This window comes from Quercus lobata, chromosome 9 (assembly GCF_001633185.2).
Source record: "Quercus lobata isolate SW786 chromosome 9, ValleyOak3.0 Primary Assembly, whole genome shotgun sequence".
Lineage (NCBI taxonomy): Eukaryota > Viridiplantae > Streptophyta > Magnoliopsida > Fagales > Fagaceae > Quercus > Quercus lobata.
Window position 1 is genome coordinate 32,043,749 of NC_044912.1, and position 130,220 is coordinate 32,173,968.

A 130,220-nucleotide genomic window follows, 5' to 3' on the forward strand; every position below is an offset into this window, starting at 1 on the left:
AGCATTCATAGACCTTTTTTTTTTTTTTTTTGGTAATATATAAACACATTTTATAAAGGGTAATGATTCTCTTATACAACTTATTTCAAATCTTACGTATATATTCATTTTTCACGTTTTAAATATGAACATCACATTTTTGTGTTAAAAAATGTGTACAATGAGGTATGTAACTGAGAATATTGTATTTAAAAATGTGAAAAAGGTATGTGAAAGAGTATAAATTGTTTTGTAAAGCATGCATGGGAGTTTACTATGTACTACCATTAAAATAAACATATTGCTAAAGATACTATAAATATAAATTTTATTGTATGAGTATTAAAAAGTAAAAATTACTTGATGGTAATTAGTGATACGTCAATTTATAATAAAATTTGTAGGATTTCTAACATTAGTATAAAAATAATAAACGACTTAAGTCGGTGTTGCATAACATTCCCAATGTATTAGTGAAGTAATTTGCCTTTTTATGTTACATTTTCACTAACAGGTGAGAATTTCGCAATAAGAAAACAAGGAGATTCTAAAGGCAAATCCGAAGATTTGTACTTATAATGCCCCATCTCTTGATGCAAGCCAAGACATGGTGGTTCTTGGGGTACCAAAGCTTGGCAAAGAAGCAGCATTGAAAGCTATCAAAGAATGGGGCCAACCCATATCAAAGAACACCCACCTTGTATTCTCCACATCTGTTGGTGTGGACATGCCTGGTACCGATTTTCAACTCACCAAGCTCCTTGGACTTAATCCAAACATAAACAGGTTCATGATCTATCAACAAGGTTGTTATGCAGGTGGGACTTGTCTTCGCCTTACTAAAGATCTTGTAGAGAACAATGTAGATGCACGAGTTCTCATGGTGTGCGCTGAGATCACAGCTATGTTTTCTCCTATAAAGCATGGGTGTGTTTCCGGATTCGGGTGAGGGTGCGGGACTCAGCAATTTTTTAAAAAGTAGGATGTGGGTGCGACGATTTATATTAAAAATATTTTAATTTATATTTTCTATATATTGCTAAGAATACTTTTTCACATTATATAAGCATATACCAAATTTAAGAGTAATAATATATAATAACTAAAACACGATGGTCATAAATTAAATACAACCCATAAGTTTGAAACTAAAACATTTCATGATGTTCGGAAATTAGGATACAACCCACAATTTTGAAACTAAAACAAAATAAAAGATAATCAAATAGACAATCAAATACAACCCTCATCATCATCATCAAGATTAATAGCTCCATTTCGAACTTCACTTTCAATAGTAGTAACACTAGGGCTAACATTTCCAATAACCATGGCCTCTAACTTTGGCTCATCAAGTGTAAGGGTATCATTCTCAAGAATTCCAGCTCCTCCATGTATGTCACTCTCATTCCAAGAGTCTCCTGCTATATCTCACATCTTTGTTACTGCATTTACGTACTCCTTATTGCGCCTTGACAAGAGTCGAAGATTAGAATGCATACATACCAAATCCTCAGAACGTGCAAGAGCTACTTTATTTCTTTTTAAGGAATGAATGAATTTGTATGTGCTCCAATTCCTCTCTGCACATGAGGATGAACAAGGTTGTCTACGAAGTTTAATAGTAAGGGTTTGAAGAGTTGGAAATGAGGAAGAGCCATGGTATTGCCATCAAACCAAAGGTTATAAGGCCCACCTATCTGTCAAGTCATCTAGTGAAGGAAACCTCCCTCATGAAAATGTAGCAAACTCAATTTTCACCACCCTTAATTCACTCTCATCTTCAAAGTATCGCTCCAAACACTTAATTCTTTACATAGAAATTTCATGATCCTGATGTGGAGTGATGCATTTTGGATTCTTTGAAAGCCATTCAATGGAGTAATACCTAGTTAAATATAAAAAAATATATATATATAAAAAAAAAAAAAAAAAAAAACAAATATAGATGATGAAACGTGTGTTTTGTAGTCGTGTACAATTTTTAGTCCATCGATCAATGAGTATATCATACACCACATTAAAAAATAAGCTATACTCATCATTTTCCAAGCCTTCATGCCGATATATTGCTGCCTTCACCTTCTCTATCATTGAATCTCACATTTCATACACAAGATGAAGACAAGGCCTATCTGTGTCAGCTACTCGTAGCATATCATAAATAGGTGCTGTGAATTCAAGGATATAATCAACAACATCCCACCAACGATCACTTAAAATCATTTCTTTCACCTCTTGATCTTTTCCAACATCATCCTTCCTATAAAACGCCCATTGGTCACTAATAGCCATGGCTTGAAGGCATCTTTTTATCAACTTCAACCTTTTTAGCATTATAACAATCGAAGCAAATCTAATATCAGCAACTTGGAGCAATTTTAATAGACAAAATTCATTAAACATTGCCAGCCTCATTGAATGGTTCATCATAAAAACACGTATAAAGGATGTATCATCAGCAATACTTGTAATCCAACTACATTCCTCATATGTAACTTCATTCTTTTCAGTGTTTTTTGTTGCACAAATATTCTTCAAAGCTAGATTGAGAGTGTGGACAGCACATGATGTCCAAAATATTTTGGGATACTCACCTTCAATAAGAGCTCTAGCAAACTTCATCACACTAGCATTATTAGTGATGACTTGGACAACTTTTTCATGTCCAATCTCTTTTATAGCATCCTTCAACACCACAACAATAAAATGTTTGCCTTTGAACTCACCTGACCCATCAATTGCCTTTATAAACACTGGACCCCCATCTGATGCTGCCATAATATTAATAAGAGGCCTCTTTTGTGGATCTGCCCATCCATCAAAAACTACACTCACACCATTTGCAAGCCAAGAGTCCTTAATTGGTTTAAAAAGTCTTTCAACATTAGCTCTTTCTTTTTGCAAAAGTGTTGTTCTCAAGGCATTGTATCCAGGAGGAACATGACTCAGAATATTATGGGTAGCAGCATATGCATAGGAACTACGATAATTTGGGTTCCTTGCAAAGTGAAATGGAGGCCCACCGGTATAAAACATCCTAGCAATTCTACTATCCAATTATTGTTTAGCATTATTCTAGAATGCTCTCTTCAAAGGAGAATTCGCAATCACCTTCCTTCTCTTATCATCAACCGGATCTGTACTACCACTCCCTTCTTATCTCTGGGATAAGGGAATAGGCCCACGGCCTGAGAGAGGCTGGGGTAAGGGAATTTGACTTCTACATTCTCTCTCTAACTTATCGTTCTCAACCTGATCATGCATTCTTTGCATTTCCAATCTATTGCTCGATGTCACTGTATTGCATACTCTAATACCTTTATTACTAATTTTTAATAAATGAGCCTTAACCCTAGAATAGGTTCCAAAAAAATTCCACCACAATAGTTGCACTTAAAATGTGTGTTTCCACCTGATTTAGAAGTAGAACCAGGTGGTTTTTCTAATTTATTCACATATTGCCAAAGAGGAGCATCAGCATTTGGCACTTCTTCATCTAATGAAAGTGAAGTTTCTGTGCTAGTGACTTCATCCATTGCAAATTCAATAATTTCAATTTAACCTACAAATAGTTTGACAAATATATAATAACTAAATAAAAAAAATCAAACCCAAGTCACAACTCACAACACTACAAGCAGCTTATATAAAAAAAAATTAAAAAAAAAAAATCAAATCACAATGAGTAATAGAGCATGTGAAAGTATTATGGAGGGTGAGAAACTGAGAATAAAAGCTTTGATACCTGAGTTGAGAGTGGGTTGATGAGCTTGAGAGCTAAAACTGAGTGATGGACTGATGGTGGAGATTTGAGACCGAGAGATGCAAAGAATAGAGTGATTGTGTCTTAGGAAGAGGCTGTGAGACTTTGAGATTGTGTATTAGGGAGTGAGTATGGGTCTATGAGAGAGAAGGGAGACAGAGAGTAGAGAGCCGAGAGGGAAATGGAGAGCAAAGATTGAGAAACAAAATGGTAGAGAGAGTTTTGGGTTTTTTCATTTAAAGCTTAAGTTAAAATGGTACGTTTCGCACCTTTTTTTTTTTTACTTGAATTTCGGCCGGTATTGGCGTCGGTACGACCTGAATCGGCTTATTTCGGCAGTTTTGGCTAATACGACCCGATTTAGCCCAAATCGGCTCAAATCGGCCCGAGTCAGCACAAATCGGGAAATGAAAAGAAAAAAAAAATGCAACGTGGCACCAACACGCAGGCAGCAGCGTCGCCCGCCACACACTGCGTCAGATGCCAGTGCAGCACCCCTGTAGCCACGTCGGTGCATCAAATAGTTTTTCCCTTATGCAGCTCCTACACCATTTGGTTATGGGTGGATTGCGGCCCAACACACTTCATGCTTGCCACCGTTCCAACACATCTCTATTTTTCTATCTAGCCAAGTCAATTACCTCCATTTTGCTTTTTACTCCAATCTAATCCAATTGTGTGTACAGAAAAGTCATTAATTTTACAAAGACAGCAACAAAAGGACTCTCTTTACAAGGAGTGTCTTTGTTCTTCGATTCAAGTTGAGATTCCTCCTCTTCTACCCATTTTATTGCTTTAATCACTTATTATAAGGGTGTTGGTGTGGAATTGTCGTGGAATTGGTAATGCATCAGTAGTGAGGGCTCTTAGAGTTCTCATAAGGAACCTAACTCAAATATTATTTTTGTATCCTAGACAAGGGTTGTCCATGGATCAATCAATGTTTGTTTTGGGTTCAAATTCCAGCAATCAACCCTAAGATCATGCAACCCTTACCAATCATGGGTATAAAGGTCATTGCCTGTCATGACTTAAAAGTTGTAGCGGTCGGATCAATTGCAATCATCTTTGGCATGGTTGCATCAATCCATCATGATTGCAATCGCTAGATCTAGCTAAGATCTCACCAAATCTTGTCGAGAACTCGCTAGCTCCGGCTAAGATCTCACCAAATTTGGATGGGATCTCACCTTATTTGAGTGCTGGCATGCAATGTAGAGCAACAAATTGGTGAAAGGAGAAGGGTGTTCCAATGGCTTTTCAGTTAGATAGGCTCATGTCTGATTTCAGACAATAAAACCCGTCACTCAAATCAAGAACTTGGATTTTCTTGGACTAGATTTACTATTGACTGCCTCATTAATGGATTAGTTGACCTTTGGTTCTGATTCCTTAGGAGATTTTCTGATAGTGCATAAGGTTTTAATAGTTAATGATGTAAATTACAAGTTTTGAACCTTGAGAGGCCAAATTAGAAGCAACTACAAACTTAAAACTTATTACTTGCAACACCGACAATGTCCTCAATCTCCTCCACCCAATTGTTTTGTTGATCTTTGAAGCAGGTGATTGTAGCTGGATGGATGAATGCCTAAGTGCAATGCCCCAAAAGGTGACAGCTGATACGAAGGAGACTTTGTCCAGAGAATTTAGTGTGGAGGAAATCAAAGCAGCGTTGTTCCAAATGGGACCAACCAAGGCTCCTGGACTGGACGGTATGAATGCTTTGTTTTATCAAAAATTTTGGCATATAGTTGGTAATGATGTGATTGCAGCTGTTTTAGATTTTCTGAATTCTGGAAACATGATTCCTGAAATTAACTATACTCATATTGTACTCATTCCAAAAGTAAAATCACAGGAAAAAATGTCGGATTACAGGCCTATCAGTCTTTGTAATGTTATTTGCAAAATTATTTCAAAAGTGCTGGCTAACAGGTTGAAGCTGATTCTCCCCCAAGTGACCTCTGTTTCCCAGTTCCAGGACGTCTCATCACTGATAATGTCCTTGTGGCTTATGAAACACTTCATGCCATGCATTGCAGAAAAAGGGGGAAAAAAGGCTCCTTAGCGCTGAAGTTGGATGTCAGTAAGGCATATGACCGTGTGGAATGGTCCTTTCTCAGGGGTATCATGACCAAGCTAGGTTTTCCTGAAAAATGGATTGATCGAGTTATGAGTTGTGTAACTACACCTAGCTTCTCGGTTCGCATCAATGGAAAAGCTTATGGAAATATTATTCCATCTAGAGGGATTCGACAGGGTGACCCATTATCTCCATACTTGTTCCTATTATGTGCTGAGGGCTTCACATCCTTACTTGATAAAGCTGAAAGGGAGGGGCAACTTCATGGGGTTTCAGTATGTAGAAGGGCTCCATCCATCTCTCATCTTCTATTTGCTGATGACTCGCTTTTGTTTTGCCAAGCAACTCAGGATGAAAAGCAAACTATCTCAAAGGTATTACAATTATATGCTGTCTCTTCTGGACAATGTATTAATCTTGAAAAATCATCAGTCTATTTTAGTAGCAATGTGAAGGAGGAACGAAGACAAAAGATAAAAGATTTATTGGGGGTTAAGGAGGTGGAAAGATTTGACTCCTATTCGGGCTTACCTACCTTGGTTAGCCGGTCGAAATACCAAACTTTCTCATTTATAAAAGATAGAGTGTGGAAAAAAATCCAAGGGTGGAAGGGTAAAATACTATCAAGAGCCGGTAAGGAGATTCTGATCAAAGCGGTAGCTCAATCCATCCCCACTTACACTATGGGGGTTTTTCAACTACCGATGAAACTTTGTGAAGAACTTAATGCTATGTGTGCTCGGTTTTGGTGGGGGCAGATTGACAACGAAAGGAAGATCCATTGGAAGAAGTGGAGTGTGCTAGCACAATCAAAAAAGGAGGGTGGAATGGGATTTCGAGATTTGCACAATTTCAATCTAGCTATGTTGGCCAAGCAAGGATGGAGATTGCTACAACAACAGGAGTCTTTGGTGTATAAGTGCTTTAAGGCGAAATATTTTCCACATGGTACATTCCTTGAAGCTACAGACATCCCAAATAGTTCTTATATATGGAAGAGCTTACTAGCAGCTCAACCTATCTTAAGGAAAGGTGGTTGTTGGAGGGTGGGCAATGGGTCTTCTATTCGGGTCACCAAGGACAACTGGATTCCTAACCATCCTACACACAAAGTACTCCACCCACCACGTGTGGATGAGTGGGAATGGAGAGTTTCCGAGCTCATTGACTGGCGGGTTAAGACCTGGGACCGGGAACTCATTATTGATGCATTCCATAGAGAGGATGCAGAAGCCATCCTTCGCATTCCGTTGAGCCACAAATTGGTTTCAGATGTTATGATATGGCTCCACACCAAGAGTGGGGAGTACACGGTGCGTTCGGGGTAACACATTGCCCAATTAATTCAAAAGCAAGAAAAGGATATGGGGGAGTGCTCAAAATTGGAGGAAGGATCTCAGGTTTGGGCAAAAGTTTGGAAGATGAAAGTGCCAAATAAAATCCAGGTGTTTGCATGGAGAGCTTGCCAAAACATTCTGCCTACACGTGAGAATTTATTTCGCAGGAAAGTAGCCCCGGATGCCTACTGTGAACGATGTAACCAGGTCCCAAAATTAGTTCTCCATGTGCTTTGGGAGTGCGGAGCAGCACAAGACGTGTGGGCAGGTGGTCCCCGTAGACTGCAGAAAGTAGGCACGGCACATAGGGACTTTATGCAGCTGATAGAAGACTTACTCCTTAGACTGTCTGAGGAAGAGTTAGAGCTATTTTGGGTCCACTGCTGGTTAATATGGAACCACAGAAACACGGTGGTGCATGGAGGGAAAGTCCAGGATCCTTCAAGACTAAACTCACGGGCATCGGATTTGCTTGTGAGTTTAAAGCTTCACAAGTCCAGCTGGCTGTCCATACAAATCTGGTTGTTATGCAGACATGGAGTCCACCTTCAGGAAATTTGTACAAGCTAAATTTTGATGCGGCAGTTTTTCTGGATACAGAGTCGACGGGCTTTGGTGCTGTTATAAGGAACAACAGGGGGGCTGTGATGGCAGCGCTGTCAGCGAAGGGTCCTCCGGTTTCCAGCAGCGAAGAAGCAGAGGTTTTGGCGTGTCGGAGAGCCTTGGAGTTGGCTGTGGAGGCTGGATTTCAAGAGGTGGTTGTTGAGGGAGATAACGCTACTGTTATAAGGGGTTTGACAGCCACAAAACCTGATAATTCCATGCTGGGAAATATTTATGAGGATGCTCGCTGCCTGGCGTTGAAGTTCCGTAAGCTTTCAGCTAGCTGTGTTAGACGCAGTGCTAATGGTGTGGCTCATTCTTTGGCCCGGTTTGCTAAATTTGTAAGTGAGGAACATGTTTGGTTGGAAGAACAACCCCACCCGGCCCTTGAGGCTTTGTATTTGGACGATTCTGTTTTTGATTAATTGAATGACACCCAGTCCATTTTCAAAAAAAAAAAAAAACTTATTACAAGAGTGTAAAACGTATTTCAGCCAATTTAATTTCTTGCTAACAACAATAGCTGATAAAACTTACGATTGCAAAATTATACCGTTTTTAACATCAAAGGATCACCAATTCTGTTAAAAAACCTAAAAGTGAACCTCCATTAGCCAATCACTTGGCCACATCAAGTGTCTACAATTTGGATATATTCTTATATTCCAAAGATTGAGCATAAATATTGTTGCTTCTCTTATTGATGTAATATGAAGAATATTGGAGGGACCAAAATGCAATTTGACATAGGCTTGGGCTTTATGGGCCTAATGCTTAAGGAGAATGACCAACTCCACAACTTGCCTGATTCAAGCAATTGGCTCGATTCCAACAATTCTCATTGCTTCTTTGGGTCTATTGTTTCTTTGGACCAGTAATGGCATACCTACATCTTTCCAACAGTTTAAAGCCAATGCTCTAATTCACCTTATGGGTTTTCTCAAAGAAATCATCTAGGCTTCGGACAAACCAATCTCACATCAATATTTATTGTGCCACATCCACCTTTGATAGTTTTAAATATGATTGAACATGTCCCTTGTTAGTGGTTCAAGTCGTTCTAAAATTTATCCCATCAACCAATCACGGAACCCACTTCAAGCACCCCATAAGGCCAAATTTATGGATATGATTTATGTCAGAAAGGTTGTTAAAATGCCTTCTTTTAAGAGCCTGGTACATCTTCTAAAGAGGTAGTATTTTTTAACACTTTTGGTTTAGTTGTTTAGTTAAAACAGAAGGCTAAAATTTAAGAGAGCCTGAAGGATTTTCACGTTTTGTTCAAGCCAACTTAACTCAAGTCGAGAGTTTTATAGTTTAATTAACATTTTTTAGTATATTTAAAGAAAACGTTCAAGGTTTGAATTTCTCATTTCTCAACTATTAAATTAAAAATAAAAACATAAAAAAATTAAAAAAAAAAAATTATGACAAGTGGTGTTCAATCTCAATCGAGGAAGACTTTGCTTGGTACCCAAGATGCATGTGTTGCAATCACCAATTTAATTTTAAAAATCAATTTGCCTTCAATAATATAGAGAATTATACAATGATCCACATCAATTAAACTAAATATTTTCTTAGTTAACATAATATAATCAATTATGAGAGTGCTGACCATGGTAAGATATTCAAATTTCAAATGTACGGACTTTCGAATTTTTTATAAAGGCCACGTCATCTTTTCTTAATCTATTGCCACCGACACTTATGAGTTGAACTCATTCGATTTTTTAATTTCTTTGATTAATTGGTTTTTTACTTTTTTATTTATTTGTTAAAACAAGTATACCAACTTTAAATAAAAAACAAAAAATTTATCTATGTATGTTCATTGCTATTTATCATCAAAGATGTACTCCTTTCATTTATAAGAAAACAATAATTAATTCCAAAGTTTTGCAAAAATGACAATATTTCTTAAGTTGCATAACGAATTTGATGAAATTCTTAGGACAAAATGGGCTTCTGCCCTTTTCAGCCAAATTAATTAGCCTTTTACCCTTCTTCCAAAACTAAATAGGAAAATGCCCCTCTTTTGAAACTCGACTTTCTCAAAATCGAGTTAAAAAAAAAAAAAAAAAAAATTCTAGAGCCCTATAGTGACGTTTTTAAGGACCTATAGTGACGTTTTGTAACTTGATATCCATGAAATCGAGTTATAGGTAACAAAATTGCCTATAACTCGATTTCATGGATATCAAGTTACAAAACGCCACCATAGGTCCTTAAAAACGTCACTATAGGTCCTTGAAAACGTCACTATAGGGCTTAACTCGATTTTGAAAAAATCGAGTTTCAAAAGAGGGGTATTTCTCTATTTAGTTTGGGAAGAAGGGCAAAAAGCTAATTAATTTGGCTGAAAAGGGCAGAAGCCCATTTTGTCCGAAATTCTTATGTTGCCCTTGGTTAAGTGACAACATTCTTAATTTTGCGTAAATTGAGTAATGTAAGGGTATAATAAAGATTTTATTGATAAGTTAGAAGACAAATTAAGAACCTAATCGCTTGAGATTAGGTTAGTCAAAAAATAAATTAATTCAATGACAAAATAAGTATTTCATCGATCATATCTAGTATACTAACGAAACACTCAACAAGATCATTATTTTGCAAACTTTGGGTTGTTTTTGTTTTCTTATACCTAGTAGTATAATTTTCCATATTATATCCAGTTGTGTCAATTCATATATTAGAAAACACGAATATAATATTATCCCTACTTAATTTAGTACCACTTGAATTTTCTTTTTAAAATTTTTCCATATTATATATCCAGTTATGTCAATTCATAAATTAGAAAAAACAAATGTAATATTATCCTTACTTAATTTAGCACCACTTGAATTTTCTTTTTAAAATTTTGACCCCAATAACAGTTGACGCAGCGCATGCGCAATGCGATTTACTATTTCTTTAGCCCATTGACTTGGATCGTGATTCTGTATTCCACCAGCAAGAAAATGCATATAATCTCACCAACTTCTCCTTCTTCTTCTTCTTCTTCTTTTTTTTTTTTTTTTTGATGAACTCACTAACATCTTTTTTTATTGTCTCTTGGCGTTCTTTACGTGGCTGGTATTGTTTTAAATTATAGTCGGCCTCTTACCTTTACGAAATCACTCTTTTTAGCTATTTATTTTTCTTTTTAATCTTTTTAGCTATTTCGATTTGGAAGGTTGTTAGAATTGGGATTCTAAGCAGATCATCAAAGGGGTTGAGCAAATCAGATCGAGGATCATAAATCCAAATTTTTATTAAACAAAAATATTAGAAGTGGCTTTGTATGTTAAAGGAGAAATTACATTAAACTCATATGTGGTTAGGCCCGTTTTCACTTTACCTACCCGTGGTTCAAAATATAACACTTTGCCTACCTGAGGTAACTTCCGTTAGGGCTCTGTTACTCACATCTTCCTTTGCCGTTAGAAAAACATATTTTTAGGAAAAAACAAACAAATCAAAAATAAAAAAGTTAGGGTTTTTTATTGCTTAAGAACTTCTATGAGAACAAAGTGGAGGAATAGCACACGAATCAAAGGACTCAATGAAATCACTTTTAATCTATATCAATATCAACAATCTCATAACAACTCAAAATTGTGAACCAATTTTTACAAGACCAACAATCTCAAAACAACCAGCAACGTTATTAACAAAAGAGAGTGAGATAGAGATAAGCGATCAACAACCAAAGAATAAGGTAAAGAGAAATCCATTCGTGGGTTTGGATTGTGGTAGATCAGCCATGGGTTTGGTGGCGTGGTGGCGACCCTAGGTGCTACTTGTGCCTCTCCTAATTCTCAGTCCTTTTCTACACAACCAAACACCACCAATCAAGGAAAGGGAAGGAACCTTCCAACTTCAAACCCACCCCCAATTCCAACTTCAAACCCACTCTAAATCCTAACCACAATAGCAAAACACTAGAATCATCAAATCCAAAACATCAAGTATCTAAATCGCTCATAACCCATAAATTACCTAGTCAACAACGTATCATTTGGGACTTGATCTTAGAAGAAACAAGTGGATTTATGGGTTGTGGCTTTGGTTGTTAAGAAGAATAAGTCAGCTTCGACGAAAGACAAGCTTGGCGACACAGATCGACAACCACAGAGATCAGTGGAGATAGGAGTCAAAGATTTGATTTGGGAGATCGAAGTTGGAGATCGGTAGAGATTGAATTTAGGAGATCAACAGAGATCAAAGTTGGGAGATCATTTGGAGAGAATTTGGGAGATTAGAGTTGAGATTAGTGGTGGATCTGATTCTTTCTCTCTAGAATTTGGAGCGAATCTTATTAGTCCCTCTCTCAGCTGACGTGAGAATTTGATGGTTTAAAAATGAAATTGATTGTTATTTGGTAGTTTTTAAAACCGGTTGAGTTTTTGGATTATCTTTTTTATTTTTTGAATAATGGATTATCTTTTTTAGAACTTTAGAACTATAGCATTTTGAGCTTTATTTCTCTTATTTTTGTATGTTTTTTAGAACTTTAGAACTATAGAATATTTGATTGGTGTGCTATTCCTTCACTTTGTTCTCATAGAAGTTCTTAACCAATCAAAAACCCTAACTTTTTTATTTTTGTTATGTTTGTTTTTCCCTAAAAATATGTTTTTCTAACGGCAAAAAGAGAGGTGGATAACAGATCCCTAATGGAAGTTACCTCAAGTGGGCAAAGTGTTAAGTTTTGAACCACAAGTAGGTAAAGTGAAAATGGAACTAACCACTGGTGGATTTATTGTACTTTCCCTCTATGTTAAATATTCATTCATGGTTGTCAAAATCCTAATCAAAATCCTACAATCCTACGATTTTACGATTCTACGATTTTATGATCCCACCTACCCAAGACGATCCGGATCTTTTAAAGATTTTCGCGATTGTTTAAGATCGATAGGATTGTACGATTCTAACGATCCCAAACGATCTTAGTTCTTTGTAATCTTCTTTAACTTGACAGAAAGCTCAGTTGGACCCAAATGAAATAATAATAATAATAAAATCCCAATAAGCCAAGTTTTGCTATTCTAATGTAGAGAGATAGAGTGTCAATTGAACTCAAATGAAAAATAACATCTCAATAGAGTATCATATTTTGAGGTTTTTGGCCCTTTTAAATGATGCTTACAAATGGATGTAGTGATATATGGTAATTACATCAAATGGATGCAAATAATGAATGAATGTATAATTTATGTGATTATATAACATACCAATGTGTTTTTTTTTTTTCTCAAATGATGTAAGATCTTATGATCCACGATCCCACCTACCTCCCACAATCCTACGTAGGATACCAATTTTGACAACCTAGATTCATTAGAATATCATGAGATTGTCCATAAATAATAATAATAAGAACATACAAATTAAAGATAATCTATATGTGTGTGTGTGACTACACAACAGAGAAATATAAGAGAAATATGTGTTATCATCAAAAGAATAATTCAAATGATAAAACTTTTGAAAGACTAAAAAATATTAAAGAATCATAAGATTTACTTCCTATAAATTTTTAAACAAAACCAAATGTATATGATTACACAATAGAGAAATATAAAAGAAAAAGTGATTACCTTCAAAAGAATAATACATGGTATAGTCATTGACATCAGCTAAACATGTTTAAATATTGCAAAAACTAACACAAATTTAGATGTTAAAACTTCCAAAATGCCAAAAAATATATATAATTAAAGAATAAGTTATTGAAACAATTCAAAAAATATATGACTATTCAAAAGAGAAATATATATAAAAATAATAATAATAATAAAAAGTACATGAACCCATAAAACAATAAGTTTTAAATTTTAATGGGTCTAAACTTTAAACAATAAAAAAAACAATCACCAATTCTATAATTATTTAAACAATAAAATTGTAATCTTAAAAAAAATAAATAAATAAAAAAAACCAAATTACAATAATACCTATCCAGCTTCACGTGGTCCTTTTTACTTTAATTTTTTTTCAACCCTATTTAATTGGCCGGCTCAATATTTTTCAAATAATTCAAATTAAATAAAAAACCAAAAAGTCAAAAACAATAAAAGTATTGGAAAAGGAAATACTCTACGTGGCCAAGAAGTACACTGCCTTCCCTCTTGTGTACATAGTTTATTCATTGAAAAAGAGGAAGACAAAACTCCTATACATATATGTGTTTGTGTGTGTGCACGCACGCACGCGTGTGACTGCACAACAGAGAAATATAAGAGAAAGAAGTGTTACCATCAAAAGAATAGTTCAAATGTTAAAACTTTTGAAAGACTAAAAAATATTAAAGAATCATAAGATTTACTTCCTATAAATTTTTGAAAAAAAACCAAATGTATATGATTACACAATAGAGAAATATAAAAGAAAAAGTGATTACCTTCAAAAAAATAATACATGATATAGTCATTGAAATCAGCTAAACATGTTTAAATATTGCAAAAACTAACACAAATTCAGATGTTAAAAGCTTCCAAAATGCCAATATATATATATATATAATTAAAGAATAAGTTATTGAAACAATTCAAAAAATATATGACTATTCAAAAGAGAAATATAAGAAAAAGAAAAAAGTACATGAACCCACAAAACAATAAGTTTTAAATTTTAACGGGTCTAAACTTTAATCGATGAAAAAACAATCATCAATTCTATAATTATTTAAACAATAAAATTGTAATCTTAAAATAATAAATAAATAAATAAACAAAACAAAACAAATTACAATAATACCTATCACGCTTCACGCGGTCCTTTTTATTTTAATTTTTTTTCAACCCTATTTAATTGGCCGGCTCAATATTTTTCAAATAATTCAAATTAAATAAAAACCAAAAAAGTCAAAAACAATAAAAGTATTGGAAAAGGAAATACTCTATGTGGCCAAGAAGCACGCTGCTTTTCCTCTTGTGTACATAGTTTATTCATAGAAAAGAGGAAGACAAAACTCCTATATATACATATATATATATATGTGTGTGTGTGTGTGTGTGTGTGTGTGCGCACGCGCATGCGTGTGACTACACAATAGAGAAAGATGTGTTACCATCAAAAGAATAATTCAAATGTTAAAACTTTTGAAGGGCTAAAAAATATTAAAGAATCATAAGATTTACTCCCTATAAATTTTTGAAACAAAACCAAATGTATATGATTAGACAATAGAGAAATATAAAAGAAAAGGTGATTACCTTCAAAAGAATAATACATGGTATAGTCATTGAAATCAACTAAACATGTATAAATATTGCAAAAACTAACACAAATTCAAATGTTAAAACTTCCAAAATGCCATAAAATATATATAATTAAAGAATAATTTATTGAAACAATTCAAAAAAATATATGACTATCCAAAAAAGAAATATAAAAAAAAAAGAAAAAAAGTACATGAACCCATAAAACAATACGTTTTAAATTTTAATGGCTCTAAACTTTAAACAATGAAAAACAATCATCAATTCTATAATTATTTAAACGATAAAATTGTAATCTTAAAAGGAAGGGGAAAAAAAAAAAAAAAAAAAAAAAGAGAGAGCAAATTACAATAATACCTATTGTAAGGACTCAATTTGTAACGATCCCAAATTGGTATTGGGTTCGAACGTTAAAGGCCCAAACAATAAATTTGTAAAGAGTGGGCTAAAAGGCTAGGCCTTGGTGAACGGACAGTCATTAGTCATGGTGTTCATGATGATCGCATAGAGGTGAACTGAGCTTATCCAAGAAGACTTTCTCCTCGAAACGGCCTGGGTGGCTCCGGTCCTTGGACCTCGTCCGAGGAGCTTAGTGTTCTTATTATTCCTTTTACGCTAGGTTACAATGGTACTAAAACGATACATAATGCTCTTCACCTACTTTTCCCGTGGATGAATTCTTACATTATATAGCTCTTCTCAGTTGATCCTGACCTTCCATCTGTTGATTAGGCAGGTAACTACTCGAGTGCTTGTCCCATAAGCCGCCTTCCCCTACCTTCTGTTAGTTGCAGTAACCGAAACCACACTGTTCAGGGGTCCTTTCCCCATTAATGCGGCCAGGACGTTTGTTGGCGCATTCAATGCAGAGGTGACAGCTTTTCCTTGAACCACTCCTACATTGTACCCCCGTGCGCATCCTACTGTACTCGCCCTTTCTTCTGGGAGCGCTCTGGGGGCTGCCTTTGATGGTGTGCCGTTCTTTCCTTCTAAGTTTTGGGATGCCGAGGACAGGATCGTCCTCAGCTACATCTCTAGGCCATTTGGACTTTCGTTGCATGTCCTCGGCAACGTCTCTCCTCGGCGTGGGCCTTGGGCCCTAATGTAAAGTGAGTCGGGATCACAAATTCTCTGGCCCCACAATAGCCCCTCAAAATCCTGCTGTCCGGCTCCTCGGACGGAGAGGAGGGTTTTGGTGACGTCGGGCCTATGTCATGGCTTCCCAAGTCTTGTCCTTCATCAATGTCGGAGCCTCTTCGTTTGCCTGGGACACGCTCCTGGTTGTGAAACATTCTTTTAGTGTACCCACGCCGTGTTCCTGTCGTTTCAGTACACAAGACGCGCCTTTAATAAGGTCTCTTTACGAGGCGACGCAAATCCAACGGCTGAAGACTGCTTTGGGAATTCGGCGGGACTTATCTCATTTGTAGTTTTTCTTGGAGATTTGTACAGATTAAATGCCGCCAGGCTTGCCCCCCATATAAAAAGCACGGTGGGAGGTCATTCCCTTTATTTGCAGACCCTTTAAGCTTTTCAAATCCCTAACCCTCCAATTGTGCCCAAAGTCCTCATTACCAGTGTGACTGATCCTTAGGGGGTGACATGGTCAAGGCCAAGATGAGGGTGAAAAGACCACACCGTCTTCAGAAGCCATGGGTATCTTCGAGATTCAAGATGGCCCGGTCAAGGCAAGGGAGACAAAGACTCAAGACATTTCTTCTCCTCGATAAGGCAAGAAATGAGCCTCTTCTTCCTTCAGCCAAAATCCGAAACAGGTGAGGTCACGTCAGATTTTTGGTACGACAGCACTGAGATTTCCCATCGCCGGTACCATCCGTTCTCACTCGATTGCTGCTAATATGATACTTGCTCGATTGCTGTCAAAGCTGGTACGGGGATTTGGCATCCCCGCTTCTTCCTTTCTTCCATCACTAGTGCCATCCAGACTTGCTTAGTCGCTGCTAGAGCAAGGTTGTGGACCAGGTGCCTCTGCTTCTTCTTCTCTTCCATCACTGGTGCCATCCAGACTTGCTTAGTCGCTGCTAGAGCAAAATTGAAGGATCCATCGTTTCCGTGTATCCCCCCCCCCTTTTTTTTTTGTTTCTGTAGTTAGCTTCTAGTATAGGCTTGTCTAAGCCCCTTTTTTGTATGCTGTACTACTTCTTTGTCTAATAAAAGATGACTTTATCCCATTTTGCGTGTTCTTTCTTTTCCGCAATAATTATTTTGTGAATGGATGTGCTGGTGTCCTTTTCTTTCGAACAGTACTTAGGGCCGATGCCCTTGTTAGCAAAGAGTTATCACTTTGAACTTATTAAAACTGACGGGCATAACAATGCCGACTTCAAGCAGGTTAACCATATGAGACTAACCGGGATAATAACTGAATGTTCTGTATTGCATATGGGGTGATCACCCGAGGACGTGTAACCTAAAATGAACTGTCCGAGGGAGTCACCGGGCACTAGGGTGCTTTGCCACGTTTCAGACGATATTCATAGCCTTAACTTGTTTTGGGCATCTGGTCCGAGGACCGAGGTATGACTGTACCGGGTCTAAACACTCGGTTGTGTTAGTTTCCTTAGAGCTTGGGGTCCGAGGACCGCGCGGGATTTCCATTCTGTCTAGGACTTAAGCCTTTCTTGATGTAGTTAGTTTCCTGTAGATTTGAGTCCGAGGACCATTTAAGACCTTGGTTCTGTCCAACACTTATATTTTCTAGTGACTAGTTTCTCCATAGGTTTGAGTCCAAGGACCATGCAAGACCTTGGTTCTGTCTAGCACTTTCTTCTTGAAGTAGCTGGTTTCCCCATAAGTTTGAGTCCGAGGACCATGCAAGACCTTTGTTCTGTCCAATACTTATATTTTCTAGTGACTAGTTTCCCCATAGGTTTGAGTTCGAGGACCATGCAAGACCTTGGTTCTGTCTAGCACTTATATTTTCTAGCGACTAGTTTCCCCATAGGTTTGAGTCCGAGAACCATGCAAGACCTTGGTTCTGTCTAGCACTTATATTTTCTAGTGACTAGTTTCCCCATAGGTTTGTGTCCGAGGACCATGCAAAACTTTGGTTCTGTCTAGCACTTTCTTCTTGAAGTAGCTGGTTTCCCCATAGGTTTAAGTCTGAGGACCATGCAAGACCTTGGTTCTGTCCAATACTTATGGGAAATCGGTGAATCGGGCTACTAGACCCGCGAGGATTAGCCCCTTGACAAATGTGTGGGGCATAGACTTGATGTTAGAAGCCCCTAGAACTGCCCGTGCCACTAGCACTTCGAAGTGTAGCCCTGAGTGGGAGCTGAGTTAGGGCAACAACCGCGTGCTGCTAGAAATGATGGAGAGGCTTTCGCATAGCTTGCACCACTGCCAAAATTATTTCTTTTGAGGGACCCTTGTTGACAGGGGCTTGATCCTACCATGACTAACCGCCGCCTGCGCCAACGCACAAGCCTTCCCATAAACGGCGCCAATTGTAAGGACTCAATTTGTAACGATCCCAAATTGGTATTGGGTTCGAACGTTAAAGGCCCAAACAATAAATTTGTAGAGAGTGAGCTAAAAGGCTAGGCCTTGGTGAACGGACAGTCGTTAGTCATGGTGTTCATGATGATCGCATAGAGGTGAACTAGCTTATCCAAGAAGACTTTCTCCTCGGCACGGCCTGAGTGGCTCCGGTCCTTGGACCTCGTCCGAGGAGTTTAGTGTTCTTATTATTCCTTTTACGCTAGGTTACAATGGTCCTAGAGACGATACATAATGCTCTTCACCTGCTTTTCCCGTGGATGAATTCTTACATTATATAGCCCTTCTCAATTGATCATGACCTTCCATCTATTGATCAGGCAGGTAACTACTCGAGTGCTTGTCCCATCAGTCGCCTTCCCCCACCTTCTGTTAGTTGCAGTAACCGAAACCACACTGTTCAGGGGTCCTTTCCCCATTAATGCAGCCAAGACGTTTGTTAACGCATTCAATGCGGAGGTGACAACTTTTCCTTGAACCGCTCCTATACTGTACCCCCGTGCGCATCCTACTATACTCGTCGTTTCTTCTAGGAGCGCTCTGGGGGCTGCCTTTGATGGCGTGCCGTTCTTTCCTTCTAAGTTTTGGGATGCTGAGGACAGGATCGTCCTCGGCTACATCTCTAGGCCGTTTGGACTTTTGTTACATGTCCTCGGTAACGTCTCTCCTCGGCGCGGGCCTTGAGCCCTAATGTAAAGTGGGCCGGGATCACAAATTCTTTGGCCCCACACCTATCATGCTTCACTCGGTCCTTTTAGTTTGAGAGTGAAGCTGTTAAGTGATGGCTTGGTGATGGTATAATGACAGTACACTAACATTTGGGAATATTAGAATTATAATTAAATGATAAAATTTAGGGTAAACTACGTATTTGGTTTTTAACGTTTACGCTGAATGTCAATTTGGTCTTTAACTTTTTGGATTTGTGTCAATTTTATCTCTGCCGTTAAGTGATGAATAAAAAGTACTGACATGGCTAACAGCTAAAAAATTTAAAAAAAAAAAAAAATTTATGGCACATACATGTACTGCCATGTAGAATAAAAATAAAAGAATAAAAGTTAAATAAAAATAAAAGGAAAACGAATTTATGTTAAAAATTAGGATCTCACCCTGAACAAACAAATTTCACCATGCCGCATCAACCAAAAATTAACAAAACCTGTATAGTTGCGAAGAACCAGTGAACCACAGTAGGAAAAGAAAGTAGAAAAGCAACTAAAAGACCTACAATCATTTCAAAATAAAAATTTTCCAATACCATAGGAGATAGAGGTGGAGAGAGCCGAGAGGAGGATAGTGAAGGGTTAGGGGTACGATCAGAATTTAGTGAGAAGTCAGGGAATATGGTGTAAAAAATAAAACGGTGTCATTTGGGAGCCTCGAGTTCTTCTAAGATAAATCTCTAGTTAAGATCGATGCTTGGTTGTTTCAAAGCTCAATGGTAATACAACAGATTTTTTAAGTTGGCAGTATCTTTCCACTACTTTCTTTACTAGTTACTAATGAACAAAGACAAAATGGGTACAAAACCTTGGCTATAAAGAATTTCGTGTCAAATAACCATAAACAAAAGAATTGCGTTTATGTTATTTCCTATATTTGATTCGTTACAATTTGCAACGAAAATAATAGAAAATTTTCATTTTGGATTGATTTTAAGTTTTTCAGTTGCTTTTCTATTTCCTTTTCTTACGGTTTCTCAGCAACCAAACAGGAACTTGTTAATTTTTGGTCTAAGCGGAAGGTTAGCGGCGTGAAACTTTGATTGTTCAGGATGAGATCCTAATTTTAACATAAAATGGTTTTCTTTTTTTTTCTTTTTTTTTCCACATAGCGCACATTACACATGTCATTTTTATTTTAGCTGTAAATCACGTTTGCTTTTTCATCCATCACTTAACTGCAGGAACCAAATTGACACAATACCAAAAGGTTAGGGACTAATTTGACACATTTAAAAGACCAAAGACCTAATTGACCTTTAGTTTAAAGGTTAGGAACCAAATATGTAGTTTATCCTAAAATTTACTATTTTCTAATAGTTTAAACTTTTAAGAAAACAAGCAGATTCTTAAATAGAAGAGAATAGAGGCAATGGGAGAGTGTTATTGTATTTGGCTAGAAGTCTAATTTGCATTAGGGGTTATTTTTGTTATAGAATTTTAGTTGAAGTAAAATTTTCAAGCTCTTGAAACATATATCTAATAGAGTTTTACTTAAACTAAACTATTGTAACACTTGATAAGATAATTATACGTTAAAGAGAAATAATAAATATATAAGATATAAAACCTAAGACAAAAGGAATTTAAAATAAAATAAAAAAAAAAATAGTGATGACCTAGAAAATTGTGAGAGTTTCAGAGGTTTCGGTTTTATATATATTTTAAGAAAATAAGTAATTTACCATGGTATTAGATCATAACAGGTGGTCTTTTCTATAAAAAAAAATAAAAAAATAAAAAAAAAACAAAAAACAAAAAACAAAAAACAAAAAAGAAGAAGAAGATCATAACAGGTGGTCTTATGTCCCAAACTCAATAATTTATCAAGTATAAATTATTGAGTTTAATGAGAACGAAAATGATAAAATTAAAACTGAGGGAATCAAAAAAATAACAACCCCTTCTTCTAAAAAAAATAACAATAACACCCATAAACCATTTACTATTTTTTAAGGAGAGACAACAACCATAAACTTGGTGTTATTCGAAGTCTAGTTTTATTGGTTTCATTAGAATTGACTAGTAAAGAATAAGTTTACCTAATCATAATAAACTATAAATGCTTAATAACAAAGATATCACAACTAAAATACTAACTACGATTAGCCCTTCCAACAAATCCTTAAAATTATTTTTTTAACTACATGAAAGGTGCATATAGTTGACCTTGATATGCTCTTTGTATTCTTTGATGATTGGCCTACTTGTAATTTTATCGACGACTCGTTCTTCTTGCTAATTAAACATGGCCTATAAAATGTACCATAGTCTACCTAGCTAATTACATACAAAAATAATTATGGCCTTAGTGCACTTGGCAATCTTGCAATTGACCTTGCTGTGGGTAGTAGAAGCATCAATTGTCAACACCAACGCCTTGCCTTTAGCCAAGGACGGCTGTGAAGACCATTGTGGCGATGTCAATATTCCATACCCATTTGGCACAAGGGAAGGATGCTACGTTAATGATAGCTTTCTCATCACTTGTAATCACACATACAACCCTCCCTTGGCGTTTTTGACAGGTAGTAATATAAATGTGACATGCAGACATATGGCTTTCGGGTGAAATGCGCATATATGCCTTTGTAGCCAATGATTGCTACAACAGAACTGGTGGGAGTGCACGCAACAATCAACCTTGGCTCCGATCGGGAATATTCCCAATCTCCAACACTCGAAACAAGTTCATTGCTATTGGGTGTGACACAAATGCTGTGATAGAGGGTTCTAGAGGGACAAGCTACACAACTGGGTGCATGTCTTTATGTGATAGCACGAGAGATGTGGTTGAGGGGTCTTGCTCTGGTATTGGTTGTTGTGAAACTGCTATTCCAAGAGGAGTAATGGATTTCAATATCAGTGTATTTAGCTATTACAACCACACGAGAGTGTGGGAATTCAATCCTTGCAGCTATGCTTTTGTGGCAGAGGAAGATACTTACAACTTCTCTACACAAGATCTTCTAAATTTTAAGGGAGGTCATATGATGCCGATGGTGCTAAATTGTGCAATAGGAGATCAAAATTGCAGTGAAGCTAAAAAGAGTTTTGAAAGTTATGCATGCATGGCTAACAGTGAGTGTCATGACTCGGACAATGGTCCAGGGTACCAATGCAGTTGTTCCAAGGGATACCAAGGCAATCCTTACCTTAAGGATGGCTGCCAAGGTTGCCATTTTACTTGGAATCATTGTTGACTTTTGCTACTGATGGATTTTTTTTTCTTAATGTCAAAATTTTTTTTTTCCAGATATTGATGAGTGCTTAAATTCCACCGTATGCGTCCAAATCTGCACCAATTTGCCTGGTACTTATAATTGTTCCTGTCAGCTACCAGGATATGATGGCGATGGTAAATGGGATGGAACAGTTTGCAAACTCATACCAAGCCCTGGGAGGTTTCCATTGATTAATAGGATTTCGCTAGGTGAGCAACATTAATCGCTTTCTAATCTTATGAATGATACATAAAGTTTGCATACTTATTCTATGATAGTAATGTCTGGGATAAAGGTTAAGCCTTGGTGTGATGACAAGTGTCTTCAACCAAAGGTGACAAGTTGTAGTAGAGTCCGGAAATTAGCCACTCCAAAAATAATTGGAGGTAAGGCTATATGACCTCAAGTCTGGAATCAACCTCTCCAAAAATAATTGGGGTAAGGCTACCATGACCTCTTCCAGAACCTGAGTTAAAATGAACATGTGAGAACTTTAGTTTTTTGGTATGAAAGCTTCAATTCGTTGCAAAATGTGTAGGTGTTAGTGTCAGCCTAGTGGTTCTAGTTTTGGGCGTTTCTTGGTTATACTGGGGACTCAAGCAAAGAAAGCTCATCAAGCTCAAAGAGAAGTTTTTTAAACAAAACGGTGGCTTTCTACTACAACAACAACTTTCTAAGCACAATGGATCTATTGAGGCAACTCAAATATTTACAGCAGAAGAACTTAAGAAGGCAACAAACAATTACCAAGAAAATAGAATCCTAGGTCAAGGAGGCCAAGGAACGGTTTACAAAGGAATATTACCAGGTAACAAAATAGTTGCCGTTAAGAAGTCCAAAATAATAGATCAAAGCCAAGTTGAACAATTTATTAATGAAGTGTCTATTCTCTCCCAAATTAACCATAGAAATGTGGTAAAGTTATTGGGATGTTGTTTGGAGACTGAAGTTCCTTTGTTGGTGTATGAATTTGTTACCAATGGTACCCTTTTCAATCACATTCACAAAACAGACCATTCTTCAACGTTGCAATGGCAATTACGTTTACAAATAGCAGTTGAAACTGCAGGAGCACTTTCTTATTTGCATTCTGCTGCATCCACTCCCATCATTCATAGAGATATCAAGAGCACTAATGTACTCTTAGATGATAATTACAAAGCTAAGGTATCTGATTTTGGAGCTTCAAGGCTAGTTCCTCTTGATCATACTCAGTTAACCACACTAGTGCAAGGGACGCTTGGATACTTGGATCTAGAATACTTTCATTCAAGCCAATTGACTGAAAAAAGTGACGTTTATAGCTTTGGAGTTCTCCTTGTAGAGTTGCTAACTGGAATGAAGGCACTTTCTTTTGAGAGACCTGAAGAAGAAAGAAACTTAGCCATGCATTTTGTCTCATCAATGAATGAAAGCCGATTGTTTGAAATTCTAGATCAACAAATGCTGAATGAGGGAAATGTTGAGCAACTTAATGAAGTTGCGATGTTAGCTAAGAGATGCTTAAAAGTGAAGGGAGAGGAGAGGCCTACTATGAAAGAAGTTGCAATGGAGTTAGAGGGCTTGAAAGCAATGACAAAGCATCCATGGGTTAAAGGCAATATGATTTCAGAAGAGACTGAGTACTTGCTCCAAAAACCATATGATGATTGTGTTGATGGTGTCACTGGCAATTCTGCATGTTATGACAGCATAAGGAAACAAGTCAGCATATCAATACTTGATGATGGCAGATAATTATCTAGTGTGTTAAAGGATGATATGATGCTAGACTTTATCATTATACTTTTTATTCATAGTTTTTTTTTTTATCATTTTAAAAATGTATTTTTGTTATTAGTTTGGGACTAGGTAAACAGACAAGATGGGATAGATTTGTAGATTAATTTTTAAATAACTTTTATCTGCTTGTAATAGATAAATATTAGATATATGTTGAATTTAAATGTTATGTTTATCTTGTAAAACTATCTATTTATATGGTTTCATGTTGAATAATTAAGCAAATTGAAAAGATGATTATTAAGTGAAGTTTCACTTTGGAGGCCTAGACTCACCCGCAAAAATCCATTTTACCAAAGTTAAGGATATTGGTTCCTTTAAAGCAACAAATAAAAAATTGGGCCCATAATAACGTACCTTTTCTTTTTTTGCACTAAGGTGAAGGATGTTGGGTTACACGTGTGAGTGAAGTCCCAAATTGAATAAAGATGAGAAGAATGAGCGGTTAATATAACATAATTGAGCACATACCCATTGGGCTTAGGCTTTTTGGGTTAAAGTGTGTCTCTATATGTTATATTAATTACTTAAGGAAGCTCTCCAAGGTGTTTATTTACCAACAAGTGGTATCAGAGCCCATGGTGGTGTGCGGCGAAGGTGGTGAGGTGTTCATGGTCCCTACCCAGTGGGGACAGAGAAAGCCTAAACGGCCCACACATAAAGATCCTAGAGAAGAAAAGAAGAAAAAGCCCAACAAAGGAATATTGCTAATGGTGCTAAATAATGGTGTGGTGCGAGGTTCCCATGGATGACATGCTGATGAAGTGAAAAGCCCATTAGGCAAGGGAGAGTAAGTAGGACTTGATCATGGCCCTGAGAGAGGTCTTGAAACCCATAGAAAGGCAGACTCACACGTGAGGGGGAGATTGTTGGGTTACGCGTGTGGGTGAAGTCTCACATTGAATAAAGATGAGAAGAATGAGTGGTTAATATAACATAATTGAGCACATACCCATTGGACTTAAGCCTTTTGGGTTAAAGTGTGTCTCTATATGTTATATTAATTACTCAAGGAAGCTCCCCAAGGTGTTTATTTCCCCAATAAAGGATGCATTTGCACTTGACACAAGTCTTCTAATCGCTGCTTAGTTATTATATCTGATGAATGAAAATTTACAAATTCAGCTTGGTTATATGTAGGCTGTTTAGATGACTTGGCTGTGGTTTGGGTGAAGCTTGTCTTGGCGCGTTAGTTTGGCTGCTCAGTGGTAAACTGTAAATGCAAAGTAATGTGCATTTTTATTGCTCATCAATGGGAATATAAGATTAAAATCGAATGTTGTTTTGTTGCTCCAGTACCGGAACCCTTTTAATACAATAAACAACAGCATTAAGAACTCAGAACACATTTTAATTTGATAGGCTACCACTTATACTGTAAGTCTTAAGTAAATGAGAATTTAATGAGTTAAATATTATTCTAATATTCTTCCTAACAGTTGCAACTTTCACTCGTTGAGGGTAAGGTTGTGAGCTCAAGACTTATTGGTTGGGTGTATGTAACTTATCAATAAAAATAAAATAAGAAGGAACTCCAACATGTAATTATAAGATTTTAAAAAATACCTACAACTTTAAAACAAGACATTAAAGAACTTTATGAGTTATAAATTTCTACGTACTTATATTCAAATTCACCTATTATGTTCTAAAAAATGTAGTACCTAACAATCAAAACCTCAATTTTGTCGGGTCTATAATATAAGAGATTATTGACTTATCTCCATTTTTTTTTTTAAGTACACAAAATTTGAATCTTATACTCATGGTCTAGCTTACTAAAAATTTAATAAAAATCCAGATACCAAATATTTATTAAATTTTTTTTTTTCATGTGACACGCTTTTTCTTTTTTTCTTTTTTTTTTTTTGATAACAGCATGTGACACACATAACTGCTTTGGTGGAATCTATAAACATTATGACTAAAGTCTAATAGTACATCCACTAATTAATTTAATATAAGCAGTTCATAATTACTTTACTTTTTCTTCCAATGAAATAATAAATAATTACTTTAATTTTTTTTATCCTCCAAATGACTACTTGTTCTATAGTTTCTTTTATATTGAAGCATCGATAACCAAAAAATAAAATAAAATAATATACTTAAGATCATTGATAAGAAGTTAATATATATAACTTTTTTTCAAAAAAAAAAAAAAAGGTTAATGTATATGACAAAACTTAGGTACAATAAATTATATACAGATTCTTAAGTTTACTTTCAATTTCAGCCAACTGGCTAAATACGCTGAAACTCTTCTCTCTCTTCTATTTTTTTTTCCCCCTTTCTCCTGACACACAAAACATTGGTGAGAAATCAACCAGAAACAAATGAGTTTCCTAACTTGAGTAAGAGGAAGGTAATAATGGTTGAATCTAATTGGCCAATTTTTGGATTTCGTTGGGATAATGTTTGAATCAAGTGAAGAAGTGCTGAATTTTAAAACTCGACAGCTAACTCGACAGATAGCATCTATCAAGGTTTAAAAGGCAGCTTTTGCCTGATGCTCGATAGATGCTCAATAGATAACCTATCTATCGAGATTTAAGAAAATCAGATTTTCAGATCTGATTTCACTTCAATCCGTGTGTGCATATTTAGGCTTTCTTTTCTAACAACCCTAAACATATATAAAGATTATTTTAACAGCCGTCACAGTTGATGCAAGTGAGTGCAACTTGATACAAAGGTTTTTTACAAGCATATTGTGACCGAAGACAATTTGCCCTAGTTCATCTTTCTCTTCAAGAAGCTGCTGCGTTTGTACACCGTAGGGTTTTGTAATCAAAGAGCTTCATGATCTTAATCGTGTGGATGAACTAAAGAATTTTGCAACCAATATCCTTCTCAAGTTGGTGGTTAGTCACGTACTTGGATCCGTGCATCGATTGGTTAGTCATGTACTAAGAGTCATGCATTAAAAGGAGAGATTGTCACTATAGAATAAGTCCAATTGAGTATTAAGGTAAAGGTTCAACTGTAGGTCGGTATAAGATACTGGGATTCCTTTACTTGTAACAGCTTGTTGTGATAATAGTGGATTCTCGAGAGTGATAACCTTAAAATAACCCAGTGGGGTTTTTGCCTTGGAGGTTTTCCTCATTCGTAAATAAATCACCGTGTCAACTTTATTTTTCGCTGCATATTAACTTAGTTTGTGATTTGTTTGTGCTACCACGTATATTGCATGTTAATTGAATTAATTAATTAACTTGGCTAATTAACTGATTAATTCATCACAATGGGTCAATACATTCTTAGCCTATCACTTGAAATCATCTTTGAATTTAAACTCAATAAATTCAATCTCTTTTAATTTCACTCTTATATTAAACATGAAGTCTAATAAATTATATACCCACGAATTTACACAAAACCTACATAGACACTTTATATAGCTCTTTGACTAATTAGTCCTCTTTGGTCTATCATTTTACAAAAAGTTAAACACCCACACATTTTAAAATGATAAGTATTTGGTTACTTTCTCATTTCATAACACATACGAAATACCTTTGAGATGGAACGCTATTATGCACATAGCATATACTAAGCAAAGCTTCTTCCCATTGATCAAATAGGAATTTAACTGATTGCACTCAAGATTATGGCATTCACCATATCAACTAGAGTTCTCTTCTCTTTTCTTTTTGACCAAAACATTTTATAAGGGTGTATAAAGGACTGCACTTTGGTGTATTATGACATATTCCTCACAAAAAAGAATATATATTTAGAAATGTTCACCATCTCTAATTAATACATCATTCAACTCAAATCATGCTTATATAAAATTATATCATGCTTTGATATAAACTTCAAGAATTTAAAATTTAAATGTTCAAGTCTAGCATGCCACAAATAAAAGAATCAACAATATAAGCACAACCAGAAACATCTTAATTAATAACACTCAATTTGAACATGTCATTAGTAGCATATTCATTGCCTACTAATATCCCATTCTTGGACAAGACCATTCTTAAATAACAAATTGACTTTTCTTGATATCAAGTACGTGAAAAACATTGATCAAGAAAACTTCTTGCCAAAACTCAATTTCACTTCAACAATGATGAACTTTTGTCATACTATAGATGCCCACAAGCACCTCTAGTTCTATAGAAAACTCCTTATAAGTCTTAAAATATATCTTGTAGTTGCACACATGCAACATTGCACCCGAATCAAACCACCAATCGGAAGGATTTGTGATTATAGCCATATGAGTTACAGTGATCATATTATTACATTCGTCACTCACTATAGCAATAATGTCCTCAATGACAATTGCTTCATTGGCATTTTCATTGTCATCCTTCTTATTCTTTTAAGAACTTACATTCTTAAATATAATGGTCTTTCTTTCCACAAAGGAAACATGACAAATTCTACTTGTCATTGTTGGGATTCTTGGAGTTGTTCTTTTAAAACCACCCACACTCTTATTCACATTCAAGTCCTTATTGGTCTTACTAGAACTTCCACTTTGAACATTGTTCACAATCACTTTTGAATTGATCTAAAGTAAAATCTTCTGACATGTTATTTAATGTTTTCACATAATTTAGAAAATCACTTAGGAAAATATTCACATACTCTATCACTTTAAGAGTTTAAATTCCCATTCTTTAGATTTTCTACTTCACTTTACAATATTTAAACATATCAAATGTTCATTCTTATTTCTCAATTCATATAAATTCGCAACACTTGCAAATATTCTAACAAAGAAACTTATCAATCAATTTGAAATTCAAATTGCCCATGAACAAGGAATCCGTACCTTCAATGTTCAAACTATGAACATGGTTTTTAATGCATCCACAATATGAAAGAATCATCACCTTGTCTTGCCAACAATGAAACTTTGTTTCTTTAAGCCTTGTTCTATTGAATCTTCATTATGATCGATTCATCATTTGAAAACATCTTCAAATCCAAGCCAATTGCTCTTTCCACCGAGTAAAATCGGTTCCATCAAAGCGATGCAATTTCATCAAATCATGGTTAAACATCTTCAAAGTTGTACCATCATTCACTCCTTGTCTTATAGCAAATATTGTCTAAGATTGTTGGGGATTTCACCAAATCAAGGAGTAATAATAAAAGAACAAAATGAACGCATCAAGTAAATAGAAGTTAGTGATTGACTTGGAGGCATAATTGAATCTTATCTTTAGACAATATTTGTCCCCATACGCAAGTTGCTAAAGGGTTTCTACAAATTTGTCCCCAGAATACAACCAAGTTTATTAGGTTTTACAAACTGCAATTTTGGAGAATACCCACAGGATTTCTTGTGTTTCTTAGAAACTAACTTTTTAGAAGAGGAAAAGTAATTATCAAGTGAATATATGCCACTATTTATACCCAAATTATTATAACCCTTCAATAGTTACTTTTTCATTTAATAGGTACCTTTTGGTCAAAAGGCACTTTTGATATATATCCAATAAGAAAAGTTATGTCATTTCAATAGACACATTTTCATATATATATATGTGTGTGTGTGTGTGTGTGTGTGTGTGTAACTTGAACTTGAATTTTCACCCAAAAAAATTCCAGTACTCAAATTTTCCACTTTATTCATTTTACAAATGAATACTCTCCAAATTTATATCATTATTACAATCTATCCTTGTATATATATATATATATATATATATATATATATACACACACAACATCCCTTTGCAACTAGCCCACGATCTCAGCTTTTAGCAAACATATCTAATGGCGTTAGTTGGAAATCTCAGAGAAGCACAGAGTGCAAAGGGCCCAACCACAATATTGGCCATTGCCATAGTGAATTCAGAAAATATTGTCTACCAAAAAGACTATCTGGATTTCTACTTCCGCGTGACAAAGAGCGAGCACAAGATAAGTCTAAAAGAAAAGCTCAAGGGCATATGTAAGCATTCATAGACCTTTTTTTTTTTTTTTTTGCTAATATCTAAACACATTTTATAAAGGGTAATGATTCTCTTATACAACTTATTTCAAATCTTACGTATATATTCATTTTTCACGTTTTAAATATGAACATCACATTTTTGTGTTAAAAATGTGTACATTAACGTATGTAACTGAGAATATTGTATTTAAAAATGTGAAAAAGGTATGTAAAAAAGTATAAACTATTTTGTAAAACACACATGAGAGTTTACTATGCACTACCATTAAAATAAACATATTGCTGAAGATACTATAAATATAAATTTTATTGTATGAGTATTAAAAAGTAAAAATTACTTGACAGTAATTAGTGACACGTCAATTTATAATAAAATTTGTAGGATTTCCAACATTAGTATAAAAATAATAAACGACTTAAATCGGTGTTGCATAACATTCCCAATGTATTAGTGAAGTAATTTGCCTTTTTATGTTACATTTTCACTAACAGGTGAGAACTCAGCAATAAGAAAATGTCATTTCTACCTTACTGAGGAGATTCTAAAGGCAAATCCGAAGATTTGTACTTATAATGCCCCATCTCTTGATGCAAGCCAAGACATGGTGTTTCTTGGGGTACCAAAGCTTGGCAAAGAAGCAGCATTGAAAGCTATCAAAGAATGGGGCCAACCCGTCTCAAAGAACACCCACCTTGTATTCTCCACATCTGCTGGTGTGGACATGCTTGGTGCTGATTTTCAACTCACCAAGCTCCTTGGACTTAATCCAAACATAAACAGGTTCATGATCTATCAACAAGGCTATTATGCAGGTGGGACTTGTCTTCGCCTTGCTAAAGATCTTGCAAAGAACAATGTAGATGCACGAGTTCTAGTGGTGTGCGCTGAGATCATAGCTATGTTTTCTCCTATAAAGCATGGGTGAGTTCCTGGATTCGGGTGAGGGTGCGGGAGTCGGCAATTTTTGAAAAAGTAGGATGCGGGTGCGGCGATTAAAAAATATTAAAAATATTTTTATATATTTTCTATATATTGCTAAGCATGCTTTTTCACATTATATATGCATATACCAAATTTAAGAGTAATCTATAAGCGTAGCGTTTAATGCTACTGCGCTCATGTTGAGCCACGTCAGCATCCACGTCATTATCTTTTTTCTTTCCATTTTCTTATAATTATTTTTAATAACTTTTTATTTCATATTTACACTTCTCCAACCTTTCTCCCTCCCTTACTTTTACATCTCCTCACTACTTCTCCAACCTTTCTCCTTCTGTCACCTTCTCATCTCCCCACTACCTTCTACATTAATATCATTCTTCATCTTTTCCTTCATCTTCTTCTATTTTTGTCTCTTCTTATTCACACCCTCTTACTATAAATTTGTCACTATCTCTTTCATTCTATGCATAGTTTTTCCTTATAGAAAAAAAGTTCTCTCTCTCTCTCTCTCTCTCTCTCTCTCTCTCTCTCTCTCTCTCTCTCACACACACACACACACACACAATTTTTGGGTGGATTTTTATTTTTTATTTTTCTTGCATCTTCGCTTTAGGTTGATAATTTTTTATATTCTTTAATCTACTTTAGGTTAATGCGATTCGATTTTGTTTTTTTCAATTGTTGTGTTTTTTTTTTTTTTTTTTTCTCTCTCTTTGATTGTTAAATGTTATCATATTGTGTTATAAAGGAATAAATATAGCATATAAAAATGTAATATTATTCTACTACATAGCATGATTTGGATAATTTAATTTGGTAGTTATTGTAATTTGGTAGCATGATTTTTATAGTGCTTAATTTAGATGTTAAACTATGAGACTTTAATCATTTTTGTTTATTTTTTAATCATTTGTGGTGGTCAAAGTACTCTTAATAATTGTATTAGAAGTACTTTATAATGCCATTTATTTAGAGAAAAGCAGAGGTTGGCTAATCAAAAATTATTGGATGAGAGAAAAATTTTATCTTTCTCAATTTTACTTTAATTATTATTATTATTATTTTATAACAATGCATATATAGAAATTTAATTCTTAGATTTTGCTAATAATTGTTTAGTTGATAATATGTTTTGGGTGGACAAAATTACAATTTCTGCAAAGAAAATAACCTCAGTAGATTATAAACAACAAATTGTTTTCCTAATTGGTCCAATTAATCATAGTTAAGTTTTATTAATTTTTTTAGTTACTTTTTTCAGTGTTTTGGATTGTAGGCAGAAAAAATAAGTTTGAGAAAGTTTTTTAAAACTAAAAGAATAATTTCCAAATTTTATATTCTTTTTAATGATTCACAAAATGTTATAAATAACTTTTATAAAAAAAATAAATAAATATTTTCATTAACTTGCCTTTTGAATTTCTAAGAAAATTTGTATTTTTTTCATTTTAGTACGACAAAAATTATTAAATTTATGATTTATGATTGTTCCTATATTACATTTATGATTATTCTTATAATAAATAAAAATATAATTACAAAATACATTACTCTTTATTAAATTAGTTTAAATTGTATAAAAAAAATTTAATAAAACTACCATAAAAATAATTATCATGTGCAACGCGCAAGTTTGCGGCTAGTAATAGATAATAACTAAAACATGATGGTCATAAATTAAATACAACCCACAAGTTTGAAACTAAAACAAAATAAAAGACAATCAAATACAACCCTCATCATCATCATCAAGATTAATAGCTTCATTTTGAACTTCACATTCACTAGTAGTAACACTAGTGCTAACATTCCCAATAACCATGGCCTCCAACTCTGGCTCATCAAGTGTAAGGGTAGCATTCTCAAGAATTCCAGCTCCTCCATGTATGTCACTATCATTCCAAAAGTCTCCTGCTATACCCCACACCTTTGTTGTTGCATTTACGTACTCCTCATTGCGCCTTGACAAGAGTCGAAGATTAGAATGCATATATACCAAATCCTCAGAACGTGCAGGAGCTACTTTGTTTCTTTTTAAGGAATGAATGAATTTGTATATGCTCCAATTCCTCTCCGCACATGAGGATGAACAAGGTTGTTCAAGAAGTTTAATGGTAAGGGTTTGAAGAGTTGGAAATGAGGAAGAGCCATGGTATTGCCACCAAACCAAAGGTTGTAAGGCCCACCTATCTGTCAAGGCATCTAGTGAAGGAAACCTCCCTCCAGAAAATGTAGCAAACTCAATTTTCACCACCCTTAATTCACTCTCATCTTCAAAACATCGCTCCAGACACTTGCTCCTTTCCATAGAAATTTCATGATCCTAATGTGAAGCGATGCATTTTGGATTCTTTGAAAGTCATTCAGTGGAGTAATACCTAGTTAAAGATTTTTAAAAAAAAAAAAAAAAAAAAAAAAAACAAAAAACAAAAGACAAATATAGATGATGAAACGTGTGTTTTAGTAGAAAGGGAAACTAAGGAAAATAGAAAATGAAAGTACTTACTTAGGATTTAAGGAATGGGCCAAGCAATGTAGTGGTGTACAATTTTTAGTCCATCAATCAATGAGAATATCATACACCACATTAAAAAAAATAAGCTATACTCATCATTTTCCAAGCCTTCATGTCGATATATTGCTGCCTTCACCTTCTCTATCATTGAATCCCACATTTCATACACAAGATGAAGATAAGGCCTATCTAAGTCAAATACTCGTAGCATATCATAAATAGGTGCTGTGAATTCAAGGATATAATCAACAACATCCCACCAACAATCACTTAGAATCATTTCTTTCACCTTTTTAGCTTTTCCAACATCATCCTCCCTATAAGCAACCCATTGGTCACTAATAGCCATGGCTTGAAGGCATCTTTTTATCAACTTCAACCTGTTTAGCATTACAACAATCGAAGCAAATCTAATATCAGCAACTTGGAGCAGTTTTAATAGACAAAATTCATTAAACATTGCCAACCTCATTGAATGGTTCATCATAAAAACATGTATAAAGGATGCATCATCAGCAATACGTGTAATCCAACTACATTCCTCATATGTAACTTCATTCTTTTCAATGTTTTTTTGTTGCACAAATATTCTTCAAAGCTAGATTGAGCGTGTGGACAATACATGGTGTCCAAAATATTTTGGGATACTCACCTTCAATAAGAGCTCTAGCAAACTTCATCACACTAGCATTATCAATGATGACTTTGACAACTTTTTCATGTCCAATCTCTTTTATAGCATCCTTCAACACCACAACAATAAAATGTTTGTCTTTGAACTCTCCTGGCCCATCAATTGCCTTTATAAACACTGGATCCCCATCTGAAGCAGCCACAATATTAATAAGAGGCCTCTTTTATGGATCTGACCACCCATCAAAAACTACACTCACACCATTTGCAAGCCAAGAGTCCTTAATTGGTTTCAAAAGTCTTTCAACATTAGCTCTTTCTTTTTGCAGAAGTGTTGTTCTCAAGGCATTGTATCCATGAGGAACATAACCCAGAATGTTATGGGTAGCAACATATGTATAGGAACTACAATAATTTGGGTTCCTTGCAAAGTGAAATGTAATCCCACTAGTATAAAACATCCTAGCAATTCTACTATCCAATTCGTGTTTAGCATTATTCTAGAATGCTCTCTTCAAAGGAGAATTCGCAGTCACCTTCCTTCTCTTACCATCAATCGGATCTGTATTACCACTCCCTTCTTATCTCCAAGATGAGGGAATAGGCCCACGGCCTAAGAGAGGCCGGAGTAAGGGAATTTGACTTCTACATTCTCTCTCTAACTTATCATTCTCAACCTGATCATGCATTCTCTGCATTTCCAATCTATGGCTCGGTGTCACTGTATCGCATACTCTAATACCTTTATTACTATTTTTTTATAAATGAGCCTTAACCCTAGAATAGGATCCCAAAAAAATTCCACCACAATAGTTGCACTTAAAATGTGTGTTTCCACCTGATTTAGAAGTAGAACCAGGTGGTTTTTCTAATTTATTCACATACTACCAAAGAGGAGCATCAGCATTTGGCACTTCTTCATCTAATGAAGGTGAAATTTCTGTGCTAATGGCTTCATCCATTGTAAATTCAACAATTTCAATTTAATCTACAAATAATTTGACAAATATATAATAACTAAATAAAAAATCAAACCCAAGTCACAACTCACAACATTACAAGCAGCTTATATAAAAAAATTAAAAAAATTAAAAAAATTAAAAAAATTAAAAAAATTAAAAAAAAATTAAAGATTAAAAAAAAAATCAAATCACAATGAGTAATAGAGCATGTGAAAGTATAATGGAGGGTGAGAAACTAAGAATAAAAGCTTTGATACCTGAGTTGAGAGTGGGTCGGTGAGCTTGAGAGCTGAAACCGAGTGATGGATTGATGGTGGAGATTTGAGACCGAGAGATGCAAAGAATAGAGTGATTGTGTCTTAGGGAGAGGCTGTGAGACTTTGAGATTGTGTCTTAGGGAGTGAGTATGGGTCTATGAGAGAGAGGGGAGATAAAGAGTAGAAAGCCGAGAGGGAGACGGAGAGCAAAGATTGAGAAACAGAATGGTAGAAAGAGTTTAGGGTTTTTTCATTTAAAGCTTAAGTTAAAACGGTGCGTTTCGCACCTTTTTTTAAAAAAACTTGAATTTCGGCCGGTATTGGTGCCGGTACAACCTGAATCAGCCTATTTCGGCGATTTCGGCTAATACAACCCGATTCAGCCCGAATCGACGCAAATCGGCCCGAGTCGGCATGAATTAGGAAACGAAAAAAAAAAATGCAATGCGGCTCCAACGCACAGGCAGTGGCGTCACCCGCCGCACACTGCATCAGACACTGATGCAACACCCCTATAGCCGTGTCGGTGCATCAGAGAGTTTTTCCATTATGCAACTCCTACACCATTTGGTCATGGGTGGATTGCGGCCCAACACACTTCGTGCTTGCCACCATTCCAACACATCTCTGTTTTTCTATCTAGCCAAGCCAATTACCTCCATTTTGCTTTTTGCTCCAATCTAATCCAATTGTGTGTACGGAAAAGTCATTAATTTTACAAGGACAGCAACAAGAGGACTCTCTTTACAAGGAATGTCTTTGTTCTTCAATTCAAGTTGAGATTCCTCTTCCTCTACCCATTTTATTGCTTTAATCACTTATTATGAGGGTGTTGGTGTGGAATTGTCATGGAATTAGTAATGCATCAGTAGTGAGGGCTCTTAGAGTTCTCATAAGGAACCTAACCGAAATATTATTTTTGTATCCTAGACAAGGGCTGTCCATGGGTCAATCGGTGTTTGTTTTGGGTTCAAATTCCAGCAATCAACCCTAAGATCATGCAACCCTTACCAATCATGGGTATAAGGCTCATTGCCTGTCACAACTTAAAAGCTGTAGCGGTCGGATCAATTGCAATCATCTTTGGCATGGTTGCATCAATCCATCATGGTTGCGATTGCTAGATCTAGCTAAGATCTCACCAAATCTTGTCGAGAACTCGCTAGCTCCAGCTAAGATCTCACCAAATTTGGATGGGATCTCACCTTATTTGAGTGCTGGCATGCAATGTAGAGCAACAGATTGGTGAAAGGAGAAGGGTATTCCAATGGCTTTTCAATTAGATAGGCTCATGTCTGATTTCAGACAATAAAACCGTCACTCAGATCAAGAACTTGGATTTTCTTGGACTAGATTTACTATTGACTGCCTCATTAATGGATTAGTTGACCTTTGGTTCTGATTCCTTAGGAGATTTTCTGATAGTGCATAAGGTTTTAATAGTTAATGATGTAAATTACAAGTTTTGAACCTTGAGAGGCCAAATTAGAAGCAACTACAAACTTAAAACTTATTACAAGAGTGTAAAACGTATTTTAGCCAATTTAATTTCTTGCTAACAACAATAGTTGATAAAACTTACGATTACAAAATTATACCGTTTTTTACATCAAAGGATCACCAATTCTGTAAAAAAACCTAAAAAGTGATTGAATTATAGCATGAACCTCCATTAGCCGAATCACTTGGCCACATCAAGTGTCTACAATTTGGATATATTCTTATATTCCAAAGATTGAGAATAAATATTGTTGCTTCTCTTATTGATGTAATATGAAGAATATTGGAGGGACCAAAATGCAATTTGACATAGGCTTGGGCTTTATGGGCCTAATGCTTAAGGAGAATGACCGATATATTCTTATATTCCAAAGATTGAGAATAAATATTGTTGCTTCTCTTATTGATGTAATATGAAGAATATTGGAGGGACCAAAATGCAATTTGACATAGGCTTGGGCTTTATGGGCCTAATGCTTAAGGAGAATGACCAACTCCACAACTTGCCTGATTCAGGCAATTGGCTCGATTCCAACAATTCTCATTGCTTCTTTGGGTCTATTGTTTCTTTGGACCAGTAATGGCATACCTACATCTTTCCAACAGTTTAAAGCCGAAGCTCTAATTCACCTTATGCTCGAACTATTTTGGGTTTTCTCAAAGAAATCATCTAGGCTTCGGACAAACCAATCTCACATCAATATTTATTGTGCCACATCCACCTTCGATAGCATTAAATATGATTGAACATGTCCCTTGTTAGTGGTTCAAGTCGTTCTAAAATTTATCCCATCAACCAATCACGGAACCCACTTCAAGCACTCTATAAGGCCAAATTTATAGATATGATTTATGTCAGAAAGGTTGTTAAAATGCCTTCTTTTAAGAGCCTGGTACATCTTCTAAAGAGGTAGTATTTTAACACTTTGGTTTAGTTGTTTAGTTAGACAGGCCGCTAAAATTTAAGAAGGCTTAAGAGGTTTCCACATTTTGTTCAAGCCAACTTAATTCAAGTCGAGAGTTTAATAGTTTAATTAACACTTCTTAGCATATTTAAAGAAAACGTTCAAGATTTGAATCTCTCATTTCTCAATTATTAAATTAAAAAAAAAAACATTAAAAAAAAATTATGACTAGTGGTGTTCAATCACAATCGAGGAAGACTTTGCTTGGTATCCAACATGCATGTGTTGCAATCACCAATTTAATTTTAAAAATCAATTTGCCTTTAATGATATAGAGAATTATACAATGATCCACATCAATTAAACTAAATATTTTTTTAGTTGACATAATATAATCAATTATGAGAGTGCTGACCATGGTAAGATATTTCAAGTTTCAAATGTACGGACTTTCGAATTTTTCATGATGTTGTAAAGGCCACGTCATCTTTTCTTAATCTATTGCCACCGACACTTTTGAGTTGAACTCATTCGTTTTTTTAATTTCTTTGATTAATTGGTTTTTTACTTTTTTTATTTATTTGTTGAAACAAGTATACCAACTTTAAATAAAAAAATTTATCTATGTATGTTCATTGCTATTTATCATCAAAGATGTACTCCTTTCATTTATAAGAAAACAATAATTAATTCCAAAGTTTTGCAAAAATGACAATCTTTCTTAAGTTGCATAACGAATTTGATGAAATTCTTATGTTGCCCTTGGTTAAGTGACAACATTCTTAATTTTGCGTAAATTGAGTAATGTAAGGGTAAAATAAAGATTTTATTGATAATTTAGAAGACAAATTTAAGAACCTAATCACATGAGATTAGGTTAGTCAAAAAATAAATTAATTCAATGACAAAATAAGTATTTCATCAATCATATCTAGTATACTAACAAAACACTCAACAAGATCATTATTTTGCAAACTTTGGGTTGTTTTTGTTTTCTTATAACTAGTAGTATAATTTTCCATATTATATCCAGTTGTGTCATTTCATAAATTAGAAAACACGAAATTATCCCTACTTAATTTAGTACCACTTGAATTTTCTTTTTAAAATTTTCCCATATTATATATCCAGTTATGTCAATTCATAAATTAGAAAACACAAATATAATATTATCCTTACTTAATTTAGCAACACTTGAATTTTCTTTTTAAAATTTTGACCCCAATAACAGTTGACGTAGCGCATGCGCAATGCGATTTACTATTTCTTTAGCCCATTGACTTGGATAGTGATTCTGGGCTAAAATTGGCTTTTATCCATTTCTCACAAACTTTTCAACAAAATGATTTATGTCTGAAACTAATTAGGAAAATGCCCCCGTTTTGAAACTCGATTTTCTATAAATTGAGTTTCAAATGTAAAACTCGATTTTTAGAACATCGAGTTATAGCGAACATAGACTAAGATTTTTTTTTTTTTTTTTTTTTTTTTGGAACTCAAGTTCTTTACATGGAACTCCAGTTCCACTTGACTCGAGTTCTAGAATTTTTTTTTTTTTTTTTAATTTTCATTTCACTATAACTCGATTGTCCAAAAATTGAGTTTTAAATTGAAACTCAATTTTTAGAAAATTGAGTTTCAAAATAAGGACATTTCCCTGAATAATTTCAGATATGGGGCATTTTGCTGAAAAGTTTTGGCAAAATGGGCAAATGCCCATGGCTTTATTTTTATTTTTTTTATTCTTCTTCTTTTTTTTTTTTTTAATTTAAGGAAAGATATAACTTGTTTCTCAAAAAATAAAAAAAAGGAAAGATATAACTTTATTGTATATTCAAAAATAATATAATATTGCGGATAATAAAAACAATAACTTTATTCTTTTCAAAAAATAAATAAATAAATAACTTTCGCAAAATAGCCAAGGCATCTTATCTCAATGAAAAACAGGATCAATCAAGTTGTGATTTCCACCATTGAGATTGATCAATCAGGTTTTTCATAGAGATGATGCCTCGGCTACTTTGCAAATTCCACCAAGTCGTAGATATTCTTTTGAATTGTGCATCTTTTTTCTTCTTTTTTTTAAATTAAAGTGTGTGTTCTTTTTAATTGTTTGATTAGTTAAATGATATATTGCTCAAATCATCTATTAAATATTTTCCAAAAGCTTAGGATGTTCCACCACCAATCAACTCTATTCTTGTAGCCAATTTCGGCTAGATTTTTGCTTTTTCTTTAAATGCAAGTATTTTCTTCTCAAAAAAAATTTCCAAAAGCATTTTAGATTTTATAAATTTTAAAAATATAATAAAACCATTATTGATAAATCTTTACCAATAACACTGAAAAAATGAGACTCCCTTTAGCGTGGAGTTGTAAAGCTACATAATAATGTTTTTTTTTTTCCTTAAAGCTACATAATAATGCTACCAACATAATAAGCAGACATTTTTATACAAAAATATCACTTAAATAATATTTATTTTTATTCAAAAAGTAATATTTCTTACTTAAATACACAAATACTAAAAAGAGAAGGAAAAATTTTGTGAAAACTTTAGAGCATTTGTGTTAAAAAGTAAAGTGGACATAAACATGTAATTGTGTTTAGACTTCAGTCTATAAAGTTTGGTTTCACAGGCTTGCACAAAATTTTTTTTTTTTTTTTTTCTCGTCTCTAAAGTCTTTATCTTTTCTAAGTGAGAATCATTTTAACTATTTGATCAGTTGAACAATATTTGTCTCCTTTGTTGGTAGGAAAAGTCATTGCAATATATGAGCAGAAGGTTGTGAATATTTGAATGAGGAGATGAGAAAGAAAAAAGATGAATTGAAATGGGAATGTTAGTTGGTAAGAGATGAGGAGTATTTGATGGGACTAATTATATATGAAAAAAAGGAAACAAAGTTGAGTCAACACATGCATAGAGCTTTTTTTTTTTTTTTTTTTTTTTAGAAGAAGCAAATAGAGAATCTAAAAACTTATGAGTGATTCCTGGAAATGTTGCACATTGCAGTTAATTTGTCATACATTTTTTTTTAATAAAAGGAAACTTGTCTACATTTTTTTTAATTAAAGGAATTGAAAATAAAGGAGAAAAAAAATTAGCAAAAACCAATTTCAAACATCGAGCCTACTAAACCAAAATATTTCAACTTGGAAAAAGAATCATAACTTTAATAATATTGCTAAGAGCCTTATAACTCAAGTGGATTGAAAAGTCTTTAGGCACAATAGTATGAAAATGAAATTCATGCAAATTTAATAATTATCATTCACGCACAAATAGAAAGGTCTTCTTCCACAAAGTTTCCAGGGGTGCAGTCTTTCCACATGACCACAAGTCTTCAGCTATCTAGAAAATTAAAGTGGGAATGACAAAATAATGAGTTTTCATATTCTTACTTTTTGGACAGCACAATAATTTTCCAAGTCTTCGTCTTTCGTCTTTATTCAATCACCCTCACTCTCTATACACATAAGACTAGACAACTAGCTTGAGTAATTTTACTCCATTTCCTGCCCAATAATTCTAGTGCCCCACGAAGTGTTTCATAACTTACAACTATTTTCAAATAATTATTTATGTGTTCCATTTTAATGGGTACATAATAAAAAATATAGTATTAATCAAGAATGTATATGAAATACTGCTTGGACAAAACCATTACTCAAATCTATTCAGTCTAGTACGTAACACTAATTTTCATTTGAAACTTTGAACTAAAGAATGTCACCATGTTTCTAATGGCTGAAAAATTATATTATTATCTAGTTTAACTGTTTAAGTTTCTCTAGTGATAATATATGTTGTTGTTGATGATCTTTCCTTTAACAGAAGAAGGAAATTATATTTCCTTATCATGAGTTGAGTAGTCTTCTTTAACAAGGAGATTCTTTTTTTCTTTTTCTTTTTTCTTTTTTTTGAGAAATAAACACATATACACAAGGGAAAGAAAAATAGGTTTTAACACAAACGTACATCACAACCTTCACTAAAAACCCATGGTAACTTTTAAAGGAGGGCGAGGCAAGTTTAACCAATTTCAAACGTCCTACAACACCAAAATATTACAACTTGAAAAAAGAGTAATAACTTTAAGAGGATTGCTAGGAGCCTGTTTATAATAAAGACATATATATGATTCAAATCCCTCCACTCCAATTACTAACTTATCAAATAATAATAATAAACAATATATGTAGTTATTAGATTAGTGCATGTAACATGCACTGTACGTATTTTAAACGTCGAGTTCTTTTGGCATAGTAATATAAAATTCATGCAAATTTAATAATTATCATACATGCACAGATTGAGAGGTCATCTTCCATGAAGTTTCCATGGTTTTCAGTTTCCACGAGTCTTTAGTTTTCCAAAAAATTAAAGTGGGAATCAGAAAACGATGTGCTTTCATACTCTTACTTTTTGGACAACACAACAATGTACCAAGTCTTCGTCTTCGTCGTTATTCATTCACCGTTCACTCTCTCTATGCCTACATAATTAGACTAGACAACTAGAGTAATTTTACTCCATTTCCTGCCCAATAATTCTAGTGCCATGAAATGTTTCATAAATTGCAACATTTTAAAAATAATTATTTATGTGTTCCGTCTTAATGGGTGTATAATAAAAATATAGTATTAAATTATTAATCAAGGATGTATATCAAATAATGCTTAGACACAACCATTACTCAAATCTATTCTATTCAGTCTAGTACGTGTACGTAACACTAATTTTTAGGAGAAAATGGGCATTTGCCTCTTTTGCAAAAACTTTTCAACAAAATATCTTATATTTGAAACTATTTAGGGAAATGTCCCTATTTCAAAACTCGATTTGCTAAAAATCGAGTTTCAATTTAAAACTTGATTTTTGGACAATCGAGTTATAGCGAACTGAAAATTAAAAAAAAAAAAAAAAAAAAAAAAAAAATTGAACACGAGTTCCATGTGAAGTACTCGAGTTCCTTGAAAAAATTCAAGTGGAACTTGAGTACTTTACATAGAACTCGAGTTCCCAAAAAAAAAAAAAAAAAATTCTAAGTCGACGTTCGCTATAACTCGATGTTCTGAAAATCGAGTTTTACATTTGAAACTCGATTTGTAGAAAATTGAGTTTCAAAACAGGGGCATTTCCCTAATTAGTTTCAGATATGAGGCATTTTGCTGATTGTGAGAAATGGGTAAAAGCCAATTTTGGCCCGTGATTTTGTATTCCACCAGCAAGAAAATGCATATAATCTCACCGACATCTTCTTCTTCTTCTTCTTCTTCTTTTTCTTTTTTATTTTTTAATTACTTTTTATGAACTCACTAACATCTTTTATTATTGTCTCTTGGCATTCTTTACGTGGCTAGTATTGTTTTCAATTATAGTCGGCCTCTTACCCTTACGAAATCACTCTTTTTAGCTATTTGTTTTTCTTTTTAATCCTTTTGGCTATTTCGATTTGGAAGGTTGTTAGAATTGGGATTCTAAGCAGATCATCAAAGGGTTTGAGCAAATCAGATCGAGGATCATAAATCCAAATTTTTATTAAACAAAAATATTGGAAGTAGCTTTGTATGTTAAAGGAGAAATTACATTAAACCCACCTGTTGTTAAGTCCGTTTTCACTTTACCTACCTGTGATTCAAAACTTAACACTTTGCCTACTTAAGGTAACTTCCGTTAGGGCCTTGTTACTCACCTCTTCCTTTGCCATTAGAAAAACATATTTTTAGGAAAAAACAAACATAACAAAAATCAAAAAGTTAGGGTTTTTGATTGCTTAAGAACTTCTATGAGAACAAAGTGGAGGAATAGCACACGAATCAAAGGGCTCAATGAAATCACTTTTAATCTATATCAATATCAACAATATCATAACAACTCAAAATTGTGAACCAATTTTTACAAGAAGACCAACAATCTCAAAATAACTAGCAACGTTATTAACAAAAGAGAGTGAGATAGAGATAAGCAATCAACAACCGAAGAATAAGGTAAAGAGAAATCCAACTGTGCGTTTGGATTGTGGTAGATCAGCCAGGGGTTTGGTGGCGTGGTGGCAACCCTAGGTGCTGCTTGTGTCTCTCCTAATTCTCAATCCTTTTTTGCACAACCAAACACCACCAATCAAGGAAAGGGAAGGAACCTTCCAACTTCAAACCCACCCCTTCCAACTTCAAACCCACTCTGAATCCTAACCACAAGAGCAAATCCACCCCCAATTCCATCTTCAAACCCACTCTGAATCCCAACCACAATAGCACAGTACTAGAATCATCAAATTCAAAATATCAAGTATATAAGTCACTCATAACCCATGTAAGGTTGAATTCTATCAACCATCTTGTTGGCTTTATTCCGTGCCAAATTTGTTATATTTTAGCAATTAGTAACCCTGTATTTAGGTGGGAATCATGTAAGGATAGTGTGTGAGAGAGTGTGAAGAAATGCCAAGATTGTGCAAAGGAGCAGGGGCTCGCGACTGGATCTCGCAGGTGACTCGCAAGCCGCCAAATAGTTGCACATGTGCCAAGCATGCCAGAAGCTGAAGAGTTGCACCAGCTGTTGCACTATAGGACAAAAGTCCCAGGCTGGCCAGGCCGTTAGCTCGCGGCTTGAACTCGTGACTCAACCCAGTCGTGAGGTCAAGTCGCCAGAACACCCTGTTTGGAAAAAACTGACTTTTCACATTCCTTCTCACCCTACTATATATATACCCTTATACCCACGATTTTACGACAGATTCCAGAGAGAATTTTGAGAGAAAAATCCTGGAGAAAAACAAGATTGATTCATCCACAATCTTCACATAGAGACTCTTCAAATTCCTCTACTCTCTTCCTCTCCATTGTCATATCCTTGAGAGGTACATTACCAAAACCTTTTTCTCACCATACCCATATCTGTGAGGAGGCCATTTGGTGTTTGGGAAGCAATTAAGAAGGGACCAATTTCATATTGGTAGATGCTATGGTCAAGTAGCGAAATCCAGCAAGCAAAAGAAGAAATAGGTTCGGCGTAACCTCGTTGGAGTAGAAGCTTGGAGGGCTTAGGTATATTGGATAGATTAGGCTTGGAGGGTCTTCTGCTGTTCATGTATCCCAACTACATTCTTTAGTGGATTGTTTACCGCTTGGAGGGCGACAGAGAGGTTTTACGCCGAGGGTTTCGGTTTCCTCTTCGATAACACATCGAGTGTTGTCCTTGTGTTTGCATCTCTCTTCCCTTAATCTTTTCCATTTAATTTCAGCTGTGGTTGTGATTTTATTTGGTTTAGATTGTTTATCAATTCTATATTAAGCTTATGTTCATTTTCCGCACATTAATTATTTGATATTAAGCTTGAATTGGTAATTTGTAAATTGGGAGTCTAAACGTTTAAAGTGTTTTATACACTTATTGAAATTTCAACCCACAAATTACCCAATCAACAACGTATCATTTGGGACTCAATCTTAAAAGAAACAAGAGGATTTATGGGTTGTGGCTTTGGTTGTTGAAGGGAATAAGTCAGCTTTGGTGAAGGGCAAGCTTGGCGACACAAATCGACAACCACAGAGACCAGTGGAGATTGAAGTCAGAGATCTGATTTGGGAGATCGGAGTTGGAGATCGGCAAAGGTTGAATTTGGGAGATCAACAGAGATCAGAGTTGGGAGATCATAGATTTGAGATTAGTGGTTAATCTACTTCTGTCTCTCTAGAATTTGGAGAGAATCTTATCAGTCCCTCTCTCAGGTAATGTGATTATTTGATGGTTTGAAAATGAAATTGATTGTTATTTGGTAGTTTTTAAAACCAGTTGGGTTTTTGAATTATCTTTTTTATTTTTTGAATAATGGATTATCTTTTTTAGAACTTTAGAACTATAGCATATTTAATTGGTGTGCTATTCCTTCACTTTGTTCTCATAGAAGTTCTTAAGCAATCAAAAACCCTAACTTTTTTATTTTTGTTATGTTTGTTTTTCCCTAAAAATATGTTTTTCTAACGGCAAAAGGAGAGGTGGCTAATAGATCTCTAATGGAAGTTACCTCAGGTGAGTAAAGTGTTAAGTTTTAAACCACGGGTAGGCAAAGTGAAAACGGACCTAACCACAAGTGGGTTTATTGAAATTTCCCCATATGTTAAATATTCATTCATGGTTGTCAAAATCCCAATCTGAATCCTACGATCCTACAATTTTACGATCTCACCTACCTAAGACAATCTGAATCTTTCAAGGATTTTTAGATTGTTCAAGATCGACAAGATTGTATGATTCTGATGATCCCAAACGATATTAGTTTTTTGTAATCTTCTTTAACTTGACAAAAGGCTTAGTTGAACTCAAATGAAAAAATAAATAAAAAAATAAAATAAAAATCCCAATAGACCAAGTTTTGCTATTGTAATGTAGAGAGATAGAATGTCAGTTGAAATCAAATGAAAAATAACATCTCAATAAAGTGTCACGTTTTGAGGTTTTTGACCTCTTTAAATGATGCTTACAAATGAATGTGGTGATATATGGTAATTACATCAAATGGATGCAAATTATAAATGAATGTATAATTTATGTGATTATATAACATACCAATGTGTTTTTTTTTTTTTTTCTCAAATGATGTAGGATCATCTTATGATCCACAATCTCACCTACCTTCCATAATCCCACGTAGAATCTCAATTTTGACAGCCTTGATTCATTAGAATATCATGAGATTGTCCATAAAAAAATAAAAAATAATCATAATCATAATAATAAATAAATAAATAAAATTTTACTTCAATATAGTGTAGTTTTTATATCCTACATCACTAATTCTATGCAAACCAAAGAGATATATACTTAATTTATTCTTGGCAAAAATGCAAAACTGACCCTCTAACTTTCACATTTTTTCATTTCAGTCCTCTAACTTTCAGTTTTGTCAATTCAGTCTTCTAACTTTCAATTTTTTTCAATTCAAGGCTCTGTTAAAGGTCTGTTACTGCTGGCGTTAAACACACCAAAACGACACCGTTTCTAATCCCTAACTTTGAGAGAGAGAGAGAGAGAGCCGGTTTGAGAGAGAGAGAGAGTGATTGAGTTCACCGGTGACTGAGTTCACCAAAATTACCCAAAAAAGATTTAAAAAAAAAAAAAAAAATTGTCACCACCAATCACCGAACTAACCAACCAGCCACCACCACTAAAAATCCTCACCACCACCAAAACACCCACAAACCCACTGCAACACCCACAGACCCATCAAATCTGACCCAAACACCAATTAAATCCTACCCAAACTTTGACAAATCGCCACCCAAATCCGTGGCCACCTCTGTAAACCCACAATGAACCCATCCCCACCACCACCACAGCAACCCCCCACTGCCACCACCATGAACCTGCTGAAGCACCGATACCCATAACAAAAAATCAAACCAAAACCCCAATTTGAGAGACGAAATCGGAGTGAGAGAAGAGAGAGAATTGGAGAGTGAAAGGAGAGAGGCCGTTGTTCCCAGCCATACACTACCATGCCGACGATGCCAATCCCAGCCCACGTCCACACCGTCGACGTCGATCCCCAGCCCACAACCCACCACTCCACCACTAGGCCACAACTATCAAACCAACCTACAACCCAGCAGAAACCCATGCCACAAAACCCCCAATCGCCGGTGAACTCAGTCTCTCTCTCTCTCTCTCAAAGTTAGGGATTGGAAATTTGGAAATCTTCTAATGTTTTGTTTTGATTCAGGGGAAGGGGAACGACGTCGTTCCCCTTATTGTTTTTTTTTTTTTTTTCTTTTTCTTTTTCTTATTTTCTTTAATTCTGAATTTAAAAAAAAAAAAAAAAAAAAAAACCCACATGAAAACGGTGTCGTTTTGGTGTGTTTAACGCCAGCAGTAACAGACCTTTAACAGAGCCTTGAATTGAAAAAAAATTGAAAGTTAGAGGATTGAATTGACAAAACTGAAAGTTAGAAAACTGAAATGAAAAAATGTGAAGTTAGAGGGTTAGTTTTGCATTTTTACCTTTATTCTTCTACATAATTTATTTTTAGTATAATTTATCTACATAATTTTTTTCCAGGGAAAGAGATATATACATGAGTGTTGTGCATGCTAAGGAGGGTAGGCAGTGCTTTGCTTATGAGAGAAGTAGTGCAACAGATCACAGACCAAGCAATACATTAACATATACACATGCATGCAAGTCCAACCTCTGTGTGTTTGTGTCAAGCGCAATCAGGTCTAGCTTAATGACTGCACGTGTGCCAATCCATGTCAAAGTAGTTCCAAGCATTAGAGAATTACGCCATATGACTAAAAATTACATTAGGTGTGGAAACTGAGTAATAGTTAGTTAGTAACGGTTAGCAAATCTTGTGCTTATCTTGGCCATTGCCTTGTAAAAAGCTTGATATATAAGCTCGATGATACATGCTTGAATTGTACATGCAATTTTCATTCATGAAATATTAAGCTTAGTAACAAAGTTAACGTGGTTCAGTCTAACTACCTATATCCACAACTAAATTTTAATAACTATAATCAATTGTATTTACAATGAACCCTAGGTACATACAGGAGCTAGGTTAGCCCTAAACTCTTGGTGACAATGCAATGACAATATGATGACAAGATGTAAAGAGAACATAATGACAATGTGCTAATCACACCCCTAAACTCATGGTGGAAAGTGTGAGACCAACTTGAATTTGGAATTTAAGCTCGTGAAAGATGCTTTAAAGATAACCACAAAAACCTAATCGAATGTAAAATGGGTTAGGCACAATGATTGTGATGGCAGTGGATAACAACAACGAATGAATGTTAGAAGATGGCTACAAAACAGCTTCACCAATGACCAAAGCGTGGCTACTATTCCGCCCAAAATAAGTTGGACTTTTGAAAAAGAGAGAAAATTGATGTCTAAACAAATCAAGTTAAGGCCGACCAAAATGGACCATATTCTTAATTTCTTATCTCTATTTGTTCCATGTACAAGACTTACAGTTAATGCTTGGCATATAAAAGTTGAACATCTTATCTGAAGTCCATCCTCTGAAAGCTTGAGAAAAAATTCATTTAAACCAACACAATATATAAATTATAAAGGAATCAAAGAAAAATTGTCAAAAATAATGAAAATTTAATCTATGCTTAAATTCTTACAAGGTTGAACACAATAGCAATATCCTTTTTCTAAAAAAAAAATAAAGATACAAAAAAAATCTATGCTTATTTTGTACACATGATAAAGTCCTATCACAAAGTTTTTTTAGACCCATGTTGATTGGTGATAGGAGTTATAAAGGAATAATCATCAATATATATATAAAGATTAACTTTTCTTGCAAAGTATTGAATAGTTAAGCTTCTAGGCCATAGTCTCAATTACAACTCTCAATCATGTTGGGCTTGGATGACACCTATCAACAACATATCATTATGAGATGCAGAAAAAATTTGGAGTGTACACAACGTTTAGTGTGGATGGGAAGAAATTTCATCCTATTCCAATTGGTTAGGTTAGTAAGGGACCTATTCCAATTTAATGATCCTGGAATTTTGTATACAAGTAATACTCAAGGAAACTTCTGCCTAAAATAAGTCAGACTTTTGAAAAAAAAGAGAAAATTGATGTCTAGACAAATCAAGCTAAGGCCTACCAAAATGGATCATATTCTTAATTTCTTACCTCTATTTGTTCCATGTACAAGACTTACAGTCAATGCTTGGCGTATAAAAGTTAAATATCTTATCTAAAGTCCATCCTCTGAAAATTTGAGAAAAAATTCATTTAAACCAACACAATATATAAATTATAAAGGAATCAAAGAAAAATTGTCAAAAATAATGAAAATTTAATCTATGATTAAATTCTTATAAGGATGAACACAATAGCAATATCCTATAAAAAAAATAAAAATAAAATAAAAATAAAAAACCTATGCTTATTTCGTACATATGATAAAGTCCTATCACAAAGTTTTTTGAGACTCATGTTGATTAGTGATTAAGAGTTATAAAGGAATAATCATCAATATATATATATATATATATATATATAAAGATTAAATTCTATAAGGATGTGGTTTAAAACCCAAATTTTACACCCTCCAATTCTAACATGCCACATCATCTTATCACGTATTAAAGAATAAGAACAACCACACTCAATTAATTATAATACTCATCTAAAAATTCAACCAAATTGAGAGTTTATTAAGATGTTATTAATTGTGGTATGATGTACTGAGTTTTAAGTAAAAAGTTGATGTGACATCTCTTATTGGATGGTGTAAAACATGAATTTTACACCCTATTCTTACCAAATTCAGACTCTTTTTATTAGTATCCTCAAAAAACTTTTTTTATTAGCTGAATTTGGAAACTAATATCCTGTTTGGTTGTAAGGGAGATGAAAAGGAAAGAAGGAAGGAAAAAGTAAGAAAAGGGAAAGGGAAGAAGAGAGAGTTGTACATAGAAGGATTGCATTAAACAATTTCTTCAAAAGAAATGTCTTCTTTGAAAAAATAATGGGATTGTATCAAGGATTGTGCTAGGAAAATTTTTAGAACACAAACTTTTCTCAAAATTATGGGTTGTGAGAAAAATATGAAACTTCATCAAAAAAGAAAAAACAAGTATGAAATATTGGCAAATCAGTCAAATTGTGTATTCTCACTTTTTAATAGAAAACTGAAAAGTGAAAACACCTGGGACCATCATAGCACATATTAATATAGAAAAACTTAATAAAAGAAGTAAAAAAAGGCTAAATGCAAAGTTAGAGCGCCACTTGGCAAAACCTCATACACTCCCGTCTAAGATCTCTGCTTTTATATATATATATATATATATATACTAGTGAAAGTCTCGTGCGTTGCACGGTTTTAGTCATGAATTTTGTATAATATGTCTAATTACAAATTAGAATGATCAATAAAAACTTTTCAATTTTTTTTTAATAATTCCTTATTTATTTATGAAGAGGGGGATTATCCTAAAAGAATTAATTTCAAATTTATGATTAAAAAATCAATTGTACTTGTACACCTAAAAGAAATTTAATTTTTATGTCTTATTTTGATATTTATATTATCTATTTTAGTGTTGACTTTATTCAAATGATTATAACTTACTAATAAATAAATATAACACTCTAACTGAAATTAATGTCCGTAATTGTATTGTGCTTTAGCCTTTAAAAACACATGTGTTAATTTTACACATGAAAAAAATAATGAATGAATAATTAAAACATTTGAAAAAAAAATTAAGCTAAAATCCCAATTTATTAATGAAAAACAATCCAAATTTCTAAACTTTTTATAAAAAAGAAAAAAATTGGAGTTAAGTAAATATAAACTTACATAGGAATTTGGACTGCTGGATATAATAACATTTTTAAATCCTTCTTTTTCCCTTGTATCCAATTTCATGTTGACAGCAAATTTTGCTTTTAAAGAAGATAGATCACGTGGATCAAAGCACCAAACAAAAACTACAACAAATTAAATCCACAATCAAATATTGATGTCAACAACAAATGATCATGTGATGAGAAAATAAATGGTACAATATATTGCTTGTTATATTGACATCTAAAAAAAACACTAAAAGGTGTGATGACTATGAGATTAAGAAAGACAAAAGTTTATATTTTCAGCATAATCCGTAACAAAAACATAGAATTTCAGCATATCAATAAAACTTGTTGATAAAAATCATATAGTATATAATAAAAAGGCAACAAATACACAAAATCTATTCAATTTTTGATAATTAAAAAAAAAAAATATATATCTGCAAGGTTGTAGGTAGGGTAGAGAGTAATAGGGAAGAATATAGTAAATAATTGTAAGGTAAGTAGAAGAAAGAATAATACACCAAAAAACTGTGCGTATATATAGAGAGAATTTTAAATTGTGAAGAAGATGATATGAACAAAAAAAAGGAGTTTAGGTGAAAATCAAATACTTTCTTTTTTTAACTTTATTATTAAGATAAAGTTGACATAAGATGCAAATTCATCTTAAAAAAAAACATAAAAGTAGTTCAATTCTATCTTTAAAAAAAATTATATCTTATTTGCTTTTATGTATTTTTTATCTCTTTTTTTAATGTAAATTTTGTCCTATTGATTTTAGGATTTGTTGATAACATTTTAGATAAACATAATTGTAGTTGTAGTTGTAAATCAAATACTTTTTTTTATTACTTGATTATTAGGTAAAAGATGACATAAGATGCATGTTTAAAATAAATAAATAAATAAATAAAATTTAAAAAAAAAAAAAAACAAACAAGCATAGTAAAAAAATAAACAAAAATGTAGGTTGATACACAATAGTATTCAATTCTTTCTTTTTTTTTTTCTTTTTTCTTTTTAATTCTATCTCATTTGCTTTTACTTTTTTTTTTTAATTTATTGAAATTCTATCATTTGTTTTATAGGTAATTCTATCCCTTTTTTTTATTGAAATTCTATCTTTCTTTTTCTTTTTTCTTTTTTGCTTTTACGTTTTTTTTATAGGTAATTCTATCCAATTTTAGGCTTTGTTGATAATATTTTAGATAGACACAATTGTAGGTTGTTGACTTGTAGTTGTATGTTACCAACTAAGTTTAATCTTTTTTTGAAATTTTAGAAAACACTTATTGTAGATTGCATATTTTAATAAAACACTTATTGTTATTTTATCCAAAAAATTAATAACAACAAATAAAATTTTATTTTAATCTAAAAATTACTGCAATTTGGTGCAGCCACTTGGCACAACCACGGCTTCTAACCCAAATTTTATTATATAACTAGTATTATGCCCGTGCGATGCACGGCTTAATTAAAATTCAAATGCAAACAATTTTTTTTATTAATTTCCTTAAAATTAAATAATAAAATAAACAATAAAAAATTAATGAATATTTTACTTTTAAGTTATATAATGAATGCATATTGTGTGAGACTAAAGTGTTTTAAAAGCGCGCGCGCGCACACACACACACACACACACACATATATATATATATATATATGTCTAAAATAATTTAATGGAAGATGGTAGATAACTACGTAACTAATATAAAATGAGATACATAAAAGAAATATAAAAGGATTTTTCGTAATATATTGAGATTTAAGGCTCAAGTAATATTTAAATGGAAAAACCTTGAATTTAATAATTAAAAGCTATTAAAAAAAAATGATTGAAAGCATATTTAAGTGGAAAACTCAATTCAGTAATTGAGAATAATCTAAATAACTAAACATTTAAAAATATAAAGTAAAGAGACATACACAAAAATATAATTTTTGTTCTTGAAAGCATGGGAGAAGACACTGAAACTTGAGTGATTTTCACCCAACCAAAAAAATAAATATAATAAATAAATTCATTAGCATTAAGATATGATGAGAATTGAGAAGTGATACCTTTCAATAGTAACATCCTTTTTTTTTTTTTTTTTGAGAAAGATTTTGGCCTTTAGTTGTGAACAATAATCTCTATTATTTGATCTCAACCTCTTTCTCTATTATTAACAAACCAAAATAAGTAGCACAAAAAAAAAAGAAAATAATAAATAAAAAGACCAAAATAACAAAATGGGCAATACAGATAAATAAAAATAAATAAAGAAGAAGCAAAAAGACCAACAAAATAAAAATTATTGAGGCATAAATAGAACAAAATAAGTGAAGGGGAAAAATGTCTTACTTTTTCTTTGGAGATCATTGAGTAATTCTTTACTTGCAATGGACAATTTATCTAGGCGTGGTGTTTATGTTGAAGCAGTTTGTCCAATATGCAGAATTTCAAATGAAATTGTACTAAACGAAAACAGAAGTGTGCAATTGTTGAGTGTAATTCATATATGATATACAAAATAATAAAAATTCATGTCTAACTCTATTTAACGATTGATGCTCAAACAATAACCAAATAAATAGGATAAAACTTTAGGAAATTAGGTTAAAAAAAAGACAAAAAATACACAAAACCTATTTAATTTGATGGAAAAAAAATTAAATTAAACAAATACATTAAAAAAAATTAGAGTAAACAAATACATATGTGTAAGGTTGTAGGGAGAAGAAAGGGAATAATAGAGGAAAAAAACTATAGGGTAGGTATTTATTATGAATTATCTTATATATATACACTCCACATTGAAGAAGTTGATATGAAAAAAAAGTCTAATGTCAGTCTAATTTATAGAGGTGTATGAAACTGAAATTAGATGGACTTTAAGATTTTTATCAAATTAGAAATTATCGGAGAAGAAAAATTATATCTATTTTTTATCTAAAAACTTTTCTGCAATTTTTACATGTAGTAAGTTTTTTTTTTTTTTTTTTTTTTTTTTTGGTGAAGATTTTACATGTAGTTCAAAAAAAAAAAAATGAAGAAGAAGAAGAAGAAGGATAAGATGGACCTTTTTACGTGTACTACATTGATTTTTTTAATTAAGATTGTTATCAACTTATATATCATAATAAGAAAATGATCAAATGAAGAATTTGGATTGTAATCAAATTATGATTTTTATCAATTTAGAAATTATAGGAGAAGAAAAATAATATATATTTAAAAAGCATCAAGATGAAAGAATCTCTTTTTTATTTAAATTTTATCCTTAGGTAATTATATTCTATTAATTTTAGGGTTTGTTCATAACATTTTAAATAGACACAACTGTTATAGTTGTAAATCAAATACCACTTTCTTTTATTACTTAATTTGTCATATTTATCCAAAAAATATGTATATATCTATTCTTAAAATCTAAAAATTTATTAAAATTTCTGCAATTTGGTGAAACCATGTGGCGCAACCACGGGGTCTAAGCCCAACTTTTATTATATATAATATAATATAATATAATATGAAAAAAAAAAAAAAAAGAAGAAGGATAAGATGGACCTTTTTTTACGTGTACTACATTGATTTTTTTAATTAAGATTGTTATCAACTTATATATTATAATAAGAAAAGGATCAAATGAAGAATTTGGGTTGTAATCAAATTATGATTTTTATCAATTTAGAAATTATAGAAGAAGAAAAATAATATATATTTAAAAAGCATCAAAATGAAAGAATCTCTTTTTTATTTAAATTTTATCCTTAGGTAATTCTATTCTATTGATTTTAGGGTTTGTTGATAACATTTTAGATAAACACAACTGTTATAGTTGTAAATCAAATACCACTTTCTTTTACTTGATTTGTCATATTTATTCAAAAAATATGTATATATCTATTCTTAAAATCTAAAAATTTATTAAAATTTCTGCAATTTGGTGAAGCCACGTGGTGCAACCACAGCGTCTAAGCCCAACTTTTATTATATATATAATATGATATATGATATTGATAAGTAATTTATCATGGTATTAGATCATAACAAGTGGTCTTATGTCCCTAACTCAATAATTTATCAAGTATAAATTAGAAAAAAAAAATACAAAATTACATTAATTTGAAAGTTAACAACAATCTAAATGTGGACATACGGAAAAAATGGAATGGAAGCTAAAAGTTTAAGAGCGAATATGATAAAATTAAAACTGAGGAATCAAAAAACATAACAACCTCTCCTTCTAAAAAAAATAACAATAACACCCATAAACCATTTATTTTTTAAGGAGAGACATCAACCATAAACTTGGTGTAATTCGTAGTCTAGTTTTATTGGTTTATTAGAATTGACTAGTAAAAAATAAGTTTACCTAACTATAATAAACTATAAATGCCTAATAACAAAGATATCATAACTAAAATACTGACTATGATTAGCCCTTTCAACAAATCCTTAAAATTTACTTTTTAACTACATGAAAGGTACATATAGTTGACCTTGATGCTCCTTATATTCTTTGATGATTGGCCTACCTGTAATTTTATCAACATCTCGTTCTTCTTGCTAATTAAACATGGCCTATAAAATGTACCATAGGCTACCTAACCAGAACAACCAAATCAACGATGCCCAATTGATAATCACAATATCAAACCCCATTTGTTTAGCTAACAAAACAAAAATTTCACAACAATAAATCAATCAAAAAGTAAGGCTACCGAAATTGAAAATTAGACTTCAGCCAAAAAAAAAAAAAAAAGGCAGACGTAGACACGCGAACGTGGAACGCAATCCAAATTAGACTTTAGACTTACACAAATCTAACACTGCCCGGTAGAGAGACAGAGTCAAGGAGCACAACACCTTGAGGAGAAGATCGGCGCCACCCTAATAGATACACAAACCCAAAAGTGAAAATCAAACCGCTCATCAAAGATCTAGTCTAGTTGGCGCTGCCAAGAAAAATTCAAACTGAGTTCCTAATCAGAGAAAGGCTGTGAAGGAGAAGGTCGATTGGGAGGGAAGCTCCAGAGAGATGGCCTTGGTGCACTTGGCAATCTTGCAATTGACCTTGCTGTGGGTAGTAGAAGCATCAATTGTCAACACCAACGCCTTGCCTTTAGCCAAGGACGGCTGTGAAGACCATTGTGGCGATGTCAGTATTCCATACCCATTTGGCACAACGGAAAAATGCTACTATAATGATAGCTTTCTCATCACTTGTAACCACAGATACAACCCTCCCTTGGCGTTTTTGTCAGATAGTACAATAAATGTTACAAACATATCGCTTTCGGGTGAAATGCGCGTATATGCCTATGTAGCCAATGATTGCTACAACCGAACTGGTGGGAGTACACGCTACAATCAACCTTCGCTCCGATCGGGAATATTCCCAGTCTCCAACACTCGGAACAAGTTCATGGCAATTGGGTGTGACACATATGCTGTGATAATGGGTTCTAGAGGGACAAGCTACACAACTGGGTGCATGTCTTTATGTGATAGCACGGGAGATGTGGTTGAGGGGTCTTGCTCTGGTATTGGTTGTTGTGAAACTGCTATTCCAAGAGGAGTAATGGATTTCAATATCAGTGTATCGAGCTATTACAACCACAAGAGAGTGTGGGAATTCAATCCTTGCAGCTATGCTTTTGTGGCAGAGGAAGGTACTTACAACTTTTCTAAACAAGATCTTTGGGATATTAAAGATCAAGGTAATAAGATCCCAATGGTGCTAAATTGGGCAATAGGGGATCAAAATTGCAGTGAAGCTAAAAAGGGTCTTGAAAGTTATGCATGCATGGCTAACAGTGAGTGTCATGACTCGAACAATGGTCCAGGCTACCGGTGCAGTTGTTCCAAGGGATACCAAGGCAATCCTTACCTTAAGGATGGCTGCCAAGGTTGCCATTTTACTTGGAATTATTGTTGACTTTTGCTACTGATGGATTTTTTTTTTCTTAATGTTTTTTATGTTTTTTTTTTTTTCCAGATATTGATGAGTGCTTAAATTCCACAATATGCGTCCAAAACTGCACCAATTTGCTTGGTACTTATAATTGTTCCTGTCAGCTACCAGGATATGATGGCGATGGTAAATGGGATGGAACAGGTTGCAACCTCATACCAAGCCCTGAGAGGTTTCCATTGATTAATAGGATTTCAATATTGATCACTTTCTAATTAATCATATAAATGATACATAAAGTTTGCATATTTATTATATAATAGTAATGTCTGGGATAAAGGTCGAGCCTTGATGTGATGACAAGTGTCTTCTACCAAAAGTGACAAGTCATGAGAGTTCGGAAATTAACCTCTCCAAATATAATTGGGTGTTAAAATCCGGAAATTAACCTCTCCAAAAATAATTGGGGTAAGGCTACCATGACCTCTCCAGAACCCTAAGGTAAAATGAGCATGTAGGAACTTTAGTTTTTTGGTATAAAAGCTTCAATTTGCTGCAAAATGTGTAGGTGTCAGTGTCAGCCTCTTGGTTCTAGTTTTGGGCATTTCTTGGTTATACTGGGGACTCAAGCGTAGAAAGCTCATCAAGCTCAAAGAGAAGTTTTTTAAACAAAATGGTGGCTTTCTACTACAACAACAACTTTCTAAGCACAATGGATCTATTGAAACAACTCAAATATTTACAACAGAAGAACTTGAGAAGGCAACAAACAATTACCATGAAAATAGAATCCTAGGCCAAGGTGGCCAAGGAACGGTTTACAAAGGAATATTACCTGATAGCAAAATAGTTGCCATTAAGAAGTCCAAAATAATAGATCAAAGCCAAGTTGAACAATTTATTAACGAAGTGTCTATTCTCTCCCAAATCAACCATAGAAATGTGGTAAAGTTATTGGGATGTTGTTTGGAGACTGAAGTTCCTTTGTTGGTGTATGAATTTGTTACCAATGGTACCCTTTTCAATCACATTCACAAAACAAACCATTCTTCAACGTTGCAATGGCAATTACGTTTACAGATAGCAGTTGAAACTGCAGGAGCACTTTCTTATTTGCATTCTGCTACATCCACTCCTATCATTCATAGAGATATCAAGAGCACTAATGTACTCTTAGACAATAATTACAAAGCTAAGGTATCTGATTTTGGAGCTTCGAGGCTAGTTCGTCTTGATCATACTCAGTTAACCACACTAGTGCAAGGGACGCTTGGATGCTTGGATCCAGAATACTTTCATTCAAGCCAATTGACTGAAAAAAACGACGTTTATAGCTTTGGAGTTCTCCTTGCAGAGTTGCTAACTGGAATGAAGGCACTTTCTTTTGAGAGACCTGAAGAAGAAAGAAACTTAGCCATGCATTTTGTCTCATCAATGAATGAAAGCCGATTGTTTGAAATTCTAGATCAACAAATGCTGAATGAGGGAAATGTTGAGCAACTTAATGAAGTTGCGATGTTAGCTAAGAGATGCTAAAAAGTGAAGGGAGAGGAGAGGCCTACTATGAAAGAAGTTGCAAGGGAGTTAGAGGGCTTGAAAGCAATGACAAAGCATCCATGGGTTAAAGGCAATATGAGTTCAGAAGAGACTGAGTACTTGCTCCAAAAACCATATGATGATTGTGTTGATGGTGTCAGTGGCGATTCTGCATGTTATGACAGCATAAGGAAACAAGTCAGCATATCAATACTTGATGATGGCAGATAATTATCTAGTGTGTTAAAGGATGATATAATGCTAGACTTTATCATTATACTTTTTATTCATAGTTTTTTTTTATCATTTTAAAAATGTATTTTTCTTATTAGTTTGGGACTGGGTAAACAGACAAGATGGGATAGATTTGTAGATTAGTTTTAAAATAAATTTTATCTGCTTGTAATAGATAAATATTAGATATCTGTTGAATTTAAATGTTATGTTTTTCTTGTAAAGCTATCTATTTATATGGCTTCATGTTGAATAATTAAGCAAATTGAAAATATGATTATTGAGTGAAGTTTACTTTGGAGGCCTAGACTCACTTGCAGAAATCCATTTTACCAAAGTTGAGGATATTGGTTCCTTTAAAGCAACAAATAAAAAATTGGGCCCATAATACCTTTTCTTTTCTTGCACTAAGGTGAAGGATGCATTTGCACTTGACACAAAAGCCTTCTAATCGCTGCTTTGTTATTATATCTGATGAATGAAAATTTACAAATTCAGCTTGGTTATATGTAAGCTGTTTAGATGACTTGGCTGTGGTTTGGGTGAAGCATGTCTTGGCGCGTTAGTTTGGCTGCTTAATGGTAAACTGTAAATGCAAAGTAATGTGCATTTGTATTGCTCATCAATGGGAATATAAGATTAAAATCGAATGTTTTTTTGTTTCTCCAGTACCGGAACCCTTTTAATACAATAAACAACAGCATTAAGAACTCAGAACACATTTTAATTTGATAGGCTACCACTTATACTGTAAGTCTTAAGTAAATAAGAATTTAATGAGTTAAATATCATTCTAATATTCTTCCTAACAGTTGCAACTTCCACTTGATGAGGGTAAGGTTGTGAGCTTAAGACTTATTGGTTGGGTGTATATAACTTACCAATAAAAATAAAAATAAGAAGGAACTCCAACATGTAATTATAAGATTTTAAAAAATACCTACAACTTTAAAACAAGACATTAAAGAACTTTATGAGTTATAAATTTCTACGTACTTATATTCAAATTCATCTATTATGTTCTAAAAAAATGTAGTAACTAACATACAAAACCTCAACTTTGTCGGGTCTATAATATAAGAGATTATTGACTTATCTCCATATTTTTTTTTTAGTACACAAAATTTTGCATTCACAAACAATAACATTTTCCGTACCTAATGCACCCTTCTCACAAAAATTCATATCACCCTTGGGATGAGGCACCGTGAACTAATTGACACAGGAGAAAATTAAAATTACAATAGTATGATAACTCCAAATTTATGAATGATCCTAAATATTATTTTATACCATAGGATAATAATACAAATTAAGAAGGGAAAGAAAATCCAATGTGCAATATCCAAATTTATACTGAAGAATGAAAATACAGCACAGAAGAGCAGTATCATTTACTTCAGAAATCATTAGCAATATCCAAATGTATACTGAAGAATGAAAATACAACACAAAAGAACAGTATCCTTTACTTCAGATATCATGAACTGTTCTTTGGACAATTCATTTTACAACAAAACTGAGAAACATTAGCTTCCAATATCCCCTCAAAAATATTTACTGAAGTACAGAGCAGCAAATTTAACAGAGCCTCTCAAAACTCTCCAACTAAACTGGTGTCATAATCCTGTTCACTTTAGCAGGGTCAAGGCTACATATAATAGTTTCTGGAGCTGCTGACTAGCAATATACAACCTTAAGAATCATATTTCCCCAAGTTATGTTTCCAAAAGTCAGCGAAGTCTATCCGTTTACAACCTACCAAAATATGTAAACCATGCGGCAAAAATAATATTTTTGGCATTGGGGGATACAAGTACAAAATCAAAAACACTACTTGACCAAACCATTAAATTCAAATGTTGTCCTCTGCAGAAAATGTCATCCTTTTGGTAAGTCCGTCTGAACAGCAGCCAATTTCTCTTCATAGTTTAAAGTGTGGGCTGCAGTTAGAAGCATGTCCATTTTTTCTGATCCCTCTTCGCGTTTACAATTCCATTTCTTTCCAAGGTTTTCAAATGCCCTTAAACTCCCATCCCTTCTCTCTTTCTGTTTCTTCTCTAAAGTCTCATATGCTCTTTTTGCCTTTCGTATTGCCTGGATCCCTATATCACATTTTCTGCAAAACCATTTCCCTTTTGGAATCATTGTGCGCGGTGGTTTCATGCAATAGATGTGATATGCATGATCACACCCATCACATAAAACAATCTTTTCATCATCCTGATCCATGAGGCAAACTCTGCACAGACAAGATGGGCAGTACCAACGGGGACCATATGATTTTAATTGCTTATTTGTCAGGCACCTCGAATGGTAGTATTTATTTGGACATTCAGAGTGGCTACAAGTCTTCAACTTTTCACCATCCACTACCTTGCTTCCACAAATTTTACAGGGGTCAAAGTTTTTGCCACTTTTTGATAGTTGAAGCCCATCATCAATACTACAATTTGAATTCTCTTCCAATTCAATAGGCGTTTCTTCATTTGTAGGTGAAATTCCATCATCATCTCCATTACTTGGGGTCTTGGGGGCATTCAACCTCTCACACACCACACAATCTTCATGGGGTGATCCGAAACCCCTAGCAGTGCAACCAGCACAATACCAGCTTCTGTGGGGAATCTCTATCACAGCAGGCTCAATGCAGGACATATGGTACATCTCCTCACATGAATCACATACTAAACAATTCCTTCCATCTGCCTTACCTCCGCAACGCCTGCAAGTGCAAACTTTGTACACACCACAATCTTCTGTTTGCTCCGGTTTAGTGTGTGAGTCAGATTCCCGGGGGAAAAACTGTTTGCAGTAAAAAAAATAAAATAAAATATTACTCAATACCAGCTTAACGTTTTGAGAAAAATCTTAAGTTCCTAACCCTATTATCTAAAAAATGCATTTAGCACAAATGAAGAACTTATCCAACTAACTAGGATATGGTTTCAGAATTCTCCTATTGCACAAAATTCCATCACAACATTCTGCATAAAACCATTTCTTAATAGCCTACATAATACTGAAATTTGGATATAACTCGAAGAGTACAGAAAAGACAGGATTTATCACCAAAAATGAGAGATTTACAGAGACAAACCAAATTCATATAATAGGGAAGGAAATCAGAGGAAGAAAGAAGAAACTCAAAAGGGGAACACAAGGTTTCTACCTTGCCTGACCCCTATCAAAACCTAGGTACCAGCAGAGTCTCAGAAGCAATCAGCTATCCAGCCTTACAGATTGTGTACCTCACATGTTTAAAGAAGAAGAAAAAAAAAAGGCCCAAGTTGAAATGAAATTATTTGATTGCCCAAGATGAAGAAAAACCCCAAGGCTTAAGGTTCAATGGCTTCCAAAGCCAGAGGTTAAAATGCATCAAGAAGTACTGCCCGTGCTCAAATCCTTTTTTTTTTTTTTTTTTTAATTATGTAAGTAAATTTTGGCCTCAAGGGTGGGGGAAAGAGGACTTCCCGTGTTCAAATCCTACCATTAACCCTTGGGTAGCCACTTACCAATAATTGTTTAGTGTGTACAGAACAGGGGGCCTACACAGATATGCTACATGCTTCTTCTTTTTCTTTTTTCTTTTTTTCTTTTTTTCTTTTTTTATAAGAAAGATGTATATTCAAAAAACTACTATATGCAAAGAAGCACAGAGCATGTCAAAGATTACAAAAGAAGAGAAAAAAGCAACAAACAGCAGATATGCTACGTGCTTGCGATCAGCTCTATAGAACACATTACTTCAATAGCAATAGCAGAACAAACATGAGAGCACTGGAAGTTTTCCAAGATATTTCCTAAATATAACTTGTTCAGGGAACCAAATGCAACCTAAACTATCAAGATTAGTAATTCTAACATCCATCTGAATTCAGAGATCAAATTATTCCTAATGCTGATTACAGTAAATAGAGTAATAGTACTACAATTTAATATATGAACTCCCTTACCTCATGTTTTCCATCTTCATATGTGCTGTGTACCAATCCTCCCACCTTGGAGTACAAAGTTAAAAAACTGAGTTGAGATAAAAGAATACGAGCAAACCATAACATAATTCACAAACTCAAAATAACGACAAAATAAAAAATCTATTATATATCTTTAATGTAAGGCACTTGGAGTAGCACAGCAATACTTGCAAGTTGGTTTTTCTCACCTGTTCATGATAGGAAGTCCTTGACATGTCTGAGAGGCTCTTTGCAAGAGAAACAATTTCAGTTCCAACCCCTTGTAGCTTTCTCCATACCTAAAAAGTATTTGTTCAGATTTATGGCATGTCCAATGACAAAAAGAAATGGAATCATCCTCATGGAACAAGTGGATGTCCTTAAGCTAGACACTAAACATTGCTTATGTTGCACGGTAGCTTCTACATTGCACGTGATCATGACCTGGATCTCTAGTTTCCTTGCAGTGAGACATGACCAATCAATGCAACACAACACATCAAAAAAGATTTTAGGGTTGATTCTTATCAAAAATAAAAGATTTTAGGGTTGATTATACAAATCCACCCTAAAACTATGGGGGTGCTTGCACTTTACACTGTCAACTATAAAAACTTGACATCAACACCCCCATTGGGACAAATTTAGTAATTTTCACCCTACTGATCAAAGGAACATTAACTTTAACAGTCACGTGCTATGCACATCATCACTAAAATGAATAAACTGCCTTCTCCATGTTAAGTTCCCGAATCTTGATTCCCTGCCCCCCAAGCCCCCTCCACACACACATACATATATCACAATGTTTAGGTAGGTGGCTTGCATGCCAATGAGCACTAGCTCAAAAGAAACCCCTGACTCTTGTGAGATCAAGGTAGAGGGCAAAGTTGAGGATTAAAGATCCACTACATGTGTGTGCACTGTACAATTATCAATTTTTTTATTTTATTAATAAATAAATAAAAAAGCTTAGATAGCTTGCACTACAACTGATCTCTAAAAAGTGTTGACACTATCAAGATGGTTCTATGAAATTAAAAAGGAGTTCGTTATCGTAAATTCAAAAGATTCAAAGTACATGCATCATTAAGAAATGAGTAAAACAAGATTTGCACAGATAGTATGATTTGCACAATAAAAAACCTCTGGACATCATCTTGTAAGAAAAGTCACTATAATGTGTTTTAGTTAGCAAAGCAGAATCTTAGTCAGTCAGAGAGCATAAATTATTTTCAGTATCACAAGAAGCTTCTTCCATTATTAGTCAAACTTGCCTGGTTAAAAATGGTTCAAAATTTTATCAAGGCCTTGCATAAGCATGCACTAGAAATTTCATGATGTCCAAAATGAGGGACACCGAAGCCACAGCTTTGCTCAAGAAATCCCTCATCTAAACTTAAATTTCAACAGCAATCTGATATATATGTAGATAAACCTATCTAGAGAAACAATTTCTCATACAACTTTTGCTAGTTCCCCATTTATATGTACACCTACTATTTGTGAAATCATCAAAGAGAAGCCCATCTTAATTTTCATTGCATTTTTTCCCCTCCATTTATCTTTCATCAGCTTCATGATATCAGCAATTGACTCCCAAAGGTAAAGATCCAACATCTTCAACAATTCAGTTCTCCATGAATTTTAGCCAAATCTCATAATTAATAAAACAAAATTTTCCATAAGATTCCTAAAGTATTATTTAGATTTACAGAAGCAGTTTTAGAACAACACTATTCCTCTATATTTATAAATATAGTCCCCTCAAATGTAAGAACCATAAAGTCCAGAAAGTACCAAATATGAAGAGCTTATGAATGGACTCTAGGAAGCACCAATACAGATACAAATATGATATGATACATGCATAGGCATTACCAGTTGAGTTTCAATCTCATAGATTCTTGTGAAGGGATGATCCAAATTTCTATTGTTTTGTATCCAAGGCAGGGGGTTAGACTCAGGATCAGATTTGTTCGGATAAATTATCAGGATCATAATTCACATGAATAAATGTAAACAAGTGGAATTGGATTGTAAAGAAACTAAAAAATTATAAAAGGGTGATGTCCATGTCGTTATGCATGTGAAAAAATGGATTTTTAAAGTTCTTTCCAAACTTTAATTTTTTAATACCAAGAAAAAAGAAACCCCTCAAACACCAATATCCTGTGTACTTGGTGCATTCTAGATTATTCTAACAAAACTTAATACTTATAATAAATAAAAATGCAGCAAAACACTAACACTATTACTAACATCAAAAGAGTAAGCAAGACCATATAAAGATAAATAAAAGAGTGAAAATAAGCAATTAACACAATAGAAAACTCAAAATTACCTGTTGAATATCTGAAGAGAAAAGCATAGGTGAATGTTCATAAGCTCCCTCTTTCATTCTCGTGTTTATGGTACTTAAGTCAAAAAGGTCAGCTTTGATGCCTTGGAAATTCTCAAATATTAGCTTGCAGAGTGTGCTGAACTTGTCTGAAATTAAAACATTCAAAAAAGCTTGCTGACACTTCCCGGTTATAGTATAATGATCTGTTTCGTTCATATATCCACTAGATATAATGCCCGGATGGCCATTAGCTGCTTTCTGAGATCCATCAGATATCCACCCAGTTTGTGAATATTTGCACCTATCTTCATTACAATGGTCAGATTCCTGCAAAATAACAATCAAAAGGAACTTAGTAATAATTAGAAATGATGACTAATTTCAGTTGAACCAATGCAACTATGGCTGCAGTATAAACCTTAGCTGTCATTATACAATCAATTTCACGATTAGTTACAAGCACCTCCCGAATGCACCCCTGTATACCACCTTCATCATCACTTAATGACTGATATATCTGTTCCAATACAACATTTCTACAGTGCCTCTGTGAACAATCATCTGAGCCATTCATAGGAAGACAGACTTGCTCACTAGAATTACTGCCTTTAACCATGCCACAACGTTCCTTCACAGTCTGCAAAATTTCAAATATAGATTGGGTAAAGAACAAGAACCAATAAACATCATTACAAACAGAATGCTTGAGAGCTCAAAGGAGGGAGAAAATATAACCATAGAGAAACAAGAAACACTTGGTTGTTTTTTCTATGTTTATGATATTTAATGAAAGAAAACAGTAATTTAATTCCCTATTTCAAGTCATTGATAATTTCGGACTTGATAAAACAACACAGGCAATTTCGGATGACCTGACTGTGTTTTCATTACCACCAAACACAGAGATGCAGCCAGAGTGCCAGACATCCCCCTATAACAGCAAATATTCAATTGTACCATACAAGGATTCTCTTATGTATGCCAAGGTATGAATGTATGAAGTCAAATGTTTAAGAAATGTATAACCACACAGATTCTCTGCATGTGTAACCATCAAGTAGCCAAAAGACAAATGACCACAACAAAACAAAGATTTGCTATAATTAATGATAGGTGAATCAACCAATCGAATGAAGAGTCAATTAGAAAACCTTGGGCATGAATTCATTTTGGTTAATAATATTGCATAGTGTTGTAAGGTCACTACCTGATAAATGTCAAGGACACACATCAAACAAGAACATATATTTTTGTACCATATTTTTTATAAGTTTTGGTCCCAAGGGGCAAGAGATGGGGAGATTCAAATTAGCGGCATCAAAAGTTCAAAACTAACTTGAATGAGTGTATGTGTCTTCCCCACGTTTCAATTAAACGTACTTTTAGTCATGACCTTAAAACCCAGACCAGACCGGAACCAAAGTAGAATCTAGTTTTTTGCATAAGAAACCGTACATTTAAAATTAGTTGAACCCCCTAAATTGCTGATGGAACCAGAGAACCGCTAAACTGTTTGTTGGTTCAACTGGGTCAAGGGAGTGTTATTTTCTTGAAAAAAAAAATGAGAAAGAAAAGATGTGGGGTTTTGAGCCCCAAGACCCTTCTCCTGAACAGCCCCCCCCCCCACCCCAAAAATACCCCCCCAATTTATGGCGGGCAAGACAACCATCAAGGAACCTTCCTTTGTGTTGTCACTCTTCCTTAATGTATTAATAATTCAATATCATTGAATTCTTTCATTTGCTAAATTTATTGTGATTCACAGTCGTGCTTTTGCATGTGAATGTGCTGTTTAATGACTTAAATTTTAAATGGCTTTATTTTAAATTAAAATGCTTTCTACTTGAAGGATTACTAAACAAAATATTTTTTGTATGCTTTATTATTTTCTATTAAACTTATAAAAATCTTGAAGATTCATTTGAAAATTGTATAAATTTCTTTAGATACTTTTTGGTCAATTTCACTAATTTTTACAAATTTAATATCATTATTTGTATTTTAATAAATCAATAAATTAATTATGACGCCATCACAGTTCGACCTCTGATTGAACCCTTGCCTAACCTAAAAATCTTGAACGTATCCATTTTCAGATGCTTTGAATAGTTATGTTTTTAAAACATTACTTCTAGTACATTATATAACAAAACTTTTCACAATTGGATTTAACATGCAATTTTAAAATTTCTTCCCACTGCCATTTTGAATGTGGTATGTTGTGGGGTCTAGCTTGACAAATCTTTAATAACCAAAAAAAAAAAAAAAAAAATAGAACCAAAAAAGAAAGATAAAAATGGATGCATGTATTTTTATAGAGCTATAAGCCTATAACCAGTCAATTTTCATCGGAGTTTTGAGCTCACTGTTATTTTCTTGGGATTGAATTTGCTTGTTGTTCTCATGATATATTTTTGTCTAAACAGAAATACATTCTTGATCTTATGTCTGATAGTTGTTTCTTGGGTGCTTGTCATGTTGATACTCTTATGGACTCCGCTATTAAACTTAATGGTGTGGCAAACCATTTAACGATGTTGGTCAATACCAAGAAATGGTGGTGAAATTAATTTACCTTGTTATTACTCGTCCTAACATTACCTATGAAATTGGTATGGTTAGTCAACATATGCATGTTCCACGTCAGCCTCACTACGAAGCTATTGTAGTATCTTTTATTAACTGAAGGGTACTCCTAGAAAAGGATGGTTGTGCAAGCCTTCTACTTCTCTATCTGTGGCAAGTTTTAATGATGCTAACTAGATTGGTGGTCATTTTGATTAATGGTCCACTTCTAGCTATTATACTTTGTTAAGAGGTAATCTTGTTACCAACGCAGTAAAAAGCAAAATTCCGTCACCCATTCTAATGTTGAAGCTGAATATCAAGCTATGGCTCATACTACTTTCGAGATATCATGGACTTGCTCTCTCCTTCTATCCTTCATGACTTGTGTATTGATGTTTCTGCTCCTATGCAGATGCTATGGCAAACAAACATATTGAGGTTTATTGTCACTTTATTGTGGATTTGTTCATGAGATAACAGACTCACTCTCTATGTTCACTCAAATGAACAATTGGGTGGAATTGTTACAACACTGTTTTCTCGTGCCTCCTTTTAGTGACAATCTTACAAGCCAGGCATGTTTGATGCATATTTCATAGGAAAGATTAGTGAAGCTCACCCTTGTTAATTTTATATTAGCCAAAAGGTATTCGTATAATCTTGTCATATCTCTCTCTCAACCCTAATCTTTTATATTTGACAACTCAACTATTACAATATTTCTTCATGGTTAAAAGAGCTATGCTTCCCTTTTGTTATAATTAAATCTATATAGTTATACAGGTCCTGTGCTTTTTTCTAAAGCCTATTACACGTGCTGATTTTTCCTCAAATTAAAGATTAAAAGCATTTTAACTTGTTTCACAAGCAATTCATCCTATTACAACACAAACTTTAAACCTTGAAACTCATAACCATTTACAACTGCTCAAAATGGAATAACATGGCAAACCCATCTTGCAATTGAAAGTATAACATGCAACAAAAAGAAAGAGATTGAGCAAAAACCTGTGCTGCTAAATTACTTGCAGCTTCCACACAAACTCTCTCATCATCCTGATCTTTGCTTTCTGCACTCGACCTCCCATGCCTCCGCCTCTTGTAAGTTCGAAAACCCTCACTCCCACCGGAGCTACACTCACCACCATCATTCCCAATACCAATTGAAATCCCATTATTCATTGCTTCACTTTTCAAGTAGTGAAACCCTTCAGTGCCTTCTGTACCACCACCATTGCTCGTTCCCTCTTCATCACCCATCACTTCAGCACTTAAAAAAAACCCCAACTTTCCAAAAATTAGGGTTTCAAAGTAACACCTACATTCCAAGATTCAAAATTTTCCGTGAATTATCCCATAACAACTTCACAAACACCAACAATAACAAACTAAATAACCACAAACTAACCCACTAAAGCAAAAACCCACAGTTTGTTAGCCAAGAAAACGAAGGAAAATAAACGAAAATGCAGTTTTCAAATCCTACGTTTTCTCTGACTCTTGGTTTCTCTGGAAAATGAAAAAAATTCAACAAAACCAAACCCAAAAACCTCCACTCAACTCATTTGAGTTACATAATTTGCTATCTAAAGTCACCAAGAAAGAAAATAACACATTTTCTCGCCTTATTCTCTTGTCTTTAGCTACATTTTCTCAGCAACCAAACAGAGCATTATAAAAATAAACAAAAGAACAAAAAATTAAAAGAGAGAGAGAAATGGTTACCTGAGTGAAATTTTTGAAACCCTAAAAAGAATCGAAACCACAAGAAATCTGAGAAGTTGGTGTGTAATAAGAAGAGGTCTTACTCTTATCCAACGATTTTAAAATCTTGCTGGTGTCAAACTAAAAAACACAGAGCTTTTTAATTTTATTAATAATTTTAAAAACCCTTTTTTTATATAGTTTTTTTTTTTTTTTTTTTTTGCCAATTTTATTGTTTTGAGTTATTGGGTCGGACCCGGGTGCGGGTTGACCCGGAAGTTGTGGGTTTGTAAATGATAGTGTAAAATCTTGGTACCGTGAAACTAAAAAACACAGAGCCTTTAATTATTTAATTTTTAAAAGCTTTTTTTATTTTTTTTAATATTTCATTTGTTTTTTTTTTAATTTCCAATTTAATTGTTTTCAGTTATTGGGTCGGACCCGGGTGCGGGTTGACCCGGAAGTTATGGGATTTGTCATCTTTGTGAATGGTCAAAGATTCAACCCCGCCTGAATAACTTGTCAGATATCAGAATTCAAAACCCCAATGGGAAACAACAATGGAGCCTAGGAATGTGCATTTTGGTCTTTGATAGTGCATGGTAAATGGTTTTTTTTTATGAATAGGAACAGGTTACTTTTTCTTTTCTTTTCTTTTTTTTTCTTTTTCGGAGAAATAATTACTAAATATTATAACTCCGAATCACAAACCCTTTTTCCTCTAGACCATAAACAGTAAGAATATATGTTGGAAAAGTATGGATCTGTGTGTCCCTTCCTGTTCATGCCAGGCATGCGATGAGACTTGAGAGTACATTTATTTTGTCACTTATTAAATTATAACCAAAAAGCCATATTTTGTGCTAGCAGTTTTTTTTTTTTTTTTTACCGTCTCTTTTTGTTTTTTTGAGTTTTTTTTTGCCAGCTTTATGGAGAAATGGATGAGGCATGTTGGTTTTTTTTAATCTTCTTGCAATGAATCAAAGCTGTACTCAGCCCAATAGACAGCCATCAATACAAACACATGCACGTGTGCAAGGCAAAAACATGAGAATAAACTTCTCTTTTTCTTTTTTTCTTTTTTTTGAGAAAAAAAAAAAAAGCATGAGAATAAACTAAGAATCTGTTTAAAATCTATTTATTTTGTTGAAACTGAAAACTTTTTTCTTGAAAATACTGTAAATAAAAGTTAAAATAGTATAGTGGAACCCATAAATAGTACATTTGCATGTAGAAGTACGTCCAACACAAAAGTATATCCTATAGTCTAATTTAAGGGATTGTTCTGCCTGAGAACTATTCACATTGAGTTCTACTTCAAGTAGCATGAATCAACATTTAAAGACAACATATTTGCTTGGTTCTTTAGCTTGATAGGGTTTTTCTTAAACTTATTTTGAGATTCTATTCTTGTTGCTATTTATTACTCCGGACTTGGATTAAACTTGTTTTTTAGTTGAAGAGTTTGTGCATTAACTAAAATATTTCCAACAATAAATACTAGGTTTCTTGTATATTTAAGTTTTTTTTTTTTTTTTGAGAAATATATATATATATATATATATATGTATATATTTAAGTTATTATGAGAGTGGATAAATGATCCTCTCAACTCTTCCTATATTTCCCATTTCTACTCTTCTTGGAGGTGAATCCCTTGAATCAATCATATCCCTTAACAATTTACAATAACAACAATTTCACCTTTTCAATGGTGGTGTCATGATTTACTTTAGGGAGGACAGTATTAAAAGTCATGATTGAAAGACAAATTAATCTTATAAATCTTGATTGGAATTAGTAAAAAAATAATAAACAATTGTACTAAAATGTAGTTGTTATACAAAATATAATAAAAATAAATAAAGAAACAAAAATAATCAATTTATAGCTAATAACAATCAACTCAAGAAATTAATCTAAATACATAAAATTTAAACATGTAATTTGATTATTCAAAAAGTAATAAATGTAAAAGTGTGGAGAGTGTAAGTGTATAACAATGTACATGAATGATGAATGTGTTAAGAGGTATAAAGCCTCAAGGAGGCCCAAAGCTACATAATCTCATGGAGGCTTGAAGCCACAAACCTTATAGAAACGCGAAAAATCTCCCAAAGTCAATGATGATGAGGGAGACAATCATCCAAGATGAAGGACAAACCCATTGAAGGTCCTAACCTCTAAATGGATTGGCCCATAAGGACCAAAAACATAGCAACAGGGAAGAAATTTTATTAATTAAGTCTCTAAAGACAAGAACATGACTGTCCAAATGAAGGGCCAAAGACCTAGTGAATGATTAAAAAATTGTCCTATGTCCCTAAAGAAGAGGTCACTAATGTGTTCAAATAAAGAATGAACATATTGAAGGACAAGAATTATTAAAAGGCAAAAATCTCCTAGGTCCTTCACATGGGTACACATGCTAAACGACAAATGTTCCCTTGAACCTATAACAATAAAGGATTAAGGGTAGACAAACCCTTTAAGCAATCAAGTCATTGAAGTCAAAGGTCTCCTAAGTACCTAAGACAAAAGGGACACTCATCCAAGATAATGGACATAGCGTACCCGAGTGGCAACAATATTTTTAAGTCACTAAGATGGAAGAGAAGCTCGCCCAGATGGATGGACAAGGTTTAGTGAAAAACCATCTAGAGGTGAAATTTTATTAAGGTAGCGTTTGGATTGCGTTTCTCCTCAGCCTTTTAGTGTGTGTTTTACTCACCGTGGGACCAACAGCTATAGTGCCACGAAATAAACACACAAAAGTTCCAACTGAAACACATGGATAAAAGCTTGAACGCATCATTTCATTAATGCTATGCATGTGCGTGTACTGTTTATGGACACAACCTTGAAAGGAAATGCGTTGCTACTGTGTACTATGTACTATTCATTCATCTGACCCATGAAGCAAAGTAAACACAAAATGGTGCGTTCAGGCCAATGGCTAATTTTCGCATTCTCAAGTTTCTTCTTTCTGTCAACTACCGTGGCAGAGATGTCTTCAATTTTCTTCAATGCTCCGTTCTCTTCCTCTTCAATGAATTGCACCTACCCACCAACCAATAAACCATCAAAACAGAGGAAATACGGTAATTGCAAACCCATTACGCTGAACAAACGAACCCGATCCCCTCTATTCTTCCTTCGCTCGAGCTCACATTCTCTCCGCTTGGGACATCGTTGCCACCACTATGGGTCTCTACATTTCAAGGGTAAGTTGTGTCTAACTTCTCATACTCTCTGATCTGTTAGTGTGTGGTTATATTGTTTTCCATGAGGTTTCAATCTGTGGTTTTGTGTTCAATGTTTGTGTGTGGTTTTTGTGTTCAATGTTTGTGTATGGTTTTTGTATTTTCCATGACACTGGTATATGGGTTTCTCTCTCCTTCATGTAATTTTGTGTGTTTCTCTTCTTACCTATGTTGTATTTGGACTATGTGAGTTTACTTTGCATTTTTCATGTGGGCATGTGTAACCGATTATGATATGCATACGAACTGTTTGTTGAAATGCCTCAATGAGTATAGAAGGAAGTTGTAGCAAAAATGGGTAAGGGAAAATCGAAGGACAGTGGTAATGAAGTGAGAACTGGGTGGAAAGAACCAGCGAAACTAAAAGCTTTTTGTGATTTGTGTGTTGCTCAAGTCCTAGATGACAAGAGGAATGGAGGATTTTTTAGAAGGGAAGAGTTTAATGCAATGATTGAGCAGTTGGGTGAAATGGGAAAAGTAGTGACTCACACGTAGTTTAAAAACAAATGGAATCATCTGAGAAAACAATGGAAGGCTTGGAAGGAGTGTTTTGAGCTTGAGATTGGGTTGGGTTATGATTCTGTAACTGGGAAGCTTGAGGCTAGTGATGAGTGGTGAACCCTAAAGTTTTAGGTTAGTTCACTTTACATAATTATGAAAAACTCAACTATCTACAACTATATTGTATTCTAACTACTGGTTGTCTACATGTAGGCATGTCCCAATGCATTAACCTTTAAAAACAAACCATTGCCGAATGTTCAGTCCATGGAAATCATGTTTGAAGGCATAGTTGCAACGGGGAAAAATGCATTCTGCACAAGTGGTGTAATACCAAAGGAATGCACCGAAGGGTTTGGGAACTCCGCTGATAGCAAAGAATTTGTTGACTCCCAGTGTCAACCCTCTGCGAATGTTGACCTAATGGAGGTTGAAGGCCCATCATCGTCGAAGGGAAGACTGGCAGTGAATAAGAGGAAAGGCTTAGCAAGCAGTGTCCACCTTTTCAAGGGAATTTGCAAGAAACCAAGAAAAAAACGTTTAGTTGTGCAAGAGATGTCTGACTCTTTGAAGAGTATCTTAGATGTTATTATTAAAAGTAGAAGTGTAAGTACTCGTATACCATTTGCTTCCACAGCAGCTACTGAGGTTAAAGCAATTCTGAACATGGTGTTGAGTCTTCTTGGGATGCAATTGAATGATCGCCTTCATCTATTCAGCACCTACTTCTTCATGGGAAACGCAGAAGGTAGGATTATGTTTGCAGCATTTGTTTATGAAAAGTACGTCCAACTGAAGTGGCTAGAAATGCAGTACCAAATAAACCCTCAATATCATTTTTCCTGAAGGAAAGAGGATTGTCTCAATAGGGTTGCTTAGGCTCGGTGTTGTAGTAATCGGATTTTCTTTATGTACCTATTGCACTCTTTTTTTTCTTTTTTCTTATTGGCAGAAACTATACTTACCATGGGTGTGTATGTAATACAATGGTTACTAATTAATTGTCATCTAGTGTATGCTTACCTGTTCCTTTTTCTTTTGCTAGTGTTTATAATTGTCATCTATAATTAATTGTCATCTAGGTTTGCCGAATGTCATCTAGTGTTTATAATTGTCATCTATAAGTTCTCTCTTTTCTTTTTTATTGTTTAATTTTGCTTTGCTTTATTGTTTGTTTGTTTGTTTGTTTGTTTGTTTTTTTTTTTTTTTTTTTTTTTTTTTTTTTTTTTTTTTTTTTTTCTGGTCTGGATCATCCAACTGTTTGTTTAGAATTTTACTCTATGATTTTGCAAAAATAAGTTTCAACTATGTTGAATTCTATGGTTGAAAATATTGTGTTCGTTTCTTGTTTTTCTAGTGTTGAATTAGTGTACATTCCTTAGTTAGCAATGTGTCTGAGTTGGGATCAAGCTAAGTTCACTTGTTGATGCAAAAAAGTTGTTTGATGAAGTGTTTCAAAATAGGAATGATACTATTTTGATATTTGGGTTTATGACCATCCTCTTTGATTTAATAACTATGGGGCTTGCAGCAGGACGCATTTTGACTTTTCATTGCCATTTATAAGGAGATGGAGTAATTCCCAATCTTTAAAACCAACAACTCACATAGCACGTTTGGGAACCACTATTGACTAATGTAGGAGCAAAAATAATTGACCAATTACAAAAAGAAGATAAAATCTTTTCAACTTCTTCATGAATGACATCTTCTATTTCCCAATTCTTAGTTGAGTCTTCCTTTATTGCCAAAACAAACCTTAGCATAATTAAAAAAAAAAAAAAAAAAAAAAAAAAAAAAACCAAAACCCCAGCCAAAACTCTATATAATAAAACCCAGAAAACCAAACCAAACAAAACCTTTGAGAGAGAGAGAGAGACACTATCACAAACCAATGGCCTCTGCAGCTGAAACCAACGGCCCTGCCATAGAAATACAAAGTAATAACTAAACATATTCAATGATGACCTGCAGGTACCATGGTCTCAAATTTATTATGTCAAATAACGGGCCAAGACAAGGACTGCATGAGAAACTAAAGAGCCCTGTTACTTGTAAGAGTTGAGAAATCCACTCTCAATCGACTTCAGGATGCACCATAAATACATAGAATATAATTGCAATATAAATACGATGAGGAATAACATGCTGTTCAGAACAAAATTTCCAACTCAATGTTGCTCTATGACTATTTACAAATTTTTTTTTAAGTTTGGTTAAACAAATCTATAATTAAACATTTTAGTCTATACTCATTTTCTAAATACACATTTGTTTTAGGCATTGTTTCCAAGTCAATTATGTTATTGCTTCAATTTTGAAAGTTTAAAAAAAGAGTGCATGATGATCAGATATAAAAATGAAGAACTTATTAAATAGAATGACGAAAGTAATACAATATGTAAAAAGGAATGGAATTATGTTTCACAGCCATGGTCACCTTCACTTTTTATTTGTATCTATTTTTGGCATATTTCCAACTAGAGTTGAAATGAACATGAACCATAATTGAAGTGCATTACTAATGAGAATGTTCTTTTTTAATTTCCTACATCAAGTATCATGACTAGTTTGTGCAATGCACAACAAAAATATCCACTTAAAACTTGTCCGGAAAAAAAGAAAGAATTGTTTATGCCTAAGGACATGATTACATGATAAAGCAAGGGTGTAGCTACATGAATTCTGCATGAAAATTCTTACATGGACATGAAGTTGGGAAACTGACAATATGAAGCGAACAAAAATGGAAAAATGAATGCTACCCTTGCCCATGTCATTATCTTTTTTCTACTATAAATTTAAAGTTGTCACTAATGTAAAAAAAGAATAAAGAAAGTTAATTATAGAATGCGAAAAAAGATCAATTATTTCCATGTTTGTCTCCCATATCTAAAGCTCAAATAGATAGTCTGACTAAGGTTAATGGGTGGGGTAAAAATACCAAATTATACATGTGGGGCCCAAATGATCTATGGGCCAGGCCCATCTACCCAGGGAGAATCCGGAGGCCCAAGCCGAGGAGGGCTATGGCCCAAGCTCGACAAAATAGCCTTTGGATACCGCCGAGGACAGCTCAATCCTCGGCAGACCCAAAGTCCCCCCAAAGAAGAAATAAGGGTAAAGACGGTATAGGACTGAAACTTGGAAGAAAGATCTAAAATATCAAGGGAAAGCTGCTGTTACTATCATTTAATGCTCCGAACCTGACAAAGCCGCAGCCTTTAGCTTTTACAACCACCCCCAACGACTTTGAATATGGGCTGATGGGACAAGTATCAATTTTGGAAATATTGAGCCTATACGTGGACGAAGGACAATGAACGCAGGCGAATATAAAAGGAAAAAGAAGTAACCTAAAAAGGGGGTTGGGAAAAATGGCCAGAAACCTGAGCCTCCCAGCCCACCTCCAGGAGAAATACTCCAGGGGTGTAGAAAAACTTAAACTGGTACGACCACCGCGAAAACCCACCGCCTGTCAACTAGGGCCTAGCCTTCCAAACCCACGCTCTACAAATGATATTGTTAGGGGTCTTTTTACGTGCGAACCCGACACTGTTAGGGTCCGTCACGAATCGCGTCCTTACAATTGGCGCCGTCTGTGGGGAAGGCTTGTGTGTTGGTATGGGAAGTGGGTCGATAGAGTTTCTTCGTTATATCTAACCGTCGGTTATAAAGTTCTAGTATAAAGTTCTGTTAGGGACTATGTTTCTTGACTAGGGGCTGGGTTGAGGGACTAACTCCCTTAAAGCCAAGGTCCCCTGTAAAGAGTAAACTAGGCACCTGGTAACGTTAACCGTATGGATAAACTCTAGGGGCTTGGCCGAGGAGCTAACTCCCCTAAAGCCAAGATCCCACACAAAGAGAAAACTAGGTTTTGGACAGAACCAAGGCATGGCATGGTCCACGGACCCAAGCCTCAGGGGAAACCAACTACCTGGATGTGGAAAACTAGGTTTTGGACAGAACCAAGGCATTGCATGGTCCTCGGACCCAAGCCTCAGGGGAAACCAACTACCTGGATGTAATGAAAACTAGGTTTTGGACAGAACCAAGGCATTGCATGGTCCACGGACCCAAGCCCAGGGGAAACCAACTACCTGGATGTGGAAAACTAGGTTTTGGACAGAACCAAGGCATTGCATGGTCCTCGGACCAAGCCTCAGGGGAAACCAACTACCTGGATGTAATGAAAACTAGGTTTTGGACAGAACCAAGGCATTGCATGGTCCTTGGACCAAGCCTCAGGGGAAACCAACTACCTGGATGTAATGAAAACTAGGTTTTGGACAGAACCAAGGCATTGCATGGTCCACGGACCCAAGCCTCAGGGGAAACCAACTACCTGGATGTGGAAAACTAGGTTTTGGACAGAACCAAGGCATTGCATGGTCCTCGGACCCAAGCCTCAGGGGAAACCAACTACCTGGATGTAATGAAAACTAGGTTTTGGACAGAACCAAGGCATTGCATGGTCCTCGGACCCAAGCCTCAGGGGAAACCAACTACCTGGATGTAATGAAAACTAGGTTTTGGACAGAACCAAGGCATTGCAAAGTCCTCGGACTCAAGCCTGTGGGGAAACCAACTACTTGGATTAGGAACCAACTATTTAAAGAAAAAACTATGGCCCGTAAACCTCGAAATCCCTCCGAAGAGAACTCCGCGTTAGCAGACGGGTTAATACCCTGATTGCGCGGATTCCTCGGTCTACCCTCGGATCCCCAGTATCAAAGGGGTTGATGCGATACGGCGCAACATATTACCCCAAAAGCACAACCAAAGTCCCTCGCTACTTAGCTACCCTTTCAGACGAATTATTTAGAGATTATCGTTCTCGGACATTGGTCTAGCATGCATCGCGTATTACTCAGCGCTTATCCCGGTTAGTTTCAAGAATTTAATTTATTGAAAGTTACCATTGTTATACTTGATAATATTTGTGAGTTTAAATTAGTAGGAACCTGTGTTAAAGCATTTTTTCTGCCTGGAATATCCTTAAGGGCAAGCTTGCATTTAATATTCATGCATAAAGTAGTTGTTACGAAGAAGAAAGATATGTATGGAGAAATAGACACATATTTTATTAAGACAAAGGAACAGTACAGTGTACAATGAAAAGCTGAAACAAGCTTACACTAAAGCTGACTACATAAGTAAAGGAAAATACAAGCTAGTGGAGAGAAGGCCGTGGGGACAGCTCAGAGGAGAGGTTGGCTACTGCGCCAAGTTATTGTCTAAGGAAACTATTCCTCGACACCTCTGCATGCCCATAACTCAGGCAGCCAAAGAACCTGACCTCAGGCTAACACCATCTACAGAAAAGGTGCTAGGAGCTTGAGGTTGGAAAGCCCCCACAAAAATTTGCCTGCCACAAGGCAGACAGTGCTGATGGTGGAAATTCCTTCTTTGGACATACCGAAAAACTGGCATGACCAGAACCTGCTTCGGATTTTGACTAAAAGAGGGAAGAGGACCCTCTCCCCTATGACGAAATGGAATGCTCCCTTGAACTTGCACCTCCTTGGCCCGTACCTCCCTACTCGGAGTCTCGGGGGGACATGACGCCTTTGTGGCGGAGGGAGCTCCTTCTTCCCAAGCCCTGCCTTAAGCATGATGAACTAAGGGAGGAATCTGAAGGATTTGTGTGTGGATAGAGCAACTTTCTCTCCTATTTATGTTAAAAGATAAGGTCGTGACATTTAATTCGCGCAGCGTCCCAAGGAACGCTACAGACAAAACGTCTCTGGCTCGACTTCCAACGTCGTCTGCAACCCTGAGGTTAAAGGAGTCTCGAGAAGGTGCACCTCGAACACTGGGACGCCAAAAGGTACCGCGTGATCAAAGGTTATGGAAACACCTCTTAATTTGTGGGCCCAGTAAATTCGCGGCCCAGGCCCGTTCAGCATATGGGCCCAGGGACAGAACCAAGGCCTTGTATGGTCCTCGGACTCAAGCCTATGGGGAAACCAAGTACGAAAAATTATAAAAATAACAAGTTTTTGGGCAGAACCAAGGCCTTGTATGGTCCTCGGACTCAAGCCTATGGGGAAGCCAAGCACGAAAAATTATAAAAATAACACGTTATTGGACAGAACCAAGGCCTTGTATGGTCCTCGGACTCAAGCCTATGGGGAAACCAAGTACGAAAAATTATAAAAATAACAAGTTTTTGGGCAGAACCAAGGCCTTGTATGGTCCTCGGACTCAAGCCTATGGGGAAGCCAAGCACGAAAAATTATAAAAATAACAAGTTATTGGACAGAACCAAGGCCTTGTATGGTCCTCGGACTCAAGCCTATGGGAGAATCAAATACTTGGATAAGAAAGGTTTGAATCTCATAAAGAAGGGTTACTTGGTAAAAATGTAAGGTCACTTCATCCACGGCTTAAACGCCATAAAATGTTAAGGCCAATAAAGGCGTAAGGAAGGGGGTGGAACGCCCCAGCGCTTAGTCATATAAGAGGGCCGCTCATTTGGTGAGTGATATATCTTCGAATAGTTATTCCTTACATGACATCAAGCCTTCGTTTTTCACCTCGGCTGACATTGGGTAAGTATTACTCTTCATTGATCGGCCTTATTAGGCCAAGCATTTCTATTAAAGTTATGGCGACGTCCTTTTTTTATCAAGTCTTTTGGTCTTAGTCGTCATTAATTTAGATGCTATATTATCGTGCCGAGCAGCATTTGTAGATCTAAAAAAGGGGCATAGAGACAAAACACGCGAAATAAAGTAACAACGATTTTTATTAATACGGAAAATTATTACAATGTACAAAAAGGGGCTCAAACGAGCCTATACAAAATGTGAACTGCCTAAGCAACCATTACATCTGTAGTACAGAAAAGTAAACTGTCAAGCGTCTTTTAAACTCGTCTTCAAAGTTTCTCCAATCTCTGCCTCATTGCTGCTCATACTGAGAGAGGGACTCACTTTAAAAAAGAAAATGAATGAAGAAGAAGGAAATAGTAAGGAAGAAATCAATGACGAAGATGAAGGGGATGAGTAAAGAAGATGGAGGACATGAGTAAAGAAGGAGGAGAAGAAGAGAGAGAGATGAAGAGACAAAGAGAGGAACAAAAGATAGAAAAGAAACAGCACCAGGGCGGAACTGGTGCTGGGAAGACAATAAGAAGAGGGAGGGGGAGGGCACCAAGGAGCAAAAGAGGGAGAAGCAGAAGCACTTAGCCCCTGCCTCAGCCCTGACTCCTAACACGCCGGTGCCATATTAGGTACGCTCGTGAGGAGCCGGATGGTAACGATCTTGGGTGTTCTCGACTCAGTCACGTCGAAAGTTTGACGTGACGAGTCCCTGCTTCGGATTTTGACTGAAAGAAGGATGAGGTTGATTTTGAGTCTTCGCCATCCTTGTCCCGATCGAGCCATGATAAGCTTTATCGGAACGTGGCGTTTTTGGGAGGGGTGGGGCTTTTGCATCCCTTGTTGTTATGGTAAAGTATTTTACGATTAAGTGTATAAACCAGCGAGTAAACCGAATCCTAAGGGAGGCTAAGTATTCCAGAGTCGCAGGGGGATGAAAAGGGATTTTTGGTAAAAACAATCACCTCCTCCTGTCCTACTTATACAGAGGGCGGGGCGGGGGGCATTTAATAGGTTCAGATCTCCAAAGGAATCAGCAAACCCAAACACGCCGGTTCCACTTCTCCACCCCATCAAAATAAACCGTCGAATTAAAGTAGTCTCGTAAATAGTGATTATTCAAAGCGCGTTTTGAATACCCCAAGCGATAAGAATGCATCAAGCGCGAAATTAAAAACTGTCTCGTAGACCGGTGCACCTCTTGGGCATATGAAGCGCCGCCAGCATGTTCAATAGGCCGAATGGATTGGGCCGTAGGAAGAAGTTTGGCATCACCAAAACCCCCCTGTCCAGCCCAGAGGTTGGACAGCCGGGTTTTGAGGGGCTATTGTGGGGCCCAAATGATCTATGGGCCAGGCCCATCTACCCAGGGAGAATCCGGAAGCCCAAGCCGAGGAGGGCTATGGCCCAAGCTCGACAAAATAGCCTTTGGATACCGCCGAGGACAGCTCAATCCTCGGCAGACCCAAAGTCCCCCCAAAGAAGAAATAAGGGTAAAGACGGTATAGGACTGAAACTTGGAAGAAAGATCTAAAATATCAAGGGAAAGCTGCTGTTACTATCATTTAATGCTCCGAACCTGACAAAGCCGCAGCCTTTAGCTTTTACAACCACCCCCAACGACTTTGAATATGGGCTGATGGGACAAGTATCAATTTTGGAAAGATTGAGCCTATACGTGGACGAAGGACAATGAACGCAGGCGAATATAAAAGGAAAAAGAAGTAACCTAAAAGGGGGGTTGGGAAAAATGGCCAGAAACCTGAGCCTCCCAGCCCACCTCCAGGAGAAATACTCCAGGGGTGTAGAAAAACTTAAACTGGTACGACCACCGCGAAAACCCACCGCCTGTCAACCAGGGCCTAGCCTTCCAAACCCACGCTCTACAAATGATATTGTTAGGGGCCTTTTTACGTGCGAACCCGACACTGTTACGGTCCGTCACGAATCGCGTCCTTACAATACATATTTCACTTGCAGCATCCCTAGGAAATTTTAGAGAATGCACAAGAAACTACAAGTTACAGATTTCTTAATCACTCAACCAATTGCAAAAATAAATAAATAAATACATATCAGTACAAGACCAAAGCACTATTAATTCGACTTTAAATCAAAAACATTGTGCCCCTTATACAAAGGGAAAGTAAAGGGAAGAAAGGAGTATCAAACATCATCACAATTCACAAACTCAAAAACCCATTGGCCCATAAATTAAAAAACCCTTTGCACTGTATTCTAATTTCTAATCATATATGCATAAAACAAGCTTAACATATTAGGCTCTTAACCTCAATAGGCCATTTTAGAACAGAAATTAAAAGCAAAGTAGAACAACTGGGGTTAGATTCCAACAATTCAAAAGAAAAGAAAGCCACAAAATAACAAAAGCTAACCTAAATTAAACAAATGGGTCAGCAAGTGAAATTGGAAGAGACGTGAAATGGGTTTATGGGAAGAGAGGTGTTAGGCTAGGAGAGGAGTGAAATTGGAAGATGGTGAAATGGGTTTATGGGAAGAGAGGTGTTACGGTGGGAGAGGAGTGAAATTTGGGAAGAGGGTGAACCCAGGTTTATGAAAGGAAGAGTACACCGAAGGGAGCCCGATCTTCGCCGAAATCGGACTAGGTTGTTTTCCTCGTGGGTTTCTCTTCTGAGGCCTTCGCCAGTGTCAGACCGATGTATGTCTTCCTCGTGGATTTCTCTAGTAAGCGTGGACCTCTCTTCTTGAAGACACAGGCTTTAGGGTGAGTGAGGAGTGAAGAGAAGCAAAAAAAAAAAAAAAAGTAAACGTGACCCTTAAATACTTTTAGTTGAGCTACAGTACTTGGACCCCAAAATAATCAGCCAGCATTTTTCACTTATTTGCTACAGTATTTTCAGTTTTCAGCAAAATTAGTGGTATCCAAATTGACCCTAAGATGCAATAAATCCCCAAACTGATGGACAAGGGAAAAGTCTTCTAAGTCCCTAAAGACACAAAATCAAACAATGCAATTAAAACTAATCCCCAAATTGATTTTATTCCCAACAACAAACCAAAGCTGAACTAGTCTAGCTAGGGAATGAAGGGTCATTTCATGAGAAAAGAACCAGGCACCCTAGACTTAGAAGGAAGTAGTGGATATAATGGAATCTTGCCTAAGGTCAATTCCCATAAGGGATACACTTAAATTAGTGAAAAGATTAGAGAAAAACTCCTAATGAGGAATTTAATTAAAGGCTTCATTTAAGTTTTATAAAAGAGCACTCTACATGACACAAAAGGTATCCAAAATAAATACACGGAGTTCACTCATACAAAATATAACTAAACTCTTTGCTAACTTAGGCATAATACACTCTTCCTGTAGCTCACACTAGAAGGTTCTTCAACCATGTCTCTCTTTTTTGTAAATGCTTAAAGTCTAAATTGGTTATGCAAAATCTATGCATCAACCAAAAGAAAGTAAAAAAAATGTTGTTTCTCTATTCTCTAGTATTGATCTTCTTTTTAGTAAGTAGAAATTGGAGAGTAAGAAATGAGATTCGATACCAGACATTATTGAGCTATCATTTAAATCCCCTAATAGTAATATTAGATAGTAATCAATTCTAGATTGAAAAAATAATTAAAAAAACCTATTGTAAAGTTGCAAAGGTATTGCAAAGATTCCTAGCCAGTAAAGGTTTATTTTTATTTTTCTTTAATGAATCAGAGTAATAAAAGTATTTTACGAAAAAGTAAAGTAGAAAAAAAAAAATTGTAGGATAGGGAATAGTAAATACGAGGATTGATTATTTAATTGAGAGAAAACGAAAAAAAAATGACAGCTATATAAACAGGGAGTCATCCTTTTGTATAAAATAAAAACAAAATTGGGGGTCTTTATTACTTAAACCTGCTTGCTTTTTCCTTAAAAAGGATGCAACGGTGCCGGCATCACAGAGTGGCGAGACAGTATTCATCGGAGAGCGAATCAGAGTCAGAATCATCATCAACCTCAGTCTCGGTCTCAAGCGAGTGTCAAACGGAGAGGATGATCGCGACGACGATGAAGTGCCTGTCGTGCCAAGCGTCGTACGAGACACGTGACTCCGGCACGTGCAAAGAGTGCTACGAAGAGGCCAACGAGACCGAGGAGGATCGCAAGAGAGAGATCGAAGACTTGAAAGCCAAAGTCGCTTTTCTCAGGTTCTGGTCTCCCTTCGATCCCCAACACCTCTCTAGGCCCAATGGGCCTTGCTTCACCGACGTCGTTCTCGTTGCTTCCTCCGACGATGGCTCCTCTTCTGGGCCCCCCATCCCCGTCCCGGCCCATAAGGCCGTACTGGTCAGTAACAGTTTCTGATTTTTTGTAACTTTAATTTGTAAAAATTGGAACTTTAGTGTACTAGACTGTGAATAATCAAGTTTGATTAGTGATTTAATCTTTGGCTACGTGTAAAATGGGAGCATATATATAGGCATATATTGTTTGCTGCAGTGAGGTGATTATATTTGATCAAACAATTAATGTACAGGGTGCTCTCACATTTCAAGTGAAATGGGGAAAGTCAGAGTCTACTTCATGGTTAATCATTAATGCTCTGTTTGTTTGGTTAATGTTTTCAAGAAAATGAGTCATTTTCCAAAAATTGCTTTCTATAAAACTATCTCATTTTTCTTTGATGGTAGCAAACCTACCTTAAATGAGTTTGAAACTTTCCTCATTTAGCTTGCCATAAAATATAGTTGTTTTCTAAAAAATTTAGAAATAAGCCATACATTTTTTTTTTTTTTTTTACCAAAGATAGTTTCCTTTGACTCATTTTTTATGATGCTACAAAACACTGGAAAACGTGGAGAACTATCTCCACATAAAGTTTTCCATTGAAACAAATGGAGATTTTATTTTGGACACAATTTTCCTCTATACGGGTTTGGAGGAATTTGCTCCAACTCGTCATGTGACAGCTCATAAAACCATCCATGTATAGTATTTAAACAAGTCACATGACTCTCTAAGAGTCTAAAGAAGCTATGTGACTAGAAGTACATGCATGTGAATGGCTTTATCAATCCTACTGTGGTGGTTTGGAGGAATTTGCTCCAACTCATCATGTGGCAGCTCATAAAACCATCCATGTATAGTATTTAAACAAGTCACATGACTCTCTTAAGAGTCTAAAGAAGCTATGTGACTAGAAGTACATGCATGTGAGTGGCTTTCTCAATCCTACTGTGGTGGTTTGGATGAATTTTTGTCTGAATCAGTTTGGAAATAACTTTTTCCTTTTATTTCTTGCGTACACCTTTAGATTTGTAATATCTAATCTAAACCATGAAATGGATTCATTTCAAAGGGAGAGAATGCTAATACCTATGTTTGAACATGTTCGTATAGTATTTGCACTTGTTCCAATCCCATATGTTAATGCAGTGTATATATTTCGGCTGTGCTATTTCCTACTGGGACAGATATTTCAGGACTTTAACTTCTTTGAACATTTTCTTATTTTATCAGATAAGCCGTTCCCCAGTGTTCAAAGCGATGCTTGAGAATGAGATGGAAGAAAGCCGGAGTGGTACCATCAAGATTGGTGATGTATCGTATGATGCCTTACGCGCCTTTGTCAACTATATGTACACTGCTGAAGCATGCCTTGATGAGCAAATGGCTTATGACCTTTTAGTATTGGCTGAAAAATACCAGGTAAAGCATCTCAAGGCTTATTGTGAGAAGTTCTTGGTGTCGAAACTGAACTGGGAGAATTCAATGCTGAGCTATGCCATAGCACACCAGCACAATGCCAAGCTTATGCTTGATGCAGCTTTGTCAGTGATCACAGACAACATGGATAAGCTTACTAAACGGGAAGAGTATGCCGAGCTGGTGGAGAAGGATCCTCGGCTAATAGTGGAAATCTATGAAGCTTATCTCTCCAAACAGGTTAATACTGCTGCCCACAAGGATTCTTCGATGAAGTCATAGGCAAGTACTGGGTTTTCTTGGTATGCTGATCTGAAGCAATGATTATTCTCCTGACTTGGGATATGAGTTCTTGATCATAATTCATCGTCTAGTGAAATCTTTATTGTGATAAACTAAAATCTTTTTGTTAGGCTGAAAAGGCATTCTAATGGTTTCTTGCACCCAAATCTAAAATATTTCTAGCTTTGTTGAAAGATTTGCTTTGCTCCAACTCTCATCTTGTTGCAAGTCTTTTGTGAATCATTAGCGTAACTCTGAAACTAACCATTTGTACATCTCATCTATGAAATGACATGAATGTTTTCTCTTGAATGATATATTAATGGGGAAAATTATGCTAACCACCCTTGATGTTTTAGGAAATGACAGTGGCCTCCAAAGTTTTGTAAAATGATAGTCCCCTTCTTGAGCCAAATACAATGAAATCCCTATTTTACGCTCGAGTTGGCCTATTTTTGTAGACTAACTTGCCTTTGCTTAAGTGATGATGTTTCTAATTTGTCCATGGTTTATCTTTGAAATCCCTATTTGCCCGTATGTTATCCAATTTACTGTCGTTTCTTTATACCTCAAGAGTGGGAGGTGTAATTTTCCCTATATGAAATGACAATGTCAGGCCCACTTTGGTACTCTTGCTGGCTTTATGTAACTTAACATTCCAATGGCTGGTCCATGACGTTCTTACGCTTACTGCTTACCCCATAATCCTTTATTTCTTGTTATATCCATTTGTTTCAATTTGATGCTTAAGTTTGAAATTGAAGGATGAGGAGGAACGTACTTTGGTCGAACATGAAAAAGGAAATTGGAGCTGTTGTCGCTGGGTGCTTTACGAAGCTTTTCAAATCTTCTGGCCGGGAAAATTTTAACATACTTTAAACATATGCAGTAGGTTTTGGGGAAGCGTGGAAGATAGCCTGGTTTCTGCTCTGACCAGAGAGTGCGTCCCACTGCCGCTTCTTTATTGGGTTCCTGGCCCAGGATTAGTTGTTTCCATTTTCTTTTTCTTTTTTACATTTTTTTCCTTTCCTGATAAGCGAGAGGAGATTTGAATCTTATTGAAGATACTAAAGAATGCCAATCAATTGATCTACAAGGTTCTTAGTTAACATTTATTGTTTCAAAAATGCTGTCTTAGTTATGATTTTTTTATTTGAAGCTGTACCTAGAATTTTCAAGAATAGCCTCTTATGGAAGAGCTAAAAACTAAAAACAAGCCCAGCCCAACTGGAGGGAGTTTTGTTGGATATATTTTAGTAAAAAACAAGTTTTGATTCAATGCTACAAACCCTAAAAAATTAACAAGTATGGAAATTAAAAGAGAAAGTTAGAAAGACCCCATAAAACTATAGAATAATGCAGAAGAGCTGTCTTTAAAGGTTGATTTGTGCCACAAAGTAGAGCTCGGTGTGATTGACTCTCTTAGTAGAATAACCTCTCAAGAGTAAGTTATAGTATCAACCTTCACAATGGACACACTCCCAATGACTCTCTTAATAGAATAACCCCTCAGGAGTAAGTTATAGTGTCAGCCTTCACAATGAACACACTCCCAAAGATAAAGGTTAAAGAACAATTGTTTAAAATGCCTTTCCTTGAACCGAAACACAAGTGCAAAAAAATCTTTGGAAGAATAAGAGAGTTGAGAAATGTGTCCAATGATCATTATGCACTCCAACAAGCCAATCAAACAGACCAATCAAACGGTCGTACCAGTTATGTGGTCACGTGTGTGATATACATAAGTCCAAGTTCAATACTAGGCCCACTATCTTAAGATATCTCTTAAGGTAAACAATAGGCTCATTCCTAACCAACGTGTGACAAGCAATAAAAAGTAAAGTGTTTGAAACACACAAACCCATGCCAACAAGTTCCACAATCTCAAACAAATCCGCTTTGTGCTTCTATTAAAACATAAGTTTGCACGAATTTCTTATTCATTGTATTTGTCATACAAAGGCTAACTATATTTAGATCTTGATGATTTCGTTCTATTGAGCCAAATCGAAAGTAACTTGATACACCTATTCTTCTTGTGGTCCCAAACACACAGAATTGTTTGAAACCTAAGAGATCCAAATTTCAGTTTCTAGTGAATTCTTTGCAGCAAATCTTTAAAAAACTCCTCGGAGTGCTAGAAGTATGGTTTGTGCGGACAAGAAGATTTCATGCCTTTTCCTTAACCTCCTTTTAATGTAAATGCTATTGTAAAATTTGGACTGATCAGATGAGTGTTACAACAGATGTAGCCGCTGGTTAGTTTGTATATGGTAAGCCTTAATCTTACCTAATGAAATGTTGGTATTCATCTTTTTCCGTCCTAACTCCTAACCATCTAGGGAATGCATTTTGAAAGCTTTTTAGTCACAAGAGAGACATCTAGTCCCCTTTGCCCTGAATGCAAAAGGCAGAGACGATGGAGATCTAATTCTATGCTATTATCCCCTATAAGTAGTTGAAGGATGCTTCTCTTTGATGGATTGTTTGGCAAGCTAAAAAAAGAAAAGAAAGAAAGAGAACCAATCGCTTGTCTCCATGATACTGATATGGCCTCCCAAATCACTTGGTAACCAATCCTCAGCTCTCTTAGTGTAAATATCCATTAAGACCTGCCTTGCAACAAGTTTAAAGTGTCTTTCCTATGTGTAGGTTGAAAATAAACTTATGAAGCTCTTCTCCAAGCAATTTTTCACAGGTCATAGGCGAGTTTATCAGAGACCAAACAAATCATTTGTACATCACAGAGCTAATCTGTGTTACAGTTCTAATAATCAAGACTCTTTTAAGAATGAAAAGTGTGCTCAGCAGCAAAGGCTTTGAGCGTTCCAAAATTTTTTACCAAAACTTCTCTAACAAAGTACTATGTGTTGGGAAGTGGCCATAATATACAAGAGAAACAGGGACAATTCACGGCATTCATCAAGGTGAAACGAAAAATAATAGCATTCAATGAAGAAGACAGCTGGTAACCAAGAAAGCTTTGCAGAGACCCTGCCCAGTTAATTGGACAATCTCATGTCCAACCAGCCCTGCTTCTATCTGGGTTTAGATGCCACTGTCCCCTAGTTTATATGCTTTTTCCTTCTTTGTTTTTTGTTTTTCTTCTTCCTTTCTTCTGGACAAACAGAAACAAAGAAGTAACTTAGAGACACTATGAAGCAGGTCACATACGTTTATCACATATTAAGATCCTCCAGCTTGAATGGGGTCCCTCGCCAGTTTCACATAGTGCAGGCACCCATCCCAGGGCAGATGCAATTTCATTTACTTCACCAATAACAGATATTGTGTCACGTATATAGACACGCCCATCTGGTCTTAGTATCCGATCCATCTCAAGCATGATGGTTGAGAAATCACATCTTTGCCTGACACATATAACATTTGGCAAAAAATTAGTATGTACTGAGTATAAAATGAGGTTTGCATCCACAAACAAAATAAACGGAAATGTGAGAGAGCAAAATTCATACCTCTTTTTTTCAACACAGAAGAGACCATTCGCATGCAACAGGTCATATGTTCTAGGATAAGTGTCAAATGGTTCGCACCTAGAATAAAAATTTCAAGCATTACAACTTAAGTCCAAGTTTTTAGTAACAAGAAGAAGCAATGTGGAAAGTTTATCATTTATCACAACTTCTAAAAGCATCCACTGAAATATCTTTTATAAATATCCAGTCACATGTAGGAAACTGTGAACAATTAAAGTGAAAAATTACAGTTTGAAAACGTTATCACCATCCAAAATTTTCATGTGTGCTTCAATAGTCCTACTGATGTCTTGCTTCCTCTTATACCACAACATTATAGTCTTACAGTTTCTCATTTTTTATACAAAGTTTACTTTGACAAGTGCTTTCCAGAAATCCAGGTCAATTGTTTGTGAGAGATTTTATTTGTTACCACAGAAAACGTCATTATTTTCACAATTTAGATTGGACCAAGATGGCCATTCTTTCCTTTGTATTTAAGTAACAAACAAATGGCTCTTGATAAACTGCTGTATGGAGTTTGAAAAGAGGCTATGAAACTACCAAGGGCAAGTACGAAAGCAGCAGCAATTTTCAAAAGAGATACTTGAAGGTGATTAGTACATACCAACCATGCCTAACTCCAATAAGTCCACGGTCAAATATGACAGGCAAGGTATTGGGGCCACTAACTGGAACAACATTCATAACCCAGCCATTAATCCCAAGGTCATGCAGTGCAGCTGCAAACCTGCCACAGTAAAATGATTTCCATTTTCTTTAAGGTTAAAAGGAATACTGAAAATGGAGAGGGTTTATAAAACATCCAATTACTATGCAAGAATATGGCAAAGATATCAAGAGTTGTTAGAATGATATACCCTCCATATCCAGCTGAAAAGCACCAACATAACCAGTGATTATCTCATTCCAATACTTTGACTCCGCCTTGAAGATTTCCTTTCTGGATATGTAGGCATCCATCTCTATGCTCTGGAGCCTGTCTGGTGGATAATGAAGGCGTGAAGGCCATGTAGTAACATTAGCTCCATATCCATTCTCTGGTAATCGAGTGATGCATGTTCTCAAATTAACATACCTGCAAAAAGTATAAAAGCTGTTACATATTATTTATTTTGACAGTCTTCTCCTTCATAGCTTGTTAAGCCTTACTGAGCTCATGTGGGATGTTGAAAATGAAAAGCATAACGTATGTCCAATAAGGCAACCAGATTAACAACTACCAGAAATTGTTGTTAAATTAACATGCAGAAATTTAATACAAAACATATTTCCCTATCTTTTCTCACAGAACAGTGATATTGAAGTACAAAGAAAACTTCTTGGTTCCAACCAAAATTCTTGCCTTTACAAAAGTTATATGAGAATCTTAATGAAGATTTGGAATACTTTGTTTCTCCTTTATTTATTTTAATAGCCAGATTATGACTACATTCCTATTATTTTCCTAAAGTTGCTTCACGCTGTAAATACAGTCACACCCTACAGAATTCCTCTCTCTTAAATAATTAATTCAAGCTTAAACATAGAAAAGATGACAAAGAATGAACGTTTCATTCTATATGACTCAACTCAACAAAAGACAGGCTAAAATCATTTTATCAATGAACGTTTCATTCTATATGACTCAACTCAACAAAAGACAGGCTAAAATCATTTTATCCCTAAGGCAAAATTGTGGAAACCATTCTAAATAAAAGGCAATGTTTTGTTATAATTTCAATATTTATAGCCAGAACTGAAATATTAACCTCTAAAAGATCAATTTCGGAAAGACTATTGCAGCATCAAGGGTCATGCGCTGGCACATTTACACTATCTGTCTGTATATTTAATTTAAATTCACATATGTGAAATCCATACATTCACTAAAAGTGAAGTCAAGGGTGTGAAAGTCATACCAAACTTTGCCTGGATCATCGTCAGAATCACACAATGGAGGTTGCACTTCACCAGCACGATTAAGATAACAGCTGTTATTCAAAGGTTTTCGCCATACAGCAAGATATCCCTCCTTCTTTACTAGTTCCCAACAAATGCAAGTAGCCAAGTTCTCTATTCCTGAAAGTGTAAATAAATAAGCCCAAATATGAATCTGTAAGATAAATAGGAAAATTATCACCAGAAGAAGAAAATTTTTGGTTTGTTTGGTTTTGAGGGGGGGGGGGGGTGAGCAGATAATAAAATGAAACAAAGATTATGAGACTGCACAGCAACAAACTAATAACTAACAAGTGCTGAATAAGACAAAAAACCTAGAAGAACATTCATTGTGAGCTACCTCTCCATTGTTCTCATAGGTTTTCTTCACGTTTATAAACAGCCTCTGCTGCCCAAATAAAATATCCTCCTGCCCTTAGCATCCTGTTGGCTTCAAGAAGCATAATTCCATCTGCATCCAAGCCAATGAAAATGGATTATCAATGTCAACTGATTCAGCGAAACAGTATCAAATACATTTACAATCCCTTTTTATTTTTACTCCCTTTTCATTTATTTGTTTTGAAGAGAAGATCGTGAAAAAAAAATTGTGTTGCCAAGAATCACTGCATGTATATGTGTGTGTGTGTGTGTGTATACACACACAACAACTTGGGGAGGGGGATTTGAACCCTGGTTCTCCTTATAAAGGAGACCAGGTAATGCCACTGAGCTACAAGGCCCTTGGCTGAGAGTCACTTCAGATATGTTCCAATACTCACAAAAAAATAAGCTTTTAATTTATCAACAGGCTGGAAATAGACCTAGAGCATCTTGATAAAGAAAATCAGAAAAGAGCTACTGATCAAATATTAGAAGCCAAAAATGTCCTTAATGCTATATATACAAGGGGGAAAAGGGAGTGTACCATTTTGGGCCCAATTAACTCCACGTTCTGAACAATGGATGAAATCAAAAGCCTGGCTAGGATACAACAGACGACGCGTAGCAAATGTAGCTACCATGGCAGGCACACCACATTCTAGAGCAAACTGAATCTGGTTTGCATATTCGTCTTTTGGCGCTATTGACAGAGTGGTCACATTATGTTGCATCAAAAGGGCACCAAAATCTGCTACTCCACTACCAATGTCCAATGCTACTCGGGTCTTTTGGCCAAAACCAATGTCGGGAATCATCTGCGCATTCAATTAAAGAGATGGCAATCGATGTCATGCACATGCATACTAATATGTAATGAGAATTACAGAATAGACCAACCTTAGAAATCCGATCCAAGTGACTAATCGCCCTTCCACCTCCTGGAAAAACTTACATATTGTTTTTTATTGATATCCATTTTTGACTACCTTTAGCTTCAAACAGACTTGTATGTGGAACATTAGTCAACCACACCTGCAATTCTATCTCATAGTTAGCGAAAAAATAAAAGTCCCCCAAAGGTCTGAACAAGATGAAACAGTGATGTACCAGAGACTGAATAACTATGGAAAATGTTTTAAATAGAATGAACACTTAATCGGGAGACAAATCAGTTCTTGTAAGCTGTAACAGCTGAGTAATTGGTTTTCCTTGCCACCAAAAGTCCCCAACATAAACTTTTTTTTTCCCTTCTAAATATCATCAATTGGGTTCTATCTCTAGCTTCTCAAGAATAAGTTACTTTTGTAAATCAATCAATCTCATATAATCTAGAGGCAAATTCTATAATGAAGTTCAAAAAAGCTCATAATTTGAAAACGCATTACCAAACGGGCTCTAGACTTTATACACATAATCCATCATTTCCGAATTGTTAACTACGCGATCACAAACAATTCTACCTTAAAACACTCAAACAACTAACTAAAAAACAATAATCATAATGAATTATGAATAGTAATCACACTTTATAAAACAATATAATAAAATAACCAGAAAAGCAGGCATATTCGATTGGTGGAAATGAAAGTAACCTGGTTTCGGCTCTGAGGCCAAGGTATCCTAACTTGATATCCCTCGGGCCTCGGCACCACGCAATCCAAGGGCTGAGGAGGACAATGCCGCTCCAAATTTTAGACCATCTCACACAAACGGAGACGATGAAGTGCCTGTCGTGCCAAGCGTCGTACGAGTCACGTGACTCTGGCACGTGCAAGGAGTGCTACGAAGAGGCCAACGAGACCGAGGAGGATCGCAAGAGGGAGATCGAAGACTTGAAAGCCAAAGTCGCTTTTCTCAGGTTCTGGTCTCCCTTCGATCCCCAACACCTCTCTAGGCCCAATGGGCCTTGCTTCACCGACGTCGTTCTCGTTGCTTCCTCCGACGATGGCTCCTCTTCTGGGCCCCCCGTCCCCGTCCCGGCCCATAAGGCCGTACTGGTCAGTAACTGTAAATTTTTGTGATTTTTTGTAACTGTAATTTGTAAAAATCGTAACTTTACTGTACTAGACTGCGAATGATTACTGTGATTATGGAGTTTTGTGTGAAATTATCAAGTTTGATTAGTGATTTAATCTTTGGCTACATGTAAAATGGGAGCATATATATAGGCATATATTGTTTGCTGCAGTGAGGTGATTATATTTGATCAAACAATTAATGTACAGGGTGCTCTCACATTTCAAGTGAAAAGGGGAAAGTCTATTTCATGGTTGATCATTAATGCTCTGTTTGTTTGGTTAATGTTTTCAAGAAAATGAGTCATTTTCTAAAAATTGCTTTCTATAAAACTGTCTCATTTTTTTTTTTTTTTTATGGTAGCGAACTTACCTTAAATGAATTTGAAACTTTCCTCGTTTAGCTTGCCATAAAATATAGTTGTTTTCTAAAAAATTTAGAAATAAGTCATAAAAAATAGTTTTCCTTTGACTATTTTATTTTATGATGTTACAAAACATTGAAAAACATAGAGAACTATCTTCACATAAGGTTTTTTATTGAAACAAATGGAGATTTTATTTTGGACACAATTTTCCTCTATACGGGTTTGGAGGAATTTCCTCCAACTCATCATGTGGCGGTTCATAAAACCATCCATGTATGGTATTTAAACAAGTCACATGACTAAGAGTCTAAAGAAGCTATGTGACTAGAAGTACATGCATGTGAATGGCTTTATCAATCCTACTGTGGTGGTTTGGATGAATTTTTGTCCGAACCAGTTTGGAAATAACTTTTTCCTTTTTTTTCTGGCGTACACCTTTAAATTTGTAATATCTAATCAAAACCTTGAAATAGATTCATTTCAAAGGAGAGAATGCTAATACCTATGATTGAACATGTTCGTATTGTATTTGCACTTGTTCCAATCCCGTATGTTATGCAGTGTATATATTTCGGCTGTGCTATTTCCTGCTGGGACAGATATTTCAGGGCTTTATCTTCTTCGAACATTTTTTTATTTTATCAGATAAGCCGTTCCCCAGTGTTCAAAGCGATGCTTGAAAATGAGATGGAAGAAAGCCGGAGTGGTACCATCAAGATTGGTGATGTATCATATGATGCCTTACGCACCTTTGTCAACTATATGTACACTGCTGAAGCATGCCTTGATGAGCAAATGGCTTATGACCTTTTAGTATTGGCTGAAAAATACCAGGTAAAGCATCTCAAGGCTTATTGTGAGAAGTTCTTTGTGTCGAAACTGAACTGGGAGAATTCAATGCTGAGCTATGCCATAGCACACCAGCACAATGCCAAGCTTATGCTTGATGCAGCTTTGTCAGTGATCACAGACAACATGGATAAGCTTACTAAACGGGAAGAGTATGCGGAGCTGGTGGAGAAGGATCCTCGGCTAATAGTGGAAATCTATGAAGCTTATCTCTCCAAACAGGTTAATACTGCTGCCCACAAGGATTCTTCAATGAAGTCATAGGCAAGTTCTGGGTTTTCTTGGTATGCCGATCTGAAGCAACGATTATTCTCCTGACTTGGGATATGAGTTCTTGATCATAATTCATCGTCTAGTGAAATCTTTATTGTGATAAACTAAAATCTTTTTGTTAAGCTGAAAAGGCATTCTAATGGTTTTTGGCACCCAAATCTAAAATATGTCTAGCTTTGTTGAAAGATTTGCTTTGCTCCAACTCTCATCTTGTTGTAAGTCTTTTGTGAATCATTAGTGTAACTCTGGAACTAACCATCAGTACATCTCATCTATGAAATGACATGAATGTTTTTCTCTTGAATGATATATGAATGGGAAAAATTATGCTAACCTCCCTTGATGTTTTAGGAAATGACAGTGGCCTCCAAAGTTTTGTAAAATGATAGTCCCCTTCTTGTGCCAAATACAATGAAATCCCTATTTTACACTCGAGTTGCCCTATTTTTGTAGACTAACTTGCCTGCTTAAGTGATGATGTTTCTAATTTGTCCATGGTTTATCTTTGAAATCCCTATTTGCCCGTATGTTATCCAATTTACTGTCGTTTCTTTATACCTCAAGAGTGGGAGGTGTAATTTTCCCTATATGCCACTTTGTTACTCTTGCTGGCTTTATGCAACATAACATTCCAATGGCTGGTCCATACGCTTACTGCTTACCAAAGCCATGCCCATAAGCCTTTATTTCTTGTTATATCCATTTGTTTCAATTTGATGCTTAGTTTGAAATTGAAGGATGAGGAGGAACGTACTTTGGTTGAACATGAAAAAGGAAATTGGAGCTGTTGTCGCTGGGTGCTTTACGAAGCTTTTCAAATCTTCTGGCCGGGAAAATTTTAACATACTTTAAACATATCCAGTAGGTTCTGGGGAAGCGTGGAAGATAGCCTGGTTTCTGCTCTGACCAGAGAGTGCGTCCCACTGCTGCTTCTTTATTGGGTTCCTGGCCCAGGATTAGTTGTTTCCATTTTCTTTTTCTTTTTTACATTTTTTTCCTTTCCTGATAAGCGAGAGGAGATTTGAATCTTATTGAAGATACTAAAAATGTCAACCAATCAATTGAACTACAAGGTTTTTAGTTAAGATTTATTGTTTCAGAAATACTGTCTTAGTTATGATTTTTTTATTTGAAGCTGTACCTAGAATTTTCAAGAATAGCCTCTTATGGAAGAGCTAAAAACTAAAAACAAGCCCAGCCCAACTGGAGGGAGTTTTGTTGGATATATTTTAGTAAAAAACAAGTTTTGATTCGATACTACAAACCCTAAAAAATTAACAAGTATGGAAATTAAAAGAGAAAGTTAGAAAGATCTCACAAAACTATAGAATAATGTAGAAGAGTTGTTTTTAAAGGTTGATTTGTGTCATAAAGTAGAGCTCGGTGCAATTGCCTCTCTTGGTAGAATAACCCTCAAGAGTAAGCTATAGTGTCAACCTTCACAATGGACACATCCAAAGATGAAGGTTTAAGAACAATTGTTTAAAATGCATTTCCTTGAACCGAAACACAAGTGCAAAAAAATCTTTGCAAGAAGAAGAGAGCTGAGAGATGTGTCCAATGGTCATTATGCACTCCAACAAGCCAATCAAACAGGCCAATTAAATGGTCATACCAGTTATGTGGTCACGTGTGTGATATACATAAGTCCAAGTTCAATACCAAGTCCACTATCTTAAGATATCTTTTAAGGTAAACAATAGGCTCATTCCTAACCAACGTGTGACAAGCAATAAAAAGCAAAGTGTTTGAAACAAACAAACCCATGCCAACAAGTTCCACAATCTCAAACAAATCGGCTTTGTGCTTCTATTAAAACATAAGTTTGCACGAATTTCTTATTCATTGGATTTTCCATACAAAGCCTAACTATATTCAGATCTTGATGATTTCGTTCTATTGAGCCAAATCGAAAGTAACTTGATACACCTATTCTTCTTGTGGTCCCAAACAGAGAGAATTGTTTGAAACCTAAGAGATCCAAATTCCAGTTTCTAGTGAATTCTTTGCAGCAAATCTTTAAAAAACTCCTCGGAGTGCTAGAAGTATGGTTTGTGCGGACAAGAAGATTTCATGCCTTTTTCTTAACCTCCTTTTAATGTAAATGCTATTGTAAAATTTGGACTGATCAGATGAGTTTTACAACAGATGTAGCCGCTGGTTAGTTTGTATATGGTAAGCCTTAATCTTACCTAATGAAAAGTTGGTATTCATCTTTTTCCGTCCTAACTCCTAACCATCTAGGGAATGCATTTTGAAAGCTTTTTAGTCACAAGAGAGACATCTAGTCCCCTTTGCCCTGAATGCAAAAGGCAGAGACGATGGAGATCTAATTCTATGCTATTATTATCCCCTATAAGTAGTTGAAGGATGCTTCTCTTTGATGAATTATTTGGCAAGCTAAAAAAAGAAAAGAAAGAAAGAGAACCAATAGCTAGTCTCCATGATACTGATATGGCCTCCCAAATAACTTGGTAACCAATGCTCAGCTCTCTTAGTGTAAATATCCATTAACACCTGCCTTGCAACAAGTTTAAAGTGTCTTTCCTATGTGTAGGTTGAAAATTGACTTATGAAGCTCTTCTCCAAGCAATTTTTCACAAGTCATAGGCGAGTTTATCAGAGACCAAACAAATCATTTGTACATCACAGAGCTAATCTGTGTTACAGCTCTAATAATCAAGACTCTCTTAAGAATGAGAAGTGTGCTCAGCAGCAAAGGCTTTGGGCGTTCCAAAAGTTTTTACCAAAACTGATTTCAAGCAAGTCTTTTTTTTTTTTTTTTTTTTCAGTTCCATCTCTAACAAAGTACTATGTGTTGGGAAGTGGCCATAATATACAAGACAATCAGGGACAATTCACGGCATTCATCAAGGTGAAACGAAAAATAATAGCATTCAATGAAGACGGCAGCTGGTAACCAAGAAAGCTTTGCAGAGACCCTGCCCAGTTAATTGGACAATCTCATGTCCAACCAGCCCTGCTTCTATCTGGGTTTAGATGCCACTGTCCCCTAGTTTATATGCTTTTTCCTTCTTTGTTTTTTGTTTTTCTTCTTCCTTTCTTCTGGACAAACAGAAACAAAGAAGTAACTTAGAGACAGTTTTTATTAGAAGTACGCAACAGATCTTATAAAACCTATCAATCCATATGGTACATCATAAAAACAAAACCTTTTCTTTTCTTTTAAAATTATTATTATTCAAAATATCATATTGTGAATTATGGGCCATCACGCTAATCTGCTATTCATGACCAATCTGATGTAACATTGGTTACATTGGAGAAAGAATCTGTTGTATAGTTAGTCGCAGCACTTTCAATCTTGGTGAGCTTTCAGGGAGACTCCTTTCACAGTGAGGACGAATCACAATGAGGGCAAGAAAGATATTAAGAACTCACTACTGGTTTCACACTATGAAGCAGGTCACATACGTTTATCACATATTAAGATCCTCCAGCTTGAATGGGGTCCCTCGCCAGTTTCGCGTAGTTGCGGCACCCATCCCAGGGCAGATGCAATTTCATTTACTTCACCAATAACAGCTATTGTGTCACGTATATAGACACGCCCATCTGGTCTTAGCATCCGATCCATCTCAAGCATGATGGTTGAGAAATCACATCTTTGCCTGACACATATAACATTTGGCGAAAAGTTAGTATGTACTGGAGTATAAAATGTGGTTTGCATCCACAAACAAAATAAACGGAAATGTGAGAGAGCAAAATTCATACCTCTTTTTTTCAACAGAGAAGAGACCATTTGCATGCAACAGGTCATATGTTCTAGGATAAGTGTCAAATGGTTCGCACCTAGAATAAGAATTTCAAGCATTACAACTTAAGTCCAAGTTTTTAGTAACAAGAAGAAGCAATGTGGAAAGTTTATCATTTATCACAACTTCTAAAAGCATCCACTGAAATATCTTTTATAAATATCCAGTCACATGTAGGAAACTGTGAACAATTAAAGTGAAAAATTACAGTTTGAAAACGTTATCAGCATCCAAAATTTTCATGTGTGCTTCAATAGTCCTACTGATGTCTTGCTTCCTCTTATACAACAACATGATAGTCTTACAGTTTCTCATTTTTTATACAAAGTTTACTTTGACAAGTGCTTTCCAGAAATCCAGGTCAATTGTTTGTGAGAGATTTATTTGTTACCATAGAAAACGTCATTATTTTCACAATTTAGGTTGGACCAAGATGGCCATTCTTTCCTTTGTATTTAAGTAACAAACAAATGGCTCTTGATAAACTGCTGTATGGAGTATGAAAAGGGGCGATGAAACTACCAAGGGCAAGTACAAAAACAGCAGCAATTTTCAAAATAGATACTTGAAGGTGATTAGTACATACCAATCATGCCTAACTCCAATAAGTCCACGGTCATATATGACAGGCAAGGTATTGGGGCCACTAACTGGAACAACATTCATAACCCAGCAATTAATCTCAAGGTCATGCAGTGCAGCTGCAAACCTGCCACAGTAAAATGATTTCCATTTTCTTTAAGGTTAAAAGGAATACTGAAAATGGAGAGGGTTTATAAAACATCCAATTACTATGCAAGAATATGGCAAAGATATCAAGAGTTGTTAGAATGATATACCCTCCATATCCAGCTCTCATGTCTAACACATTTCTTAATTTGAATTCTCTCCAGTGAAAAGCACCAACATAACCAGTGATTATCTCATTCCAATACTTTGACTCTGCCTTGAAGATTTCCTTTCTGGATATGTAGGCATCCATCTCTATGCTCTGGAGCCTGTCTGGTGGATAATGAAGGCGTGAAGGCCATGTAGTAACATTAGCTCCATATCCATTCTCTGGTAATCGAGTGATGCATGTTCTCAAATTAACATACCTGCAAAAAGTATAAAAGTTGTTCCATATTATTTATTTTGACAGTCTTCTCCTTCATAGCTTGTTAAGCCTTATTGAGGTCTTGTGGGATGTTGAAAATGAAAAGCATAACATATGTCCAATAAAGCAACCAGATTAACAACTACCAGAAATTGTTGTTAAATTAACATGCAGAAATTTAATACAAAACATATTTCCCTATCTTTTCTCACAGAACAGTGATATTGAAGTACAAAGAAAACTTCTTGGATCCAACCAAAATTCTTGCCTTTACAAAAGTTATATGAGAATATTAATGAAGATTTGGAATACTTTGTTTCTCCTTTATTTATTTTAATAGCCAGATTATCATTACATTCCTATTACTTTCCTTAAGTTGCTTCATGCTGTAAATGCAGTCACACCCTACAGAATTCCTCTCTCTTAAATAATTAATTCAAGCTTAAACATAGAAAAAATGACAAACAATGAACGTTTCATTCTATATGACTCAACTCAACAAAAGACAGGCTAAAATCATTTTATCCCTAAGGCAAAATTGTGGAAACCATTCTAAATAAAAGGCAATGTTTTGTTATAATTTCAATATTTATAGCCAGAACTGAAATATTAAACTCTAAAAGATCAATTTCAGAAAGACTATTGCAGCATCAAGGGTCATGCGCTAAAGAGCACATTTACACTATCTGTCTGTATATTTAATTTAAATTGGCATATGTGAAATCCATACATTCACTAAAAGTGAAGTCAAGGGTGTGAAAGTCATACCAAACTTTGTCTGGATCATCGTCAGAATCACACAATGGAGGTTGCACTTCACCAGCACGATTAAGATAGCAGCTGTTATTCAAAGGTTTTCGCCATACAGCAAGATATCCCTCCTTCTTTACTAGTTCCCAACAAATGCGTGTAGCCAAGTTCTCTATTCCTGAAAGTGTAAATAAATAAGCCCAAATATGAATCTGTAAGATAAATAGGAAAATTATCATGAGACTGCACAGCAACAAACTAATAACTAACAAGTGCTGAATAAGACAAAAAACCTAGAAGAACATTCATTGTGAGCTACCTCTCCATTGTTCTCGTAGGTTTTCTTCACGTTTATAAACAGCCTCTGCTGCCCAAATAAAATATCCTCCTGCCCTTAGCATCCTGTTGGCTTCAAGTAGCATAATTCCATCTGCATCCAGGCCAATGAAAATGGAAATGTCAACAGATTCAGCAAAACAGTATCAAATACATTTACAATCCCTTTTTATTTTTACTCCCTTTTCATTTATTTGTTTTGAAGAGAAAATCGTGAGAAAAAAATTTGTGTTACCGAGAATCACTGCATATATATGTGTGTGTGTGTGTGTGTGTGTGTGTGTGTGTGTGTGTATACACACACACAACAACTTGGGGAGGGGGATTTGAACCCTGGTTCTCCTTATAAAGGAGACCAGGTAATGCCACTGAGCTACAAGGCCCTTGGCTGAGAGTCACTTCAGATATGTTCCAATACTAAAAAAAAAATAAGCTTTTAATTTATCAACAAGCTGGAAATAGACCTAGAGCATCTTGATAAAGAAAATCAGAAAAGAGCTACTGATCAAATATTAGAAGCCAAAAATGTCTTTAATGCTATATATACAAGGGGGAAAAGGGAGTGTACCATTTTGGGCCCAATTAACTCCACATTCTGAACAATGGATGAAGTCAAAAGCCTGGCTAGGATACAACAGACGACGTGTAGCAAATGTAGCTACCATGGCAGGCACACCACGTTCTAGAGCAAACTGAATCTGGTTTGCATATTCATCTTTTGGTGCTATTGACAGAGTGGTCACATTATGTTGCATCAAAAGGGCACCAAAATCTGCTACTCCACTACCAATGTCCAATGCTACTCGGGTCTTTTGGCCAAAACCAATGTCGGGAATCATCTGTGCATTCAATTAAAGAGACGGCAATCAATGTCATGCACATGCATACTAATATGTAATGAGAATTACAGAACAGACCAACCTTAGAAATCCGATCCAAGTGACTAATCGCCCTTCCACCTCCTGGAAAAACGTACATATTGTTTTTTATTGATATCCATTTTTGACTACCTTTAGCTTCAAACAGACTTGTACGGGGAATATTAGTCAACCACACCTGCAATTCTATCTCATAGTTAGTGAAAAAATAAAAGTCCCCCAAAGGTCTGAACAAGATGAAACAGTGATGTACCACAGACTGAATAACTATGGAAAATGTTTTAAGTAGAATGAACACTTAATTGGAGACAAATCAGTTCTTGTAAGTTGTAACAGCTGAGTAATTGGTTTTCCTTGCCACCAAAAGTCCCTAACATAAACTTCTTTTTTTTTTCCTTCTAAATATCATCAATTCGGTTCTATCTCTAGCTTCTCAATAATACATTACTTTTGTAAGTCAATCGATCTCATATTATCTAGAGGCAAATTCTATAATGAAGTTCAAAAAAGCTCATAATTTGAAAAAGTGCAATTTGAAAAAGCGTTACCAAACCGGCACATGTATCATCTAGACTTTAAACACATAACCATCATTTCCGAATTCTTAACTACGCGATCACAAACAATTCTACCTAAAATCACCCAAACAACTAACTAAAACAACAATAATCATAATGAATTATGAATAGTAATCACAATTTATAAAACAATATAATAAAATAACCAGAAAAAGCAGGCATATTTGATTGGTGGAAATGAAAGTAACCTGGTTTCGGCTCTGAGGCCAAGGTATCCTAACTTGATATCCCTCGGGCCTCGGCACCACGCAATCCAAGGGCTGAGGAGGACAATGCCGCTCGTATTTTTCAACACTCTCACTCAAATTCAAGCGCTTAATCTCCTCCACATTGTCCAAACACGGCACATAGTGGCTCAGACTTTTATCCTCGCACACCTTAAACTTCTCAACCTTAACCCTCTTACCACCATTCCTCTCTTTCTCCTTCTCTTTCTCTTTCTCTTTTTCTCTCTCATACTCTAACTCCTCGTCGTCAAAACCCTCGTCGATCTCGCCGATCTCGAAATCAGTCGACATCGCGCCATTCTCGTCTACTATCCCCATCCTTATCAACATGTCCATCTTCGGAGGCTTCGGCGGCGGAGGAGGAGGCGGCGACGGAGACGGTGGAGGCGGAGGCGGAGGAGATGACGTCGTTGTCGTCGTTTCGTGAAGCGTAGTCGGAAGAGGGGGTGGAGAAGACGGTGTCGTATTGGAGAGGAGAAGAGGGAGAGAGGAGAAGATGAGAGAAGGGTTGTAGGAGGAAGAGAAAGGGTTGAAGAGGAAGAAGAGGGAGAGGGAGAGAAGGGCAATCACTGTAATTTTGACGAAAGCCGGGGATTTAACCACATCGTTAAGCCTCGTCGTCGTCGTCATGATTCAACTTCTCTCTCAGTCTGTTTGTTTCTCGTGAAACTGTGGGGAAAAAAGAACAGATATATCATAAATATACTATGAGTTAATGAGTATGAGACGAGAATTGAGAGAGAGAGAGAGAGAGTGACTATTTAAGGAATAAAAAGACAAAAATGGGATTGACGAAGAAGTTGCTGTATTTGGATTTATTTTGAAATCAGTGAATGTAGGGAACTGGGAACTCTTTCAGAGTCAGTGAAGTATCGGTGCTCACGTGGGACCACGTGGGGGGACCTTCCTAATCTAAATAAATAAGAAGAGACAAGGGGACCATGTTTAAGTTCTTGTGCACGCATTAGAAGCCTTCGGTGTCGGAAAGGTATCGTTTCGTTTCTCGGTCGGGGTGAAGTGTGTAATCAATTACTGATCTATCGTCAGTATAGGACTTTTTTTTTTTTTTTTTGAGAGGAAACTGGTATTTCATTCAAAGAGAAAAGGAGGGGCCATCAGCTAACAGAAATTATCTTAAGACCTGACTGACGCTATGTTTGTTTCAGCATAAATGTTTTTTGAAAAATGGTTCATTTTTTAAAGAGCATTTTCTAGAAAACTGTATCATTTTCTAGTGTTTGGTAACGACCTTGAAAATGAGCTTAAGAATGTTTTCTGGTATTTGGTATGCAAATTTTTATTTTTATTTTTTTATATTTCTTGTGTGATTTAAAACATGTGTATTATGTAAACCAACCAATGTAATCAATATATAAAAAATAAAAAAATAAAAAAAAAGAATGAATTTGATTTTCATACTAAAATTTTGAGAATAGATACAATCAAAATTAGTTGTCAAATTTTCATGATCTCTACCACTCATCTTGCTCATATATATGGACAGTAACGTCCATACATACATACATACATATATATATATATATATATATCAACCATTTGTCTATATACATAAAATTGACATAGGAATACATCTTTAATAAATACAAATAAGAATAACTTTTAATTGTCTATTCCTTTTGCTGGTACACTAATTGTCTACTATGGTCAACCACGTCTTTAATATTACTCGAAATTATGTATTTATATAATGTATCTACATAATATATTATCACTGTATAGTATCTGCATAATGTATCTACCAATAAATACAATTCCCCTGAACAATTATCATTTATTATATAACAATATTATTAATTTACTATAAAGATTATCCTATGTAAAAGCAATTTAGAGTCGTTTAGGCACTAGGTTTAAAATTTTTGTCTTTTAATTCATTCATTCTTTCTTCTTCTTTTTTATTTTTTATATTTTTTTAGCACTTTTATGTGCAAAAAAGAACTACCTGCAATCCATCAAACCAAAAATTTCTTAAAGAAAAAAATAAAATCAAGTTTGAAATTCAAAGTAAAAAATTGGGATTTTGGTAGAGAAGAATGAAATAATTACCGCTGCAAATATATTCTCCTTTGCAAGTTGGTAGAGAGGAATGAAATAATTACTGAGTAATGAGGGGAAAAAGAAAAATCTAATCAGAGAACTTTGTTATAAAGGGGAAGAGAAACACGGAGAGAGAGAGAGAGAGAGAGAGAGAGAGAGATCTATGGAAGAGGGGAGATAGAGTTAGTGACAGTGAGGGTGTGAGGAAAGAAAAAGAAAAGGGAAGAAAGAAAGAGTGAGAGAGTGTACCATGATAGAGAGATTGTTTTCCAAAATTTTTTTTTGGAAAACAACTTATAGAAAACAAGCCTTATTTTTATTAAGATTTTCCATTGACTAAAGATAGTTTTCCATTGACCAGTTTTTTTTTGTGTTACCAAACACTGGAAAATGTAGAAAACTATCTTTATAGAAGGTTTTCCAGTGAAACAAACAGAGCGATAGATCAACTAACAAAGGAGGGATAACACCCTTCCAAAGATTAGAAACTTGATTACACTTGGCGACTTGGGCTAGCTCATGAGCAGCCCTGTTGTAATCCCTTTTCACATGTTGGAGCAGAAAAATAAGAACTTGCAAACCGAATGCTTTGAACAAAGTGACCCATTGAGCCACCATTCTTCTCTTGAGAGATAGCTGAGATGATTGAGAAAGCATCCGATTCAAAAATAACATGAGTAAGGTTCAGCTCTTGAGCCAAAAGAATTCCCTGTTCCAAAGCCATGAACTCGGTCCACTCAGCTGGGAAATGTGAAGGCAGAGCCTTACTAAGAGCAGCAATAACCCCACCAGATTCATCCCGGATGATCACTCCAACACCTGAGATGCTGCTGCCATCAATGGAACAAGCACCATCCACATTAACTTTAGCAAAGCCCAAAGGAGGAGCAGCCCAGCTGTGAAGAGGAGACTGCAAAGGAGTATAATCCCATGTGGAAGCTTCTTCAAACTCCTCGACGATGTTCTTAGCAAAATCCCAGATCGTACTAGGGGGCAGACCACTTTCATTATGGATGATCTTATTCCTGTTGTGCCAAATCGACCAGGCAATGGCAAAGAAAAAATCCAGGTGCTTGTCTAGCAGTGGAGAGCAGAAGTGGAGCACAAGATCATTGAAATCTTTCACATTTAGCAATTTCTCAATTGGACAATCTTGCCAAAGTGACCAAACCGAGAGAGCTAAGTCACAGGAGATTAAGGCATGGGTAAGGCTTTCAGGCTCCTCATCACAAATTAGGCAGATGCAAGATGTTTGAATACCTTTTTCAGCCAATTTGGATAGCACAAGAAGGCCATTAACACAAGCACGCCAAGAGAAGATCTTAATCTTTGTTGGGAGTTTCAGAGACCAAATTTTCTTCCAAATCCGAGCCATTGGGTCACCAGAAGAGCATTCTCCATCTTCCATTGTGTTTAGGACTTTAGAAGCAATGAAGTAGGCACTCTTGACCGTAAAGTCACCCCTTTTGTTACCCATCCAAATGAGTTTGTCCTCCGGTAAATTGTGACATAGAGGAATTTTCAAAATTTCATTAGCCTCAAAAGGAAAGAAAAGGGCTCGGATCGTTTCAGCTTTCCACCATCTAGTCACCGGATCAATGAGGGAGGAAACCATTGGGTAGTCCTCAATGGGGCGAGGGGGGGAAATGACCTTGTGTGTTGAGGGGGTTGGGAGCCATTTGTCTTCCCATATGTGGATAAGGCGCCCATTTCCAACTCTCCACCTTGTTCCATTATGTAAGACCTTTAGGCTATTGAAAATACTCCGCCAAGTGTAAGAGGGGCAGTTGCCTAAATTTGCATGGAGGATGTCACACAATGGGAAATACTTTGCCTTAAGGATGCGGGCAACAAGGGTGTTCGGATTTGAGAGGATTCTCCAAGCTTGTTTTGCTAGCAAAGCAAGATTAAAGGCTTGTAAATTTCTAAATCCCATGCCCCCTTGTGACTTCGGCTTGCACATTGTTTTCTATCCAACCCAGGCCATTTTGGGCTCTTGATGCTTCTGCCCCCACCAAAAACTTCGCATCATTTTTTCAAGCTCATCACAAAGACTTTTTGGGAGTTGGAAGCAACTCATCGTGTAAGTGGGAACGGCTTGGGCCACAGCTTTGATAAGAATTTCCTTTCCTCCCAAAGAGAGCAATTTACTTTTCCAACCAGCCAGCTTCTTGCAAACTTTATCCTTAATCTCTGCAAAGACAACCTTCTTTGGTCTACCAATGATAGAGGGAAGGCCAAGGTACTTAGTATGACTCGAGTCTTGCATTGGCCCAAGAGTGCTTAGAACCTCATCTTTGAGTTCCTGGGAGGTATTTGGACTGAAAAATATGGAGGATTTGTCAGTGTTGATTTTCTGCCCTGAAGCTGACTCATACAAATCAAGGATTTCCTTCAGCTTGTTGCACTCATTGCCATTAGCCTTACAGAAAAGGAGGCTATCGTCTGCGAAGAAGAGATGTGAGACTTTTGGAGCCCCTCTACAAATAGATATGCCATGGAGCTGGTTGTTCCTTGCTGCATCATTGATAAGGGCAGAAAAGCTCTCTGCACACAATAGGAATAGATACGGAGACAGCGGGTCGCCTTTGTTTGAGTCCCCTACTAGGGATGATGTGTCCATACGTTGTGCCATTTATGATGACTGAGTAAGACACAGAAGAAATACACTTCATCACTAGCATGATCCAATTCTCATTAAATCCCATCCTCCTCATGACTTTTTCAATAAATGTCCATTCCACCCTATCAAAAGCTTTACTCATGTCTAGCTTTGTAGCCATAAAACTATCATTCCCCCCTTTCTTATGCTTCAAAAAATGCATGATCTCATATGCCACCAATACATTATCAGAAATAAGTCTATCAGCTATAAATGCACTTTGATTTTCTGAAATAATATAAGGAAGAATAGCTTTAAGACGGTTAGCTAGAGTTTTTGAGACAAGCTTATATACCACATTACATAGGCTTATTGGTCTAAAGTCAGTCATTCTTTGGGGATTATTTGTTTTTGGCACTAGAGCAATATTGGTTTTGTTAATATCAGATAAAGGCATGCCAGAATTAAGAACATTTAAAACCATATTTGTGACATTAGCACCAACAATACTCCAATATTTTTGAAAAAAGAGTGCGGACATACCATCGGGGCCAGGCGATTTAGAGGGGTGAAGCTGCTTCAGAGCAATAGCCACTTCTTCTCTGGAAAAGGCTAGAGAAAGTTCTGCGTTCATTTCAGGAGTTACTAAGGAAGGGATGGGAGCAATAATAGCTTCTGATTGGCTCGGGTGGGAAGTGGAGTATATCTCTTCAAAATAGGAGATGGCTGCCCTGGCAATACTGTTCTGGTCCCTACACCAACTTCCATTTTTATCCCAAATACCCAGAATTGTATTCTGCTTTTGCCTATCAGAAGCCTTTGCGTGGAAAAACTTGGTATTTTTATCTCCCTCACGGAGCCAGTGAGCTTTCGCACGTTGCCCCCAAAAAATTTCCTCACTATCAAGGAGATCATTGACTTCCTTTCTTGCCTGGTTTATCTCTTCACCTAAAGACCCATCCTTATCAAGCTGAATCAAACCACTGAGTTTTTTCCTTTTTTCCTGGATTACCTTTGGGATTTGCCCAAAAGCAGTTGAACTCCAAACCTTAAGGTCAGCAGCACAAGCCGATAAAGCAGAGGCAATCCCGTTCGGCGTATTCAAATCATTTCCAGAACACCAGGCTGCTTTAATAACCTCCTTACATTCCTCCCTCTTCGTCCAGATTGTCTCAAAATGAAATCTACGCGAACATGGGAGTTTGGGAGCTTTTGGGTCGGATAAAACCAGAGCACAATGATCGGAAGTAGAATCAGCAAGGTGGTGGACTCTTGCCTCCCCGAATTTGTCGATCCAATCGTTTGTAGCAAATGCTCTGTCCAGCCTTAGGTACATTCTACCAGCCCCTTCTTGCATGTTACACCATGTAAAATCCGGCCCAACATAGCCTAAGTCCTTAAAACCACAGTAGTTAACTACATTTCTGAACTTCTCCATTTGGCTTTGGGGGCACAACAACCCACCTGATTTTTCCTCCATAGATAAAATTTCGTTAAAGTCTCCAAAACAAATCCATGGAAGTTGATACTGATCTTTCAGAAAGGCCAGCAAGTCCTAAGAGAATTGCCTCAAATGAGCCTGGGGGTGGCCATAAAATCCAGTAATTCTCCATTTGAAATTGGAGTTTGCCTCTGTTATAATTGCATCAATATGGTGACGGCCAAAACTCTTGATTTCCACATCAGTCTCCCTTGTCCACATAAGTGCCAAACCTCCACTACGACCATGACTTGGAACAAACAACCCATTTGCAAATCCAATCCTATCTCTAATTCTTTCCATACGCTTAGTTCTTAATTTTGTTTCCGATAAGAAAACTATTTTGGGAGCCCATTGTCGCACAAGATTGTGCAACGCTCGAACTGACTGGGGATTCCTAAGCCCCCCGCAGTTCCATCCTAACGAATTCATGGCTCCCGGTGGTGCTGCACAGCAGCCACCATCGATACAAGTTCATCATAGGAATTTCCAGTAACACCATCACATTTCTTTTTTCTAGCTACCTTCTCATCACGCTGAGAGAAAATTTGGGACCCCTGGCGTTTAGTTCCTATTATAAGATTTTTGGTTTCAGAATCCTTACCTTGAGTTGGACCGAGCTCTCTAGCAAGCTTTTTTATTTTGCCTCTTCCTCCTTGGGCTTTTATAATTCCCTGATCAGACCGTTGCTCTTTATTATCTTCAAAAGCATGGGCTGGTTTTAAAGGCTTGTGTGGGCTTGTAACCTCAGAATGATCATTAGTCTGTATAGTATTTAGGCCCATTTTGGATAACACGTCACTCATACTTTTCTGAGCATTTTGGCCCATTTTGGATAACACTTCACCTTCACTTTCTGGCATTCCAGAGACTTCCATAGGGGATGGTATAGGCTCTCTATCACGTGAGACCACTTCTTCCCTCTGGACCCGCTCCTCTGTCTTCAAAATGTCAAATCTGATCCCACTTTCTGCTCTCTGACATTCTGAGCTGCCCAACACGTCACCTCTCCTTACCTGATCGGACATGCTAGAAGATTTCAAATTTTTTGAATTTTTTGAAACTTGCACGCTGCCATGGCTGGTGCTTTCTTTGCCGCTTGATGCCGGAGTGTTTTGGAGCTCGTTCTCAAGAGTTTGGCCTTTTGCATTGCCTTGATTTTCACTATCGGTACTGTGACTGTTGAAAGAAAAGCTCTTTGGTCCATTGTTTCCGCCCTTAGCAGAGCCATTCGCCCTTAACCATTCTCCATATTGATGCGTGACATTCTACCCATCCAAGCAAGCATTACAGTGCTTCAAATCATGACCCATCTTACCACAGAAGAAGCAGAACGTTGGGAGCCTTTCATATCTGAAGTTGACCCAATATTTATCTCCTTCCATACCCACAACATTACCTCCTCTCCGTAGAGGCTTGTCAACTGGAAGTTCAACCCTTATATGCATAAACCTCGCCTGGTCAGATTGATTAGCACGCTTGTCTACCTCAATAAAACGCCCCATACTATTTCCTATGTCTCGACCAACCACTTCAGACAAGAGCTCAAAAGGTAAGCCCCAAAGTTAAACCCAAAACGGGGAGTGGGTAAAACTTAAGTTTGCAGATGTGAGGCCTTTTTTCCATCTGCAGAGAAGCAGCAAGTTATTTTCAAAATTCCAAGGTCCACAATTTTCCACCCATTCCAACTGATAACGAGAGCCAAACTTGAATTGAAAAGCATTGTTTCCCACTTCAATAATTCTTAGATCTGAACCCATTTTCCAAGCCGCCCTAAGTGTGCTCTTTAGGGCTCTTGTGTTTTGTTGTCTGTCCGTGAGAAGCCTTCCAAAAAGGCTAAGTGAGCATTCCTCTAGGAGATCTGCTTTGCTATGTTCTGAGATGGGTATTACCGTTTCTTCTTCTTTGGTGAGGCTGAGATGTTGAAGACTATTCATGACTTCTTGTTCCATGGTGAGGTAGGACGGTGAAACTGGGGTTGAGATGCCCCACAAAGGGAAGGAAAAGACTCTACCAGAAAAAGGAGAGGAGAGAAATCTCTTACCAGTGAAGAGAGAGAGAGACTCCTACAGGGGAGAGATTCTATCGTCAGTATAGGACTAGGGGAAGAAGTATCGTATTAATCAAATTTTTTTTTTAATTCCTTCTATATTGGAATTTGTAGGGCTAACTAAAATATTTTTACAATTGATTGTAACTATTTTTTTAGAGAGTTTTAATTTATCATATTCGTTCTTGATAATAGTTCTTTATTATTAGACCAATACACCAATTGATTTTTAGAGTAAACGGGGATTGAATCTCAAATTTTTTATTTAACTATCAAAAATTTTACCGGTTGAACTAACAGGAACTCACAACTGATTCTAACTTTTTATTTCACTACTGCCTCTTTAATTTGACAACTATACCATAGAGTATAGATGAAATTGTCCAATTTTACATCTTGGCAAGTTGTTAATTTGCAATGAGAATAACATCACAATTACATAACAAAAAAATTCATATAACTCGATTGACACCTTTTATTATTTACAATAAATATAATCTGATAGTGTCCAAAAAATTAGTAGGCTGAATACTCCGGACTTCAATGGGCTAGTGGTTGCTTAGAAGGCCTAAAAAAGAAAGAAACACAAGATCAAAGGTGACTGGGATGAATCGGCTAAGAACCATTTGATGCTTAAATTAGTTTTCTCTCTAGAACTCAAGAATTCTAACTTTAGGAGTGATGGAAACTTACCTTCATTTGATATGGATGAGTCTTTTTATAGTGAGTTTTGGATGGAAGTTACCTTCATTTGATATGGAAACTTACCTTCATTTGATATGGAGTGGTTACTTGTTTAGTAACTTCCTTAATATGGATGGAAGTTAGAAAGGTTCAGACTTAACTTCCACAACTACTATGGCAGTTAAGAACTTAGTGGGAAGTTAGAGCGATGAATAAGGATTTTGCTCATACTTTAGAATAGTAGAACGTGGTCTGAATTATAAGCTCTCGAACATAAATTTACTTTGATAATTTCTAAGTGTTGAGAGGTTGTCCAGGTGCTTTCATGCTGGACGACCTTCTTACACTTAGGCGACCTTCTCATATTGGGACAACCTTTCTAGACTTGGACGACACTATAGATGAACCGGAGATGATCCAATTTTTGGTTCACCATCATAATCTATGACTCAAATCCTCTCAATACCAACATTAGATATATCCAAAAAAAATTATATTCATATTTTTTTTGAGAAGAAATTACATTCACATATGTCTATCACTAGTTATAATAATTTTATACATTAATTGAATATGAAATTAATATGCCCTTAAATTTATTGTTAATTTTACTTAGAAAAATGTTATGTCCATAACATTTTCAAAACATATTCTTAGATGGAAAATTATTACTAGTGGGTAAAAAAATAATTTCAATGGTAGATCCAAATTAAAACCAATAATAACTTGTTGGTAAGCCAAAAAAGTCTTAGGATTTGTTGTGAATGTATCATGAGTAATACTATAAACAAACTATTTTATAACATTTTTATAAACTGTTAATGTAACAAATTCTTACTGATTTTGTTTGACATTACATTTTTATTTACTAATAACCACCTAACACATCAACAATTTTTTTTTTTTTTTTATATTGTAAAATAGTTAGTGGCTTTGGCATTTTTAACATTACTTCAAAAAAAAAAAAAAGGTAAAATAGTTATAGCTTTGGCATTTTAAACATTACTCTTTTAGTTTAGGATGACTTCTTTCTGTCTCTTGATTTTGAAAGAAGAGTTAGACTTTGGACTACTGAAGTATGAGAGACTATAAATGAAATCTTTTTACCAAAAAAAAAAAAAAAAAAAGACTATAAATGAAATCTTGAAAGAAGCGTTAGATTTTGGACTATTGAAGTATGAGAAACTATAAATGGAAGGCTATGGCAAATTTTTCTATTCCAAATTTCCAATAGGTTTCTTGCACCAATAAGCAAATTTCCAAATCTCAAATACACAGTTTAGTTTTTTTTTTTTTTTTTTTTTTTTTTTTTGAGAAACCAGACAAGTAGTCTGGGGCAATACACAAAAAATTTGATAATATTTTTTATACACATGTTGATGTGGCAAGCAGGTTTTCATCTGAATAATCTGTCATATCAGGAAGTGTTAAATATATATATTTTAAATGTTTATAGACTTTCTGACCAAATTTTCTTCTATTTAGACCCATTTTTGTGGGCCATGCTAAATTTTTATTATTATTTATTTCCAATAAGTTTAACAAAATATTTTACAAATTTTGAAGTGACAAAGGTGATGCCAATTATAGACTTAGATAAAAACAAGTAAAAACTTATCAATGCAATTATTATAAAAATTGTTGTGTTTATTTGGTAGAGTTACTCTTTTATTTTTGGCTGAAATTTCACCAATCTATAGTCCTTAGTCTAATGTGGTAAAAATAAGACAAGTATTATTATTATTAGGCAAAAATACTATTTTGGTCCTTACATTTTGGAGTCATAGTTAATTTGGTCTCCACATTTTGATAGTAATTAATTTGGTCCCTGTTATTTTCAACTTGCAATCAATTGGTCCCTACCATTAAGTCACTAACGAAAAATGTCTACATGACAAACAATTTACATTGTTAGCATGCTTAATATTAAAAAATTAAATAAGATGCTGACTTGTTTAAATTTTATGACCATATCAGCACTAAGATGGCAAAAAAAGCCACATCATCTTTTAAAAATAATTTTTTTTACCATTTTTTTTTCTTTTAGTTTTCTCACAATTTCTTTAAAATTTTATTTTATTTTCTCACATTCTTCACTATTGTTCTCCAAACCCAGATAAGGCTACCGTCTCTCTCATTAATTGCTTACACTCATACTCTTCTTTGTACAAAGATGATTTGGTTGAGAAAGCAATCAAACCTCTACAAAAGTTTCTACAGCGTACCAAGTCAAATTACTTAGTGAACCCAACTCCAAATTTCTCTTCTTTATCTTATAAAAATGTGAGTTTGGTGCCTTATCGCTTTAGAGTCCATGAGAAAGCTTGGACTTTTTGAGCTAAAAAATTTCAATGCTTTAGCCAATAGTCCAGAAGAGAAAAAACCCAAATTTCTCTTCTTTATCTTATAAAAATGTGAGTTTGGTGCCTTATCGCTTTAGAGTCCATGAGAAAGCTTGGACTTTTTGAGCTAAAAAATTTCAATGCTTTAGCCAATAGTCCAAAAGAGAAAAAACCCATGAGCACAAGAAGCTATCTTTCATGGAGTCCAAGCTTTGTAGCTCCTTTGCCAACAAGGGCAACCCCATTACCATAAATTGCTCAACCCCCACTTCACTCTTTTGTTGGTTACTCTGTTCCTGCCATTATCACATCCCCCACTTGCTCAAAAAATTTACAGATCTGGGTTCTAATATGCTAGTGCATAGTAGATCCTATCCCACTCCTCTCAAAGCACAAAACCTAAGTGGGTCACAATTTTATGCTGATCTAATAAGTCCACCCTGTGAATCCTATCATCACTAATGCCACTGCGCGATCTGTGCGACTTCCGTGCTCAGCTCATATTCTAGTCGCCACCCACAGAGGGTCACAATTTCCGAGTGATCTGTGAGAAGTTGCGATGGTGGTGAGGAATGATGTAAACTATATTAATGCTATTAACCGATGGTTAGGTGAGGAGGAGGAGATTGAGAGAGACGGAGGCCTTATCTGGGTTTGAAGAAGAATAGTGAAGAATGTTAGAAAATAAAATGAAATTTTAAAGAAATTGTCAGAAAACTAAAAGAAAAAATTGGTAAATAAGAGAAAATTATTTTTAAAAGATGATGTGGCTTTTTTACCATCTCAGTGCTGATATGGCTATGAAATTTAAACAAGTTAGCATCTTATATAATTTTTTTAATATTAAGCATGCCAACAATATAAACCGTTTTTCATGTAAGCATTTTCCATTAGTGACTTAACGGTAGAGACCAAAATGATTGCAAGCTGAAAATAATAGGGGTCAAATTAACTGCTATCAAAATGTAAGGACCAAATTTACTATGACCCCAAAATGTAAGGACCAAAATAGTGTTTTCGCCTTATTATTATTATTGTTGTTTACAAGTTAGAGAGTTTCAATCTATGACGTTCGTTCCTGATGATAGCTCTTTATCATCAGACCAAAACATTAATTGATTTTTGGTATAGGCAAGGATTGAATCCCAAATCTCTTATTCAACCATAAGAGATTTTACTAATTGACCTAACTAGAAGTTTGAAACCCACCAAAAAGAAAGGGGTACATCACAAGAACTTCCCAAAAGGTCACCCATCCTAATACTACTCTCGCCAAAACACTTTTAACTGCGGAGTTTAAATGAGATCTAGTGCATTAGTGTTATTATTAATTATTTACAAGTCAAACCTCATCGCTTGGCGCAAAAATTAGGTATACAATTAACTTATTAAGAATGCCAACATTTTTTTTTTTTTTTGAGAAGGACATGCCAACATTTTCTTAAATATTCATTCATAGCTAGAAAATTGGCAGCAGAAGACTAATGGAGCCCTAATCAAAAAAAGGTTTTTGAATGTTTTCACGAAGTCCTTGATTATGCACTTATCAAATAATAAAATTAGAAGTCATTGACTATGCATGGCAATGCCCATGCCTTCAGCATACTGTTCCCAATATATTCTAAATAGACATAGAATACACCCAAGCCTATTCAGACCCAAAGATTCTTTTCTTGAACTCAATTAATGGTTTTTTTTTTTTTTCATTTACAACAATACAAGAACATAATATTTAAGACTGTGGGCAACAGAGACACCCAAATCCTTAATAAGGAGATCTCTCCCTCTCTCTCTACTGAGCAGAGAGAGAGATCAGCAGGGTTGGTGATTATCGGCACCTTATAATTTCCCTTGATGGATGAGCAAGTGAGGTATCGAATATCAAAAAGACTGCTATCCACTTCAGTTCCCAACTTGGCCAGTAGCTAGTCTTCTGCTTCACCTTCCGGATCTTCTTCAATATCTTCTTGATCTTCATCCATGTCTTCCTCATTTTCATCTGTGTCTTCCTTGTCCTGCTTCTTCTTGCCATCACCATTTCCTGAAAATAACAGGGGGAGAATATATAAGTTTGTGAAAAAAAGTTTAATAGTGATCTGTCAATTCCTGCGAAGAGCAAGGATCGTGAATAACAAATAAAGGAAGAGTGATTTATAATGTAAAGTACTAAATGAATGATATTGAAGGTGAAACAAGAAAGGGATGATATTTAGTAAAAGAGATGTACAAAAATAATTAAAGGAAACAGAATAAAATGAAGAACCAAGTATCCAATAAGAATCATAAGGTGCGGATTATCACAAGACCTGCAGATTGTATAGGAAGACAAAGTTTAAAAGGGAAGAACATATGTGAATTGGAGAAGAGACGGGACTCCATAACTGGAAAGTAAGAAATGCACTTAAGGGAAAATTAAATCTGGGAAGCCTAGACCATGATTCAAAAGTATGTAATGAAAGATTGGTAATATAATATAGAAGGCAGGACAAATCACAGAATGTCAAAAGGTCCATTGAAGGCAGGTTACAACCAAATTAAAGAAGATTAACCGGAATCATCAGTATAAAATCTGAGCAAAATTGTGATTTATCTCATTTAAACATGGCTCAGAGCTAGGTAACTGTAATATGCAAATTTCTAATGGTAGCATGCAGAGCATCCATTGATATATATATATATATATATATGGGTCTGGTCACACATTAGTCATCCATTTTTGGAAACATTTTATGGAGAATTGAAAAAGCTGTTAAAAAAGTTGATAACTTTTTCATTTTTCCATAAAAAGTTTCCTAAAATGGTTTACTAATGTATGTCCTAAGGGCACACATTAGTAAAATCCTAAACCCTATATATATATATATATATATGTATATAAGAAGGATGTAGGGCTTGGAAGCAGGAACTTCTGTTCAGAGAATGTATTAAATTGTTTATGAAGGTCTCAAGGAATGCGGGTTTTGTTTGCATAAAGAATGAGAAGAAATCAAGCTGTGTAGAAATTTTTTGGAATGGACAAAGTAGGTCATGGTAGATCTGCATAGGGACGTCTTATGGCATCCTTGTAGTCAATCATCCATGGTATCCTTAGTTGATTACTTCAAAGTTAAGAGATGTTGCATTACCAATATGTTATCAGGTTTATTACAGCCAAATATAATCTCATTGCTAGAGGAAAAAGTAACATGTTATATGCGAGATATATACCATATTCGCTGAAGATGACTCCACCAGAACATAATCCTTCCTCAATCTTGATGAGTTGAAGAGTCATTCTGGGTCCAATCTCTTGAAGCTTGGCAGCACTTTTTGTCGAAGCCTTGTTAATTCTACCAAGATCATTAGCCAAAGTCACAGTCGCCGCTTCATCATCTGCTTCACTTTCTGATCCATACCCAACCCTTCAAAAGTCACAGGGAAAATAAATATAAAACCAGAACAAATGACCAAGATTAATCAATCCAAATACACGTGGTATTACAAGGATGTGTACTTTTTCCTTCTCAATTTGTACTTGGTTATGAGTCTCTCTCTCTCTGACTGGTAAGTTATGAGCACACTCTTGTGGGAGGAGGGAGTATCATTTGAGCAAGAGCTTATTGATATAGTTGGTCGTTGGTTATGAGTTTCTTATTTTCACTGCCAACTTATGTACAAATTTTTAAAGCCTTACTTTTTCAAGGTAAGGCTATACTTTTACACTTTCTTAATGAACAATTTGCAGACCTCAGGAAACACAAAGACAACAAATTCTACTTTAAATTCTCATTCCAATTCTACATGCTAACATAATTTTCCTTGACTTCAAAAAATACAAAATTAATAAGAAAGAATCCTTACTTTGTGACAAAGTCGCTCACGTCTTGAAGATTCCTCAAATCAGGAACTTGATGGTTCTGCACAATTTTTCTGATTCTACGGGAGACACCCACAGGCTGTAACCTTATGGAATAATGCCGAAAATCAATAAGCTTTGTATCTTTGTTGTAATTAAGCAATACAATTCTCTGGCAAGAAGAAAGTTTGACCTGAAAACACACATTAAAAGAACATTAAGAGGGGGATATAAGATCATAAGTATTGCTGTCACTGGCACCAACCTGAAATTTGTTTGAAAACTCACAGTGTTTATATCAATAGCAGGAAAGATGTTCTGAAACATTATGGTTGTGAGCTTTAGATGTTGATCACCAGTACCAAAACCGGAAAGAACAATCTGCCGAAGATATAATCAGAGATTAATATGGGCAGAAGTTAAACAAACAGGAGTAAAAATTTCACCATATGTTTAAGTCAAGGGGAAATTATGCAACTGTATAGCTGCAGCACTTTCCACTTTTGAGATAAGCATTAATTAATTAAACATTAGCTTATAAAAGATAAGGGCGTAAAGACATATGGAGATGCAGGTGCCAACCATTCAAGGAGTTACAAATCAGTTCTCCTGCACTGAGATATTATGATTAACTTGTTATGTAACATACTAAAGGCTAGTACTGATGCACAAGACTACTGGTCATTGGAGAAAAAAGAGAGACGAAAATTGCATAGAAAGAGACCTGTTTTAGCATTTTCTTTCCTTTCTCTAACATTTTAGAAACCAAATAGTCATGAATTTTTGTCTGTTTGTGAATTTGAGTGATTTTTCTTTTTGCGTATAAATGGAGAATATAAAATTACCAGAGGAGGATTTTTGAAAAGATCTTGAGGACATCTAGGACGCAATTGAGATTGTGCAATATCAACTGCCAATGAGTATTCATTTATTTTAAATGTAAGAGTTGGGCCTTGTGGAGTCCTTCCAACCCTCAGGAAGGGTGCAGTTGCAGTTTTTGACAATATGAGGAAATGTGTTACACCCATAGGCCCAGCAACATTCAAGAAGTCTTTGAGATTATTCCGCTTCTTCTCCTGCAATATTAAATAAATAAACAATTAATTCAAAAGTTTTGGCATAATAAATTAGGATTACCAAAAAAAAAATTATAGCAAAACATTAGGACTGATATAGATGAATGCAGCACATAGGCAGCGGAGAATTCACTTCCAATCTAAAGTTAGCCTATTGCTGTAACTGAACACATCACAGTGGGAATCGCATTTATCAAAAATAAATACAGGGGAAATCACAGTTTGCAAGAATTAAGAAATACCCAATTAAATACATGATCTACCTGGCAGAATTAAATTCCTTTCTAAAATACATATTATGATGAAAACGCCATTCGTATGCTACAAACCACTTCTTTCCAATTCCTAATACACAAGTCTTAAAAAGAAGTGAAGAAATCTTCTCTAAACAAGAATTCTAAGATTGTGGCAAAATTTTTTTTTTTTTTTCTACAAGATAGAAATTTACTCTAGCCTAATTAAATGTATATATATGTGAAGTTCCCTCCTGGAGACTTGAACTCCGGCCCTTACCCCCCCCCACCCCACAAGCACTTATACTTGTGGAGTAACCATTGCATTAAGGGTGTGCGGTGGTGGCAAAAATGTTTCAACCCCTTTTGTGTAGTATAATTATTTTACACCCTTAAAAAATCGTCCTCACATTATGCATACTTCCTTCAATCCCATATTACCACAAAAAAATATTTTAGGAGACAAGGACACACAAACCCACCAACACATTATGTGTATTTCCATCAATCTCATGTTACAACAAAAAGGCACTTTAGGAGACAAACACACAGAGGGAGGAAAAGCAGATAAATAAATAATTTTAACCTTAAGATTGAGAGCAGTATGGGGAAGCATCAACTTTCTCAAGTCCATTTGAAGTTGCCTAAGAGGACCAGGCAACTTCCCTCTTGAAAACACAAAGCTCTTAGGAATCTTATTGCCTGTGATATGATCCACACTAGGTTGATTCTTCTTCACAACTGGCTTCATAAACACCTTCTTCTTCTTCTGTTTAAATCAAACAAAACAAAATCATGCAAACTCTTCTTTTTTTGCTCAATAACTAGAACCCCATTTGGTTCCTCAGAAAATAAAACAAGAGAAACACATCAGAAACAGAAAAAAATAAAGTACACAAAACTCCTAAAACAAAAGGAGGAGGTGCCAATTGAGCTACAGCCCATTGGATTTGACTTTAGCTTCTCACACTACAAAATTTTCCCACCTCCCAATGAAAAACAAATAAACCCACAATTCATTTCTTTTCCCAGCAACCAAACAGGGTATAGTAAAAATCAAAAACCAAACATAACAATACTTTCACTTACATTTCGGACACGAGCCATGGCTTCCACAAACCTTGAATTCCACAAATTCAGCCCAAGCTTCAGATCTTCCTGATTGAATTTTCAAAAAATAAAATAAAACATTTAGCATAATCAAGAACAATTACAAAAGCAAAAGGCTAGGGTTTTTTGAAGACCCAGCCACAGCTAATTCCAGAATTAAAATCAAAATTAAATAAAGTTTAGAAATTTAATTTAGAATTTTAAGAACTGTGTAATAGAAGCAAGAGAATTAGAGAAAACAAAAAAAGCAAAAGCAAAAATGATCAAATAAGAGGAAAATTACCGTTAGTGGTATTTGGTTCTTTGTGTTCTGCGAGTGTTTAGGGTTTATAGTTTTCCAATAGGGTTTTAGTTTAATAAGAACCAATTTGAGCTGGAATGACCCGAACATGGCGAGCCCTAATTTAACCCAAAATATTTTGGGCCTAAACTTGTTAGCCCAATGTTGGCCCACCAAATTTTAAAACAAAAAAAGGCTTAGTATGCTCCAGTCAATTCAAAATGGGTCAACTCGAACCCGATTCTTTAAAAAGCTGGGCCAAGTCAAATTAACCCACAACCAGGCTCATCCTTCCTTAATTTATATGTTGCAGCATAGAGACTGTATCCAGTATTTTTTTGTTGTTGTTGTTTTGTAGTGATGATAAAATTTGTAATTTTTGGATTGTTTAAACTTAAAATTTATGTGTTATTTAACTTTTATTTTTAAGTGTTTTGTTATTTGTTCTCTTATTCAAATTGAAAGGACAATAAAAACAATATCATTATATATTATTATTATTATTATTATTATTATTGTGTTTAAATTTGTCTGCTTTATTATAATCATGTGGCCTAAAAGGATGAAGGAAAGCTAGAACTGAATTATATTTTTATCATTCTTCTTTGTATGTGAAAATAATATTTTTTATGCATAAAATTTCCTCCACAACTGAATGAATACATGGCGTTGTTAATTTATGACTTCTATTTATTTTTTTATTTTTTTATCTAATAGTTTTTGTTTTGATGTTTCCTAATTGAGAGAGAGAGCCTAACTGCTTGTACGATTGTAGGTCATGCTATTTATGAAGATTTGAACTTCCTGTCTTTAAATTGTATAGAGAGACTTATGATTGTTTGTTAACACTTAACATGAAAGTCATGCAGTTCATGTAGACTGCATGAACTCTCCTTTACTCTTGTGAATTGCGTGTTGGATGGTCTATAAATAGCAGCTTGAGCACCAGCTTGTACCATCAATAAAGCAAACATTTGCTCTACTAGTTTTACCTTGGTCTCTTAGAGAGTGAGTAAAGAATTTTTAAGTGTCAATGCTGTATGGGAGAATTGGAGGCAACTGAATGGATTAGCATTGTTCACTGCATTCCATTTAGTTTTCTCCAATATCTCATGTCCATCATTACATTTGTATATATCAACTTTCCAAGCCTCATTGAATGAGTGAATAAGCAAATTGATAATGTTAAGGTCTTATATGAGGATTGAAGGAAACTAAATAGATTGGCATCATTTGGGACAATTTGTTTAGTTTCCTCCAATAACTCATATAAAATATTACATTCGTATGTATCAACTTTCCAAGCCTCATTGAATGAGTGAATAAGCAAATTGATAATGTTAAGGTCGTATATGAGGATTGAAGGAAACTAAATAGATTGGCATCATTTGGGACAATCTGTTTAGTTTCCTCCAATATCTTATATCCGTTATTACATACATGTGTAAAACAAATGATTTTCTTAACACAAACAATTATTATTATAGTCATATGTGTGGGGACTCAAAAGGCTAAAAGAACTCTTAAGTTGAGTGGCGTGAGCTGAGGTAAGGGAGAACCAAATCTTGGTTAAGTCACACATTGCCAATGATAGGTTGGGATGCAAGTAGCCTCTCTAGAGACAAGAATTTTTATATTGCCCATCTTTTATATATATATTTGTATGATATTCAACAATGAGAAATGATGTCTATCACACCATTGCGCAATTTTGAATTAATATAAATGTCAAAATTATATGTAATTATCTTTATACAAATTATTCCGTTAAAAAAAAAAAAAAACCAAATCTTCATACAAATTATTCAAGACACATGATTTGAATAATGCCTGGTTGAAATGTTGCAACCAATTCGGTAGGTATTAAAACATAATTAAATTATATGTACTTATCCCCTTTTAATTTTTTCATCAAGTAAATCAACAAATTGACTTTGTACATCAAAAATGACAAAGACTTAAACCAAAACACGATTTTGCACCTTGGATTAATCAATGGGAATTTCGCAGCAACACACTATAGTCTATTGGCATTGGCGTACAAGTCTTACATAATTTTACTATCAAATCAAATGGTCCACTATGAAATGCAGAGTTGAAGATACTTTATATGCAAAAAGAATTTTCAAATGTTATCGAATAAGGAAATTGTATTTGTACCCCTCTAATACTAAAAACAAACTTATATAGTCAGATGATAAAATCATCTTGAAATGGAGGTGTTATAACTTCAAATCAATGAGTTTGAAACTACCTACACTAGAAAGTAATTCAATGATACCTTAATTTATCTAAAAAAAAAAAAATGATACCTTAATTTATGAAAAGAGTAGTTATCGTGAAACTAATATTTAAATTCTATGTATCTATTATAAATGAAAGAAAAAAGAAAATTTTCCAAACCATCCATTTCTACCAACATCTGTAACCACTTTTACAGTTTTTACATATAGATTCCCCTGTAGCTGACTTTTTCTTGTGCTATAATTAAAAACACTATTTGAACATTAAAACTAGTGGAAGTGGAAGTGGCTCAGAAAAATATATTAGAATTACAAGAAAATAAAAAAGAAAAATCTGTCCCATAGAATTCAAAGCAATGGGCTGAAAAATATTGTTGCAGGGCGAGCTGATCCTGTGAAAGACTTTACCAAAGTCATAGGGAATAGGTGAAACTCTTGTGAGTTTTCCTGGAAGCGTATGTCTTCTTAATTGATGTATTTATTGTTTTTGACTAAATTAAATTAGCAATCTTTTCAAAATTCACCCTCATAAAAATTTTCATGTCAATAACTTCTCTAATTAAATAAAACCTAAAAAAGAAAAAGAAAAAAGAAATGGAAGTAGTTTGGAAGACCACCAACAAGATTGTCCTTTTTATTTTATTTTATATAAGAACAAGATTGTTAATTACGAAAGGTATAAAATATTTCCCAAAAACTAGGGTCGAATGGAATTAACAAAGTTAAGAATTTGTTAGTTAATAGGGTCATCTACTGTAATTGGAGTATTCATTATTCCTCTGTTTTTTTATGTTGGCCAAAGACTTAGAATTAGTTTCTTCTAAAGTTTTGTTTGGATAGAACTTATTTTGCGGGTCTGTTTGGATAGAACTTATTTTGCTGAAACTGAAAACTGAAAACACTGTAGCAAAATAATTTTTAAATGTGTGAATAGTGCTGTAGGACCAATTTTTAATGAAAAAGTTGATAAAAAATGGAGTTTGTGGGACTCGTGAACAGTGCACAAGTGCACTGTTTACAGAAGACCGGGTCAACAGTTGCAACTGAAAAAAAAAAAAAAAAAAAAAAAAACACAGAAAGAGGAAACGTAGTCGCAAACGCCCTATCCAACTGCACCTAATTATCTATTTCATTCTTCCAAAAAAAGAAGAAAAAAAAAGACGGAATCAAAGTTGCTCTCAGATATGTGGATTTTGGACAAGAAATCTGGTGCGAATTTTGTGGTTGTTATTTCATCTGGCTATATTGTCACAAAGCAAAGTTGAGACCCTTCTAGTTCTAGTACGTACACTTACTGAGTTCTACAAATTTTTTTTTTTTGGGTGTACAATGCTTATCATTACTTATTTGGGAATATACATATATACTTTTGATGAATGAAAAAAAAGAAAAAAGAAGGTATATACTATTACTATATAGCATATTCTAATAGACGAATTGTAAGTTTGTTGCCAAGCATTTACTCAATGATATTGGGTAGCACATGAAAAATGGATGTGAAAAGAGATAGGTACTAGAATATATATGAAGCAGCTAAATAATCTTGTTTGTGAGTAGAAATTGCATTGCATGTCGATGCTAATGCTTACTCATGTCATGCGCAAAACTTCTTAGTTCTTTCCATGATCTCATGCAGGTTGCAAATTAAAAAGAATCAACTATGGGCTCTACCTATTTTCTCTCTCTCTCTCTCAAAAAATAAAAAAGAAGACCAAATGGAGTTTCATTATTTCATAGTTTCTGAATGGGGCTAAAAGACTCGTATAAGACTTTGATTATGGACTTGGCACCCGAAGAAGATGTGAAAAGTAGCGTATGGATGGGGTAATATATTAGTAGCAAATTGACAAAATAGAGAATGCTAGAACATTCCTTGGTTCTTTGCAGCATTGACTTGACTTTTCATTAGGTTTAATTAATTGGTTTACAATTGTCCATCAAGGGAAGCTCTAAATCATGATTATTAACAATAATGCACTTTTCATTTAGACTTAGACAGGTGGTATCTGTAAAATTGAAATGGTACAAATCATGATTCATGTAGTAACAATAATGATCTATATTTTAAAAAAAAAAAAAAAACAATAATGATCTCGCTAACTCATAAAAAATAATATGATAATTAATAAAGTATTAAGTAGAGATGAAAATAGCAAATTGGACCAATAATATTTCTAAGTTGAACATCACAATCAAATTCGCCTTTTCTTTACGCGGAAATGGCTATAGCTATAGTAGAAAAATTCCACAAAAATGAATGTGAATCAAGAAATAGTAAGAAACATCATGTTCTTGAATTCCTCAAAATCAAGCTGCCCATCCAAGTTGGTGTCATAAACGTGAATCATAACTCTACAATCCTTGCCACTATTCTCATCCCAAAGCCCAAGCCTTGACAACACCTTTTGAAGCTCATCACAAGAAATGAACCCATCACCATTCAAATCAAACACTTCAAATGCCTTAACAAGGTCGCTCTCTTCGTTCTCTTCCTCTTCTTCTTCTACTACCACAACTTCGTTGCTAGTGCTTCTACTAGTATTGTTTTGCTTTGATGATATGGAACCATAAAATGAGAAGAACTCATTCAAGTCGAGGCTTGATTTTCCCACTAGTGATTCGAGCTCATCTAGGCTTATTTGGACTCCTATTTTTTCAAGAAGCCAATTTAGCTCCTCGAGAGTCACTAGGCCATCTCCATTCTTATCAAGCTTCTCAAATATCCTTTGCAAATCGTTGGTTTTGATGAGAGACATGCTGACTAAGTCACCATATAGGATAGATATGAATGAGAGAATATGGTGTTTAATTGTTATAGTTGCAAATGGTGCTAAGGTTAATGGGGTATATATAGGCCAATTTCTAAAGACTAGCTAGTCCTTTTTTATTGTACTATTTCGTACGAAATGGTACGGACTCTCAAGGAAGCTAGCAAGAAACTTAGTGGGAGTTTGCTAAAATAGACTTTTGATCAGATATTTGTTGATTTATTCCCTTTTTAGGTTCTAGAAAAGTATATGCCTACGAGTTTTTATCTAAAATATTCTACTTTTTATAGGACGGTAAATTTAGAGTTTGTGGAGAATATTATAGATAAGGTTTTGAACATGTACACGGGTATTTGACCAAAAAAAAAAAGAACATGTACACGGGTATTCTAATAAATTTTCCACGAATTTTCTCTTTTGTCTATCTTAAAAGGATTCAATTGGGCAATATAGATTTCTATTGGCAGGTATAAACATTAAACAGAGAGTTTGCGTATCAGACTGGTTCCAAATCATGGGTCCGTCAAGATTTGTTAGAGGGGAAATTTTTATTGGAAAGTTGTGGTGGTAGGTATATGATTTGATATTATCCTTCAACTTATGTTATGAGAAGAGCTATAGTTTTTGTGTAACTTGTAAGCTGGTGGTAGTTTCAAATTCAACCCATTTGCTGTTGTTGTAAAAAGTCTAGATCTTGAATGGTAGAGTATTAAGTAGAATAGTTTTCGCGACATAGATTTTTAACTGAATTTTTTTTTTTTTATTTTTTTTTATGTTTTAAGCGTTTGACAAGGCACGTGTTGGCCCTTTAGTGAGAGAATTAATATATATTTTTTTTTTGTTGAAGAAGTATGAAGTCATGTACTTAAATTTAAAATAGCTATTTGAATATCTATGTACTATGACAATTTCTTAGAACTTTTTACTAAATGTAATATATACTCACCAAAAAATGCTACAAAGAATGATAATGAATGTCATCATCTTTCTACAATATTTAAATTTTCGCAATGAATGATAATATATGCTACAATTTTTTTGAAGATCTTCATTAAATTAAATATTTGCAATCATCTACAATGAAAATTTTGTTATTCATATTTCATTCTTTATTATCTTATTTTATGAGTCTAACTACGGTGTTTAGCTTACTTATTTTTAATGAATACCCTTTTAAGTACGAAAAGAAATTAAAATAAGAATAAAATAACAAAAGACAGATGTCATCAAAGTTTTTATTAGATAAAATTATAAGTGTAGAAGATTTAAACCTAATAAATTAGTGTTCTCTAGGTAATAAATAGAACACCATATATCATCATTCTAACTTTTCAAGCATGACTACCAGTCTACTACATAAAATTCAAAATACACACATAAATTTTTTGGGACATTAAAATTTAGTAGGAGTATATTAGACATTGCACAATGGAATATTTTAGGAATTATAAGATTTTGTTAGGGTTTAACTAAGAGAGAAATAATAGGGGCATATGCTCATTTACAAAATATAAATGATGAAATTATTCAACTTTACTTTAGGGGGGAATGCAACTACCCTGAACATAAAGGAGGAAAGTGTTGCTTCGTCAATTTGTGTGTGTGTAAAAAAATATGTGTGTGTGTGTGTGTGTTTTTATTATTATTTAAAAAAAAAAAAACTTGAAACAATGTGTAAAAAAAAATAAACCTAAAAAAATTATGCATTAAACAATGAATTTTAGTTCAACAAATTGAATAAACCAAAAAAAGAAGTCTAGAAACACAACAACAAGTCACGATATTTTTACAATACCTTTATTTTTAGCTATCGTGGGTCCTAGTCTAATATTTTATTATTTTATTTTAGAATAATGTTACGTTTATAATATTTTCATAACAAATCTTAAGTAGTAAATTGTTAATGGTTTTAAATTGGGCTAACCACTTTTAATTGTGTATTTAAAAATAAAATAAAAAGCCAATTGAAGAAAATTGTGCCTAAAACAATGAGTTTTAGGAACACAACAAAATGTCACACAAAAAAGAAGTTTAGGAATATAACAAAACGTCACAACATTTTTGTAATATTTTCTATTTCCAGTTGTGGTAGGTCCCAATTTGATATTTTATTATTTAATTTTCACGTCCACAACATTTTCACAACGAATCTTAGGTAAAAAATTATTACTGGCTTTAAAATTATGCATTAAAAAAAAAAAAAAGCAAAAAGACAATACAAGAAAATTGTGCGTGAAACGTACAGTGAATTTTGGTTCACCCAATTTGACTTTATATACTAAAAAAGAAGTCTAAGAATATAACAAAATATAAAAAAAATTTCACAATACTTTTATTTTTAGGATTCGAATAGATATATTTTTATTTTATTTGAGAGAAATACTATATCCATAACATTTTTAGAACAAATTATAAATGACAAGTTGTTATTGGTTTTAAATTGAACCCACTACTGATATCACTTTTTTATCCTTCAAAAATACCTTGCCACATAAAATTTGTTACAAAATTATTGTGAAAATGTTGTGAACATAGAATTTCTTTTTATTTTATTTTATTTTGATTTATAAGGAATTGAAATCTCGCGATTGTGAAAATATTATGACAAGAAGAAGATGTTATAACATTTTCATAATACATTTATTTTTAGTTGTGATTGTTCTCAGTCTCTTATTTTATTATTTTATTTTGACCTTTAAAAAATTGACACCTCAATATATACCACAAAATATTTATTTTCAGTTGTGGTTGGTCACAGTTTCATATTTTATTATTTTATTTTGATTTATAAGAAATTGATACCTTAATAATTGTGAAAATATTGTGAAATTTGTTGTATCAGTATAACAATATATATAAAAGAAAAAAAAGTACAAATGGAAGGTTGAAAAAAAAAAAAATTGTAGCTACTGTTCAAAACGTTTAAAAAAAAAAAAAATGGCTCACCAAAATATCACTGTAGATGAACAGTGAAATACGTTGAATGAACAATGTCGAAACACTGTAGCGACGTAGCCGCTTTTTATATAGTTAATATTTTTACAAAATATTTATTTTCAGTTGTGGTTGGTCACAGTTTCATATTTTATTATTTTATTTTGACTTATAAGAAATTGACACATCAATAATTGCAAAAATATAGTAAAATTTGTTGTGTTAGTATAACAATATGTATAAAAGCAAGTGTCACAACATTTTCACAAAACATTTATTTTCAGTTGTGGTTGGTCACAGTTTCATATTTTATTATTTTATTTTGACTTATAAGAAATTGACACTTTAATAATTGTGAAAATATTGTGAAATTTTTTGTGTCAGTATAACAATGTATATAAAAGAAAAAAAAGTACAAACGGAAGGCTGAAAAAAAAAAAAAAACTGTAGCTACTGTTCAAAACGAAAAAAAGAAAAAGAAAAAAAAAAGTGGCTCACCAAAATATCATTGTAGATGAACAGCGAAATGCGTTGAGTGAACAGTGTCAAAACACTATAGCGGCTTAGCCGCTTTTTATATGGTTAATAGATATTTTTAATTATTTTTTATGCTTTAGATAAACATTGACATTTTCATGTTCTATATGCATTTTTAAAAAAAAAATTATTCACTAATAAATTTTCAATGATTTGGATGATTAGATCTTAATGTCAATTATACATGTTGAAAAAAAAAAAAAAACATGTCAATCAAACTATGTTTTATTGATTTTTTTGAAAATATGGGGAAAAAATGAAAACATATATTCTCTCAAATAAAATAAAATCTGAAATTATTTAATTCATTGATATCTCAAATTAGTTATTATTATTTTGTACATCCTACAAAATTATGCTTTAAATAATATATGTTATTAAATTAGAATATAGTAAAAGAAATAATCTAACATATACAACCAAGAAGGGTCAAATATCCTCTTAAGGAATAGGATTAACTCATGTGATCATATCTTAGTTTACTCTAATTTTCTATTTTTCATTGATTCCCACTTTAATTCCCAACACTTTAAGCCAATGAAAACTAGTCACCTAGGTGTTTGTTTGGAAACAGCTTATGGAGTTTTTTACTGAAAGTGTGCTAAAGTATATTTATATCTTGAAAAAATTTGAAAAAGTGAGAAAAAAAAAAAGAGGTTTTAAAAAGCTGTACATAAAAACTAAAAACTAAACTTATAAGCTGATGTTAAACATACTAATATAAATCTTTTACAAATATTTAAATGGTTATATGAAAATAAATTAGATTTTTTTAATAAATGACGTCTTTTATTAATTTAGAGGACAAAACTTAGATACAGTACCTTAGGTACTATTCCTTAAGTTTTCTTTTTAAGATTTAGTCATGTGATTACTTAACTAAAAAATACATTTTCATCTCATGTAAAAAAATCCACATGACAGAATTTTAAAAGGAAAACCTAAGGAACATCACCTAAGTACTGTACCTAAGTCTTACTCTAATTTAGAGTGCCACCTCAATTGTTATCCTGAAGGACATAATAATACTTACTCATCAACTAAAGATATCTCAATTCATTAGTAAACGATGAAAAGTAATTATTTCTATCCCCCACGGCCTTGTTATTTTATAATGAGATTGATACTTTTAGTCAGCACCTTAATATTTGTCAATATTAGTTCCTGTCTATTTGATCCTTTGTCAGGTTCTTAAACCTCCAAGCATGGGCAGTTCTTAATTTTGTTTTGTTTCCATATATG

At 34.9% G+C, this 130,220-nt stretch overlaps 8 protein-coding genes and 4 pseudogenes across 11 annotated transcripts; 6 read left to right on the forward strand and 6 right to left on the reverse strand.

The window, feature by feature from the left end:
- LOC115961600 overlaps positions 1-928 on the forward strand; it is a 1,109-nt pseudogene extending 181 nt beyond the window's left edge.
- Positions 929-2,079: 1,151 nt separating this feature from the next.
- On the reverse strand, positions 2,080-3,018 carry LOC115961601. The gene has a single exon (XM_031080551.1). The coding sequence runs from the start codon at positions 3,016-3,018 to the stop codon at positions 2,080-2,082; it is 939 nt and encodes a 312-aa protein (XP_030936411.1).
- An 18,513-nt stretch (positions 3,019-21,531) lies between these two features.
- On the forward strand, positions 21,532-24,316 carry LOC115961602 (annotated as a pseudogene).
- Positions 24,317-29,977: 5,661 nt separating this feature from the next.
- On the forward strand, positions 29,978-31,084 carry LOC115961603 (chalcone synthase 4-like). Its single transcript, XM_031080553.1, has 2 exons — positions 29,978-30,155; positions 30,651-31,084. Exons 1-2 carry the CDS (start codon positions 29,978-29,980, stop codon positions 31,082-31,084), a joined length of 612 nt encoding a protein of 203 aa, XP_030936413.1.
- Positions 31,085-56,051: 24,967 nt separating this feature from the next.
- Positions 56,052-58,952, forward strand: LOC115959630 (annotated as a pseudogene).
- A 1,322-nt stretch (positions 58,953-60,274) lies between these two features.
- Positions 60,275-69,620, reverse strand: LOC115960742 (PHD finger protein EHD3-like). Its single transcript, XM_031079724.1, has 7 exons — positions 69,496-69,620; positions 68,779-69,088; positions 65,621-65,839; positions 65,203-65,529; positions 63,068-63,157; positions 62,859-62,903; positions 60,275-61,707 (listed from the first exon to the last, which is right to left on the reverse strand). The coding sequence occupies exons 2-7, from the start codon at positions 69,028-69,030 to the stop codon at positions 60,784-60,786; spliced, it is 1,857 nt and encodes a 618-aa protein (XP_030935584.1). The 5' UTR covers positions 69,031-69,088; positions 69,496-69,620; the 3' UTR covers positions 60,275-60,783.
- A 14,089-nt stretch (positions 69,621-83,709) lies between these two features.
- LOC115958956 (BTB/POZ domain-containing protein At4g08455-like) lies at positions 83,710-86,113 on the forward strand. The gene is made up of 2 exons (XM_031077240.1): positions 83,710-84,155; positions 85,329-86,113. Exons 1-2 carry the CDS (start codon positions 83,748-83,750, stop codon positions 85,794-85,796), a joined length of 876 nt encoding a protein of 291 aa, XP_030933100.1. The 5' UTR covers positions 83,710-83,747; the 3' UTR covers positions 85,797-86,113.
- A 2,348-nt stretch (positions 86,114-88,461) lies between these two features.
- LOC115959790 lies at positions 88,462-93,252 on the reverse strand (annotated as a pseudogene).
- Positions 93,253-93,265: 13 nt separating this feature from the next.
- LOC115959791 (BTB/POZ domain-containing protein At4g08455-like) lies at positions 93,266-95,406 on the forward strand. Its single transcript, XM_031078373.1, has 2 exons — positions 93,266-93,594; positions 94,626-95,406. Exons 1-2 carry the CDS (start codon positions 93,274-93,276, stop codon positions 95,091-95,093), a joined length of 789 nt encoding a protein of 262 aa, XP_030934233.1. The 5' UTR covers positions 93,266-93,273; the 3' UTR covers positions 95,094-95,406.
- A 2,225-nt stretch (positions 95,407-97,631) lies between these two features.
- Positions 97,632-103,658, reverse strand: LOC115959789 (probable methyltransferase PMT10). Of its 3 annotated transcripts, none has more exons than XM_031078371.1 (10): positions 102,708-103,657; positions 101,985-102,119; positions 101,632-101,902; positions 101,047-101,157; positions 100,746-100,905; positions 99,721-99,978; positions 99,468-99,590; positions 98,841-98,918; positions 98,505-98,734; positions 97,632-98,168 (listed from the first exon to the last, which is right to left on the reverse strand). In XM_031078371.1, the coding sequence occupies exons 1-9, from the start codon at positions 103,374-103,376 to the stop codon at positions 98,530-98,532; spliced, it is 2,010 nt and encodes a 669-aa protein (XP_030934231.1). In that variant the 5' UTR covers positions 103,377-103,657; the 3' UTR covers positions 97,632-98,168; positions 98,505-98,529. The 3 variants fall into 3 exon arrangements, with proteins under 3 accessions (XP_030934231.1, XP_030934230.1, XP_030934229.1); XM_031078370.1 differs by having other exon boundaries at positions 97,633-98,165; positions 98,538-98,734; positions 102,708-103,658; XM_031078369.1 differs by having other exon boundaries at positions 97,634-98,168; positions 98,538-98,734.
- An 11,855-nt stretch (positions 103,659-115,513) lies between these two features.
- On the reverse strand, positions 115,514-120,622 carry LOC115962274 (peter Pan-like protein). 2 transcript variants are annotated; one of them, XM_031081181.1, is made up of 8 exons: positions 120,500-120,622; positions 120,196-120,264; positions 119,693-119,875; positions 118,643-118,873; positions 118,086-118,178; positions 117,803-117,990; positions 117,170-117,363; positions 115,514-116,003 (listed from the first exon to the last, which is right to left on the reverse strand). In XM_031081181.1, exons 1-8 carry the CDS (start codon positions 120,605-120,607, stop codon positions 115,888-115,890), a joined length of 1,182 nt encoding a protein of 393 aa, XP_030937041.1. In that variant the 5' UTR covers positions 120,608-120,622; the 3' UTR covers positions 115,514-115,887. The 2 variants fall into 2 exon arrangements, with proteins under 2 accessions (XP_030937041.1, XP_030937042.1); XM_031081182.1 differs by having other exon boundaries at positions 120,196-120,260; positions 120,500-120,576.
- Positions 120,623-124,883: 4,261 nt separating this feature from the next.
- Positions 124,884-125,551, reverse strand: LOC115958984 (probable calcium-binding protein CML44). The gene has a single exon (XM_031077266.1). It carries the CDS (start codon positions 125,493-125,495, stop codon positions 125,004-125,006), a length of 492 nt encoding a protein of 163 aa, XP_030933126.1. The 5' UTR covers positions 125,496-125,551; the 3' UTR covers positions 124,884-125,003.
- Positions 125,552-130,220: the final 4,669 nt, after the last annotated feature.

Bases quoted from the DNA above. Each gene is read 5' to 3' on its own strand.
- LOC115959791 (XM_031078373.1), top strand. From the start codon at position 93,274: ATGCCGCTCCAAATTTTAGACCATCTCACACAAACGGAGACGATGAAG. The intron at 93,595-94,625 runs GTCAGTAACTGT...TTATTTTATCAG, and splicing joins CGGCCCATAAGGCCGTACTG to ATAAGCCGTTCCCCAGTGTT.
- LOC115960742 (XM_031079724.1), bottom strand. From the start codon at position 69,030: ATGGGTGATGAAGAGGGAACGAGCAATGGTGGTGGTACAGAAGGCACT. The intron at 65,840-68,778 runs GTTTTTGCTCAA...GAAATTTTGCAG, and splicing joins CAAGTAATTTAGCAGCACAG to ACTGTGAAGGAACGTTGTGG. The intron at 65,530-65,620 runs GTTTATACTGCA...GTTATTTTGCAG, and splicing joins ATTGTATAATGACAGCTAAG to GAATCTGACCATTGTAATGA.
- LOC115961603 (XM_031080553.1), top strand. From the start codon at position 29,978: ATGGCGTTAGTTGGAAATCTCAGAGAAGCACAGAGTGCAAAGGGCCCA. The intron at 30,156-30,650 runs GTAAGCATTCAT...TTTCACTAACAG, and splicing joins AGAAAAGCTCAAGGGCATAT to GTGAGAACTCAGCAATAAGA.
- LOC115962274 (XM_031081181.1), bottom strand. From the start codon at position 120,607: ATGTTCGGGTCATTCCAGCTCAAATTGGTTCTTATTAAACTAAAACCC. The intron at 120,265-120,499 runs GTAATTTTCCTC...AAATTCAATCAG, and splicing joins AGAACCAAATACCACTAACG to GAAGATCTGAAGCTTGGGCT. The intron at 117,991-118,085 runs GTGAGTTTTCAA...GTGTGTTTTCAG, and splicing joins CTGCTATTGATATAAACACT to GTCAAACTTTCTTCTTGCCA.
- LOC115961601 (XM_031080551.1), bottom strand. From the start codon at position 3,018: ATGTTTTATACCGGTGGGCCTCCATTTCACTTTGCAAGGAACCCAAAT.
- LOC115958956 (XM_031077240.1), top strand. From the start codon at position 83,748: ATGCAACGGTGCCGGCATCACAGAGTGGCGAGACAGTATTCATCGGAG. The intron at 84,156-85,328 runs GTCAGTAACAGT...TTATTTTATCAG, and splicing joins CGGCCCATAAGGCCGTACTG to ATAAGCCGTTCCCCAGTGTT.
- LOC115959789 (XM_031078369.1), bottom strand. From the start codon at position 103,376: ATGACGACGACGACGAGGCTTAACGATGTGGTTAAATCCCCGGCTTTC. The intron at 101,903-101,984 runs GTTGGTCTGTTC...TTGAATGCACAG, and splicing joins ACTTGGATCGGATTTCTAAG to ATGATTCCCGACATTGGTTT. The intron at 98,735-98,840 runs GTATGAATTTTG...TATATGTGTCAG, and splicing joins TTCTCTGTTGAAAAAAAGAG to GCAAAGATGTGATTTCTCAA.
- LOC115958984 (XM_031077266.1), bottom strand. From the start codon at position 125,495: ATGTCTCTCATCAAAACCAACGATTTGCAAAGGATATTTGAGAAGCTT.